Source organism: Calypte anna, chromosome 14 (genome assembly GCF_003957555.1).
Source record: "Calypte anna isolate BGI_N300 chromosome 14, bCalAnn1_v1.p, whole genome shotgun sequence".
NCBI classification, from domain to species: Eukaryota; Metazoa; Chordata; class Aves; order Apodiformes; family Trochilidae; genus Calypte; species Calypte anna.
The window spans coordinates 240,808-349,738 of record NC_044260.1 but is presented as its reverse complement, the minus strand read 5'-3'; the positions used below and the strand labels follow the sequence as shown (position 1 = coordinate 349,738).

At 53.0% G+C, this 108,931-nt stretch overlaps 4 protein-coding genes across 9 annotated transcripts; 2 read left to right on the top strand and 2 right to left on the bottom strand.

Moving 5' to 3' along the window:
* The first annotated feature begins 5,249 nt into the window (after positions 1-5,249).
* Positions 5,250-17,105, top strand: DHRS7B (dehydrogenase/reductase 7B). 3 transcript variants are annotated; one of them, XM_030459841.1, is made up of 7 exons: positions 5,250-5,325; positions 10,781-10,956; positions 12,669-12,784; positions 13,440-13,650; positions 14,293-14,385; positions 15,220-15,372; positions 15,698-17,105. In XM_030459841.1, exons 1-7 carry the CDS (start codon positions 5,306-5,308, stop codon positions 15,901-15,903), a joined length of 975 nt encoding a protein of 324 aa, XP_030315701.1. In that variant the 5' UTR covers positions 5,250-5,305; the 3' UTR covers positions 15,904-17,105. The 3 variants fall into 3 exon arrangements, with proteins under 3 accessions (XP_030315701.1, XP_030315703.1, XP_030315702.1); XM_030459843.1 differs by lacking the exon at positions 5,250-5,325 and adding an exon at positions 5,495-5,514; XM_030459842.1 differs by lacking the exon at positions 5,250-5,325 and adding an exon at positions 6,929-7,195.
* Positions 17,106-20,022: 2,917 nt separating this feature from the next.
* TMEM11 (transmembrane protein 11) lies at positions 20,023-29,614 on the bottom strand. The gene is made up of 2 exons (XM_030459616.1): positions 29,335-29,614; positions 20,023-20,957 (listed from the first exon to the last, which is right to left on the bottom strand). Exons 1-2 carry the CDS (start codon positions 29,397-29,399, stop codon positions 20,441-20,443), a joined length of 582 nt encoding a protein of 193 aa, XP_030315476.1. The 5' UTR covers positions 29,400-29,614; the 3' UTR covers positions 20,023-20,440.
* A 2,339-nt stretch (positions 29,615-31,953) lies between these two features.
* Positions 31,954-42,372, bottom strand: NATD1 (N-acetyltransferase domain containing 1). The gene is made up of 3 exons (XM_030459617.1): positions 42,089-42,372; positions 35,884-36,002; positions 31,954-35,218 (listed from the first exon to the last, which is right to left on the bottom strand). Exons 1-3 carry the CDS (start codon positions 42,183-42,185, stop codon positions 35,102-35,104), a joined length of 333 nt encoding a protein of 110 aa, XP_030315477.1. The 5' UTR covers positions 42,186-42,372; the 3' UTR covers positions 31,954-35,101.
* Positions 42,373-43,840: 1,468 nt separating this feature from the next.
* MAP2K3 (mitogen-activated protein kinase kinase 3) lies at positions 43,841-76,837 on the top strand. 4 transcript variants are annotated; one of them, XM_030459629.1, is made up of 14 exons: positions 57,523-57,688; positions 57,793-57,842; positions 62,630-62,662; positions 62,770-62,839; positions 65,306-65,354; positions 68,219-68,332; positions 68,772-68,891; positions 69,356-69,472; positions 69,626-69,677; positions 69,884-70,011; positions 70,628-70,705; positions 72,752-72,891; positions 73,648-73,693; positions 74,125-76,837. In XM_030459629.1, the coding sequence occupies exons 2-14, from the start codon at positions 57,827-57,829 to the stop codon at positions 74,206-74,208; spliced, it is 1,047 nt and encodes a 348-aa protein (XP_030315489.1). In that variant the 5' UTR covers positions 57,523-57,688; positions 57,793-57,826; the 3' UTR covers positions 74,209-76,837. The 4 variants fall into 4 exon arrangements, with proteins under 4 accessions (XP_030315488.1, XP_030315486.1, XP_030315489.1 ...); XM_030459628.1 differs by lacking the exons at positions 57,523-57,688; positions 57,793-57,842 and adding an exon at positions 43,841-43,929; XM_030459626.1 differs by lacking the exons at positions 57,523-57,688; positions 57,793-57,842 and adding an exon at positions 44,838-44,994.
* Positions 76,838-108,931: the final 32,094 nt, after the last annotated feature.

Here is a 108,931-nt window from a genome sequence, read left to right as displayed (position 1 = left end):
TCATCAACTCCAACCCTTGATCCACTCCCCCCGTGGTTCCCAGCCCATGGCACTCAGTGCCACATCCAGGCTCTTTGGAAAGATCTCCAGACACGGAGAATCCACTACTTCCCTGGGCAGCCCATTCCAATGCCTGATCACCCTCTCCAGAAAGAAATTCTTTCTAATCTCCAACCTAAACCTCCCCTGGCACAACTTGAGACCCTTTGTGCCCTCTTGTCTCGTTTAATCATTTCATCCATCTCCTCATCTCCCTCTCTCAGAGGGAAGGCTGCTCCCGGGCCTTGCTCTGCCCAGCACCACCTGGGCACCTCGTGGGGGCAGCTCCGAGCCCCTTCCCCTTCCTTACCTGCCGGAGCCCTCCTGGGATCCGTGCTCAGCCCCGGGAGGCTCAGTGCTTGGCACTGCCACGCAGCAGCAGTGACCTTGGCTTGGTGACATCCCCTGCACAGAGAGGGATGTGAAACCCAGCAGTTCCCTGTGTAAAACTGAAAAGAAGAAAAACCACAACAAAACCAAGCAGCCTTCTGCCGAGGTGGGGAGAGTTTGTTAAAGAAATGCATCTCCCAGTGCTGGATTTTTTAGGGTTTTTTTCCCCCCTCAGCTTCCCTAAATGCCTTTCACCAGCAGAGAGGGGGAGGGGACCTGCTCTTTGAAGCCTTTTCCTTATGGGAATAGAAAACACGGAAAGAATTCACTCCTCTGCCACAGCCCAGCAGCACTGATCCCTGCTGCAAAACCCCCAGCCCAGGAGAGCAATGGGCTGGCTGGGGGGGTGCAGCCTGCAGGACCCCCTGAAGTGGGGATCTGGAGCCTGCAGGACCCCCAGATCAGCCTTGCTCAGCAGCAGCATCATTAACTCCCCCCCAGGGGTGTTAAAAAGCAGGGGGAGAAAAATTGGGAATTTGGGTGCTCCAAACCTTTGCTCAAAAGCACCATCTAGTGCGGGCCAGGCTCAGTGCAGCCCGAAGCTGCAGCCTCGACAAACGGAGTTTGGCTTCCAGCACGGGGCTGGCTACTAGAAAATAAAATAAAATAAAATAAAACACCTGAAGTATCAGCACATGCACAGCCCCTCTGTACCTGAGGGAACCAGGACAGGTCCCCAGAGTGCTGCCCGCTGCGTGACTATTTCCCCAGTGGGAAGGGGAAAGGTGTTCTCCTCCTCCCAGCATCTCCCCACTGGAGAACCTCAGCCACGCCGCGACCCGCGGGGAGCGAGGCAGCAGAGGAAGGGAACGATTTCCACGGGATCATCGGGGAGCTGAGGAAAAGAAAAGGTAAGTGACCGCTCCAAGGTCACGCAGGAAGCCAGAGGCAGATCCGGGAATAGAGATCAGCACCCTGGACCCAGGGATGCCTGAACAATAGCTCAGCCTCTCCCTCTGGTGTCGTTTAACTCTTTCCTAACCCACCAAAAAAACCCCAAAACCAAACCAAAAGGAGGGGAAGCCTTGCACTGCTCTGCAGCTCTCAGCTTTAACCCCTCTAAAACAGAGGGCAGGGAAGATGGGGTTGGAAATCCTGAGCTCAGCAAAGCTGCAGAGAGGAGAAATGTTCTCTCTGCTCTGGGCCTGAGCTGTTCCCTCAGCGATTAAAGGAATGGAAATGCTCCCTCAGCTTTGCCAGTTCTGCCCCTGAGGAACCAGCAGCATCTCCTCCCCCCCGGAGGTGCTGGGGTTGGTTCAGGAGGTTGTGGTGGGTGCTGGAGATGGTTCCCTCCTCCCCAGCTCCTCCAAGGATCAGGGGTTTGGCTGCCTCACTCTGCACTGTTTGCATCCTCAGCTTGGAAATGCTGCACTGCAGGGGCTGGAGAAAGCAGGGATTAGAAACAACTGGAACCAAAGCTCAGAGAAGCTGAGTTAGAAAAAAAAAATAAAATTAAAGAGTAAAACTACTCAGGTGGTGCAAAACAACCTGAGAGTGCAGTGAGCTGAACCCAGAGCAAAATCCTTCATGAGAAGAGCTGAGGGAGCAAGGGCCCAGCAAGAATCCTCTGAGAGGAGCCTGATGGCCTTGAGACAGAGCCTGGATCCAAACCAGAACCAAAACTGAGGCAAAACCCAAGAACATCTTCTCACATCCACTGCCTGGGAGGGACACAACCAGCTGACTGCAGAGCTGTGGGGTAAAGACCCCCCCCAGAGCCCTTCTTTCTGTTTTCTACCTTTTTTTTCCCCCCTAATCTCTGTTTTCACTGCCTCCTGTAAGCCCAGCCCATGCAAGCAGGGAGTGGAGTCTGCACTCAGGCATCAGAGACAAGAAAACCTTAAATCATTCCCCAACATTTCCCTTTTCCAGGCACAGGGAAAGTGGGGGCTCTCAGATCAAACTTGCTGAGGGATCTTTTCCCTGTTACCTTCTGGATCTCTCTGCACTCAGGGGAAGCAGCCAAAGCTTTGAGAGAGATTTTAGATCTGATACTCCTTGAAAAAAGAAGGTGACAAAGAAGAGCCTGGAGGAAGTAGAGCACAAAATTGTTGCCCTAGAGAGCAGGGTCAGGAGGCTGCAGAGCTGCACCAAGTGCTGCCTGCAGGAGAGGAGATGGCACCAAATCCTGCCCTGAGCCTGGAGATCCAAAACAACAACAGCAAAAAGAGCTTCAGGAGAGCAGTGAGAGCACAGCAGGATGTTTGCCAAGGAAGGGTTAAAATGCTAAAAGGATCCCAGCCTTCTGCAGAGTGAGGAAGGAAAGAGAAGGCTGAGTGCTAACAACAGGGTAAGAGAATCCCAATCAAAGCCCCACAGTCAGGCCTTGGTTCCATGGATTTCCTTCTCCAGCTGTGCCTCCTCTCTCTCCCTCTGCTCCACAACCCTGCAGCCACTCCAGGGCACAACTTGGCCACCTCCTGCCAGTCTGGGGAGAGCTGCTCCCTGTCAGAGCAACTGGGCTGGCAGAGAGCAGGAAAACCCCCCAGGAGCTGGGGCAGAGCCCTGGGGCAGAGCCCTGGGGCAGCTCCTCTCCTCCTGGGGCTCCTGATGCAGCTCATCCTGAAGTGGTTTTTCCAGCCCTGATTTTCAGAAAACTGAAACTGCAGCTCCCAGTGAGGCTTCCAGGGCAGAAATCCCCTTCTGTTTTGTTTTTCTGTTTGTTTTGTTTTTCAGCATCATTTGTGTAAATACATTTCTTGATTCTTTCCTTTTTATATTGGTCCCAAAGCCAAAAAAAAAAAAAAAAAAAGGCAATTAGGTTTCTGAATGGGGTGGTTTGCTTTTTTTTTTCCCAGGAAGATCTTGGCTTCTTTTCCAAAATACTGATCCCCTACCAATGACAAAGGCTGAGGCTGTGAATTCATTTCAGTATTTTCCTTATGTGTCATGTAAAAAAAATATTTAATTTTTTTTGTCATATAAAAACTAGGACAAATCTGTCTTCACACAGCTGCCCCAGCCCCCCAACCTTTCACTCTCTGCTCCTCAGAAGCAGAAACCACCTGGGATGCCCTGCCAGGAAAAAACTGAGGTGTTTCTGGAAGCCTCTGGGAACATTTTCTGCTCTCCCATCACACAGAGATGGGAAAACTCCTTGTGCTGGGATGAACCTTTGCCCCTTAGAGCCCCTGAGCCCATTTGGAGGTTGGGACCACGGGGCCTGAGGTTTCCAGGTGCCTGAGGAGAGCTGAGCCCCAGCCTGGCCCTGCCCTGCAGCCCCAGGAGCCAGAAAAACAACAACCCCCTGGGGAGCTCCAGGCTGGGCACAGAGTGGCAGAAAGGGACCTGGGAGTCTGGATTGACAGGAAGCTGAACAGGAGCCAGCAGTGTGCCCAGGTGGCCAAGAAGGCCAATGGCATCCTGGGCTGGCTCAGGAACAGCGTGGCCAGCAGGTCCAGGGAAGGGATTCTGCCCCTGTGCTCAGCCCTGGGGAGGCCACAGCTTGAGTCCTGTGTCCAGTTCTGGGCCCCTCAGCTCAGGAAGGAGATTGAGGTGCTGGAGCAGGTCCAGAGAAGAGCAAGGAGGCTGTGAAGGGATCCAGCAGAGATGCTGTGAGGAAGGGCTGAGGGAGCTGGGGGTGTTGAGGCTGGAGAAGAGGAGGCTCAGGGGAGACCTCATCACTCTCTGCAACTCCCTGAAAGGAGGTTGGAGCCAGGGGGGGGTTGGGCTCTTTTCCCAGGCAACTCTCAGCAAGACAAGAGGGCAGGGTCTCAAGTTGTGCCAGGGGAGGTTTAGGTTGGAGATGAGAAAGAATTTCTTTCTGGAGAGGGTGATCAGGCATTGGAATGGGCTGCCCAGGGAAGGAGTGGATTCTCCGTGTCTGGAGATCTTTCCAAAGAGCCTGGATGTGGCACTGAGTGCCATGGGCTGGGAACCACGGGGGGAGTGGATCAAGGGTTGGACTTGATGAGCTCTGAGGTCCCTTCCAACCCAGCCAGTTCTAGGATTCTGTGATCATCACCCTGGAGCTGATTCAGGCCCCATCAGAGAGAGAAATGGAGCCAGCCCGTGGCATCTCGTGGGGCAAAACTGCCTGGACCTGGAGTTAAAGTGGAGAAAGGAAATTTCCCCTGATCGGGGCTTTCAAAAGGGCTCTGGGGAAAAAAAACACAAAGTTTTTTCACCTTTTACAGCCACTCAGCCATCGCTGCTCCCAGGGGTTGATCAGACACAGGCAGCTCCTCCAGCTCCTCCAGCTCCAACTGCCCCTTCCTTGTGGAGACACCGAAATAAAAAGGGGATGGAGCTCAGGGATGGAGCTCAGGGATGAGCTCAGGGATGGAGCTCAGGGATGGAGCTCAGGGATGGAGCTCAGGGATGGAGCTCAGGGATGGAGCTCAGGGATGGAGCTCAGGGATGAGCTCAGGGATGGAGCTCAGGGATGGAGCTCAGGGATGGAGCTCAGGGATGAGCTCAGGGATGGAGCTCAGGGATGGAGCTCAGGGATGAGCTCAGGGATGAGCTCAGGGCACTCAGCAATGGGCAATAACCCGAGAGCCGCGGGGACCCCTCTGGGTTAAGGGGTGACCACAGAGACCCCTGGCCCAGGGCCCCGGGGACGAGCCGGGCCCAGCCCAAGGCTCTGGGGAACCCAAACCGCACCCCTGCCCCTTTTTCCCCATTTTTTGGCCTTTCCCCGCCCCTGCCGGAGCCGCCCGGAGGCCCAGGAGGGGCCAAGGCCCCGGGGAAGGCTCAGTCCGGAGGGGCGGCACGGCGGAACCCCTGGGCGTGAGCACGGCTTCCCGGAGGGACGGTGATTATAAACGGACCAGCTGCCGGTTAACGAGCAGGAATCCCCGGCTCCGATTGGACGCGCTGGCGGAAGCTCCGCCCCCCCGTGGGCAGGCGCTGTGCGGCACTTCCGGCGGTGGCCATGGTGACGGCCGCAGCCAGGTAGGCCCCGCGGGCCCGGGCCTGACCCCGCGTCCCGGGAGGGGCCGGGAGGGGCCGGGAGGGGCGATGGGTGAGCGGCCCCCGGGCACCCCCGGGCTGCCAAGGGGGAGGCGATGGCGGCTGCAGCGGTTACACACGGAACGGGTGCTGGGAGCAGGGCGGGAGACACTGCGGGGACAGCGAGTCGGGGTGCGGGATGGGGTGCGGGATGGGGTGCGGGATGGGGTGCGGGATGGGGAGCGGGATGGGGTGCGGGATGGGGTGCGGGATGGCTCCGGAACGGCTCAGGATTCCCCGTTTGTGTCCCAAATGGCACAAAAAGGGGAGATTTGGGAGCAGAGGGTGGGCAGTGGCGGCGGGGAGCGATGGAAGTGTCAGTGAAACAAGAGCGGGGTTTGTCCAGCCCGGGCTGGGGCGTTCGGTTCGGTTTGGTTCGGTTCGGTTCGGAGGGGCTGCTAGAAGCGTTTCACCCTGTCCCGGGGCACAGCGCGTTGTTACCGATGGTGTAAGGGCAGGAGGAGGGGATGTCCCTGGGCCGAGTCCCAGCGGGGCCTTTCCCTCCCTGGGCTTCTCCGGGCCGGGTCCTCCCGTGTCTGACCCACCCTGCAGGCAGAGCTCGGGGTGCTGCCTGCCCGCCCAAGGGAATTATGCAGGACCTGCTGGAAGCAGTGCCCATTCCCAGCTGGGGGGAACTCCTCTGCCTGTCCAGCTGTGCCCAGAGCTCCTGAGGGAAGCCATTCCCAGGCTGGTTCCTTGTCCTTAGTGTGATACCCGCAGCAGATCCTGCCCTGGGACACCAAAACTCCTGGAGAGTCCCAGGGAACTCCAGCTGATCCACCAGGCTCCTTTTATTCCCCATCTGGAGTGTTGTAAGGCCAGGACTGGGCTTTATGGATGCTCAGGATCCAGGTGTGCAGTGTAGGGGCAGTGGTTCAAAACTGGAGGAGTCTCCTCTCTCTCCTCTCTCTCTCTCTCTCTTTTTTTTTTTTTTGATTTGTGTTGGGCATGAGGAGGAAATCCTTTGGTTTGAGGGTGCTGAGCCCCTGGCCCAGGTTTTCCAGAGAAGCTGTGGCTGCCCCTTCCCTGGAAATGTTGAATCCCAGGTGGGATGGGGCTTGGAAATCAGTGTCCTGGCTTTTAGGGGGCAACATCCAGGTTTTGTTTTCTCATAACCTGCAGGTTCCAATCCTGCTTTTTGGGGGGTGGAGACCTGAGCACTACAGGGCTTCCTCTCACCCCATTACCAGCAGTGGCTCTTCTCCTTCTCCCTCTCCTTCTCCCTCTCCTTCTCCCTCTCCTTCTCCCTCTCCTTCTCCCTCTCCTTCTCCCTCTCCTTCTCCCTCTCCTTCTCCCTCTCCTTCTCCCTCTCCTTCTCCCTCTCCTTCTCCCTCTCCTTCTCCCTCTCCTTCTCCCTCTCCCTCTCCTCCTCCTTCTCCTTCTCTCACAAACAGCTGTGAAGATTTAATAACAGGTTTTTCAGCATGACTTCCCAGATTTGTCAGCACCCTGGGCTGGTGGGAGATGTCCCTGACCATGGCAGGGAGCTGGAACTGGAGCTTTCATCTTAAACCCTTCTGACCCAAACTGTTCTGGGATCCCACAGTGGAAATTATTTGCTTAATCACAGAAATAAAGAGGAGCTTCCCCAGGAGGAGTTGAGCTCAGCTCCAGCTTGTCAGGCTGGGGGTTGTCACCACCCCCTGTGTGGAAGGTCCCGTCCTGGGCTGTTTCCAGAGGCAGCTCCTGGCTGTGCTGGCACTGGGCTGAGCTTGGGCTGCTGCCAGTTCCAGATTTAAGTCAGAGCTGTCCTGTGAAAAGAGCAGAGGGAGCCACCAGCTGAGAGTCACTGGCGAGGGAGTCCTTCCCCAAGGTAGGATATTGGGCTTTCTGCAGACTAAAAGTCAGGAGCTAAGGGAGCTTGGAGCTCTCGTGCTCCTGGACAGAGGCTTCTCTAGCCAAAAATGACTTTTTTTCCCTTCCTTTTCTCCCCCTGCCTTTGAAATGACACCTTTTGGTATCTGAAAATAGCCTCCCAGTTGCTGCCACTTGTCATGCAGAGGAAGAAGCTGAGCCTTGGTGCCTGAGCTGCAGAGAATGGGTGTGGTGTGGGGAATGGTGCTGGTGCTGCTTTCTGCCAGGACTTGGATCTCATCTTTGCTGCCTGCAGTGCACTCCTGACCTTCCTGATCTTTGTTCCTTTGGAAATCAGTGTCCTGGCTTTTAGGGGGCAACATCCAGGTTTTGTTTTCTCATAACCTGCAGGTTCCAATCCTGCTTGTTTGGGGGGAGCACTACAGGGCTTCCTCTCACCCCATTACCAGCAGTGGCTCCTCTCCTCTCCACTCCACTCCTCTGCTCTCCTGCACTCACAAACAGCTGTGAAGATTTAATAACAGGGTTTTTTTCAGCATGACTTCCCAGATTTTTCAGCTAAGGTGATGCTGGGGTCTCCAGTCTCTGAGCAGGAGGCCTGAGGATATCTGATTTACCCCAAATTAGGGGTGGGAACCCCTAATGGAACTCCCCTGACATGGAGTTATCAGCCCTGGGATGTCTTCAGCTACTTCAAAGTGCTGCCTGCCTGCAGTTGGATTTGTTGCTTTTTATCTTTTCCAAGCCTTTATCTTGCAACTCAGCATTTCTGTCAGGGGGAATCAAGTCTTTTCTCTCTGATCCATTTCATCTTCAGCAGTTTTTTCCTCTGCCTTTTGCAGCAGGTAACCTCCATACTGAACAGAACAGATCTTGTCTTTCAGGCTGCAGCATTTTTTTTCCTCTGCTCTTTCCACCAAACAGCTCTGGAAGCTGACCAGGAGGTGGCTGCCCCTCTGTCCCTGCAGCAGCAGTGGCTCTGGGGCTCCACCTGATTCCCATGCTCTCCTTTTCCACTGATTTTTCTTTTTTTTATCCATTTCTGCTCAGCCTGTCCAATGTAACAAGGTGAAGGAAGGCTCAGAGGGCTGTGACACAAGTTACTCTATGACACCAAAGAAGAACTGACTGTGGGCCTGCTGGAATTCTGTCTGTTGTTGTCCTGCCTTTTCTGGGGTAGAATCCCAGGATCAGTTTTCTGTTCAGAGAAAAGCTGCATTTTTGAGCAGGCTCCAGGACCCAATTTGGGGAGCACAGAGTTGGTTTTGGCATTCAGCTTCCCAGAGGGATCCAGGTCCTGGGTGTACTCCTGGCAGAGCTGGTGTGGTTTATGGTAACAGCAGTGGGAGGGGTGTGTTATTGGATGTGTTATTTCTATTAATTAATTTGATGAATTCTGTTTCCATTGAGCCCAGGCTCTCCTTTCCTCTCAGGAGGGGAGGGGTCCCTGGAGGACCCCTGGCTGCATGAAGACATTTTCCTCTTTCCCCAGCCTGCCTGAGCTGGCATTTCCTTTGCCAGGGGCTCTTTGTAAGGGACCTTTGAGTTCCTTCCTTGGCACAAACCACTGCAGCTGTGTGCCCTGATTAAAAAAGGTTCTGATCAGTTCAGTCCCTCTGCCTCTTGCTCCTCTCCATCCATCAGCCTCTTCCCCACCCCGTTTATCAGAAGGAATTTCCTCCTGACTTGCACTCCAGGGGGCTTTGGGCAGAGCTGGGGAAATGTGGTATAGATATAGCTGTGTGTGATAGCAGTAATGATATCTGTATAATACCAGTAAATAGTACCAGTAAATAATATCAGTATATAATATCAGTATATATCAGTAAATAATATCATTATATATCTGTATAATATCAGTAAATAAATAGTATCAGTAAATAGTATCAGTAAATAATATCTGTATTATTATACAGGGGGGAGAGAATATATCTGTATTATACCTTTGGGGGGAGAGAAAGAAAAGCACTAAAAGGCTAGGAAAGATTTGAAATTAAAAATTAAATTTAAAATTGAAATTAATTCAAAAGAACTAAAGGCAGATTTTTGTTTAGGAAGGAGATGAACTGGTGCCTCTCAGGAGTCATCCAGCAGGCATAGCTGGTGCAGCACTGATGAGCAGTGGATGCTCCCTGCCCAGAACCTGGTTAGCTTGGAGTTGTTGGGCTTGGGGGTTCTTTTCCACTGGTTCTTTGCCAGAGAATCCAGTCCTTGCAAACTTCACATTTATTTTTGCCAAAAAACATGAAAGAACCACACTGTGATCAAACGTGGGACTCCTTCCCAGCTTCTGGGGTGGTTTAGTTAGAAAAGGTACCAGAGAAATCTCCCTCTTCCCAGAGCCTTGTGTGTTTCCCTGAGGAGCCCAGGTGCTTTTCAGACAGCTCAGCTCCCCAGGGGCACAGGGGGGAAGTGCCACCCCACCTCCCCTCACCTGGGAGAGAATGAGAAGTCCTAAACAGGACCTGAAGAATTTGGATTCCAAAATATCCCCTAATCCCTGGGGCAGCTGCTGCCCCTGCCCACAGCTCCTCCTGGGAATCCCAAGAGACCTTTGAGAGCCAAAAAAAAAGGGACAAGGTGAAGAGAAGCAGCTGCTTTGAAGGACTGAACATGAACCAGCAAGAACCTCCCACCTAAAGGAGGCCCCGTGGCTGTCTCTGAACAGCTCCTTCCCAGGATTTATTCTGGGGGTGATGTGCACCCGTGTGTGAAATCCTCTCTGCCAGACCTCTGCAGTAAATCATCTCAGCACAAAAAGGTGGAAGAATAAGATGCTGGTCTGAGCAGCTGAGTGCTCTGTGACAGGATGAGTTTAATCCTCCTTTGGGGTTTCTGGTTTGCCACTTTGGGTGCATTCCCTCTGCCCAGGGGAGCCTGGCTGTGCAGTGAAGTGCAGACACACACACACACAGAGTGTCCTGACCTTGCTGGGAGGGATTTACAAGATCATTTTTCTGTTCAGAGAAACTGGAGTTTTGAGAGGCTGCAGAGCTGAGTGCTGTGAGAAGAGAAGAGAGCAGATGGATTTGTTTTCTTCATCCCCAGCTCTGCTGTGGGGTTTCTGCAGGGAGGGGAGATCTGAACCACCCAAGTGCAGTGGGTTGGGAGGGGTGAAGCTGACCCAAGTATTCCACACCAGAAGCATCCCTCCTTACCATATATTGGGAAATTTCTGGAGAAATCAAAGAGATTTTATTACAACCAGAAGGTTGCAGAGGCTTCTCCCAGCCCTGAGGAGCTTCCACTCCAAATATATTTTGTATGAGAGTGAATGTAGAGCAGAATGTGGGAGCAGCACCTCTGACCCCACCTTTGTTACAGGACAGCTGACGAGATCCAACACCAAGTGTCCTGCTGGGATCTTCAGATCAGCTGTTAGGTGCTTAAAGTTGGGCACTGATGTCAACTTTTGGAAGCCTAAAAGAAGGGATGAGGAAATCTGTTGCAGATCCCCGTGTGTGCCACCTGGGTCGTTGGGAGCCTGAGGCAGGGTTAAGAGAAAGCACTTCCTTAGTTTTCTAGCCTCTGCTGATTTTCTTGGTGGTAAAACCCTCTGTTTCCTTTCATCCTGTGGCTCCAGGCAGACCGTTCAGAGAGGGAAACTCATGGATCTCACAAGCACAGTCATCATCCCCCTGCTTTTTGGCAGCCTGGGGATCTTCGCCGTTTTCCGGCTGCTGCAGTGGATGCGGATGCGAGCGCATCTCCAGAAAGCTGTGGTGGTGATCACAGGGGCCACCTCTGGCCTGGGAAAAGGTGGGTTCCAAGAGAAGGGCACCCCAAAAGCAGGACAAGCAGAGGGCTGTAAAAGGGGCACTCATTGGGATAAAGCAGCGATGAGCAGGGAGTTCCTGTTGCTCTGAGTTTTGAGAGCTGTGGATTGAGCAGCCGGATCAGAGCTCCTGGGGCAAAGCTGGGTGCAAGGAAATCTCCACTTTTGTTAAGGAAAGTTTGAATGGTGCTGCAGAAACAGCAGCTCAACCAAGCAAAGGAGTTATGCTGCTCTTAGGCTGCCAGGGGTCTTCTATCTAAATCCTGGAAAAGCCAGGAAGTCAAATTGTTTCTCCAAAGCTCCCCAGAACTGGTGTTCTGGACTCGGGTTTGTTGTATTCCCAGACCCCCAGCCTTACTTTGTGCTGCTTCTCCCTCTCACCCAAATTCAGGCACCTTTTCTATTGCAGTACAATCTCCTCCCTTCTAAATTCAGACTCTTGGTAACACCAACACCAGTGAGGATTTTGCTGTAATTAAAAAAAAGGATTTTTTTTTCCCCCAAGTAAAACTTACTCTGTATGTGAGTGGATATATTTTGTAATTCTACTTTCTAGAATTGCTTTAAAATTGAAGAAAAAAGAGAAGGTGCTCTCTGCTCTCTAGGCCTTTCATTAGGATGAGTACATTTGTAGAACAAACAGAGCTCAGATTGGTGCTGTCTTTGCATGTGAGTTTATCCCCAGGGGGGTTGGTAACTGAAAGGCCAAATGAGATGACTTGGTCCTCTCTGCCTGGCACAGACAAAGAGCTGGGAGCAGCCCAAGAATTTTTTTTTCCACATCAAGGAGAGACAGAAGGAGCATCAGGAGAGACCCTGCAGCTGTGACAGGCTGGGCAGATGAGGTGCTGGGTGCTGTTGCATTGCCACCATTGTACAGTGAAATCTCCCCCCCCTTACTGACTCATTGGCAAGTTCTTACATTTTTCCTCTCACTCCCAATTATTAATATAAATATTATTAATTCTAGACCACCTCTAATGGTGTTCTTAAGCACCCTTCATTACCAACCTGTGTCATCTCTTCCATAATCAGGCATTTTATCCCCTTGATCCCAGAGGGGTAGGGTAGAACACACGATTGCCTCCACAGCTGGTAGGAAGGAGGACAGGAGCCTGGCATCCCCTCTTCTGCCTTTTCCTGAGGAAGAGGAGCACTCTGATGAAGCCAACCAGCTCCAAGGCTTCCAAAACCTTAGGAGGTGTTCACTAAAACTGAAACTCCCAAGAACAGGAGTGTTAGATGATCTGCCCCAGGTACCTATAGCCCCTCTTAAGAAAGACACACAGGTTGGATGAAGCCTTGTGCCACTTGGTCAGTGGGAGGGGTCCCTGCCCATGCAGGGGGGTTGGGATCTTGATCTTTAAGGTTCCTTCCAACCCAAACCATTCTATAATTCTATGAAACTTGATCAGCTGATGGGGGAGGATGCATAAACAGCACAATAACTGCATAACCAACACCCTCACTGAGCACACCAGCTGCCTCACCACTGTCACCTCTCTGCCTGTCACTCCAGAACCATAAAACCACCTCAGACCCTCAGCAGCTGCCTCACCTCTGTCACCCCAGAGTCCTAAAGCCACCTTAGACCCTCAGCAGCTGAAAGATGTTTCAGCCTCTCACCAGGCATGACACAGATCTGCTCTTTGGCATTCAGACATCTCCTTTTCTCTCTTCCCTGCTCTCTCCAAAGAATGTGCAAAAGTCTTCCATGCAGCTGGCTCCAAGCTGGTGCTCTGTGGCAGAGACAGTGAGAAACTCAAAGATCTGGTGCAGGAGCTTTCAACCATGACCAATCACCACCAGAACGTAAGTGTGGGAGGGGGAAAGGCTCCTGCCTTGTGGGGCCAGGACTTCTCTTCATGTTAGGACAGAAGTCACAGAATTGCTCACGGGTGGTTCTGTTGAGCAATAGGAAAAATGCAACTCTGTGGTTTTAGGGATAGATCCTGCTAGAGGTGGGTGTTGAGCTGACATGTCAGGGCTTGTAGGAACCCTATAGAAATAAAGCTGCTAAAGAGTCTGCCTTGCAATGGCAGTGAAAGAAGTGCCCAGACCCCCTGCCTCTGGATGTCACATCCTGGATCTGGAGAAGTGACTTCCCTTCTGTTGGCTTTTCTTTTTAAGGTCTAGTTCTGCTGGCAGTGGCTAAGGAACCTATCACTGGCTTCTGAAGAAGACAAGTGTTACATTTTTTACTATTTCAGATGCATTTTCCTTACTAGACAACAGCAAACCTTAGTACTTGAGGAAGGTTTCACCACCCCCTTTCCCAGGCTCTGGAATAAGGAACAGGCTACAGGAACAGTAAAGACAACACAACCTGCTCCCATCCCATATCCCTACCCCATGGAGCTGCCAGGCTTTAATTGCAGGAGGGTTGGTCCAGAGCTGGGAAATCCCACAACCAGCACATTCTGCACAGCCTGAACTGCTCTTTTGCCAACTTTTTGTTTCTTCACAGGCACACAAACCTCACACTGTGGTGTTTGATCTCTCGGACACAAAAAGTGTCCTGAATGCTGCTGAGGAGATCCTGAAGTACCTGGGCCACGTGGACATCCTGATCAACAATGCAGGCATTAGCTTCCGAGGCACAGTGGTGGACACAAGACTGGATGTGGACAAGAAAGTGATGGAAACAAATTATTTTGGTCCTATAGCCCTCACCAAAGGTACCTGTCATCCAGAGCACGAGGGGACAGTGGATTTGGGCTGATAGCTCCTGCAGGCCAGTGCAGCACAGCTTCACTTCACTTCCCTTGTGTTTGTAGTTGGTTTTGGTGTAGTACAGGGTAAGAGGGGAGGAAAGTTTTGGTTTATAAGCAAGCTTTGGAGATGAGTGCATGGGAAGTACCTGATCAGTGATCCCACCTAGTTTAAACACCTCCTGACTCCAGTCTGTTAGAAACTGCTGAAGAAAAATCTGGTCAGAAGGATCTGTCTGCACTGATAAAACCCTTGAGAACCTTTTGAGCTTTCCTAGGAAGCTCCCTTAGTGAGACACAAAGTTCATCCTGGAGGGTGTCAGCTGCAGGAAGTGCAAAGATGTCCTGCTGACCATGTCTGTGGGAGAGCACAGCAACTGTCACAACCTTTGTGCAACCTCTGGCACAAAAAGCATCCTGGTAGGTGACTGTCCCAGCCAGACTGCAGCCTCAGTCAGAGGCATCCTCAGCACCATCCCTACCCACTGAACAAACAAAAAGATCTTCTCATTTCACTGAGCCATCTCTGTCCTGAAAGCAGCAGTTTCTGACAGCAGCACTGGCAGGACTGTTATTCTGAATGTTTTTTTTTTTCCTGTCTTCTCCCAGCACTTCTCCCCTCCATGATCAAGAGGAGACAAGGCCACATTGTGGCCATCAGCAGCGTTCAAGGCAAGATAAGCATTCCCTTCAGATCTGCCTGTGAGTACCTCCACAGACGATGGGGGAGACATATTTGGGGCACCAGACTGAAGGAACACTTGGCTACTGCTTCCACATTTAGCTCTCTGCAGAGCAGGCTGCATGCAGGGAAGGCAGAGCTGGGCATCATTCTCAGTGTGCTCACAAATCACCCACAGCTGTTGAAGGCACCTCAGATGCAAACATCTCAGCCCTGTCCTCAAGTTGTGTAGGAATGGGGAAGCAGAATGTGTTCTCAGTGGCTGGAAAACAGCTTGATATTCCTGCCTTAACACCTGAGAGTCCCTTCCTGATTGATTCCATGATTTCATTGCATTATGAAGGAAAGGGAGCGAGCAAAAGGAATCATTCAGCCATTTATGAGGGGGAAATTTTCTGTCTGTTTTTGTGATCAGGTTTTGACTTGTGTGCAGACAAGCTCAGAACCTGCTCTGCAGGTCCACTGGGCTCAGCAGGGAGCTGGGCATGCACTGGCATCACATTCCCCAGCCTGGCTGAGCAAATGCTTCCCCTGCCAGGCTCCACATCTCCTTTCCTGGGAGTGGGAGGCAGCTTGGGTTCACTCCCTGGTGCTCTGGCAGGGCTGTGATACCAAGCTCAGGATCCCAGCCAGTTTCCAACTGGAGTCTTCACATTCTGCCTTCCTAAATTGCCTCTCACTCCTGCTGCCTGTTGCTGCCATTCACAAAACAACCAACAACAAACCCCAACCTGGAAGCTGGGGAACAGCTGTGGGGCTCTTGCTGAGAAGTGGCTGCATTGCAGTGAAAAAACCCATTTGGGGGAATCAAGCTTCCTGCAGCCCTAGTGCATTGTCCTTTCCCTGCTTTTCAGATGCTGCCTCCAAGCATGCTACCCAGGCCTTCTTTGACTGCCTGCGAGCAGAGGTGGAGCAGTATGACATTGATGTGACAGTGATAAGCCCTGGGTACATTCAGACAAACCTCTCTCTCAATGCTGTCACAGCAGACGGATCTCGCTATGGAGGTGAGACTGGATTTTGGGCCCCAGATTGAAAGCATTTCCACCTCCCTGCCTTAAATCCAAAGTGTGAGCCCTGGTGGGAACACAGGTGAGCCCTGAAGCAACTTTGGATGCAGGGGAAGAACAGTAACTCCCCAAATTTTGCCTTCCTCAATGGCAATTAAATCAGTTTTCTAGCCCAACCATTAATTAAACCTCCCTGTGCTCCTATCCCCAACTGATGTAAAAACCCAAACCAGGTGCAGTTAGAACAGAGCATTGCTAGGAAAGGTATTAAAATGGGGGCTTACCTGCTGGTGTTGGTGCTTACTGGGCTCTCCTTTGGCAGTTATGGACAAGAACACTGCAGAAGGACAGTCAGCTGCAGAGGTGGCTCGGGTGGTCCTCCGTGCAGTGGGACAGAAGAAGAAAGAAGTTCTTGTGGCTGGCCTTACCCCCTGCCTGGCTGTCTACCTGAGGAACCTCTGCCCCAGGCTCTTCTTCACCCTAATGGCAGCTAGAGCAAAAAAGGAGAGAAAAGCAAAGGGCTCCTAAGAGCTCAGCTCAGCCCAGCAGTGACTGTAGGGAGAGGCTGGGCCCCTGCAGTTTGGCTGGGACATCACTGGAGGGGTCCCAGCAGGAAAAAACTTTTCTCAAAATGCTGGAATTGACCTTTGCATGGAGGGTGGGAAGCAGTTTCCCCCACATCAGGACAGGCTGGAAGACAGCACCTAACCCTCACCTGAAGAAGGGGGACAGGAAGGTTTGGACAAAGGGGGAGAGCTGAGGCTGCAGGGGAGGGTGACCCAAGGGAACACTTTGCAGCAGGGAAGACAGCACCTCCCCTCACTGCAGGCATGCTCAGCTTTCCTGGTCTGCTGCAAATAAACCCCACCTGATTTGCCTTCACTTGGCTTTCCCCACCCACCCGGTGAAATCCAGTCCTCAGCTGGGAAGCTCTTGTGATCAGCATCTGCTTCCCACTCCTCCCATCTGAGCCTGAAGTGGTGAACTTCACAGAGCCTCTGGTCACTATGCCAAACCATCTGATAGAATAAGCTCAAGTCCAGTGCCACTTTTAAAGAAGGAACTGATGTAAATTTCATTTGGCAACCATTTTACCTGTCTGAATCATATTTCCAAAGAAGTAACTGATGTAAAATGTAAATTTCATTTGGCAGTTATTTTCCCTGTCTGAATCCAGGGACATTCAGCTCTGCTCTGCCTGGCAGCCCAGGCACAGGGTAGTGCAGGGGAAGCACTGACCAGACAGGAGCAGAGCAAGGTGTGATGTGCAGCTGACAGCAGCACACCTGAAACACCTGCAGGTCTGGAGCACAGAGAATCTGAGGAGAATCTGCGTGGGTAGGGTGGACACTGCAGGAGACAGACCCTTAGTTCTCATCTGTTTTCAAGCAATTAAAGGTGCTAATTAGGATTTCATCCAATGGGGGGGATGATTGCTGCCCATTCAACAGTCTGAGGGAGTGACAAATCCTGTTCTTCACTCCTTTTCCTCATGGGAGGGTACCAGCACCTCTAGGAAACAGGAGTGGCTGCACAGAGAGACTTCAGTGAAGACAGAAATAATATTTTTAAACTTGTAACTGAAATAAAGCCTACCAGTAGGAACTGAGGTCCAGACCCCTGCTGCCACCTCCATGCCCTTGCCAGCATTCTCTGTGTGTACTGCCTTTTATGTCCTGCCTCTTGAGTGCACATCTGATGACAAATAAATGGTATTATTATGAAATCAACCCTTTGTTCTCCTTACAGCTCCTTACAACAGGTAACCTTAGAGGAAGGGAAAGCAGGGGGGTTTATGTCCTTTTCTTACCTTCCTAGAAGGTGCTACTGTGCCAGCAGCAGCTGCAGAACACAACGTGCTGCATCCCAGCCCTCTTGGTATCATCTCCTAGCTTGGAGCAGAGTGTGAATCCACAGAGGATTATTCACTATCAGACTCTAACACAGGTGTGCAGGCTCAGCAGGAGCTTCTCCTTCCAGAAGCCTTTTCTTGAGGCCTATATATTCATAAATTATCTCTGAGAATCCACCCCAGATGATGACCAGGACATGTTTAATGACCACAGTGCTGCTGTGTGGGGACACCCTCCACCATTTCACTGTGGCTGAGGGTGCAGATTTGTTATGTCAAGGCCTGGGGTTGAAATGACAAGTTGATGAAATGACAAGTTGAAGCTTCCAAGCTGTGTGTATGGATCTCTTTTCCTGTAAACAGGAAACTGAGGCATTACCTTCTCTCCACAAGGGGATTCTGTAAGCATAAGTTGTGCTTTTCCTTTCATGTTTTCCATTCTTGGGTGCTTAATTTCCTAGAAAAGGACAGTACAGCACTCCTGCCAGTCTTGTCCAGCTGCTCACAGCTACCCAGGAAGGACTGAGGGTTATCACCCAGGATAAGGGTGAGGTGACCCAGGAGGGGTGACACACCAGGCCTGAGGAAAACAAAGCACAGGGAGTTACTGCAGTCACTGTTTCACCTACAGCTCCGGGTCAGAGATCCTGGAGAGTGCACATTCCCCTTGGAAAGAAAAATTCCCTCTGTGACAGGAGGAATGTCCCTCGCTCCATGTCAGAACAGCTCCACCACGGGCAGCAAAGCTTGGGGGGCTTTTGGAAGGGAGGTTTGTTCCCCACTGTACCCCACAGCTGCTGGCAGGGGTCGGGGGCACAGGCTGCCCCCCCAGCCCTGCAGTACCCATCCCCATGATGGAGATCCCAGATCTCTGACTTCCTAACAGCCAGGGTGTCACCACGCATTTTACTTCAGATTATCACTATTATTTCTTAGAAAAGCAGCCCCCACACCCCCATCTGTGCCCTCTCCACCTCAGAATGATGTGACTTTAAACCAGACCTACCTGCTTGTGGCAGCTGAGATGACTTTTCATCTTTTCCCCTGTAATAAAAATGAGCAAGTTCCCTGTGGTCTCTTAACTCCAGAGTCTCTGATGCCAGCCACACATTTAGGGAGCCACTCACAGGTTAGTCCTTCTGCCACCATCACCATCCCAGGCAAGGAAAAGCTTGACACACAAAAAAGAGACCTCAGAATCACTGAGGTTTGGTGTAGGAACTGACAGCCCTGACAATTATTGTGCACCATTAAAAACAAAGACAAAGAGGAGCAGGACTGGGTTTTGCATGGCTGGCACAAGGGTATTTCAGGGCCTCCTGCAGCAATGAGGTATCCATTGGCTACAGCAGATCTGCCACTGGATTAAAATCCATCCAGAGGATGGGAACTGAGGAAGGAACAATGTCAGGAGTGGAGCAGCAGCCTGCCCAGCAGCCCTGGCCTCAGCACAGCCAGATGAAGTAGCTGCATTTCTTCCCCTCCTCTCTGCCAAGGGCACTGTACGTGGCTGCTATAAATAGAGACACTCTGGATCCCAGCTCCTTTTAACCTTGGGAAGAGGCAACTCAGCCACTGTACCAGTGAAAGAGACCAAGGGCTCTCCCACCTCCAAACTCCTGGATGCCACAGGAGTTTATTCCAGGGCTGCCTCTGAGGGTGGGCAAAGAACTTGCTCAGAATTCCCAGCAAACCCCGTTTTCCCAGCACACCAGGGGATGGGATGCACACCCCCAGCTCACACCAAAGCTGCATCAGCAAAATAAAATAAGATGAAATAAATAAAACCCAAAAATCACAAGCTGGAACAGGGGCCAGAAAAAGCCCTGGAGGCACAGGGATGGGGGTGGGTTTCCTGCTGCTGGAATTTGGGATGATAAAGACAGAAGGACTCCACTTGTTTTGCAACCTCCTGAGATTCCCCTTTCCAAGGTCAGGGCTGCAGCTACCCCTGGAGCAAGGGCTCCCCTGGGTGCTGGGAGGTTCTGTGTCAGGGGCTTTGCCCTCACAGTTGGATGGTAAGGGTTGAAGCTGTGCCAGGCTGGCTTGGTCAAGGCAAAGCACACCAGTTTCCATCTGCTGAGAGGAGATTGTAGGAAGCAAACCCCTCTCTTTGATAAGGAACCGGCAGATCTTGCAAAACAGCAGACACTTCCCATGCTAAGAACAAGATTTTTGACAGTTTTGAGCTAAAAGATGCACAAGACTGGATTCTAAAACTCCCAGTAACACAGAAGACACAACCCTGTGGATGCCCTGCAGCAGAAGGCAGCTCCAGAAATGGGTGCTCCAAGCAAGAGCAGCAGAATTGCAGAGTCAGGGCACCAAGCACCCAGTGGGACCTCAGCTGTCCCCAGCTGCACGTGTCAGTGGAGATGTTTCCACACAAGAACTGGCACAGGAACTGAGCAGAATGTGTGTGCAGCTGAAAACTTCCAAGTGTTCTCTCCACTGCTCCAAGAAGTAATGGTTGGAGGTGACAGGGCAGGAGGGGTTGGACACCTTCAGTCCCAACCACTGATGGTTAAGCAATTCCTAGAAAGATAAGAGAGGCTCTCTCAAGAAACACAACTGGTCAAGCAAGAGGGAAAACAACACTGTACAGCTATTCCCTCAACAGAAGGCTGCTGGGGAGTAACATGGAGGCTGCTGCCACGTGCAATGGACAAGAGGAATATCAGGTCTGTGTGTGAGCATGCATAAATAATTACCAGCACTGGAGTTCTCACAGCAAAGCCTCCATCCCCTGGAAGCTATAAAAGGGAACTGTGATAACAGTAACGAGAGCAAAAGCATTTGAAATTCTCATCCTTTAATGGTCAATGGTAATTTCTGGCTGGTTCTGTGTAATACAATTAAACAATATACTTAAATGTTTCCCAAAAAAAGAAAAAAAAAACAAAAAGAAAAAAAAAAGCTCTCACACCCCTTTTTTTTTTTTTCTAGCTTGCTTTCTTTCATCAACATTCCCCTGCTGGATCGGACTCCCCTGGCCTGACATCCTGCTCTCAAGTCACCACACATCCACATTCCTAAGTGTAACGAAGAACTGAAAAACCTTGGTGCACCAGTGATGTGTTCTCTGCAAAAACAACAGCTCCATGAAACCAGCTCCTTCCCAGTCTCCACCGCTTCTCAAAGAGGAAAACCAAAACGTTACTGTGGGAGCCTTAATCCACTCGTCTTTGCGGGCTGCTCTCTTCCCTGCTGGAGTCATACAGCATAGAGTTCATAGATCTTCTTTACACAGTACACCAGGGCAGCGAGTGCTATCGTGTTGTGCAGTCTCTTTCTGTGCAGGTCGTCCTTCCTCACCAGCACCACGGGGGTGGAGGAGGTGAGTGTATGCAGGGGCAGGCGGGAAAGTTTATAGGCGTCGTACTCCACTTGGTACTTGCAGCAGGGATCAAACTGCCAGGAGATCCCGTAGAGGGTGCAGCAAGCCACGCTCAGCACGCCAGCTGGCAGGGAGATGTAGTGAGAATAATCTACTGGAAGGGCCAGAGGGGTGAAGAGACAGGTCGTGCCCGCCAGCACGGCGGTCTTGTGCAGGCAGTTCCCCACAGTGATCCAGCGGGCCGTCTCGTCCCCGATGCGAGTGGGCTCTATCACTATGTACTTGTACTGAGCCTCCAGGGCCTGCTCCAGCTCGTACTCAAACTGGTCCTGAGCGTTTTCTCCGTTGTAGATCTCGTGCACGATGTAACAGTCCGTGGAGGACAAGGTGACCCTGTTAAGAGGAAACGTGGAATTAAAACTACGGAGCTTCCAGAGAGGATTTTTTGGCCCGCCCGGTTGTGAGAAGAGAAGAGAAAAGGAGGCCCCGGGGAGGGCAGCCCCTGAGGGGCACTCACTCAACAAGCAGCACCTTTTGGAATCAATATTCTCATTACACCTGTGGCACATGAAGTCATCCCAAGTCCTGTTTTTCCTTACCTTTTCCTAACTGGGAGGAGCTAGAACATTCTGGAGCAAACGGGATCCTGTTAACAATCCTGAAATGGTTCCTCAACTGAGAGCCAAGGAGTTTCTGAGCAGGGTCACAGCTTCCCAGCCACACCACACCAGGTCAGTGAGTGACCTGTCCAGGCTGAAGGGGTTTTCACAGAAAATTACAGCAACTCAACCACTGGAAGTCACGGAGAGGTTTTAAGAGAAGCAGCATCTTCAGATGACAATGTTTGCTTGCTCCCCACATCTGCCTCCTTGCCACTGATGCAGCTTCCTATTTAGTGCTCCTGAGTACATCCAGGTAACAAATCCAGCCAGGATGGCTGAGAAACACTGCTGAAGGTGGAAAAGATCTGTTACACTGTCAGATCTGTGAGCGCTCTGTTACAAAACTGTTCACCCCCTTTGCTGGAAGAGGGAACAGCAAAGCAGGAGAGGATTTGGGGGGTTTACCCCAAGCAGGTTTGAAGAGTGAGCTGCTCACCTCCCCCTGGAGCTCCCTCCCTGCTGACAGGGGATTCACAGGACTTGGAGCAGCTTTTAACCACCAAAATCACCTCCATTTCCACTTTGCCTCCACACACATCACCTGAGCTCAGCTACATTAACACACCAGAGTACCAAAAGGAACAGGACTGTTTACCTGCATTGAGGGAAGGTAAAAACTGATTCACCAGAACAAGGCAAAATCCTGGCTTCTAAGCAGAAGAAAGAACTATTTCTGACATACTTGTGCTTAACCAGAACACAAAGGAGCACGTGGCCTCTCCAGGATAAAAATACCTAGATTCCTTTAGCAGAAGGAGAACAAATCACACACTTATTTGACCTCATCCCAGCAGACAAAACAAGCTCATCCCAGCAGCATTTGGACCCTCCTGAAACTGGGAAGCAAGTCACTGCTGAGATGGAGGATGAAACTTGGACTTTTTGCTCCATTAGTACAAAGGAGCCCTTCACTGCAGGCACTGGAAAATAAGAGAGAAAAAAAATACACCTTGGCAAGGGGCTGTGTTACCAAATGTTACCCTGAACCTGCAGCTCCATTCCTGCTGCAAAGGGCCACCTGTAATCAAGAACATGGTTAAATCACACTCTGTTGCAACAAGTAACTGCTTTATAAACAGCAGCAAAGGTAACAGCAGAATCCAGGTCCCTGCAGCCTCTCTCAAAGCAGAGCAATCAGCAGGTTCATTCCCAGCCTGGCTGGAACTGATACCATCTACACGGAAAACTCAACTTGCAGGGCAGTTTTTGAGTGCTCTGCAGTGTGCTTTTCCCTCTTGGCTCTTCATAAAAACCCACCCTGCATTCCAGGGGCTTCTTTCAGGCCGTGGTCTTGTTATGGTTTGGGAAATTGGAATTAACTCTTACAGCAGAGGATGTGGGGGGCTCCAACATTCTGCAGTGACTGGGCAAGGATTTAGGGAAGAATTCTGCAGGGCAGCAGCTACATGGAAGTGTCACAGAGTGCTGCATCTCTAAATAACCACTTCACCTCAAATGAAGGAGTCTTCAGCAAAGAATTAGTTAACCAGGTGTTACTGTGATACAGTAGGACACAGCTGATAATGGGTTTTGCCAAAGATTTTTTTTTCTTTATGACAACTGCTCCAAGTGCAGCTCATTCCAAATCAGAAATTCCAGTTTAATTACAGAACACATGCTGAGCCTTAAGGTAACTTCATAGAACACCACCAACAGAGGATATGAAACCACTTACTACAGCATCATGACTTCAGGGAAAGGCTATTGAGAGGTATTTTCAAGCTGGAAGCTGACCCAGTGCTAACACAACCCTCCAGATAAAGTATTTCCTTTAAGGAACATTTTCAGCATTTTCTTACCCCTAGGAAGATGCAGAATGGGTCTGTGGAACCCAGATTCTACTGAGAACTTTGCAGAGGCTTGGGAGCAGCACAACTGCCTGGTTACCCCTAGGATCTCCCTGCCACACAGGGAAAACAAGGGTGAAGCAAGCCCATTCCTGTTCTGCCTCTAGAAGAGCCCTGGGGAACAAGGCTTCTCAGCCTGCAATTAACTCAGGTAACTGCATTTCATGTGACTTCTCCAGGCTCAGCATCAGGACAGCTGACACTGAACCATCAGCCTCTTTTCTCCTTGCTCAGATTTTGCCTGTTCTTCCCTCTGAAGAGCCTTTGAAAGGCAGAGACACACCACAAGCAGCAGCTTCAAAGAGAGCAGGAATCCAGAGGCAGTGCTGTCCATCTCTGCTGGAATCTTTTGGCTGGCAGGCTCTGGAGCTTTATAACAATAAAGTCAAGAAAAGCACAATCTTCCTAAGCCAAACCAAGCAAAACTTAAAGCAGGTGGAAATAAAAACCATAAACAAACAAACAAACCAACCACAGGGAACTAATCTGCACAAAGGCTTCGTCCCTGATAGAGTCTGGCCCCCTAACCATGCTGCTTCTCCAAACCTGTCCTTAGGTTTCAGAACAAATCTGTATCACAGTGCTGAAGCTGCAGGTGGCAGAATGGGCAACCAACAAATAAAGGTCAAAGAATGAAAAATAAGCTGCTCAAACAATAGGCCACATGAAGAGGCAGCAACACAAGCAGAAAGTCTCCTCTCCTCTAACTGAGGAAGGGAGGTTTATCACCTCTCATTTCCACACAAGATCTGGCTGCCCCTGGAGCATGAAAAGCTGGAGCCTGGTTTGATTTCAGAAGGTTCAGGAGCAGAAACAGGTGAGATCCACGGGGCTGAGGAGGTTTTAGACCCTGTTGACACAAAGCAGGCCTCAGGACCTCCCTCCCTCCCTTCCCACAGAGGAAATCTCTCCTGACACAGCTTTTCAATTGACCAGAGCAGCTGCACAGCAACAAACCCAGGCAGAGGCACTGGATTTGGTCAAACACTGGAGCCTATGGAGTTTGCCTTTTGCAGCTCATCCCCCACCCCCAGCAATGACAAACAAAAATGCAGAGCTGTGCAATCAGCCCCACATTGGCCTCCACCCCTTCTGAAGCAAGCTGATTGTAGATGAGCTCCATTCTACTTGAAAGAATAATAAATAACCAGTGCCAGAGAGGGGACCCAGTTCCCAAAGTCATAAAATGCTGCCACGTGCTCAGAAGCCCAGCATGCTGCTTACTGCACAGACCAGAACCTGAACCCAGTTGTTAATGTTACTCAATCCAATGATTTTCCAGGATTTGTCTTCCCACTCCCTTCCCACTTTTTTAAGGTAAAAAGCTGTACAGATGTTCTGAAAGTTCTGGACTTCCCCACACAAACAGTTCACCCTTCTGCAGCTTCAGGCATTCTATCCCTGAGAAATTTTTAAGTGTCTCCATTCCTGGTGCCAACAGAGCGCAGAGAGAGGGGAATGTGAGGGGATACCAACTATCTGGCTTAGCAGGATGAAAAGAATTTTAAATCACTGATGTCAAATTTCGGTAATGCCCCAACTGTAACTGAGGGATTGGTTGTTAGCAGAGCTACCACCAGCAGGAGGGGCAGAAGTGTCCCTGTGAGCTACAGGGCAAGCTTCAAATTACATCTGGATAATCTTCCTAACATGGGAATATCAGAGGGCAGCAGGAGAGGGCTTGAACAATAGCAGCTCCAACAGTTTCCCAGGTCCAGCCCTCAAAGGCAGCTCCATGGCTCTGCCTCCAGCCTGGGAGCAGCCCCTGCCTCATGAAAACAGCAGCCTGCACATTCCAAGCTTCAACTGGGCTGTGAATGAAGAAATAAAGAACGTTCTAAGGAGGGGGCATGATGCCACTCAGTGTGGAAAGACCCAAAGGTTTTGTCAGGTGCCAGCTGGCAAAAAGAGAAACAAATGAGCAGTGGTGAAAACAAGGCAGGGGCCAAGATCCTGGGAGAAACCCCAGCATCCTCCTCCTCCTCCTGTCCACTTCCAGGGGAGAAGGAGTGAGCCTGATGAGTCTGTGGCCCTCAGCCCGAGGACATTCCTCCACCTGCCAAGAGGGACTTTTGGCAAAGGTTTCAATTCATCCAACTCTCTCCATTCTACAGAACGTTCAAAACCACCATGAGAAACAATCTCAATCTGCACAAAGCACAGCTGCAGTTCTGTGCACAAAAAGAAAATAAAGTTTCTCTTTAAACCCCTCCCATAACATGTAGATCAAGTTTTGTCTGTTAAATAAATAAATAAATAAATGTTCCTGGACAACATTATTGCTCAGAGCACCAGACACTCAAATTAACTGCAAATGAAGAGCAGTCTGATTAGTAGTTAAAAGAAAGCAGAGGCTTGCAGCACTGTGACAGCACCAGTCACAAGCAGCACACGTGCACAAAATTTAGTTTAGCAATGCAACAGAAGGACTTTGTGCTGGCTGTGCAAGTGAACTGCAACAACAACAACAAAAAGTGCATTACAGGTGGCCAAAGCAGTGTCTGGGGTCATTATCAGCATCTCAGCCAAGCTTGAGTCAGTAAAGTCAAGGCATGACCAACTCAAACACTAAACTCCCCCCACATAAACCCTTCTTAGAATATAATTTAAAGATTAAGGAATGAGCTGTGGCTTGGCCTTTAATCCTTGGTGGGAATGCATCACCTCAAAGTGATGTTCAGCAGTGTGTTTTTCTACTCAGGAGAGCTCCAGAACACAGTGTACAGAAAGGACACCTGAAGAACTGCTTCTCTGCTGAAATTTCTACAATTCTCAGCCATTTGTGGCTTTCAACACAGGCACTGAAGTGGAGGAAGAACAGGAAAAAAAGTAGCAATAAAGCCAGACTTTTGTGCTGAAGTTGTACCTTAACTCCACATAGGAAAGAGAAGTGAAGAATAAAGGTGAGTTCTTCAGGCAGCCTCGATAAGGGAAGACAAAATGAAGAGAAACATCACCAGACCATAACAAAAAACCCCTCCAGCCACCAGACAAGGAGAAGGTGTCAATTTTAAGTCAACTAATGATTAGCCAGGCTAATGGAAACAGGTCAATCATTGCTGTAAGCAAACAAGAGGGCCAGAAATCTGAGCAGTGCAGGTAGTGAAAGCAGAGCCCTCTTTAAGGGGCAGAGAAGCCAAGACAAGCAGGGAAGGCAACAGGAGCAGTGGTGGTGACATGAAAGTTGTTCCTTCTGGAGTCTGTTAGAACATCTCCCAGGGGAACAAATGGCATTCTGTCCTCTGTTCTGGCAGCCATCGTGCTGAATTTTATACAAAAACACTAAGCACAATTCAGCTCTGTTCTGTAAAAATAAAATAAAAAAGTTGTTTTGGTCTACAGAGTAACAATTCCCTTTAGACAGTCTCCATTAATGAGTCTATCCAGAATGAAGAAGAAAAAAGAAACCAAATATTTAGTTGGTTCTCTTCAGTGTTTAGGCTTATTTTCTTTAACTTTATTATTTTGCTGCCAGAGCCCCAGCTGGAGTTCACAGCCAACAGCCTTTGAAATGAATGTCCTTACATTTAGTCTGATTGGGGAAAGCACTTTTTGAGGAATTTCAGAGTTCCCTGTATCAATAAAGTCATTTATGAGGGGATACAGTTGCTAGACTTGTTTTTTTTTTAATTTTTTTTTCTAATGAAAGCTGGTCTAGTCTAATAGCAGACAGTATTTATTCACTACTGAGTCTCCTCACACCACCTCCCAACACACAGATGCCTTTTAGACTAGCTGGCTGCCAACTGGAAAAACTCCTTGAAGCAGCTCATTTATAAGGACAGCTGGATTAGCATATTCAGTTCAAAGGAATGTGCCTTGGACAAGAATCCTGCCCAGTTTCAGAAAAACGTATTCACTGCCTAAAAAGCATATGTCATCAGTTGGTGACATCAGGTCTGTCAGCACTGCTTTTCACACAGCTTGTGCTGCCAGCAGCCAAACAAGCTCAGGAGGTGTGATTTAGAACAAGGCACTGATGGAGAGAGGCAGAGGCCCAGCCATGAGTATCTCCAGCTCTGCGATTGCAGGTGTGGCATCCAGCTGACATCACCCCACACCTATTAGAGGCATCATCTGTCACGTTCACCCAGGTGTCACCAATCATGACACCCAAAAGCCCCATCACCTCCTGAGAGGGGTTGTGAAATGCTGGTTGAAGGTGTAGCTGTTGTTCTGCTGTGTCACTTAGAATCCTAGAACTGGCTGGGTTGGAAGGGAGCTCAGAGCTCATCAAGTCCAACCCTTGATCCACTCCCCCCGTGGTTCCCAGCCCATGGCACTCAGTGCCACATCCAGGCTCTTTGGAAATATCTCCAGACACGGAGAATCCACTACTTCCCTGGGCAGCCCATTCCAATGCCTGATCACCCTCTCCAGAAAGAAATTCTTTCTCATCTCCAACCTAAACCTCCCCTGGCACAACTTGAGACCCTGCCCTCTTGTCTTGCTGAGAGTTGCCTGGGAAAAGAGCCCAACCCCCCCTGGCTCCAACCTCCTTTCAGGGAGTTGCAGAGAGTGATGAGGTCTCCCCTGAGCCTCCTCTTCTCCAGCCTCAACACCCCCAGCTCCCTCAGCCCTTCCTCACAGGAATTCTGCTGGATCCCTTCACAGCCTCCTTGCTCTTCTCTGGACCTGCTCCAGCACCTCAAGCTCCTTCCTGAGCTGAGGGGCCCAGAACTGGACACAGGACTCAAGCTGTGGCCTCACCAGGGCTGAGCACAGGGGCAAAGCAGACTGTGCCCTCACAAGCACACTTCAGTGCTTTATTCTAGGGGGTTACACTGGCTCTCATTGCCTGGGGAAAAAAAAATAATAAAATGCTGCAGATTCATGAAGTAACTCATGTTTATGAATGAGTAGTTTTGATCACAAGATCAAGAGTAATCACAGCTTAAACAGTCACCTCAAACTACAATTAGATTACTGAAACTGTCACGGATTAAGTTACAAGGTAACAACTTGCTTTTAAGTCTGCACCGATTTTCATCCTGATTGAATAATTTTCATTTAAGTGCTTTTATTTTTTTTTTTCCCCCCCTTCCCTTCTGCTGGGAAGAAGGGACCACATGAAAACTCTCCATGAAAACTCCCCACCTCGTGTGCCAGTGCTGGGTGCAGCCCCTGTGCCCCTGAGCTCAGTGCTTTTTAGCAGTTTATATAAACTAAAATGAGACAGTGATTCCATTGGCTCTTCCAGTTCAACTCATCTGAAATTCCCTCAACACAGACAGCATTCCTGCAATTCATATTAACACCAGAAGCTTAAGGGCTACTTGGGGCTCTCTTTGGCTCTCCAGATTCAACACCATCCAGAAGAGTTCTGGTGAATTATGGCAAGGGAACAGAAATGGAGAAAAAGCCACAGCAAAAATTAAAGGAGATAATCAGAGCCTCTAAGCAAGGCGGAGGACAAAAAGAAAATGAAAACACAGCAACTCCCGGCAGATGCTGGTTACCCTGGGGCAAAACAGGGAAGAGGCCAACGTGAGGAAATGCAGGATTTAAGCAGGCATTTTCAGCAGGTACAGAACCCTGCACCCAGATTTTAAAGCACCTCCACGAGATTCTTCCTCTGCCTCTTTTTCCCCTTTTCAAGTTACGATTCCCAAACCTCTCCAGCTATTCCGTGGGGGGTTCCAGCCACGTCCCACCTGCTCCTCCGTCCTGACAGAGGCCAAGGCAGAGCCTCACACAGCTCCCGGCGGACACCGCCCGAACCGGCCCCGGCCCCAACCCCGGCCCCGCGGATCGGGGGAGCTCGGCGGCTCCGCGCTGACCCCCAGGCGGCCGGGACCGCCCTCAGAAGGAGGTCACCCTGGAGGACTCGTGGCTGCCTTTAAAAATAGCCGCGGAAGGAGCCTCCCCGGGCCGGCCCTCTCCTCCACCCCGGCCCCCAGCGCCGCATCCCCGCGGCGGGAAGGGCCGAGGCCGCCGCTACCCTGCGGGCCGCGCTGACCTTCCCCGCTCCGGGCCCCGCATCCCCTCCTCATTCCCGCAGCGGGAAACCGCCGGTCCCGGCGATCCCCTCCTCCTCACGGCCCCGGCGATCCCCTCCTCCCGGCCCCGGTCTCACCTCAGCGAGGCCGCGTCCACCCCCCCCCCCCCCCGCCCTGACCGGCCACGCTCCCCTCAGCGAGGCCCCCGCCCTTGCCCCGGAATGGCGGGGAGCCCCGGGCCTCCGCAGCCCACCTCCTCCCGCTCCCTCGCCGCTTGAGGCGCCCCGGCAGCCCCGCACCCTCCTGCCCGGCCGCAGCTCACCTCTCCCGGCCGCCACCGCTGTTGGTGCTGCCGGGGCCAGCGCGCCTCCTTCCCCACGCCGCCATCTTGGAGACACTCGGCTCGCAAATGTCTCCGCCGAGGGACCCCGGGCCCGCCGCGGCGGCCGACGGGAGATGTAGTGCGGGGAGGAAGGAGGAACCGCGTCGCGGGCAAAGGGTCTGTCCAGGCGTGGACTACAACTCCCAGAATGCCCCGCGCCACCGCCCGGCCGCGGGGAGCCCCTGGGACGTGTAGTCCCCGCGGCGGCAGCGGGGGTGTCGGGGCCGGACGGGGCCCAGGGCGGGAACCCGGACGGGGCCTCCGCACAGCGCGGGCGGCTCCGGCGGGCACAGCAACCCCGCCAGCCTCGGCTCGGCCCCTCCTGCCCGGCCTCTTCCGCCGGCGCGCCCCAACGCCAGTGGGCCGGCCATGGGAGGAGCGTGGCGGTGGGTCCCGGCCTGCCCCGCGGCCCCGCCGTGAGGAGGTGCGGGCGGGGGTGCGGCCTGGGCCCGGGGAGTGGGCGCGGAGAGGAGGGGGAGCAGCGCTGCTTGGGGCTTCAGCGTCCTTCGGGACCAAGCACTGCCTTGTTCTCCTGCTGGAAAGCGAACACTTGGATGGTGTCGGCGGGGCGAGGAGAACGGAGGCTCTCAGAGCTGCACCCCCCGCGGGAGGAGGCAGCGGCTCCGCTGGGACAAATCCTGTGCTTAAAAACATGGTGAAAGAGGAGCAGGACGCAGGGAATGGAAAGGCTGCTGCTCCTCTGAGGAGGGGTAACGCTGCATAGCCACAAGCTTCCCTAGAAAATAAAACAAACCCGGTTTGTCCCGGGTTCCCCCGCAGAGCGGAGGCAGCAGCTCGGTACCGGAGGTTCTGTGGGGTTCCCAGGGCTCCTTTGTCCTCAGCTTTGGGACCCTCCCTCCACACAGCAGGGTCACCAGGGGAACCTGTGCTGGGATGCTTGAAAGGTCCATCTTGGGAGATCCTCTCTGACCCTTTCCAGGAGAGAAGCCTTTTTCTTGTCCCTCAACAGCAGCTCCCTGCTCCCCAGCCTCCCTTTTCCTGTGCTGCCAGCACAACCACCCCTCCCAGGAGGGAGTTCCAGAACTGCCTTTGCCTCTCATTCCTAGAAAATGCCTCTTTTTGACACCATTATTTCCAAGTAACGAAAGGGAATAAGCCCCTGGCTGCCCCCAACTTCCCAGGCATTGCCAGGCTGTGATTCCAGATGCTCTCCTGCATCCCTGCTTTCTCAGCCGTAATTTAGGGGTCAGCTCTTTAGGTGGAGGTAAGTGGTGCATTGGGATGAACAAGAGGAGTTTGGGAAACGTGCCCAGCCTGGCAGAACCTGCAGCCACAGGCTGGAGCTTCGGGACCGTCTGGAATGTGGAATGTAAACAGTGTTACCAGCAACAGCCCAGCTCCCTGCTCCAACCCAAACCTCTCGGGAGGGGCAAAACCCCCACTCCTGCCTGCTCAAACTGCAGCCCAGGAGCCACTTCCCATTTGCCACACTGGATTAGATCCTACCTGTAAACGAGCTGTGTCCCTTCTCCCCAGCACCTCCCCAGCCCTGGCAATTCCAGTGCTTGAAACTCCAGCCTCAGCCTCCCTAGAGCACACCCAGCTTTAGGAAGCAGCAGGAACTCTTCTGGGAGACCAAGAGCTCTGGGGGCTGAGGAGCATTTGGCCCAGGAGTTCCTCTGCACCTTGTGTTCCTCTGAGCCATCTGCCCATCCACCTTGCACAGTGACTCCACCAGCTGCCCTCTGAAATGCTTTCATGCCTCTGTGTTTTCAGCCATCATCTCAAACTGAAGAACAGAGTGCCTGCTCATGAAATCTTTGGCCCACAATCTTGAGCCGGGGCTGCTGTGAGCAAGGGCAGCTCAGAGGAGAGGAACCAGTTGTCATCCCACTCACCCCAAACTCAACGCAGTCACTGTGAGGTCAGCCAGGGGGAAAAACTCAGTAGCTTCAGCCCATGCCTCCCTCTTGGTTGCCAGAACCACCTGGGGTCTGGCCCCGAGGTGCTCCATGAGAGGAGAAGGGTGATGCAGGGAGTGTCCAGGTGAGGTGATGAAAATATATGGTTGTTCACAGGGAGCTGCAGCCAACACAAGACCTGGGACCAGGAATCCTTTGCCATGAACCTAGCAAGGGTCTTACATGACCCTCCCATCATCCTCACCACTTCTATGAGGTCCTTCTCCCACAAGATCTTCTTCCTCATGAGGAAGAAAGGCAGCATTTTCTCTATTTTTTTTTTTTTTGAGTAGCTGCTGAGCACACCAGCGTGCAGATCTCTCAGCTTCTTCCTCATCTCCCACCTTCTCCCAGACACAGCCAGACACATGGTAGTCCCTGCCTAAGAGATGTGTGGTTAGATGTGGAAGAGGCTGTGTTTTTGGGGGATGAGAAAAACACCATTTAACACTGATGTAGAAAAATGAATAGCAAAAATAGCTGGGGCATGGACTGGAGAGCAGGGATGTTTGACAGGACCCGTGAAACAGGCTGTCAAAGTGACTCAGCCCAGTGGTGACAGAGCTGGGGAGGTCCCCTGGTTCTCCTGGCACCACATCCTGCCCCCCACCCAGCGTGGTGCAGGGAAGCACTGAGGGTCAGTTAAGCCACACTTTTTATTGTATTGTATTCCATGCAATATGTTTCATAGTATGACAGAGGGAGGGGTAAAGATAAATGTTAGACATAAACAAAAGCAGAAAAGTCATTTGTCACAGGTCCTGAGAAGGAAAGGCACATTGGAACCACCAAAGTCAACAGAATGGAAACCTTGGACAGAGAAAAGACAAGGCTGGGAAGGGGAAGGAGGGAGGGGGGTGTTTTCAAGTTGGGTGATGTGGAAGCAGGTTGGGCAGCAATCTGCATCTCCCCACCCACCAAAGTCTGCAGTTCAGGTGGGTTTGGGGACCTCAATATTCAACCAAACCACTTCCACACTCCCGTGGCTGGAGAGAGTCCATGATCCCCAGACTCCTCCAAGCTTCCTCAGCACCAAGGGGCAGTGCAGGACTCCCAGCTCCTTCCTGCAGAGAGGAGTTGGGAAAAGGAGGGTGGCAGAGGGGAAAGAAGGAGGGAGGGCTGCCCAACACCCAGGGATGCTGAGCCAGATGGCAGTGACAGATCCCAGGGGCACTGTGGCATTGCTGGTGACCTGAGGGTATTGCTCTTTGCTGACATCAAAGCCCCCGGGCAGAGGCTGGGGACAGCAGTGAAATGGTTGGCACAGTCCCTGGCACCCATCTCCATCAGGTCAGACACCAGAGAGGGATTGTAGCACCTCGAAAGGAAGCAGCAGCAAAACTGAGTGCAGAGCCTGATTTAAGGCAGCAAATGCCACTTGTGATCCAGTGCCAGAAAACATCAGATTCCTGCCAGAGCAGCACAAAGGGCTCCAGGGCTGGGCTTGGACACTGGGACCCTGGTGGTGCAGTGACCACAGCTCAGCCTCCAGCGAGCTGCTGCCCTGCAGAACTTCTGGAGCTGTCACACAGTGGAAATGAGCACAAAACCAGGGCAAAGGCTTGCAGTTATTGCTCCCACAAAGCACCCAGCCCCACTGCAGCAAAGATACAAGGGTGTCTTTCCTTGGCTTGCAGGAGAGGAGATGGTTCAGCTTCACCTTGGCATCAGAGCAGGGATGGTTCTGTCATTGCTTTGGCTGTAACAGAGCCAGCCTTGCTCCTGTAAGTCGACTCTGAAGTGTGTTTTGCATGTTAAAGAATAAACATTTAGCAGCCCAGATTTCTTCTGGAGCCCTTTTCTTCAGCTGCAACCCTTTCCCAGCCCCTCTGTGCTATCCTGAAGGTCAGAGGGAAGCTGAAACAAGCAGCAAGAGGGCAGAAGCAGAAGGCAGCAGCAGCAGGGCTGAGCCTGGTGCCTTTCCTGAGCAACACGAGCAGGAGATGGAGCTGCTGCCAGGCACAGGACATGGGCAGGCTGCAGTGTGGCAGGGCAGGGATGGAGTTTGGGAGGTTTCACTCCAGCTTGTGAGTGGTGTGAGCAGCCCAGGAGCACAGGCAGGCAGCAGGGCTTCACCTCCAGCTGGTGGCTGGGAGGAAATGCTCAGGATGAGATCAGACACGGGGTCTCCATCTCTGAGCAGCCCAGCCAGGAGAGAAGGTTGTAGGAACTTTTGCTGTTGCCACCACAGACCACTGAGCTGCCTCTTGGCTGGGGCTTCATTCAGTCCGTGGCAGAGATTGTAAACTTGAGTCCCTGATGAGAGACCAGTTAGGGCTGGATTCAGGTAAAGGCTCTGTCTCTGTTCTGCCTGGCTGCAGCCCCCAGCAGCTGCTCAGGGCTGGCACCATCTGCCTCCCCACAGCCCTGGGACACCACCATAACCCCAGAGCTCAGGGGGAGATGCTCTGGGATCTAACTCAGGCCCTGGAGAGCCTGGGCAAGGCAGGACAGGCAGAAATCCAGAGCCAGGCAGTGCCCTGCCATCTACATCCCACTGCAGCACTGAGCTGTGCTATGGAGTCATCATCACAGAGGCAACAGCAGGACACAAAGGTTTCTGCTGCTGGATGAGGACCCCAAGAGGCTGCCAGAGCTCAGGGCCTGGAGCTGGGAGGATGTCAGTGAGCAGACAAGGAGTGCCCTGAGCCAGGGCTTCTTTCTGCAGGTTGTAGGGAGTGACCAGCATCCAGGTGGAGGCAGTGGCTCTTGCATCAAACCCTGCAGATGAGCCAGGACCAGGTCCTGGAGGCCTTACCACTGATGAGCTCAGGCTGTGATGATGGCTCAGACCCTATGATCTGGGGTGCACACAGGGATGCAGGGCTGGAATCAAAAGAGATGGGGGGAGCCTTCTTCTTAATCAGCTGCAGAAAACTACCCTGGTGCCTGCAAACACAGATGTCCCCTCATTGCTTGGGCCAGGGCTGGTTGGTGTTCTTCTGAGCAGGTTGTGTCCACACCAGCACAGCTGATGCTGATAGAAGAGACAGGAATGATGGCTCCTGACCCCATGGGGATGCCACACTGGGGGCAGACACAGATGGCTGGGCAGGAGCTGGCATTTCTGGGGACTCAGCCACCTTTCCAACTCTGCAGGCTCTGTATGCTCTGCTGCAGTCCCCGTGGCCACAGCCTGCTCCTCACATGGCTCCTGTCCCTAGGCTCAAAGGTGTCACTGTCCCAGTGTCTCCACAGCTGGTGCAGCAAAGCCCCAGAGGCACCACCAGGGCCAAATGTTCTCACCTGTGCCCTGCGTGGGCTTGGGCAAAGTTTGGTGTCCAACAGATGAACCTCACACAGGGCTGGGGCTTCTCCAGCACCCCCTCTGTCCCACGAGGCTTCATCCACATCATCTCTCCCAGCTACAGGGAGGAAGAGGGGGCTGGTAAGGCAGCACCCCCCCTAACTAACATCCCCCAGCAGGTTCACAGCTGTCTCCAACTGGAGGGAAGAGGATGAGGCACAGAATGAGGCATCCCCTGGTCTTGGAATGGAGTTTGGTGGAAAAATCCTCCTCTTCCTATGCCTGGCTTGGGAAGAGGACTCGGGGGGCACCACGTGTGCCTGGAGCCAGCCTGGCCCAGGGGCTGTAGCCATGCTCACAGGTGGGCAGAGAGCAGGAGGTGGTGCCCACACTCATGCACCACGTGGACGCACATAAAAAAAAAAAAAATAATAATGGGAGTTGTGAGTGTGGGAAAGGGATTTCCTGAGACTGCAGGGAAGCAAAGGCCGCGTTGAACAGTCAGGGACAGGTGTGCTGGTGTCAGAGCTGTCCTGCCTTAAGGCTGCAAGTGTTCCAGGTACTGTGGCAGTGGGTTCTCCTTGACATATTTCTGAATGTACCAGCACGTCAGGTGAGCTTTCAGGTCCTCCTCCACCACGAAATCCAGGGCTGCCTGCAACCAGCCAGAGAGGACAGATGGGTTACAAACATGGGTTACAAACAGCACCTCCACCCTACACTCTCCTCTGAAACCACCCAAAGACCACCGGGGTCCTGCACCCCACATGCAGGATGCCATCATGGACCCCCCCCGTGCAAGGCAGGTGGAGGGAGAGGGCTGGAGAGGGGCTCAGCCATCTTGCCACAGTGTCCCCATTTTAACCAGAGGTGTGCAGCAACCCCCTGGGTACATCTCAGCTCACTGAGCCACATGAAAGCCACCACTGTCACCCATTTGTCCTGGCTCAGGGAGCAGCTGTAACCTCAACCCCCCCCATCCCCACCACCACGGCTCCTCAGCTCTCCCTGCATTCCTGTGGAGCACAAGGCAGGAAAAGGACTCAGGAGGGTCTTGAAGTTTTGAGGTGAGGAGGTTCAGCCCTGTGAGGTGGGCACCAGAGCTGTTTGGTGCCGGGGGGAATGGGCCAAGCCCGGGCGAGCAGCTGGAGGTGCTGGCACCCACCCATCCCCTCTGAAATCCGCCAGATTTAGGAATCCACCAGAAATAGGAATGCCTGACCATGGGTTTCCATCTACCCCAGCAGGGGCAGAGCAGGGCTGGTTCCCAAGGGGCACAAAGCCAACAGAGGTGACAGAGCCTGGTGGCAGGGGCTGTACCTTGGCCAGGTGCTTGGCTATTCCTCGCCCTCGGTAGGCGTCGGGGACTTCTGTGTGCTGCAGGTCCACGATCCTCTTGCCCACATACTCATAGAGCAGCACTGCCTTGTCGTGGCAACCTGAGGAGTGCCAGAGAGAGGGGTCAGGCTGGGGATGTCCAAGGAACATGTTTAGGATAGGAAAAAGAGCTCTCAGGGAAGGGTGGGATGTGTTGATGCGGTGGGAAGCGAAAAGAAGAGGGGGAAGAACAGGACAAAGCTGCCCCAGGTGGTGGGAAATTCCTTTCTCTCTCCAGCACAGACTTTTTTTGTTGTTGTGGCACATAAAACAGGACCAAATTCCTTGGCTTGGTGGTGCAGCATTTAGTCAGACACGTTTTGGGGAAGGTGCTGGGAGAGATGAATCCCACAGGCACACAGGGAAGCACAAACAAGACGTGCAAAGGGGTTGTGCACACACACACACACACACACACATGCACACCCATTTACATGCACACTCAGGCTTCCTGTTACAACACCCTGACTTTTCTCACAGCAGTTACAGGAGGAAAAAAAAAAAAGAAGTTTCAGCACATGTGTAAATCAGAGAGCTGATTACACCTCTCTGGCTTCATCTGCACAACCTGAACTTCTGTCTTCAAATCAACAAATATTTCATTTCCAGAGGGTCATTGTATTTAAAAGTGAGATCCAGAAATGCAAGCTTCCAATCAAAGAAGCAATCTCAATTAAAATAACAGAAACCTTTCCTTTCCCTCTGATGGCTATTGGAGGGTGAAGGGCTGCAAGCTTTACCTGCACTTATTACATAGAATCCTAGAACTGGCTGGGTTGGAAGGGACCTCAGAGCTCACCAAGTCCAACCCTTGATCCACTCCCCCCGTGGTTCCCAGCCCATGGCACTCAGTGCCACATCCAGGCTCTTTGGAAAGATCTCCAGACACGGAGAATCCACTACTTCCCTGGGCAGCCCATTCCAATGCCTGATCACCCTCTCCAGAAAGAAATTCTTTCTCATCTCCAACCTAAACCTCCCCTGGCACAACTTGAGACCCTGCCCTCTTGTCTTGCTGAGAGTTGCCTGGGAAAAGAGCCCAACCCCCCCCTGGCTCCAACCTCCTTTCAGGGAGTTGCAGAGAGTGATGAGGTCTCCCCTGAGCCTCCTCTTCTCCAGCCTCAACACCCCCAGCTCCCTCAGCCCTTCCTCACAGCAATTCTGCTGGATCCCTTCACAGCCTCCTTGCTCTTCTCTGGACCTGCTCCAGCACCTCAAGCTCCTTCCTGAGCTGAGGGGCCCAGAACTGGACACAGGACTCAAGCTGTGGCCTCCCCAGAGCTGAGCACAGGGGCAGAATCCCTTCCCTGGACCTGCTGGCCACGCTGTTCCTGAGCCAGCCCGGGATGCCATTGGCCTTCTTGGCTACCTGGCTACATGCTGCAGCTCAGCTCACTAAGCTTTATTTTACTGCTTTTCAGCTGACAACTCCAGCCCAGTTCCCCTGGCAGTGGGGAAAGGCACTTGTATTTGCAAGGCACAAGAAACAAGACCATTTCAACTCTGTGTTTCCAGAGGAGCAGCTGAAGCTTTTGCTCCCCATGAGCAACTCTGGGCACAACCCTTCTTTTCACACCAAAAGGAGGGAGGAGATGGGGGGAGCAGAGGCACCGTGCTGCAATAGTGATGCTGGGAGATGCCTTGGTGCTACAAAGCACCTCGGGCATGAAGGGGCTGCCCCTGGCCATGGGAATATCACAGAGCTGGGGGAGCTGGAAGCAGCATTGGCTCCTCTCAGGAGCAGCCCAGAATTTGTCTCAATTCCCCCCTAAAGACTGGGCATGCAAGCTGTAACCACCCCAAATCGTGGCATGAGGGAGAAACCACAAACTGGGCTCCCTCCTGTCTTGTCCCCTTGGCCTTTGGGACAGGGATTTTAGCAGCCTGCACAGACTGGGCTTCCCAAAAGAGGCTCTGATTTCAGCTCAGGGCTTGAGCAGTGAGTGCTCCATGAGCCTGACCAGGAGGTTTGACACCCAGACACTCCCCTGCACAGCACCTTGGCTTCAAGGCCAGGGTGAGTGAGGAAATCTGAGTCAATGCAAATCAGCACAGCCAGAAAGAGGAGGCTGCACGGTGGGAATGGCAGCACAGCTGCTCCCCAGCCCTCCCTCCCTGGAATCACAGGGGAAGGGGAAGCTTTTCCAGGAGCTGTAAGAGAGAGCAGGTCTAAACTTAGGAGCTTTCCCACCCAGATCAAGAGGCACAGAGCTTTTACCCAAGCAGGGCAGACAGCTTTGGGCAGCCACACTGCCAGATGAGTCCCCAGCTTGTGAGCCCCAGGGGAACAGGCAGTGAGCCCAGCCCTGAGGTGGGGAAGGGACATCTGGAATCAGCCAGGCACACTGCTCCAGCCCAGCTCTGCTCCCCACATCCCACTGGGATGTGCATGGTACCTGCCAGGTGAGGGGATGCTGCAGGACCTGTGCCCCCAGCCCAAGTCCTTCTGCACCAGTCCCAGCCCACAATACACCATTGTGTGTCCAGGACTGGAGCAAGGCAGGGCTGCTGCCTGGGGGTCAATTCCTGTGCTCAGCAGCCTTTGGAGACAGCCCCTGAGCTCCAGCCTCCTTGGGGCACTGCTGCAAAGCCATTCCCCCAAAGCAAGAGGGGAGACAGAGCTGCCAGCCCAGAGCCAGGAAAGCCCAGAGGCAGGCAGCAGCTCAGCTCTTCTGGTTGCTGAGCTGAAAGGTGCCCACCAAGAGCTGGGTGTGGGGGGAGCTGAGGGGATGGGGGAGCTGAGGGGATGGGCAAGGGGGAGCTGAGGGGATGGGCAAGGGGGAGCTGAGGGGACAAGATGTCCCAAGGAACAGACACATCCCAGCCCAGGGCTCACACTGGCACGTTACTAGGGAGAGAAAACACACCAGAGCATGAGAGAGAGAGTGGAGAGGAGAGAGCACAACCCTGACAGAGGGGCCTCCCTGGCAGGAGTAGTGGTGGCTGGGGGGGGGGGGCACTCTGGTTTGAAGCAGTTTCCTGTTTAGGAGCTGTTTAGAGGTGCTGGTGGATGGGGAGAAGAGCAGAGACATCTTGATGCAGTGTTTGGTGGCCAGATCCTTTCATCCCTGCTGCTAACACAGCAGCTTTCCCTTCCCCAAAGGGCACTGGGGGGAAAGCCCCAAGGCTCAAGCTGCTCTGGTTTTCCTGATAAACCTGAGCATTGCTTCCTGACAAGGAGCTCTGGAGACTCAGCTTGGCAGCAGGAGCTTCCAACAACCACTGGATCCTGCCCAAACCCAGCTGGGGAAGAGCAGGAGGTGTAGGAAGCTTGGCTTGCTGCACCCACACATTGCATGAATTGGGGGTGCAGGAGAAGCCCAAACATCCCTGGGGAACCAGAGCCACTTGGTGGACGTGGTGACCCATCCTCCACCCTGAGAGCCTGGAGTGTTTGATGGTATCAAGAAATCAAAGAGGAGGATGCTGGAAGTGCAGTGCCCCTGCCCCCAGCAGCTCTGCAAGCAGCTGGACTGCCTGGATGGCTGCTTTGGGGTAGGGCTCTCTTTGGGTTTCTTACTGGGAGACAAATTTTATCTCTGATGCAAAAAATAAAACAAACCAACCCTAGACAACCCACCCCAGTGACCCCTGACAAAACCCAGGCTGTGGGATTCCCATGGAAGTTTTTAGCTCTGACAAATGGATGTCTTCCAGCACAGTGGCTGCATCAGGAGGTTTCTGGCTGGCTCCTGCTGATAGTCACATCTGAACTGATTACAAATCCAGTGGGGCTTCTTCCTACCCTCCTCTCAGAGGGATAACAGAGCTCAGGGAGGGATGGTTATAATCAGCTTTACTTTCAGCTTCTCAGGGCCTCTGCATTTGGGATGCAAGGAAAAAGGGGACGTGTTAAAGCGAAGCAGCTTTTTCTGTCAGAGTTTTAGGAGCCATGTGCAGCAAGGAGGCTCAGAGAAGGGAAAGAGCAACTCACAAGAAACCAAACCCAGTTTGTCCTCCTCACATGCAAAGGGGGTGTCCTGACATGAGGTTACACGGGGGGGTGCAGAGGACAATGCTGAAAACAAACACTTTCACAGTTTTCAGAGTCTCAGGCCTCTTGCTACGTGGGATTTCCATGAGAACATCACCACAGAAAGGTTTCCACCCAACATCCCACTCCTGTAAACCACCAACCCATCAGCTCAGAGACTGGAGATGGGCAAAGCCTGGCCCACAAGCCCAAGGCACCCGTGTTTTGTCCCAGAGCATCACCCACACTCACTATCTACCTGACAACAGGACCAAAACACCAGAGCCAAGCTGATCCTTCAGCAAGCTGCAGGGGCTGCTGCTCATTTCTGCCCCAGCTCAGTAACATGGGGCAAAAGTGCTCCCAGGGGGACACATGGGTCACTAAATGCTAAAAAATCTGTGCTTGGCCCCTCTCTTGTCATTCCCCTGCCCAGAGCACGCAGCAGAGAGAAGGAGAGAGAGGTGCAGGAAATAAACACCCCAGCATGCACTCCCCCAGGGATGGGATCTTCTGACCTTGGCTGTTATCAGCAAATGCCTAACAAGAGGAGACAGATCCCTGCCCTGGGTGGGTGTTCATCAGCCCAGCAGCAACCCCCCCATCACCCCAGGACACAGCTCATCTGGGCACAGCTCATTCCTAACATGGCTGGGGATGAAATCCCCCCAAAAAAGGGTTTGTTCTCCCTAATAACTCCCAGAAAAAATGCCCACTGAGATCACTGGGATCCACCTCCAACCCTGGGATCCCACCTCCAACCCTGGGATCCCACCTCCAACCCTGGGATCCCACCTCCAACCCTGGGAAGAGCTGTGGTGATTCCCTCCAGGGAGAAGGGATTTTGTGGAGGTTTTGTGCCAGCTCCCACCACAGCTCCCACACTTGATTCTCCCACTCCCAAACTTCACTCTCTCCTGATCCACCTCATCCCCACGCAGCCACCCGATGCTCCTGGTCCCACGCTGTGGCTGGCAGAGGTTTTCCTCAGCAAACCACCATCAAAAAGATGCCATTTCCCTATGAACTGCTGGCCCTTGGCTCTCCTCTCTCTTCTCGTGCACATTGCCCACAGACACAGAGCTGCACGACAGCTCCCACGGGGGCAGTGGTCACCTGGGACCCCGTTTGATTTCTCTCTTTCTCTCTTTGAAATAAGCAGCTGGGGAAATTGTTTTCTCCTCACCCAGCACTCACGTCTCCTCCTTCCTTGTTCCACCACTGCTGAGCCTCCAGCCTGCACTTTGTAATTAGTGGTTGAAATAGAAATGGGATGGAGGGCTGGGGGGGGGCAGGAGGGGGGAAGAGTCTAAAATAAAATCCAGACTATTCCTGTTGTTTTATTGAGAATGCCTCCGAGAGCCTCCATAATTTCTGAGCTACCCATTTCTTTTCATTATTTTTCTTTTTAAAGGCAACTGCCCTGCAATTTCTGCAGGGCAGCCAGGCAGCTTGTTTTTCCCAGAGTGGTTCTCAGCGTGGCAAAGAGATGTTGGGGTTGTGGAATATTTGGGATTAACCACTAAGAGGAGAGCAGAAAGGAATCCTGCTACAAAGAAATGCCCCTGGCACCTACTGCCCCATTCGCCCTGCCTAAGAGGTGACAGAGCTACTGGGGTCACCGTGTCACCAGATCTCCTGGGCCAAGCTTTTTGGGGGGCAGAAGCAAGAACCAGGGGGGCTCAGAAGAGAATAGGGGGGAGGGAGGGGGAGCCACTGGGGTCACACGGTACTGGGGAGGGGGTACAAGGGATGGGTGAGTGGCACAAGGGGAAGAGGGATGGGGGGAAAGGAGGGAGGGAGTGAGGGGGGGATAGGAGGGGATGGGGGGAGAAGAGGAAGGGGTGGAGAAAGGAGGGGAGGAGAAAGGGGAGGAGGGGGAAAAAGGGGAGGGGAAAAGAGAGAATGGGGAAAAGGGGGGAATGGGGGAAAGGGGGGAATGGGGGAAAGGGGGGAATGGGGGAAAAGGGGGAATGGGGGAAAAGGGGGGAATGGGGGAAAAGGGGGGAATGGGGGAAAAGGGGGGAATGGGGAAGAGCAGGGAGGGGAGAGTTGGGGGGGTAAGGAGGGGGTTAATAGAGGTGTTAGGGAGTCCCTGGGCGTCCCGGGGCGGTAGAACCGAGGGCAACCGGGAGCAGGGAAGGTACCGGAGCCCCCCGAGCCGCCCTCCCTTACCGTTCAGCCGCACGGTGAACTGCCGCCGCTTCCGATCGTGTTCCACCTGGATGGGGCAGCCTTGATCCAAGAGGCCGAGCGGTGCCGAGTGCGCCATGGCCGGGCCGAGCCGAGCCGAGCCGAACCGAGCCGAGGCTCTTGCAGGGGCAGCTCCCACCCTGGAACGCCGGGGGCAGCGGCAGCGACAGCAACGACGGCAGCAGCGAAATCGGCGGGAGGGGAGCGGGGCCGGACCGGGATGGGAGCGGGGCCGAACCGAACCGGGCCGGGGCAGCGGGACCGCAGGGCTGACACCGGCGCGCGGCCGCAGGAAACCAGCTGTGCGCCACGTGCCCGCGGGGCAGCCAATGGCAGAGCCGCAGTTTTGTTTTGGTACGGGCGTCCGACTCTTAAAGGGGCAACGCACTCCGGGAAAGGTGGGGCCCACCGGGGGCTCCGCGCCGCTGTACTGGTCTACTGGGATGTACTGGGATGGTTCTAAACTGGTGTACTGGTCTTGTGGTGGTCCTGCACCAGTGTACTAATCCTGGACTGGCCCTGTATTGGTCCTGCACCAAGATGCCAGGCCTGCACTCATGTACTGGTGGACTGGTCCTGTATTAGTGGACTGGTTCTGACTGGCCCTGGTCTGGTATACTGGTGCTGGACTGGTCCTGCACTGGTGTCCTAGTCCTCTACTGATGTACTGGATTTTGCAGGAAGGAAATAAAAAGCCCAAAAGTCCTGAAGCAGGGTGGGAGCTGAAACACAGCTGCTGCCCTCCACTGTGCAGGGATGCTGGGGGAAGGCTGGTGGCTTTGCTGGGAAGCCCTAGGAGAGCAGGGAAAGGATCAGCAGGTTTTGCACAGACAAAGGGAGGGATCCCACTCCCCCACTCACCATCCCTGGATCACTGTGCCAGGGGGGCTTCCAGACCAGCAACAAAGATCCCAGTGTTTCCAGTGAGGTCTGGGATGCTTGTGCCCTTTCCTTCCATCCCATTTTCCTTCCAGACTCTGGAAACCCCCCTCCAACAGGCTGGAAAGATGGACCAGCCTTCCAGAGGTGCCAAAAAAACATCACCCTCGCTGAAATTTCTAGGAGCACTTGGGCTCTACTGGGATGCTTTGCTCTGCCTTTGCCTGGGCTGATTCCCTCTGCCTGTCTCATCTTCCAGAGCCATTTCTCTGCAGGATTTAGGAGATGCTGGCTGTGCCCAAATGGCCATCCACATGTCTGGAGCACTCGTGTGCTGGGGAGCCATGGAGCAGGTGACTAATCCCTGCTGGTGAAGTGCCTGGTGATCCAAGATGGGTGAAGGGGACCTACAGGAAAACTGGGGAGGGACTTCTGGCAAGGGTGATAGGACGAGGGGGAACAGTTTCAAGCTGAAAGAAGGGAGACTGAGCTGAGATCTTAGGAAGAAATTCCTCTTTGTCAGGGTGGTGAGACCCTGGCCCAGGTTGCCCAGAGAAGCTGTGGCTGCCCCATCCCTGGCAGTGTTGCTGCAGGTTGGATGGGTCTCGGAGCACCCTGGTCTGTGGGAGATGTCCCTGCCCACGGCAGGGGGGTGGAACTGGGTGATCTTTTCGGCCTTTTCCAAACTTTTCCAAACCATCCCTGTGACTCTCCCGCCCGCCTCACTTCACCCGCACAGCCGTGCCGGAGAACCGCAAAGCTCTTCCTGCGGGGAGCGGTGACCACGCCCCCTTCCCCTCCCTTGACCAATCCGAACGCGCGGGGGGCGGATCCCATCGCCTTCAGCCCCGCCCCTCCCGCCGCTCCTCCCGGGGCCGCCGCGCTGGGCCGCGCTCCGCCGGGCGCCGCGGACGCCGCCGACACCGCCATGTCCCTGCCCAGAGGTACGAGCGGGACCGGGACCGGGGAGGGACGGGACGGGACGGGACGGGACGGGACGGGCAGGGGGGCTGCTTCTCGGGGCTGAACCGCCTGGCTGGCGATGGGGCTTGTTGGCCAAGGCGGCGGGTGTGGGCTCCGCGGTGCCGCCGGCCCTAAGGGCCGGTCCCCGGTTGCAGCCCGGCGCGTGTGTGCGGGGAAGGGATGGGGTGAGCGGCTGCGGGAGAGGGAGGGAGGGAGGCGGTGAAGGTGCTTTTGGTGCGGAGAAGCACGGAAAGGGCCAAGTTTGTCCCGCTGCTCTTGGAGGGTTTTGCCTTCAAAGCAACCGGCGTCGTGTCCGGCTGGAGCATCGCTACCGGGAGGAGCGGAGCCTTCACCCCGGGGCAGGGACAGGGAGAAGGAAGGGAGGAAGGAAAGGGACGAGGATCCCGCGTTTCGGTGCCGCTGGCGTGTGCCACGGTGGAGTTTCCCCTCGTCAAACGTGACCGTGTGTCACGGGGGTTATTTATAGAGCATCGCCGTGACTCAGGTGGCCCGGTGGCTGTCTCAAGGTGAGCACCGGCTGGCCGGCATCATCCTGGGGTGACACGGCCAGCGTGCTGGCATCAGCGCTGGGCAGAGAGGGGAGCGCAGGGAGGTGGCCGCTGCCTCCTGCTTCTCCCCGGGATAACATTTGAGTTTGGCGTTGGAAAAGTGTGGCTGGAAAACGTGAAGTCAGGAACCATGTGAGCAGATGAACGCACCTTGGCGTGACTTTCCCCCCCCCCCCCTCCTCCTTGCTCTTTTTTTTTTTTTTTAAACGCTCCGTGTCTTAACCGGAGGGAATGTGGACCTGAGTTTCCTGTTCGCTGTGTAAGCAGGGTGTGAATCAGCAGCGAGTGACGGGGCTGCCGAGCGGAGCTGCTGACTCACAGGTAGGAAGGAGCACATGTCCCCCGCCACCATCCCGTGTTGGAAAAGGGACCAACCGGACTTGTTAAAAAGGCTCTCGCCGGGACACCTGAGCCCAGACCTCTTGCTTGGCTCCCGGGTGCCGTGGCAACGCGTGGATGTGTGGATGGAGGGAAGAGGTGAGCCTGGAGGAGGGGACCACTCGTGCTCAGCACAGGAGACTCTTTAGGAGGACTTTGGAGGAAGCAGTCTGGCTGGCAGCAAAGGGTGATGCCTGCGGTGCTTTCCTCGGAGGAAGTTTGGAAGCTCTGGGTGTCTGCAGGTTTGGTTGTGGTGAACTGGTTCATTCACACCATGACTCCTGGCACCCTTCAGTGCAGGTGTTGTGTCTGTGTGCTGGGTGCCTGGGCTCAGCTGGCACTGGCAGCTCTGGGTCCCCATCTGACCCGAGCTCCTTCGCCTCCATGGGGGCAGCATCCAGCCTGGGAACCAGTCCTGAGTGTGTGTGATGCACCTGAGTATCCAGAGTCCTCTCACCCCGCTGCTCCCCCTGTGCCTCCCCTGGGATTTTGGCACTGCCAGCTCTCCCAGGAGGTTTGCTGGCTGCCACGAAGGGATGCTCCTAGTTCTGGAGGTGTGCATCCACTGCCAGGACTGCAGATGCAGACTTCTTCTGCCTCTCCTTATGGTCAGCCTGAATCAGAGCTAAATTTCTCTGATTTTTCTTAGGGAAGTTCAGTGAGCAGTCTTGTGTTGCCTTTTGCTTTTCCTTCTTGGGCTTGAGCTGATAGGTTTGTACTGGGAGGCTGCTGCCTCAGAGCTCTCAGCTGGGATGTTTCCATGATGGATGTGCCCCTGAACTCTCTGCCATCACAGTGGCTCCAGTCATGGGGCTGTCTGCTGCCTCAGGAGTTTTTGGGGATGTGCGTGGCTGGTCGTGACAGGCACGATAGGAATGGTGCAGGGCAGGAGCTTTGCCTGGCTCTGTGCTAAACATAGCTTGTGAGATAAACACCTTCTGGGGATTATGAGAAGCTTAGGAAGGATCTTGGTTTTCTTCCTCTTCCCATTGCCTGTATCTGCTTGATCCCCATTACCTTGCAGGATCAGATGTGTGGGAAAACACCGCTTGGTTTCTGTGTTCTCTTGTGCTGTCAAGTCTGATGTTCACTGAAAGATGCAAAAACTCCTCCTTAGCTCAGCTCACCAAAGCTCCTCGAGCTGTGTCTCATGGAATGGGTGGCACTGGGGGAAGGAATTCTCTGCAAAGCTCTGGAGCTGCCCACTTGTTCTCCTTGCAGCTGAGGATTGCAACACGTGTTTGGTCCTGGGTGGGATTTTTCCAGCAAAGTCTGCACTTTTTTTCTTTTCTTTTTTTTAAATGGTTGCTGTGAAGGGAAGGGTGTTACATCTGAGAGGTTAAAGGAGAACTAGAGGAAATACTGGAGGATTTTGCAGCCCTTGGGTTCATGAGGGTGCAGGGTCTGTGTATACAGATCCTGGCTGCTGTCTCAGCCCTGGGGCTCCAGGCATATTTTTCTGCCTGCGTATGAAAACTCGTGCAGATATCCCCATGGCTGCTGGCTGTGACTTGGGTGGCTCCTGGGAAGCCCCTGTGAGAGGGACAGGCAGGAACGTGGCCACGTGCCTCCCAAAAATGGGAAATTTGCTGAGGAAAGCAGCTGTGCAGCTGCAGGGAGGGAGGATGCATGGGTGGGGGGGTGGAGGGAAAAGATCTGCTTGGTCTCCCCTGGGCTCACCCAGCACCAGTGCTGGAGTAATTCAAAAGCAAACCCTTCTCTTCCAACCCTTCTCTTCCAACCCTTCTCATTAGGGGAGAGATTTTCCCCTAGGAAGATGGGTGCTGAGGGGGCAGGATCTGGCTGGAGCCAGGCTGTGTTTCTGGGCAGGCAGCTCAGCTTTGACACTGAGCCTTGGAAAAATCAGTGGGGAGAAATGCCAGAGCCCGGGGATGAACTGGTGCTTGTTCTGGTGGCAGATCTATTCTGGGTAGGTAAATAAGCAGTGGGGACATGTCCCTCCTGTGCCCTCAGCAGGAGCACAGCCACTGTTGTGCAATTCAGTCGGCTGTGAATCCTGTACTGTCTCATGTACTGTTCACACTTTTCCTGCTGCCACCCCCCCCCAAAAAAAAAAAAAAAAAGCAATTCTGCTGAAAATACCAACGAGGCTGTGACCTGCAGAACCTTTGGGTTTGGGCTTCTGTCTCCTCCAGGCACTGCAGCCACCAGCTTGGTGTCCCCTGGGGGTGCATGGTCAGGGGGGTGGCAGGGCTGGGAGCTCTGAAACCAGAGAGCCAGGTTTTTATTTTAATTCTTCTTGAAGCATCATGGTGCTTGCACCCAATGAATTGTAACAGTCCCAGAGCACAGCTCCTTGCTCCTGCACTCCTCCTTCAGCTGCTTTCTGCCAGCCTAACAGCAGGCACCTGGAAAATATCATGCAGGGCCTGATAAATACTCAGCTGGGCTTCAGAGATCTATTTCCCTCCCTGGAGGGATGCTGCCCTGCTTTTTTTTTTCCTTTTTCCAGTGGGTAATGCTTCTCCCTGAAGGATTCTGCTTTCATTTTCCAGCTCTGGGCTCTCAGTCCAGGACTGAGCCAAAGTTTGGTTTGCCCTTGGGGTTTGTTATGGTGGTCCTCGCTGGAGGAGACTCCTGTGTGCTTTGTTTTTGGGTGCCTGGGAATGGGTGCAGCTTTCTGGTCCTGCTGATTTTGTGACCCCAGAAGCCACCAGTGTGGGTGTGGGGCTCTGTGGGGTTTTGGACAGAAGCTGGGTTTCAGTGGGCTTAACAATGTGCTGCCTGGGCAGGCTGTTTGCTGGGGAAGGAGCTGGGAGAGGAACTTGAGTTTGCTGGGGAGGTGATATTACTCTACCAACAAAAAGTTTGGGGTTTTACTGGCATGACTCAGGACAGCTTGTGGGTACACATGGAGCTAGAGCTACCCACTGCCTTTTGCTGACAAAACTCAGCAGTGCAGGTCGAGCAGTGGCCAGGGGTTCTGAGTGGGAGAGAGGGCAGAGAGGGTTGGGTTTTGTTTTTTTAATGGTGGAAACTGGAAGTTTCTGCTCTGTTTTCATCCTGGGAGCTGCCCCATCTCCCCACAACCCCGGATCTGCATGCAGGTGATGCTGCACTGATACCCTGGCTGCATTGTGACTCGAAATGTTCATTGCCCCAAGGGATCCCATAATTACTGAGCACTCTGCAGATGTCTCAGGTGTCTGGTGGTGGCTCAGCTGACCTGGGTTTGCAGTGGGGCAAAGTCTCTGCACCCTTTTCTGAAGCTGGGATGGGGCTCCCTGCCTGCACCTTTCTCTTGCAGCCACTTCTCGGTCCAGCAAAAGGCTGGAGGGGAGTTGGTGCCTGTGTGGGATGCAAGGGTTATGGTGTGGCTAAGGAGAAGGGCAGGATTCGGAGCTCCCATGGTCCCAGGAGGTAGGGAAAGGGGGGGGAATAGTTGCCTAATGCTGAAGGAGTTTGTGGACCAGCAGCAGGATGGAGCTGAGAGCCTGGCAGACCCTCCCCAGCATCCTTTCCCTCAGTAATCCTGTGCTGTGTTGTCCACATGGTTTAATTAATCCCTGGGCTTCATTAATACCAAGGGGGTTTGTTTGTGTCTGTTCTGGTGACTTGTGGCAAGAGGGCCCTTGGGAAGGACAGGTCCCTTTCCAGCCCCAGAAGCTGTTGGGCTTTTTCCTGGGGCACAATTGCCCACGTGTGCTGCTGGGTGTGATGCAGGGGGAGCTGGGGAAACACTTGAATCCTGGGCTTTAAGGTCAGGAGGGATGCTGGGTGAGCTCTGTCCTCAGCTGGAGGTCATGGTGTTGCTTCCAGGAATCACTGTAGCTGGTCCAGCAGCTTTTGGGTGAATGAAGCCAGATTGTGTAAAAAGACACCCAGTCTTCTTTGTAAAGGCATCCAGTGCTGCAATTTCATTTCTCAGAAAAGTGAGTGTTGTGAGCTTGGGGAGCTGTTTGGGGCACAGGGGTGTGGTGCAATGGGATGGCTCTGCCCTGGCCCTGGGAGCAAGGGCTTCATTTTATTCAATGGCCCAGGAAGCCAGGGAAGGAGACATGTGAAGGTGATGATGACCTGGTGTCACCTCCTCCTCAGAGCTGGCAGGGACTGGCACCTGCATTTCAAGTGAAATGCTGAGGGTTTTTTGTTATTTTTTAAATAGAGAAATTTCTGCTAAAAACAAAACTCGAGGGGGAAGAGGGGGCAGGATGAGGAGGAGACAAAACTTACCAGAAATTGTTTGTAGAGCATCCACCCTTCCTCCCCTCTACACCACCACCAACAAAGGAAAGAAAAATGTAGTTTTGGAAAGGAAGAAACCTCCAGGGTGCCTGATACAAGTAATTTCCCATCAGAGGCTGCTAACCTGAGCTGTGGTTTGGCATCAGCCTCACTGCTTGTATCCGATGAACCTCTCTGAGGATGGTGGTGGTTGCTCCCTCTGCCTTTTGGCCCTTGCAAAATCTCCTTCCCAGCAGCTGCCTCTGGGGCACCGATTGCCCCTTGCCATGGGGTTTTTATTCCCTGCTCCATTGCCTCCTGCCTTGTGCCTGTTGGAACTTGAGGAGGCTTAAAAGCAGCTTTTAAGGAGTGTGTTTCGTTCCCTTAAAGACCTTGGAGTATCCCATGGGGGATCCTTGGAGCCCTGCAGCTGGGCTGGGGTCCTCCTTCACCATCTGGTGGTGATGGGTGCAGGTGGGACCATGAGTGCAGTGACCTGGGGTGCAGGGCAGAAGGAGAGGAGGGGAAGAAGCCCGCAGGCAGGGCTTGGCAGGTGACAGTCATGTGTGTGACAGATCATAAACACGCAGGGCTGGTTGTGTGGACGGGCCAGGGGTGGTTTAGGGGAGGATGACAGGGTTATCTAGGGAGTGTCAGCTTGTCTGGGCTTGCAGGCCAGTTAGATACTGCTTTGTGGTGTGTGTATATGAATTCCTTCCTAGCCTGAATCTGGCAGGGAGGGCTGAGGAGGCAGCCTGACTGCACTGCAGGAGTTGGCTACTGTGGTTTGGCTGCTGTGGCCCTGCAGGGCTGCAGCTTGCCCCAGCTGTCTGTACTGGTGTGTGGCCTTTGGAGATGGCACCATCCTGCCCCAGCTTGCTGGAGGGGATTTGCTGTACCTGGAGCAGATGTCCTCTCCTCCTGCATACACCTCCCCCTGCAGGACTCTTGTTTCCTAATAAAAGTAGAGAAGGGGCAAACCCACGGCGTGGTGGAGGTGTTCTTGCTGTAACAGGATGGAGATCTTGATTCCCTCGGTGTTGGAGTAGGAAAGCTGAGGCTTGAGGTGGAGGTGATGGAGCAGCAGAGCCCCAAGGATGCTCCTGCTGAGTCAGCCCTGAATGAGTACCCCGGAGTGCAGGGGTTGTGTTGTCCTGCAGGATGTCTTTACAGCTTGTCACTAAGTATGACGTGGCTTTTTTTAATATATTTTTTTAATTATTATTTTATTTCTGGGCTCCAGATGTGCTCTCACCTCTGAGCCTTTTTAAAAAAGCTGCTGCTCTGCCTGGTTAAAAATCCCCTGACACTGCGGAGCTCTTGGTTTCTCTCCTGTCCTGCTGCCAAGTTGCACCTCAGCCAAAGATGAAATGATCCCGTGCTGATACATTGCTTTGGCTGCTCTTTGTCATCTCCCAAACACCTTCAGAAGGTGCTCGAGGGGGTAGGTGGCAGGCCCAGCCCCACGTGCCTGTTGGTAAAACCCCGGGCTTGCACCCAGAAGCTCCGTGCTGGCTCAGGGCAGGGCAGCACCAGGCAGTTCTGTGCCTGTCCATGTGTGCCCAGATGGCTTTCGAGGTTTCCCTGCTCTTCTGGCAGCTGGAATCATCCATCCTATGCTGGATCCACACCCTCTCTCTGCCCATCCCCATCGGGGGGCAGAGGACCCAAATGATGTAATGGTGTGGAAAAGGGGATACAGGTGCCAGGGGGTGGGGTGTGGGTTGGTGGTGATGCTGCCAGGGGACCAGCAGGGACCTGCAGCAGCCTTTGTGCTCTGCTCCTCTGCTTGGCAGCAGCCTTTTTCCTCAAGGCTGGAAGGAGCCTCTGCCTCCTCAAGGCTGCCACAGAAGGAGATGGTGATGGGGGTTTGAGATCCACAGCTGCCTGTACTCACTCTGTGTTAGCATCTGCAGCCCATTTCCCCCAGGTTTTTTGCTTCATCCCTGTTATTACCAGGCTGTGATTGCTTGCTTGCCTCCAGCATCAGTGGGGAGCACTGCTGGGTGCTGGAGGATGGCTGGGGCTGGGTTATCCTCCAAGCCAAGGATGCCCACAGGGCTGTGCTGAGGCCTCTTGTGCTCTGCAGACACTGCTCTCTTGCCCAAGAGAAGCGTTTCACAGGTATTAATTACACCTGCCCCTGCCTCCTTTGTTAAGGGATGCCTGGGTAATGGAAGTGGAGTCTGGAGGAGGTGCCTCTAGAATTCAGCAGGCCGAAATTGTGGGTGAATATTAACTGCAGGTCCTATCAGTCCTGTGCTTTGCTGGGTGCAAAGGTAACAGCTCAGCTTGTCCTCCTGTGTATCTGGTTTCTTTTCCTGTGCGTGCTCAGGGTTGCTGCAAGAGTTTACCCTGAATTTCAGATCCACAAAGAATCCTTTGTTCCCTAACTCTGGATTTCCCCGTGGGGTTTCACAGTCTCAGCCCAGCCAGGGAAATGCTGTGTAACAGCTCATGTCCAGGAGCCAGTCCATGTTTCCCTTCATCTCTGACAGATTTTGAGGTCTCACACCTCTCCTTCCAGTTCCTCTCCTTGCCCTTTCTCACCTTCCCCTGCGGAGCCCCTGCTCCTTTCACCACAATCCTGATGTGCTTCTTGCTTTTCTGGGGGCAAGGGGATTTTCCAGAGATCTGTTGGTTCTTATTTAAGTAGGCAATGGTTCTTGGAAGCCCTAAGCTTGCCCCACGAGAAGCTGCAGGCTGGGCTGGGCTGGGCTGAGTCCCAGCCTGCCAGATCTTCAGCTGGGCTGATGCACTGGGACCAGTTCCTCTGCCAGACCTTGGGCTTCCTGGGATGGAGCAGCAGCAGCTCCATGATCCACCTTTAATGGGGAGAGCCTCCCAGGCTTGTTTCCCTGAGCATCCCAAAAAATGCAGTGCAGGAGGTGGGTTTGAGAGAAGTTTGCTTAGCAAGTGCATGGTGCTTCTCTCTGTATGTAGATATTTATATCTATATATATCTTACTTTATAAGGGAGATTTATAGATGTATCTTATTAGAATCATAGAATATGCTGAGATGGAAGGGACCCATCAGGATCCCCAAATCCAGCTCCTGTCCCTGTGTAGGGCACCCCAAGAATCCCACCACGTGCCTGAGAGCTTCGTCCCAATGCTTCTTGAACTCAGGCAGGCTTGGGGCTAAATTCCTAAACTGGGGAGAAGCAAGAGCTGATCTGATGGACCACTTGGACTTGGGGCATCTTCTGGGAATGTGGACATACTCCTGTCCTCTCCAGGAGCTGGGGGAACAAGAGGTAGGTGTGCAGGAAAGAGGGATGGTGGTTAATGCCAGGAGGAGAGGCTGCAGGTCCAGCTCCCTGCAGCTGAGCCCTCCTGGGGGTTTCAGGAGTCAGCAGCCCCCTTGCTGCATCACCCTTACTCCCAGCCCTGGTGTAAGCAGGTCATGGGGACCAAACAGGTCACTTGTCACCTCTGGTGACGTGGGAGCATGGTCAGTGGTTAAGACTGAAGCTTTTTGGCCAGGCACTGAGGTTTGTGTGCTGTGTAACAGGCTGTGTGTGGTGATAAGGATGAGTGGTGGCCTGAGGGGAATTGGGCACTCTCCATATTCCCTGGCTGCTCTCAGCCTGTGGTTTTGCTTTGTCTCAGCCAAGCGTGAAGAGGCCTCTTGGCTTCCCCTTCATCTCATGATGGGCTGGAGTTTTCTCTTAGAAGAACTCAGTGGAGGATCTGGGGGCTCCAGCTGGCAGTCTCTGCTTTGCATCAGCTCTCTTTGCATTTGTGTCTTCAGCTTTGTTCCCTAAAGCAAGGAAGGGACAGGGTAAGAGAGGCTCAGAAAAGGGATGGCACCAAAGATGCACCAAAAGAGAACAGGATCAATCAGCAGGAGATGTTGGGGATGTACCAAGGCACTCACCTGCTGCTTTCTGTAAGCTGCCAGATCAACACCCTGCTCCCAAAGAAATAATTAAAGGTTTTCCCTGCTCCTTCATCCTGGAAAAGTGATGCTGGGTCACTGCTGGGAATGGGAGGTTTTCCTCTGCAGATGCTCAGGCTTTGTCTGCCTGAGCCATGCAGCATCCCTGGAGCATCCTGGGGTGGGGGAAAAGTTCCTCTCTCCTGAGCCATGCTTGGGTTCTCCCTGGGTTCCTCTGTCCCAGCTGGGGTGAGCATCTTGGCAGGATTATGATTGAGGGAAAACAAAGGAAAACCAGAACAGATGAGCTTGTTTGGTCTGCTGGGCATAAACATGTGTGTTGGTTCAGGCTGATGGTGATGATGGAACAGACCCCTGCTGACTTCTGGATCCCTCCTGCCAAGTTTGCAACACCTGCAGTGAAATCAGAGACCTAAAGCTCATTCCTAAGTTCCCAGGAAGGAACTCCTGGTCCCAGAGGTCACATCACTGGTCTCCAAAAAGACCTTCCTGAAGCTTCAGGGTCTGGGAAGCACCTGGGTCAGGTCTTGTTTCTGCCTCTCCCCTGGAGGCAGCTGCAGGCATTGATGCCTTTCTTGATTTTTATTTCCCTTCCATAAATTCTGTTTTCAGGGCAGGTGCCTGCTCTGTCTTACATCATCTGTGGAGATGAAATCACTCTATCCCTGCCCAAAATAAATTGGAGGGAGGATGCTAGAAAGCTAACTCAAAAAAAAAAAAAAAAAAATTGCACCAGAAGCAGTGAGGGGATACTTTGCTCTCCTGCTAAGTTTACAGAGTTTTAGGGACACCTGGAAGTACTTGAATTGCACTGGTTGGGATAGAAAAAGAGTGTCTGTTGACTCTGGAGTTAAGTTACAGCTGACACTTAAAAAAATCAAATTGCTTTCTTCCTTTCCCAGAAACAAAAAAAGCTAACGGTGTGCCTCCTGTCAAGCTGATCTGTTCCAAAGAATATTTGAGTCTTTTCTCCCATCAGGAGACTGTCCACATCAATTCCAAACAGGTTTTATTTTTTCATGGCTTCAGCTATGGGCTGAGAAGTCGAAGGGCTGAGTGTTGCTGGCTGCCTGCTGGCAGGGGGACAGGCACAGGTGAGGGTGGTTCCTGGGTCCCTTTTTCCCTGCGTTGGGTTCTTTTCAGCGTGCTCTTTGCTTCCCTCTCAGCACCATCTCCTTTGCCTTCTCCTAACAATTAAAGCTTTGGGGCTGGGATTGCTTCCAGACCTCTGTCTCATGGCAGCTCTCCAGTGTCTGCAGCTGAGTTGGTGCAGGTCCCACGGGCTGGCTCCTGGCCTCGGCTGTCATGCTGGCCATGCACCCAGCCTGGACCCACAGAGCTGCTCAGATCCATGATTCCTGACAAGCTTTGGGTTGGGTTAATTACACACCCCAAGCATTTTCCCACTGCCCCCAGCCTACCCTTGGTTGTGCCCATGATGACATTGCCTTGCAGCTGAGATTTGAGGAGGTGCAGCCTCTGCTGCTCCTTTTTTTTTTTTTTGTGTGTGTGTGTGAAAATCCAGTTGTAGTGATGGATACAAAGGAAATAATCTCCCAGCCCTGCAGAGGATGTTCTACCTTCACCCTGGCTCGGTGCCTGCTTTGAGGAGGGGTCCCTGTGGCTGTGACCACTGTCACACCAGGGTTTTGCACAAGCCCTGGTGCAAAGCAGCACGACTCCTGGTGTGCATGTAGCATGTCCTGTAGTGCCATAAGTGCAAACAGTGCCTTGGAGCTCCCTCAGGGCAGTCTGCTCCCTGCTCCTGGGGGTTTCTCAGGCTGGAACCAGTGTGCTCCATCCTCAGGAAGCTGCAGGGTTTGCAGACTGCCAGCTGGGAGCAAAACACCAAATCAGACGTGTTTTGTTTTCCAGCCCTCGGGGTTATGCAGGTAACCTAAAAATACAGCTGGAATGTGACAGGGCGGTGACATCCTCCCGGGTAGGGCTGGGGTGGCAGGGCTGGGGTGGCTCACCCTGGTGTTATCTGGCCAGCACACAGAGCCTGGGTGTGGTTCCCAGGCTCAGCAGTGGCAGTGGGGATGGCAGCAGCTTCAGCTCCTGCTCCTGTCCCCACGTCCCCTCCCCGGGTACCAGGAGGCTGAGCTTTTCTCCCTTGCACCCATCACCCCCCATCACCAGGGTGCCAGCCCCAGCCCTGGGTGGTGTGGGTGGGTGATCATCCCCAAGCAGCATCCAAAGGGATGAGGAAGATGAGCCTTTCCCATTGGATTGAGCTGCCACAGAGTTTCCAGGCTGCAGGTCCCGTGCGTGGCTCGGGCATGCGGGGTTTTCCTGTGGGATGGGCACGTTGTCCATGGAAAAGCAAAGGCATCCCTGGCTTGGGATGCACAGCCTGGGCCAGGGAATCTGCTGCAGGTCCTGGGGGGGTGTGCAGTGGACACTGGGCAGCACGGCAGTGGGATGGTGTGACCAACTGGTGTGTGGATTTGACTCCCAGCAGAGGGAAGGGGTGTCCTGTGGGAATCACCCCCTGCCCTGGGGAGGCAGTGACTCTTCCTTCAGGGCAGGTGAAACTATTAATTTTTTTATTTTTTTTTTTTTTTTCTGAACCCCAAAGCACACACCTATAGAAAGTTCTTGCTGCCCTCAAATGGGACATTTCTTTTTTGTCACTCGTGGCTAAGCAGCCACTTTTCCAGTCCCCAGCTGTGATGCTGACCCAGCCTGAAGCAAGCTGGCCTCAGGAGACACTGTCTGCAGGGGAAGGGTGGGGAAAGGGGCCCAGCCTTGGCAGGGCACTGTTTGAGCTCATTGCTGTTTTTAAGGGTGTGCTTTTCCACTTATTCAAGCCAGCCCACTGGCAGGAGGTTGCTGGGAGTGCTGGGAGCCATCCTTGCCCCCTGCTCTGTCCTCAGATCTGCAGTGAGTGCCTCGACTTCTCCTTGTAGCAGGATTTGCTCCTCAGCCTTTTCCACCACTTTTGGGGTGACATCCAGCATCGAGGTGTGGGGAGGCTTTGGTAACACCAGTGGAACACCTGATGCACTTTGTTCCTCTGGGATTACCTGCAGCATGTAAAGAGCTGGATGCTTGATGCCAAATGTGTGTCGGGCAATTCCTACCATGTCAGCAAACTGTTTTTTTCTCGAGACTTGAAAGGTTGCTTGGCTTTGTTGTTTGGTTTTGTTAAAGATGGTTTTGAGGTGTTGGGAAACTCTGCTCTCTGTTCCCCTGCACCTTGGGCACCGAAACCCAACAGGACTCATCCAAAGGAACTCGTGTTCCCCATCCCACCTGCTGGGTTAGGGACTTCCTGCTCCAAAGCAGCACTGACTTTGTGGGTGTCTGGGCACATCTTTGGAGCCTCTTATGTCTGACTCAGGGAACGAGCTATCAAGCCAGAGAGTTAATGACAGGAGGACAAAGCAGCATCATTTCTGGCCGGGGACAGGTGCCAGTGGCTGTCAGTGCAGTCAGTGATAGCAGCTCCTGCGTCAGCATCCTTTATGTGCTGATGATCTGTGCCTGAAACTATACCCTGGGAGTGGAAATGCGCCTGAAAAAATATCTTCTGCAGTCCTTCTGGGGCTTATATAAACACTATTTAAAATTAGAGTCACTCATTATGTTGGTATGTGCATTTACCTTGACCTCTGACATTTCTGCCTGCAAATGTGCATGGCCCGACACAGCCTGCAAGTTGGGGAATGGCTCAGGAGCAAACTGGAGCCGTGTTTGCCTGGAGTTGGTTTAAGGTGAAGAAGCTGGTACAGTATCTCCCCTCCAGGCTGGCAGGGAAATGGCACACAAAACTTTGTAGCCTCTCAGAGCCTGGCCTGGCTTTGATCAGGAATGTTGGCAGGAATGATGGGCTGGCTTTTAGGGAAAGGAGAAGGGCAGCAGCCCCTTTGCCATGACTCTTCTTGCACCTGTTTGCAGAGAAAGGACTGATTTAGGGGTTTTCTCCCCCCCCCCCCCCAACCCCCCCCACCTTTCTCCCTTGCTATTTACCAGCCAAATCCATGCAGAGATTTGTGTTTTGCCACCAGTGATGCTGTCTCGGCTGTCACCCTGGAATAGCTGCTAAGCTTTGTGCTGATATTGTCATGGAACAATATTTCTACTATTTGTTGTGGTAATAGTTGTTAGTGGCAAAGCAATTAGCCTGTCACCTGCAGCATGAAGAAATGTGACCTCTTTCCAGCCTGGCACCCCCTCGGTGCCTGAACCAGCAAGTGGGAGCTTCCCTCTGCTCTTCTGGGTGGCAGCAGAACTTTCCCTGGAGCCCAGCTTGCTCCCCTGGGATGCTTGGGGAGGGGGGATGGAGGAGGAGGAGGCAGGAGCTCTGGGGGTCGAAGGGTTGAATTTTAGGGGGAGGAAAGGCGTCCCCCCGGGATGCACTGTGGCAATCCAGCCTTTCAATGGCTCTGGGAGCTGGAGTTGGCTTCCCCCCAGTTTCCTGTTGACGTCACCTGCTATTTCACTGCTGCACTTTTTTACAACTGTTGGAGCTTTCAAGGGTAACCGGAGCTGAGAGTGGCCCAACCAACCTCAGCAGCTGCCCATGAGGGAACGTGGAGCTCCCTCCTCCAGCTCTCCCTCCCGGCTGCTCCCTCCCATCCTCATCCCCCCCCGGCAGCCGGGAGAGCTGTGGGAAGCCAGCGAGCACTTCAGGCCATGCATCTCCACTGGCAATAATCATCGGGGCTTGCAAGAAGTGCTGTGTGCTGGCTCCTGCAGGGTTTGGTTTTTTTAATTTTTCTATTTCCCCTCCCTCCCTCCCTCCCTCCCTCCCTCCCTCCCTCCCTCCTCCTCCAGCCCGCCCTCATCCCTCTCTTCTGCCAGGCGTGCCGGCGTTCTTCTTCATTTCTGGGAAACCATGGACAAGAAGCAAGGTAGATGTTGCAATTTAAAAAAAAACAACAAAAAACCAAACTGAAACAAACACGTGGTGGGGGAGAGCTGATTCTGGTGCTAAAAGGGGCTGTGTAACTTTCTGGGGTCAATCCACGTGGTTTTGACTGCTTTCTCTTTGCTTGGGCGGGGGGTTGGGGTTTGCAACTGGGGGATCTATTTTTAAAGCGCCGGGAACTTGCATGTTGTGCAGGGGGTGGGTTGAAACACTGGCATTTTAAATGTGAAAAAAAACCCAAAACCAACAAACCAACCCAAAACCTAGCGTGGTTAAAGGAAAATATTCGGAGGGTAAATCTAGCTCCTGGCACCCGTTTGGGTTGCATTCCTGGGACACAAGTTTTTCCAGCAGCTCTTGCGTGGTCATCCATTCCTCTTGCATTGCAAAGCTGGGTGCCTGCAACAGCCCTGGCATTCGGGAGCTCTGATTCAGCGTGGGCTGACAGGTTGGTTTGGGGCTGCAAGGGGCTTTTTCTGAAGTGTGTTTTTTTCCTTCTCCTCCTCCTCCTCCTTGCTGAGCTTTTTGCAGAAGTGTGAGCGCGGGGCGGTGTGACCTGCAGCAGCCCCGCTCTGCAGCGAGACCCCGGGCAGCTGATGAGTGATGGCTCTGAGCAGGTTGAGAGCCCTTTTTCCACTTCCACAGATAGCTTTTTCCACTCTCAACAGTGGAAAAAAGCACAAAGTGTGCCTGTGAGGAGCTGGCTCTCATGACCAAAGCCACCAAATTCCCCTCTCTGCTTTGCACCCTGCCTCTAATTTCGCCTTTTTTTTTTTTTTTTTTTTTTTTTTCCCCTTGTTGCTTTTTGTTCCAGCTCTTTGCTTTGTAGCAGGGCTAGGATCCACCCTCCAGCCCCATCCCTGGTGTTTGATTCTCCTCCTTGGATCTAGGAGAACCGGGATAGCATCTGAGACATTTTCCCCAGCACTACCAAAGCAGTGGAGCTCTGGGAGCAGCTTCCTGTGCTCCTGCCATCCCCAGGACTTCACCTGGGGCTGGGACTGGGGCCCTGGGAAGGCAGTGGAGAGGTTTCATTTCAAAGGTCGGCTCAGGCAAATAGTTTTATTTACAGTTCTTTAGGTTGTTCTGTTGGTTTCTCTCCACCCACGCCAGCAGAGTGGGAAGGATAAACCTGCCAGGGAGAGGTGCAGCTGAAAGGACTGAAGTTGCTGGTGGCACAGATGAGGATTCAGATGTTGAATTAAGCAGCTCCAGGAAATGTCTGTGTCAGTTCTTAGCTGCTGGAGAGGAAAAAAAAAAATAATTGTTAGGCTATTTTTTTTTCTTTAGGAGGAAATGGTTCCTTTCTTAGCATAAAGGATGCAGTTACGTGCCTGCAGCATCACGTGGCTTACAATCTCCTCTGCACCAGGAACTTCTGTCAGCTAATTTTCCCCTGCCAGGGTGCAAAGGATTGTGCTGTGTGTCCCTGCAGCTGGCAGCCACTGCCACCTCCCACAGGGCAGCAGGGTAACCAGGATGTGTCCCCAAATCCTCTTGTCCTGAGCAATCTCTAGGGGGAAGTTCTGTTGCTCCACACTTGCAGCCACCCCTCTTGCAAGACCCCAGTGCCCAGAAAACTTTTGTTTTTCCAAGATTTTTAGGAGATATAATCTGTTCTTCGTGTTATGGCAATTTCTCTTGCACCAACCCTACTGGGATCCCAAATGAGGGAGGGATGAGGAGGAGCTGAGTGTGGCTGCATGTAGGGACTGAAAGCAAATGCTGCCCTGGGGTCACTCAGGACAGAGGGGCTTGGATGGCAACATCTTATCGTGCCCATCCCACTGCCTTTTTGTCCTCATTTTGTTTTCCCCCCACCACTTTTTTTTCTTTTTTCTTTTTTTTTCTTCTTTTTCTCTTTTTCTTTTTTTTTTTCCCTGTCTATGCCCAAGGAAAATGGTGCTGCCCCCTCAACCCCTGCCTGGCCAGACCTGTGCTGCTGCTGCCAGCAGCAGGAGGAGCTCATAGCTGGAATCAAGAGTTCAGCCCAGCCTGCAAGGTGCTGGAAAGCACGTGGAAATTTTTGGGGAAGCTGTAGCAGGCGAATCCAATCTCTGCCTTGGCTCCTCCAGCTGCAGGGCAGCACCGTGGCTGATTTTATTCCTGCAGGCATGGGCTGAGCTGGGTTTTCCACTGGTGTGGGTGGCCCAGCCAGAGCTTGGGAGTGGTGGCAGAATGTCCCTGGTTTAATCAGTGCTTTTTCAGGTTGGATTTAGGAAATGTGGTTTGGAGCTGAGAGTGACAGGGTGGGAAGGGCATTGTCACTGCCCCTGGTGCAAGGATGCTGGGAAGTGAAGGGCAGTGATTTGGGGGGGTGGGGAAGCAGGGGGATGTGCAGGACCCCTGGCACAGGGGATTACTGATGCTTTGAGATGCTCAATGGCTCTGCTGTATGGTGCAGGGGATCTGTCATGGGGCATCTTCCAATCCCTCTGACCCGATCCTTCTGACCCACCCTTCCACATCCTCCTGCCCATGAGCTCAGGCACCACCAGACAATGTGCCCCATTGATTCCTGACCCCAGCCTGGGGGGGTCCCAGCTCTCTTTGGCCTGTCACTTGCTGATGGGAATAAGGAGGGGCTGGTGCCTGGTTCAGGGACCCTGTGGACCCTGCTCCTGCTGCGTGAGTCACCGGGGAGCTGGTGGCACAGAAGGTGCTTTGTGCCTGCAGCAGGATTGCTATGGCAATGGGGGAGAGGGAGAGCAAACAGATTAAGCAAAATAGCAGGCAGGAGGATGGGGGGGGATGTTTCAGGGCTTCCTATAGAGGTCTGGCTGGGAACTGCCTGGGGGGACTGAATGCAAACTGCTGTCTGTGTTTTGGAGCAGGACATGGGGGGGGGGGAATGCTCAGTGCCAAGCTCCAGCTCAGCAGGGACTGGATGGGGTGGGATGGGCACTGACCCTGAGCTCCCTGACTTGCCTGGGTGTAGAATGACTCTGGGGATCCCATTTTTAAGTTCTGTGGTTGGCCCCTCACCCTGAGTAGCAAGAAGCCTGGTGTGGGAAGGGGAAGCTTTTCCCAAGATGCTGACAGCACCTTTCCTTTGGTTTGGCTTTGTTTGCTCCTGTCACTGCTCAACCAGGAATTCTGCATGGTTATCAGGGGCCATGCTGGGCTGTTGAGGGTCCCCCTTCCAGCACTGCTGCTTGGGTGATGGGGAAGGGAAGCTTTGCAGGCTCATGAATTAGATGCTGGGGTTGCCTTGAGATGATCAAAATCTTTGGAGATGGTTTCCAGCCAAGTGGGTTTGGGGTGGAGCAGCTCACTGGTTGGTTTTGTGGAGCTGGAAGTTCTTATCATCCCTGTAGGTCATGGGAACTGCTGGCTCCAGACCTTATGGACCAGCTCTGATGCAGATAAGATGGGGATATGGACTGATCTGTGCTGGTTCTGTACTGATCCATGCTGGTTCCCTCGTGCTACTGGTCCCACAGTTGGGATCTTTGCAGCATCTTGCAGACCAGCTTTCACCTGCAGCCTCAGCAGGATTTTGTGTCTGGGGAATGATGGGACTGGAAAAGTGTTTTTTCAGGCACCTGTCTTAGCTGAGGCATCTGGAGCTGGCAGGGGACAGGAGTGGGGACAGGGGCAACCTGTGCGGGGAGCCTGCTGGCCATGTACTGTCCTTGTCTCCCTGTGGCTGTGGGAGCTCTTGCACAGTGCTGTGCCTCCTGCTGAAATCCCAGCTCCTCACCTCTCCCCTCCCTTTTCCCTGGCACCCATGGGAGTGTTGGACTTTGTTCTCACTCCTGTTCCTGGGAGCCAGGCAGGTAGGAGCTGTTTTGAAGGGCTGTCCAAGGCCAGGCTGAGCCCTTTGCTCCCTTCCTGCTCAGGCTTTTGAATGCATCTTCCAGGGCTGTGGAAGCCAGAAGCACCTCTAGCTGCAGAGCTCAGCAACCCCCATGACTCTCCTGGGGGGGATCAGGACTTTGGAGCCTCTCAGCTGTGTCACTTGAGCCCCCATCCCAGCCCCTCGTGGTCTGGTTTTGGGGTAAATGGGTGAGCTGGCTGCTGATGGAGAAGCAGCTGGAGCTTTGGTGAGCAGTGTGGGGTGATTCTCAGCCCTGCACAGGTCCCCTCTGCCCATTGCTGCCCCTGTGCTGGTTCTCTCTTGTCCATGGAATTTCATCCATGAGTGTTCAGTCTGCCCTGGACCCGCCTGAACCCCATTTCTCTCTGGAGCAGTGGGATAGGTTATCTCCTTGCTGTTTGGAGTTGAGGAGGAGCAGGAAAAGAGCATCCTCTTGCTGGTCACGCCTGGTGGGGTCTTGTCTTGGCTGGTGGGGTCTCAGACTCTGCCAGCCTGGGTCTGTGGACCGGTCACTATTGGTTCTTGTTGTCACCTCATGTCTGGTTTCACCCTGGTTGGGTCCAAGGTGTCCCTCTCCTGCTGAGAGTGACTCCATGGTTTTGCTTGCAGTCTGGTGGCCGTCACCCTCTGTGCCAGGTCTGCCCCACATGCAGAAAGCATCTGGCTCTTTCCAAAAAGTCCTGGATAGGGACTAGGAGGGCTGTGGGGCAGGGAAGAGCTGGACAGGGAGCGGTTTTGGGAGCATCCCTAGTGGCGTGGGGACCTCTTGTGGCTGGAGAACCGGGGATGGGGCCAGGAAGCCCTTCTGCATCCCTGTGCCTGCAGCACAGCTGGGCTTGCTCTCCTCTGGATCCGGGATTGCTCTCCCTGGGACCCTGAGGGGTGCAGGGCTGGTACCCGGTGTGTCTGGAGCATGAGAGCTGAGCCCATCTCCCTCTTTTCTCTTTTAGATTCCAAAGGATCCTTGGAGCCACACAAACCGGGTAAGGGCCCAGCAGGAATTTCAGCTTTAACCCATCTCTCTTGAGCATCAGCAACTGAAAAGTAAAACTTCCAGTTGCTCATGTGCTGTGCCTGTCTTCTCTTCCAGTGAAAAGCAAGAAGAAACGGGAGCTGAGGATAACATGTGTCCCCATCAAACAGCCCGTGGCCAACACCACGTAAGTGTCTCTCCTGCTTAAAGCCAGCCAGTGGTTTTCCAGAGGTGGATTCAGGGCTTCACAGAAATCAGGATAATTAATTTTTTTTCTCTCAAGCTCTGGCTTGCGGGTGATGAGGAGGAATTGCACACACGTGGATGCATGCACATACACAGTGTCTGCCTCTCTGGGAAGTGCCCTTTTTTTTTTTTTCCCTGAAAGACAAAGACCAGGAGACTGCTGGGAGGCTTTCTTCAGCCTTCCTGCCATGGCTGTGCCAATGCCAAAGGGCAAAGTCATGATGGAGAGGGCAAAACTGCCTGAGGGGAAAAAAAGGGAAAGGATATTAATGCAGGGGAAGAGAAGAGGTGATGGCAGCTGGAGCATGGCAGGGTGTCCTCCCCCCAACGTGGGTGTCAGGGATGGTTTGAGTTGTATGCAGCTCCCTGCCTGGGTGCCAAGAGGACAAGGATGTCTTGCATTGCTGTGCTGCACACTGCTTGGTCAGCACAGCTTGCCCAGCTCTGTCTCAGGGCCCTGGAATTTCTCTCTGCTCTGTTATTTTTGTGCAGCTGATGGTTGTTGTGCTGGGGGGGAGAGCCCAGGGTTAGCAGCACTTGGTCTGACAAAGAGCAGATGGCTTGAATTCTTCTCCCCTGGTGCCCTTCCAAAACACCTTGGGCTACATCTCCATTCCTGAGCCCTGTTTGCTCCAGAAACTTTTTTCTAGAGGCCCTGCAAGCTCCAGGAGAGCAGTGAAATCCCCGAAAGAGGAATATCAGTACCAAAATCCCCAGGCAGATAGGGCTGATCTGCCACGGGGTGAGACAGTGGAACTCCCCCCAGGAATGCTGTGCAGCCCTGCATGCAGCACCCACCTCCTTCCCCCATGGGTGCATCTGTCTCTGCTCCCACGTCTTGGAATTTCCCCTGGAGAAGGCATCAGGCCAGAGTCTGCAGGGTGCTTGTACACCCAGAGTGCTCCTGTAAGAGCTGGGCTGAGCCATCCCCAGGTTTCCTCTCTGCTTTTTGAGCTGCAGTGCAAATATTTGCACCTGAGCACAGATCCTGTGAGGAAGGGCTGAGGGAGCTGGGGGTGTTGAGGCTGGAGAAGAGGAGGCTCAGGGGAGACCTCATCACTCTCTGCAACTCCCTGAAAGGAGGTTGGAGCCAGGGGGGGGTTGGGCTCTTTTCCCAGGCAACTCTCAGCAAGACAAGAGGGCACAAAGGGTCTCAAGTTGTGCCAGGGGAGGTTTAGGTTGGAGATGAGAAAGAATTTCTTTCTGGAGAGGGTGATCAGGCATTGGAATGGGCTGCCCAGGGAAGTAGTGGATTCTCCGTGTCTGGAGATCTTTCCAAAGAGCCTGGATGTGGCACTGAGTGCCATGGGCTGGGAACCACGGGGGGAGTGGATCAAGGGTTGGAGCTGATGAGCTCTGAGGTCCCTTCCAACCCAGCCCTTTCTATGATTCTGTGATTCTATGATATGATCTGCAGAGTGCCAGGCTTGTGCTGTGAGCCTGCAGTATTCCTTGGAGCCAGAGGTTGCTGGAGTGGCTCTGATGGGAGGTGGGAGGCTGAGGGGTGAGCTCATTAATGCATATAAACATGTGAAGGGGGAGTGTCAGGAGGATGGAGCCAGGCTCAGTGATGACCGTGGTGGGACAAGGGGTAATGGGTGCGAGTTGGAGCAGAGGAGGTGCTGTATAAACATTAAAAACTTTTCCACTGTGAGGGTGACAAAACACTGGACCAGGCTGCCCAGTGAGGTTGTGGAATCTCCTCTGGAGACATTCAGACCCGCCTGGAGATGTTGCTGTGTCCTGCTCTGACAGGGGGGTTGCACTCGATGGTCTGTCGAGGTCCCTTCCAGCCCCTAACAGTCTGATTCCAATTGGGCAATCTCCACTCTTAGAAGGTCCCAGGGGATGGGCAGAGCAGAGCAGCAAGACTTATGGGACAGAAAAAGGCTCTAAAAGTCCTGTGCTGCCTAGAAAGGGAAGTGGGCAGTGCTGACGAGAAGAGCCATACAGGAAGACTTTCACCTGCACAGAGGGTGATGCTGGAGTGCTGCCTGCTCTGCCTGCCAGGGGCTGGCAGTGTGTACACAGCTGACTCAGAGGTGTGGAATTACCTGTTTGGAGGTGCCTGTCCTGTTACAACCCCTGCCCATCAAACCCTGACAGCTGAGCTGCTCTGACACCCTAAGGTCTCACCCCGGTGGTCTCGGTTCCTGGGGCTCCTCAGGGTGGTTTTGTAGCTCCCTGAGCTGGCTCTGGGGTTCTGGCTGCCCTTGGGGGTGTGGGCTGAGGTGTTATTGGCACCATTAAAACATTTGTGAGTGTTTGGAGGGGGTTGGTTTGAACCCAGGGCAAGGCACAGGGGACAGCAGGAGCTGAAAGTGCTCAAGGGAATGTGAAATTTGGCTCTGGGCAGGAAGGGTTAATGAATCTGGGCTTTGTCCTGACTCTTTCTCTTTTCCTGCAGGCCCCCGAGGAACTTGGACTCCAGAACGTTCATTACCATTGGAGACAAAGTAAGTGTCAGTGTGGTTTGGTTGGTTTTTTGTTGTTTTTTTTTGCTTGCTTGCTTCCAGTTTTGTTTGCCCCTTGTGTGGGCAGTTTTATGGAATGTGCCTGACAACCTCTCAGCTCTGATCCTGAGATTTCAGATCACCCCATGAGAAGGACAGTGCCATCCTGGTGCAGCCTCATGGGAGGCAGCTTTGCAGGGATGAGGCATCCCATAGCAGGACCTTTCCCCTCTGAATCTTTGTGTGTTTAGAGCAGTATTTAGAGCTGGGGTCACCCTGCCTGCAAGCCCACTCATCTCTTGAGCCTCTGCACTTGCTGGCTGGGCTCTCCTGCCTGTGGGCAGTCCCTGTGGGGCAGGTGGGTGTCAAGGACTAGGTGTGCACATTTCTCCATAGTGGGAGATCTTGAGAGCTCCACGAGCTGCAAAAATGGAATGCATGGACCCAGCCCATCCACCCTGAAGCAGAATGGTCTTACCATGCTTGCTGGCTACCCCAAACCAAGTCCCCTTTGTCCTGCTGACACCTTAGGGCTGTGTCTGTGCCCCAGGAGGAGCTGCTCTCTGGGTTTCCAGAGCCTTTCCTGGTGACTTGCTGAAAAACACTGCTAGAAATAGCCACTGTCTCTCCTTCATTTCATTCTCTTGTTACTGGCTCTCCTGGGGCTGCAGGAGGCTGTTTGCAAATGAGCTAAAAATATCATGCATTGGATCAGCACTATCTGGCTGCTTACTTTCCAGGCTGGGAGGTGGCTCAGCTGATGGGATCTGGGCCCCTCAGTGCAAAGTTTAAGGGTGAGGGGACAGACAGGAAAGGAGAGAGGAGAGGAAACTTCGGCTGGGTCCAGGGAACAGCCCTGCTGCTTGTGTCATTTTCTGGCTATTGTGTGGTGTGTGTATTAATAGCTTGAGGAGAGATGCTCCCTGTAACAGGCTGGGCACAGCCTGTGCTGTAGCTTGCAGAAAGCTCTAGACTTGCATCCTTCTCTGCTTTACCTACTCTGGTGTCTGCAGGGGGGGGTCTGTTCAGGTATTTTTGGAGGAAGAGGGCTTGGGGAAAAGGCCAACTTTGGACCATGGGGTTGAATGATGACCTCAGGTCCATGGAATCTGTGCAGGTGATGCTCTGTGTCTCCTCTACCAGCCCAAATGCTCCAGGGCATGGGGTGAGTGATGCTGGGCAGGGGAATGATGCTGGAGAGGGGAACAGAGCCAGGGTGGGGAGCACCAGCTCTTGGTGCATCACCTCTGTTGCTGGGCAGGGCAGTGCTGGTTCCTGGAGTGTGCTGGGAACTGCCAGCTTCTGGGGAAGCCTTAGGCTAAATGCCAGGAAAAAAAAAACCCAACAAAACAACACAAACCCCCTCAAACAATAACCTGGAACAACTGCAGAACATGTGTCCTGAAAAGCACCACCAGATCCTTCCTGTGGCCTCTGCAGGAGCTGTGAGCCTGCACAGCTCCTCTGCCAGCTGCCCGAGGCAGCAGGGATGGGGCTGGATGTGTCCCCATTAGCTCCTCTCTCTCTCTGTTTTTTTTTTTTCCTTCCTTTCCTGGCCTCCCCATCCTGCCCAGGAAAGGGCTGGCACCCTCCTGTGCTGGGCAGCACATAGCTCCAGGCTGAGCTCAGGCACAAACCTCTCCTGTTCCCTGCCCTGGCCACATCTGGCTCAGATTAATGGAGCTGGGGCTGGTGGAAAGGTCCAGAGGAGCTGACCATGCCGTGGCCTGTGGCGAGGGGAGTTTGTTGGCCAGAAGCCCAGAAACCACATCTCCCAGCTTGGTTCCTGAATCCTAAAGGCTGTTTCCTCCCTGCTCTGGGTGTAGCTGGCAGGCAGGGTATCCGGCGCTCTGCTCTGGGGATGTTTCCCACCCTTGCTGCCTTTGTGGCTTTACTGGAGCAACTGGGCATCCTGGTATTATATTTTTGTTCCCCAAGAGCAGAGGAAAACGAGAGGCTGGACAAAGCTTGGCTGAAGGGTCTGTGACTTATTAGGAAGGATGAACGTAGAGTCCAAAAATAGCTTGTGTCTCATTGCACTCAGACAGCCCATGCCCTGCCCAGCAGGACCAGCAATTACAGGGTAACGCAGCCCAAGGGAAACTTGTTGATGGGTTGCTCAGGAGCTCACTGGCTCCCTGCTGCATGGGGCACCCACTGGTCTGACCACAGGCAATGGGTTTTTTTCCCCAGCTTCAAGCAAGACAAATGTAGCTGGTCTCATCCGAGCTCCTTTGTTGGTGCTGACTCCTTTCTTATGGTGCTGGCTGCTTTCTGGTGGTGGGAGAAAGAAGGGAAAGCAGGGAAAACTCATCTGAGCACCCTGATAATTAGGAGTTGAGTTGCTGGGTGGCTGCTTGCACCATCCCCATCTAAGAGAGGCTTTGCCTAGGGGTTATCAGCCCCAGAGGTGATGATCCCTGGGGCTGTGGGGTGAGATGGGGGGGACCACTGGCTGCACACAGGAGCTTGGGCAGAGGCTCCCAAATGCTGCTCCTGTTGGCTGAGGAGCTGCTAAAATCCTGCAAGTGGTTCAGCAACCAGAGAAATGCCCTCGGGTGGGTAATCCCAAGCATCCAGAGAGGCCCCAACCTTTGGTGCCCTTTCCAGTGGCTTAAAGGATGAAAGTCCTGATCTTTAGCTGCAGAGCGGGAATTAAATGAATCCTGGTGAGTACAGGGTGAGAGGGTTTGGGCTCTGGTTCAACAGAGCAAGAAATACACCTGTCTTCCCCAAAAGTGGTGCCTCTGGTTATGTATAGGGAGGCAGTGGGGTTCTGTAGGTACCACCCTGCAAGTTCTGGACCTCTGCTGATGTGCTTGGGGATAAGCCTGCCCGTGTCTGATCTGTATCTCTCCTTCTTTAAGAACTTCGAGGTGGAAGCTGATGACCTGGTGACAATTTCAGAGCTGGGCCGGGGGGCGTACGGGGTGGTGGAGAAAGTCCGGCACGCACAGAGCGGGACCATCATGGCTGTGAAGGTGAGGAGAGGACCCACGGGGGGGAGGTGGGCATCTGGGGGAGGCCAGAGTCCCTCCTGACATCCACTGGTTGGGGCAAAATGGGAACAAACTTGGCTCAGCTGGTGCTGGCATCCCTGGTGGGTCTGGATGTGCTGATCCCAGCTGGACACGGAGGGGTGGGTCAGTGCCTATCACCATATTGATAAATATTCTTTGGAACTAGAATCTATTGGAACTTTGGAATCTATTGGATAAATATTCTTTCCCCAAGCTGGAAGAGTTTGCCAAGGGTTTGTCAGTCATTAAGGTGCTGTCTTGGAAGAGGGAATCTGGGCATCTCTTGGGGTGGTACTGGCTGCAAAACTCCATCCTCAGAACTGCAGGTGCTCTGAGTCAGCCCGAGGTAAGATGGTGTCATCACACCTACTTCAAACTTCTTCTTTTCTATTTGTCTCAGAGGATCCGAGCAACTGTGAACACTCAGGAGCAGAAGAGGTTATTGATGGATTTGGACATCTCCATGAGGACAGTTGACTGCTTCTACACTGTCACTTTCTATGGAGCCCTGTTCCGTGAGGTACTGAGCTGGTGGGTGGCTGGGGGGCTGCACAGCACCTGGGGCCCCCTGGGGTGGTGTTGAAGGCACTAAACTGTCCCAAACCATCTCTGCTTTCTGCAGCCCACCTGGGCTGTTTGAGATGTTGCCATGTTGACCGAAAGGCTTGCTTCCATCAGGCAGTGTTGAGCAGATCCCATTCCTCACTTCCATGGTGTATTGTTCATTGCCTGGACTGGCTTTGGTTTAGACCTTCAAAGGGAGCCAGTGTGGGTGGTTTGGGTGGCACCTCAACATCTGTGCCCATCACTACCCAGTGCAGACTCTGTGCTGGTGATGTGGCCAACAGCATCTGCACAGCAGGGACCTTGGCTTGTCCTGTGTGGAAGGAGCAGTGTGTGTTGGTCCATCCCTGCCCACCTTTCCCTTCAGCTCCAGGGGATTTCTAGGGAAATCATTCCCAACTGCTTTTTCTCCATCTGCAGGGTGATGTGTGGATCTGCATGGAGCTCATGGACACCTCCCTAGATAAATTCTACAAGAAAGTACTGGAGAAGAAGAAAACCATCCCTGAAGACATTTTGGGGAAAATGGCCGTGTCTGTGAGTACCTCTTGGGTTCTTACATGGTTTTGTGGATCCTCTGAGCTCATTGGAGCTCTCTTCAAGCCCATGGTGTGGTGGAAATGGGTGTTGTGTTTGCAGGGTAAAGCTGATGCTGTGTGTGATTAACAAATCCTCTGTCTTTGTCCCCAGATTGTACGAGCTCTGGAGCATCTGCACAGTAAACTCTCTGTAATCCACAGAGGTAAGTGCTGGATGAGGTTAGCAGGATGTGGCAGGAGATCTAGCCCTGAAATCCTCTGTGGGAGGACTCCTTCCCAGGAGCTGTGTGGTTGTGTCCCTCTGAGATGCCTGCACTGGGGTCTGGTGGTCCATGGCCATGGTGGGGCAGCCATGTCAGGCTCTGCAGTACTGCAAAGGCCCAATCTGCCCTCTCCTGTTCTCTCTTAGATGTGAAGCCTTCCAATGTGCTGATCAACAAGGAGGGGCACGTGAAAATGTGTGATTTTGGCATCAGTGGCTACTTGGTGGACTCTGTGGCGAAGACCATGGATGCTGGGTGCAAACCATACATGGCTGTAAGTGAGCTCCTGGAGGGCCAGCACCCCTCAGCTTCCTTCAGCCTTTACCATCTGCTCCTTAGGAATCAGTCTTGGATCACATCTGTCCTGAGATAGAAACCACCTCAGAGTGCTCTGGGCTTGCTGACTCAGCAGAGTCCTCCAGAGATGGGATTACCCTCCCTGTAAACTCTGCTCTGCCTGTTAATCCTGAAGCAGACCCTTTCTCTGCCACCTTCCATTTGCAGAAGGGTAAAAGACTGGTTGGTATTGGTTGAGGTGGTTGGAAGTCCTGCTCCCTGTTGGCAAAAACTGCTGAGGCTTTTCTTGGCAGAATCATTTAATTTATCCCCTCAAATCAGTAGGAGTTTCCCTTTGCCATCTGTGCTCGTGCTCCTGGGGCAGGGATCAGGCTGTAGGGACAGTCCAAGTCTCACCTGGGAGCTGGAGGGGACACTTTGTGTGGGTTGTGTGGAGCAATCAGTGGTAGATTTAACCTCGGGCTCTGCCTCTGTGGGGACAGGACCCAGGGGAATCCACCTAATGTGGCCTTTGGACCCAGAGATCCCTGCTTTGGGGTTTTACACTGGGAAAATGGGATGGTGTTGTAACATCTTCCATTTTGCTGTTACAGCCAGAAAGAATAAACCCAGAGCTGAACCAGAAGGGCTACAACGTGAAGTCAGATGTCTGGAGCCTGGGGATCACAATGGTAACACCAGCACTCTGCTGCCCTGGGGGTGGGATGGGGTCTGTGCTCTGCTGGGGGTCTCCAGCCCTGCCATGGGTGGTGGCAGCTGGTGGCTTCACCCCTGGGTTGGTGTCCACCCAAAGGGGTTAAGTTCTGAGCGTGGCAGGAGGTGAAAAACCCAGGGCAGAGGAGGAGGGTCCTGCTGCCCCCTGCACCCAGGGCTCCATCGCCCCAGGGAGTTGGGGGATGCAGCCCCTGTTACCACCCCTACTGCAGCTCTTGCAAACTTGTCAGGAGACAATCCATCTTCTCCTTTTCCTTCCTTCTCTCCCTTCTTCCATGTTCCTGCTGGATCCTGAGGGCCGTTATCCCCACCTGGTTCCCTTGTACCCCTCTGCTTGGTTTCCCAGAGCTCCCTTTGTACCCTGACAACTCCAGTTAGCTCTGGGTGGGGAGGACAGACTCCCAGCAGGCAATATCTGGATGATATTGGGCATCCAAGAGCCTGGTTTTTAATGTCCCATCTGGGATGGGAGGCAGTGGAGCAGCTGGGTCCCTTCTCCCAAGCAGGAAAGTTGGGTTTGCAGAGCCTTGCAGGAGGGTCAGGATGCTGAGCAGGCTTTGCAGCCACTCCTGCCTGCAGGGGAGTTCAGAGCAGCCAACAGGAAGGGGAAATGCTTTCAGTTCCAAAATCCCAGCTGCTCAGGGTGGTTTAACCACCTCCTGCATGAAACAGACCTTGCAGACAGCAGGTGAAATCTTCTGGTGCCAAAGAAATCCCAGCTGTGGGCTGGAAGGGGGTGATGCCACCTGGGAATGTCTCTCTCTTTCCAGGAGGCTGTCTTTCTGCAGGTAGATTGTTTTCAGGATTTTCCCCTGCAGACTGTGGGGTTGTTTTTTTTTTGTTTGTTTGTTTGTTTTGTTTTAATTTTGGTTGGTTTTTTTGGGCCCTGCATCCCTGTGTTTGTGTGAGCTGCATGGATCTCTTGGCACATCATCCCCCCTTCCCCAGCTCGTGTTGCCCCCAGTGCCAAACCTAAAGCCCTCTGCTTGGTGTCCCCATGCCAGAGCAGGGCTGGCTGGAAATGTAATTAGCTCCAACTTGTTTCCTGAGTTGCAGGAAGCTGTGGGATGGGAGATTGGAAAGGCTGGGAGATTTTTTCATGCAGGCAAAGCTGGATGAGACAGAGGGGACCTTGCTGAAAGTCTGCCAGCCTGCAGCTGAGAGGAGCCCCAACCTGACACCCTCTAATGTCTTTGTCCTTCCTGGGCTTCCTGGGGTTTTTTTATTGTTTTATTTATTTATTTCTGAAGGGTTTTGATTGATTTCACACCAGCTGGTTTTAGGGCCATTGAGCTGCAGGGCTAATTCCAATCCTAATTCTGGGCTGGTGGCTTCATTCAGCTGGTGGCCCAGGTGGAAGTCGCTGGACCTGCCCTGTGTCCTTTTGGGTTTCTCATTCCTCTCACTCCATTCCATCCCATCCCACCCCACCAGGCAGGGCTGGAGGTTCTAGGAGCTGACCATTGGCATGAAGCAACCACTCAAGAGCTGAGATGGGCTTTTTCCTGCTTGAATGGGTGACAGAGCAGAGGGGGCTTGTAGGAAGGCAAAGATCTTCCTCAGTGACATTCTAGCATTTATTTTTTCTTGGGTTTGTGGATTTTTTGTATCTAGCTCACACAGTACTAGTCTGAAGCCCAGAGGCTGGCTCGTGGAGAGCAAAGCACTTTGAAAGCTGGTGCAGAAGCAGCCTGCTGCCATTATCTTTTTAAACAATCCCATTTTACATATCTTTGGTGGTTTCCTGTAAAAGCATTAATATGCTGAACCCAGCCTCAAAAGGAAGTATTTTTGGCCTCTGGGTCTTTGTATTTGGAAAAAAAAAAAAAAAGAAAAGAAAAGAAAAAGAAGTGATGTGACCCAAATGGAAAATGGTTTGTAAGGAAAGAGGGTTTTTTTTTTTCATTTTTTTGAACCCAAGCTGGCTGCAGAGGATGAGGTAGCCGGGCTGCCTGGGGTTGTGCTCAGCCTGGTAGCTCATGTCTGCCTGTCTCCATCCTCAGATTGAACTGGCCATCCTTCGTTTCCCATATGAGTCCTGGGGGACCCCGTTCCAGCAGCTCAAACAAGTGGTGGAGGAGCCTTCACCCCAGCTGCCCCCCGAGCGCTTCTCCAAGGAGTTCGTGGACTTCACGGCGCAGTGGTGAGTTCCCTGCAGGGTCTGGGGGCTTCCCCAGCTTGGCCTGATCCATAGGGGTTGGAATAAAACATGGGGCTGGGTTTGTTGTTCTTTTGGAGCCTGTTTCTCCCCACCTTGGGGAGCTGGACCCTAAGCAGCCCAGTGCTCATCTGCTGTGCCCAAACTGGTTTTGCTCTCGACCTGACTCACTCGGGCTGGTTGAAGGTGCAGAAGTTTCTCTTCCTCTTTTGAGGTTGTTGCTGCTGAAATTTTCTGGCAAAGTGGCAATGAAGTGAGAAGGAAGCCCTGGCAGCATCTGGGTGAAAGCTGCTTTGTGGGTTTGTGGGTGCTCTGTGCAGTAGCTGCTCCCCTCAGGGGGTCCCTCTGCTCAGAGCTGCCAGGAAGGGGTGAGCCCACCCAGGTGAGGTTCAAATGAGCCTTGAGGTGATCTGCCCACCCTGGAGATGGTGGGAAACCCATCTCTCAGCCCCATTTGTTCTGGTCAGACTGCAGGGAGCTGCTTGGCTTGTGCTTTTCTTGGCAAACCCACCATGAGGTGACCTTTCCCAGTTACCTGCCTGGCCCCTTTGCTGCTGGCTCACACCTGCTTGGGCAAGGAGGGAGAGGAATGGGTGCTGCCCTTGAGGAGGATATCATATTGGTTGGGATGGGGAGATCCCTGGGGATAGACCACACACATGAAAAATAAAAAAGAAAACATCCTACAGCCTTTCTTCCCCCCACCCCCTTTTTTTTGTTTGTTTGTTTTTTGTTTTCCAGCTTAAGGAAAAACCCTGCTGAGCGAATGAACTATTTAGAACTCATGGTAAGTGTGAAGCCCTTGCTGCTGCTCTTTACTGCAGTGCATTTCAGAAGCCAACTGGATGGTCCAGCAGGTTGTAGGAAAATGGGACAAGAGGACATGTGGGTGACTTTTCAGGAATGGGGCAGGATGGGTGTCAGGTGTCTGCAGTGGAAGGTCGTGTTGATTTCCTGGGTGTTTGAGGGCAGGGGGTTCCAGGTGTTTTCTTCCTCTGCTTTGGCAAGGTTTGACCTCAAATGGTGGCAACACAGGGTTGAGCCTAGAAACACCAAACCCGAAAGCATTTGTTGATCTTTAAGCTAAAGGATGAGGTCTGGGGGAGTCTGGGGAGGAGGTTGGTGTCCAACCTCAGCACCTTGCCAGGTGTGTGACTGCTCTCTTGGGTTTGCCTGTCTTTGGGTGTCACCTGATGTTCTTTTTGCTCCTGTTGGCAGGAACACCCTTTCTTTACCTTGCATGACACCAAAGAGACTGACATGGCCTCCTTTGTGACAGAGATCCTGGGGGAAGACTCCTAACTCCAACCTCAGGGCTTTGTGCAGTCTCCTCCATCCTGGCTTCCCCGCAGCAGAGTGAACCAGGACTCAGTTGATGGTGGTTTGCACAAGTGGCACTTCCCCAACCCATGGCCACCTCTGGCCCTGCAATCTCTTTCCTCTTTACCCTGTAAACCAAACCCCTCAGGATCAGCCTTTTGAAACCAACACCTTTCCAACCAAGCCACGGACACGGAAGGCTCAGGAATTCCCTGCTGATGGCAGCATCTCCCTCCTGGGGAGAGGACCATGCCCATGGTGCCAGGGCCAGGGCAGAGGCTCCTAGGAAGCAACTTCCCATCCTCAGCAGCCTGGGGCACAGCATGCAGGGGTTTGGGTATCTTTGGGGAAGGCAGAGAGAAAAAAAGTGCTGCTGTGCAACACTCCCTGCCCTGCCAGCCCAAAGCCCCTCCCCAGAGCTTGTTCTGGCTCTCCTGCCCTTTGTGCCCAGCTCTCTTCCCCCTACTCAGCTTTTCAGGGGGTTTTGGGGCTTCCCTGGGCCCCCCAGAGGCTGTTTTACTGATGCTTCAAGGCAGCACCAGCCCATCCCCCCATTGATGTGCTGTTCCCCCGGGGGATGGAAAAAACATTTTCCAAGGATCCCACCTTGACCCAAGCTGTGCCCCAGGCCTGCCCACGGGACTTCAGTGCACAGGGCTCCCTCCCCATGGCAGGCACAAGGTGACATGGAGGGTGGGACAAACAGGTCACTGGGTGCTGTCTCTCCTCCCCTCCAGCCCTGGGCAGGGAGGATGCATCCTGTCTCTGAGCATCCAGCACCTTTCACAGCCCCTGCCTCCAGGAGATGATGATCCAGCTGCTCCATCGCCCTTCCAGCTGCTCCATCACCCTTCTGGGTTCCATCACCCTTAAGCTGGGGCTCACGTAAGACCTCACACTGTGACACCCACTCATTTTGGAGCCCATACTTGGACCCTTCATGTCCCAAACTGCTTTGGACTCCTCCAGCAGCCCACCAAGGTGTCAGCCAGGATGCAAACCCCGAGGACCTGCACAGGGGCCTTCAACAATTGTACATTTTACATCTATATATAATGGACTTTGTAACCTGTCTCCTGGTTTTATTCTAACTTGCTCTTAGTGAAAGCCCTCCTGTGGGGAGGAATCCTTCCCCACTAACAAATCCACTGTGAAAATCTGATGGGTGTCCCTGCTCTCCCAACCTGAGCACTTTGCACAGAGCTATGGGGGCAGGCAGGGGTTCTGTCTTCTACTGTACATGGTAAACTCACCAGCTGTGGATTTTGTTGGGTTGGTTGTTTTTTTTTTTAATAGATTTGAGTTTTCAGAGGGATTTTTTTGTTTTTTGTTCTTTTCTAATATATATTTGTGAGCGTGTGGATGTGTGTGCACTATATATATATATATATTATATTTTTAAATCAATGATGAGTGTGTGAATGTCTCTGTGGCCAGCAGATCTGAAATGCCATCTGAAATGGCAAACATTTTTCTGGCTAAATTTGGGGTGGTGGGGAAGGGATCATTAGAAGGCACCCTGGCCTAAGACTTTTTCTTTAAAAAAACCCAAGAAATTGCATCTTTTTTAACTGAATCATTTAAAAACTTTTTTTTTCCAGCCCCCTTAAATCCACACCCTGGAGGTCTGGATTTCAGGACACATTTCCAGCATTCAGGGTCCCCCACTCACTGAGGAAGGAATCCCCCTAAATTCACTGCTCCCCACTCCTGGGGTTCACAGCAGCACTGAGGACTCTCCCTGGGAACAGGGCTGCTCCAGGGCTGCTCCACATTCTGTTCCTGGGAGCTTTTCCTGGGGGAAGCTGCTCCAGGGCAAGTGGTTTTCAGTCCTGCAGCAGCACTTCCCCTCCCATCACCACCCCAGTCCCTGTCCCTGAGTCAATAAACCCAGAGAGAACCAGTCCAGGTGGAGCTCAGCAAACCCTGCTCAGCTCTGGGTTGACTTTGAGCCCCCCACACCCCATTTTCATATAAAATAAGACAGTGATTGATGTTCTTCCTTTCTCCCTCCTCAGTCCTGCCTTGCAAACCACCCCAAGCTCTCCAGGACCACCTCTGCTATTTGGGTTGCCACTTTTGCATCAGATGTACAACTGTCTTTTCTTTTGTAGTAATTGGTTACTTCAGATTGGTTTTTGTTTTGACATTCAGCTTTCCCCCCCCTCCCCCTTCTTGTTCTGGCCCCTGTCCCCTTTATCTCACCTTTTTTTGGTGCTTTGGGGAATTGTGAATTTTTTAAAATTTTTTTTTCCCCCCTTTCCTGTGTTTCTTCTCCTGGGAAAATTCCATATCCCTGTATTTTGGGGAAAGGGAGCATCTGCCCTTTCAAACACTGGGGAGATGCCTCTGGGGTGGGCTTGGGACCCTGTGGATGAAGCAACCCAAGTGCTCTGTGTGCCATCTGCTCTGCTGGCTTGGACGTGGGTCTTACCTGTCCTGCTTCATCCCCTCTGCCACGATGGGGGTGGAACAACAGCCCTGGGGGGAGCCCAGGCTTTAAGGTGGATTTTTACTCCCATCTGAAGTCCCTCTAGCCTTGTATTCCTGAGAACAGTCTGTACCTGTTAAACCCAGCCATTGTTTTCAATAAAATTTACCCTCAAATCTGTTTCTTGTCACCTCTTTTGTTAAAGAATTGTAGAAACTTTTGGAAGGGACCTTCCTGATCACTCGGTCCAACCCCCCTGCCATGGGCAGGGACACCTCCCACCAGCCCAGGGGGCTCCAAGCCCCATCCAACCTGGACTTGATGGGGCAGCCACAGCTTCTCTGGGCAACCTGGGCAACCAGGGGCTCAGCACCCTCACAGGGAGAATTTCCTCCTAAAGTCTCCTCTCAATCTCCTCTATTTCAGTCTAAAGCCATTCCCCTCTGTCCCATCCCTCCCTGACTTTGTCCCAAGTCCCTCCCCAGCTTTCCAGGAGCCCCTTCAGGCACTGGAAGGTGCTCTGAGGTCTCCCCTTCTCCAGGCTGACACCCCCACATCCCTCAGCCTGGCTCCAGAACTTCTCCAGCCTCTCCTCATTCTTGGTGCCTCCTCTGGACTGACCCAAACACCTCCATCTCCTTCCTCTGTTGGGTACCCCAGAACTGGACCCAGCTTTACATCACGGGGGTCCCAGCAGAGCAGAGCAGAGGGGGACAACCCTCTCCCTGGCCCTGGTGGCCATACTGCTGGGGATGCAGCAACCCAGGACAGGGTTGGTTTTGGGGCTGTGAGTGCACCTGGATGGCTCATGTTGGGGTTCTGGGCCCCCCCAGGTCCCTCCCCTTGGGGCTGCTCTCCTTCAATCCTGGCTGTTTGAGCATCAATACTGGGCTCAGGGTCCCCAGCACCCCAGGAAGGGGTGGGCTGGGGTCCTGTGTGCTCTTCTTGTGCTGTGGGGTCCCACTGCCCCTTCCCCGGGGCTTGTAAGAGCCGGGACACCCAAAACGGAGCCCCCAAAACGAAGCCCCCATCACCCCACACCCAGCGGGGACCACCCGGGGCTCTGCGTCCCCCAGGCCGGGCAGGGGGATGGGGTCCCCTTGTAGGGTTGGGGATGAGGGGAGGGGGGGGGGGGTCTGGATGAACCCGGAGGTGGGGGGGGGTCCCGGGGCGGCACGCGCTGCCCTTGGCCGCGAGGGGGAGGCAGCGCCCGCGTCTGGACCGGGACCGGGACCCGGCAGGGCGGGGGAGGGTGGGAGGGAGGTTCGACCCTTCCCTGAGCATCCTCCTAAACCTCCTCTGCCTCTCCCCAGCACCCTCCAGAGCTCCCTTGGGATGGGGTTGGCCGGGATTAGGGCGGGGGCAGCACCCCCACTTTTGGGGTTGTTTTGGATTTTTTTTTTTTTTTTTTTTGAGTGAATTCCCCGCCGCCCCCCCGGCAGTGGGGCACGGAGGAGGGGAATGGTTCTCTCCATAAATATTTTCCCTGCCCTCCCCCGCCAGACAGGATGAGACACCGGGCCCCTCAAGCACTGGGAGCTGGGTGGTGATGCTCCATGGGGGGGTGGTCAGGGATGCTGTTGGGGACCTCGGGAAAAGCCACCCGCGGGGTATGGGGGACATGCTGGGAGGGGGCTCGATGGGGCTGGGGACCGAGCTGGAGGGCTCTTTGTTTCAATTACCAGCTTAATAGCTACATCGAGAGCCATTAAAAATGCATCAGTGCCTCCGAGGAAAGAACTTCAGGGGAAGTGGAAAATTCATCACTTTGAGCTCCCTTATTAGGAGAAATGGGGCTTTTTTAATTCCCGTTTGTCTCAAATACAGGCAAAAAAAAAGAAAAACAAAACAAAATAAAAACACCAAGTTATTTGTGTCCAGCAACTTCCCCGTGGGTCTCTCATGAAGGATAAATCCAAATGTGGGAGAAGGGGACCCAGCCCTGGCTGCAGAGAAGGGAAAACTCAACACACCCAACCCAGGGACAGAGGACATGGGGGCCGCAGCAGCTCAGCTCTCCTGAACTGAAGTTCCAGCAGCTTTCCCTGCCCTGTGCCAAGGAGCACGACCTGGGAACGTGGTCCCTCCAAGAGCTCGGACCCCCAGATGTGCTCAACCAGTACAGCGTGGGTGTTTGGACTGGTCATACTGGCCCTTTGCTGGGCTGGTGGGTCTCCCCAGGAGGTGCTGAGCTGGAGTTCATGGTGTTCCTGAGGAGCTGTGTGTGGAGGAGGGCTGGCTAATAGCATTAGCAGGGGGTGGGATGATGCAGCCAGTTTTCTGGGACTGTTGGTTATTTATTTTACTTAATTTTTCTCTCTCTCTCTTTTTTTTTTTTTTTTTTTTTTTTTTTTTTTTTTTTTTTTTTTTTTTTTCTGAAAGTGGCTGAAGCTGTATCTAGGGCAGGTGTGGGGTTTTTTTTTTGGTGGTTTTTTTTTGGTTCAGGTGGCCTGTGGGCACCTTCTAGATCGATGGCAGAAATGAGAGAGTTCACCCAGGCCACTGGTTTGTGTGAGATGTGTTCAATCCTCCCCTAATAGCTGTCTCGCCCAGAAACTTCCAAGCCTCCTGCTCTTGGAGCACCTAAGTGCTAATGAGCTGAAGCTGCAGAATACCAATGAGACCTCAGGAATATGGATCAACCCTTCCAGGCCCAACCAGCCTGGGCAGAGGCTTTAAAAATTCATTTCAGGTGGTACCTGGGCCAGCTCAGCAGAGGGAGAAGGGGTTAAATGAGATGCACTTGGGGGAAAAGGTTTTTACTGGCTGAGGGGAGATGCTGGGATTGCTCTGGGGTTGCAGAAGAGGTGAGTGAGTGGCTGGTTTGGGGGTGAGAGCTCAAATTCTGGTTTAATTGTGAGTATCCAGGTGCTTTGGTACCCTCTCTTTCCCCCCCGATAACTGCTCACCCCTGGTTATGAGTTTAGAAGCTTTGTTCTGTTTTCTTTGTTCTGTTTTCTCCACTGATTTGGATCTCCAAGCCTTTCCTCTCCATCATAACAGCTTGGTTTGCATCTCCATCCCTATTCCAGAGTATTCAAGGAGACAACCATGGGGCTGGTCCAGATGGAGCTGCTGCATTCCCTTGGGATTTGCAGCAGGCAGCTCCCCATTGTTTGGGGGGCTGGAAACCTGGGGTGATTTCCTGCTGCCTTCAGCAGGAGCCCCAAAACAGGGGGGGAATAAAACCTTCCAGCTTGCCCGGCATACACAGAGCTCCTGGCTTCCTTCTCAGCCTGTGATTCCTGCTGGGTTTTTTCAGAGGTGGGAATGGTGGTGGGGAAAGGTGGGGGTGGGAGAAGGAAGCTTTAGCAGCACAAAGCCTGAAAATACCAAAGGGTGAAGCCAAGGCTTTGGAGGGGACCCAGGAGGTCACCTGCTGTGCGGGGTGCCAGGGTCTTCTGGCACAGCTTTTGCCTGGAGGCTTTCCAGCCCCTCTGAGAGGTGGCTCTGGCCCTTCCCATGCTGTGTTAACCTTTCTGGAAATACCAAGTGGTGCTGGAACAGGCTGTTTATTTCCAGACGCCTGCAGGCACGTGGGCTGAGGAGCAGTCTGGTGGCTTTTGGTCTCCATTTACATCTTGGGGCAGCTGGGAGTAGAAGAAAGAGAGGAACCTTGATGAGCCAAAGCAGTTACCTTGATATCCCCTGTGTTCTCCTTGGTGTCAGTCCCAGCTTGGAGCTGCCTGTGTCTCTTTTACAGGGATAAGCTCTGGAAGGTCTCAGAATCCAAGGTTTCAGCCCAAAGCTCCAGCTTGGGTCTGAAGCTGCCCCAAACACCAGGCAGCCTGCACGGCTGCTCCGAGCATCACCCCACTGGCTTGGGGAGGCAATCAATTAATTAATTAATTCCTGGGTCATCTCGACCCTCTTGCAAAGGCCCTGCAGAACATCACTGCCTGCAACAGATCCTGCTTAGTGGCAGCAACAAGCAGCTCTTGGATGAGTTTTGGGGGTACCCCGGGATGTGACTGTGCCTGGTGAGCCCGTGCTGGTGGCCGGAGATTTTTAGCTGGCCCCAGCCCCACAAACAGGAGCCCCAGTGGGGTTTTTTTGTTTTCCCTCCCCTACTTCTCCAGGCTGGGAATTGCTGTGTAAATACAGAGCAGCTGCTGCCTCCACCTGGATCGATCCAGGCTGGTTCTGCACAGTTCCAGGGATAGGGAATGACCTGGCAAAGCTGGGCTGGAGCAATGGGCACCCTTGTTGGGCGGGATTTTGGGAGCTGGGAGGATGCAGAGGTGCTGGTGGCTCTTAGGGCAGCTCAGAGGTGGCTCTTCTGGGCAACACTTCCCCAGCAGTGGTACCTCCAGGCTGTTGACCCCATGGGGTTTTTTTTTTTAGGGCTGTTGGGTTTTTTTGAGACTTACACTGTGGTTATCACATGTCAGGGTCTGTTGTTTTGCTCCAACAATGTTTCTGGGTCCTGAGACAGCTTGTTAGAGATCTGGGGAGCCTTAAGCCAAGGTTGAAAGGTGGGATTTGTGGGTGCAGAGCAGCAGCCATGACCATGGGGCCATGGTGGGGTCTCTGCCCCCCAGATGAGCCCTGCTGGCAGCAGGACGTGTCCTTTCTCCTCACCCCATCTCGCCCTGAGTTCCTTTAATTACAGCTTTGGGAGGGATCTTCCCTTTTATTCCCCCAAATCTTCTCCTTAATTAAAATCCCTGATCTGGGCCAGCAGGAAGCAGCTGTTGCCTCTTTGCTGTGTCCTGGGGTGTGTTGCAAGCTGCCAACCTGATGCTGATGCTGGGGGACAGCGTGGGGATGGTGTGGGGATCCTGCAGAGCTTGGGCACACTGCTGGTGTCACTGTCCCACCTGGTTTCTCCACAGGCAGCCCTGGGTGATGCTGAGCAGAGTTGGCTGCTACCATTCCCCTCACCTGGCCCACGGGAAGGCTGGAATCATCCAAGGTGGGAGTGGGAATGGGGATGGAGCACCAAGTCCCTCCATCCTTCACACCAGGGAGTCCCTCCCCATCAGGGTGTAAGTGGCCGCCAGCACCCTGGGGTGAGGGCACTGGCCTCCAACCCAGTCCCTTTGAGTTTATCCAACTCCTGGCCTGGAAAATGTCTCAAAGATGCAGATGGATCAGGGAAGCTGGGGTTGAGGTGGTCTCTTGAGCTCTGTTTGTCCCTGGGATGCAGCACTGCAAGATGCAAATCCTGGCAGGGCTCTGGGGACACCCCTGCCACCACCCTGTCCCCATCCTCCCCATCCCTGCTGGCACAGGCTCTGCAGCTTTGTTAGGTTTTCTTCCAGAAACAGCCTGAAGAGGTGACTTTACCCCTCCCTGCTTGCCTGGGGTTGGTGGTTCTGCAGTGATCCATCATGGAGCAACAGGGAAGTGTCAGGAACAATTAGTGAGCTGGTGCTGTTAACTTTATCAGGGACAGTATGTGGAAACTTGTGGGGAAAAAAAAAGAGGGCTGACAGCAGATGTATTATTTCACCTCCCATTTCCTGGCACAGGCATTTTTCATTCATGGAAACAGCTGAGATGCAGATTTGTTCAGAGTGCAGCAGGTACAGCCCTCGGTGGGTCAATTCTTGCAGCACACTTAGGAAAAGGGGGCTCAGCACATGGATCTGCAAGGGTGCCCCTAAATCCAGCCCTGAATTTTGTCCCCGTGACAAGCTAAAAAGCCAGTCATATTCTTTTCCCAAATCCATGCTCTTCATCCCTGATTCTGTTCCTGTTTTAGGTCAGGAGAGATTCCCACTGACCTTGTGGCTGGTGTCTCCCAGGGATTCCCCATGGGGTTGGCTTCTGTCCCTTGTTCCCTCTGGGGTTGTGCTGTCCCTTGTTAGGGGACCCAGTGCTGGGTCCAGCCCAGGGTGCTTCACCTCCAGCTCATTTTGGAGGAACAGATCCAGCTCCAGGCAGCTGCCTGGCTTTGTTTTATGGTTGTCTCCAGGTGGCTTCATCACATGGATTCTTGGCTACTTGGTCACCATCATCCTTCAAACCTCAGCACCAGAACCAGGTGCCTCTGACTGGAGATCTGAACATGACCTCCAGAGGAGTCTGAAGCTTTTGTGGTTTTCTTTTTGTGTTTAGGGGACTCAGCTCCCCCATGGTGTTAGAGGAGAACACCCTCCAGGAGCCAAGTAGAGGTTCATCTCCTTGTGGTGATGGAGCTAAACTCAAGAAAAATATTTGAGATCTTTTTTTCCCCCCCTCTCATTAGGAATGGAAGACAGGAGTCTTCTCTCTTCTGGGTACTATACAACCAGCATGAATTATTTAGGACAAAGTGTCTCTCCCATAAATAATTCTTTTATGTGGGGAGATTAAATCTGGTATTTTTTTTTTAATATAATAACAAAAACAATTTCTCTTTCAGAAGTCCTCGTATTTCATGCAGTAAAGAGATCCCAAGCATCCATTTCAGTATTGATCAGCAAATAAGTCCTTGTATAGATTTAGTTCACCCAACCTTGTTTAATTTTGGATTCATTGATTCAATGCAAAGATCGAGATGAAAAGCAAGTGGGCTGTTTCCACTGCTGGGGATGCTATTTTTAAATAAATCTAGTGCATGCTAAAATAAATATGCAAAGCATTTTGTAAGTCCATGGATGGGTGGGGAAGAGGGGACCAGATGTACTAAAATATTTAACAAACTTTCTCTTGATTTCTTGCAATGAGTCCTTTATTTGGTAAACACTGGTGAAACCTGATCTCCTCCAACATTTCCTCTGCTGGGCTGTCCCCTGCCCAGTGCTTGGGGTGAGCAGGGATGTGGGACCTTGAGGGAACAGTCTTGGTGGTGACATTGGGGCCACATTTAAATGCAAAGCTCATTAACCGTGTCTGGGATTTGTTTGTTTCTTTCTTTTTTTGTTTTCCTGCTCGGTACAAGAGCAAGAGATGAAACACCCATCTAGAATTCCCTTTTATCTCCAGGCGTGTTCAGGTTTGGGGTTTTTTTTCACCTTCTTACATTGCTCAGATGACAAAGTTTCTCCTTTGGAATGTTGTTTGATTTCAAAAGATGAGAAAGAATTAAAAGCATCTCTGGGAGGCTGGGCTCACCTTACTCTTTCCAGCATCCTCCAGAAGGTGGGTGTGCAAACTGGCAACGGCTCCTGGCCCCAAGGGATGGAGTTCATCATGGGGCCACAGCCAAGTCCTGGCTTTTCCTTCTCCTGGGGGTGCCCATCCTGCAGATCCCAACCCTCTTTCCAAGGGAATGGCATCCTGCCCCGGGTGTACGTGCCTGTCTCCTCGAAAACCTCAGCTTTCAATCCAATCAAATTTTAATTGAATTGTGGTTTTGATCACATCTGAGGGCGGCACAGAGCTGGCTGATAATCACCTCCCCATGGAGAGGGGGCTGGGGGAGGAGGGAGGTGAGACCTGTGTGCTTGTGCTGATGCTGCTGCATCCCTATGAGACACCAGAGAAGCTCCACTGCAGCCCAGGCTCCATCCATCCATCCATCCATCCCTCCCTCCCTCCCTCCCCAAATGGTTTGGGGCTCAGTGAATTTTCCACGTGTCTCACTGGGGACTTCACCAGACAAGTTGAGTTGTTTCTGGTCAAAAAACCCCCAAGTTGTGTGCAAAGCTCTGCAGCTGGGGAGCACTTCCAGCTTCCCCCATCCAGCTGCTGCTCCAGCATCCAGGGTGCCCAGTTTGGCCTCATCCTGCCCTGGCTGGTATCTGGATGTGGGCTCAGCACCAATGATCATCCATCACATGTGATGAGTTACAGGAATTCCATGTGGGATTTATATGAATCCACTGGGAAGTGCAGCCCATGGGATGGGGAGAATTTTCCTCACTGAGCTCGCTGCTTCAGACACCCTTCTGTCAGCAAGTGTTTAATTGGGTGTTTATTGTGGGTCTAATTTTGGAGGTAATGAAGCTGGCAGGAGAAGAGTGAGCAGCCAGATGCCCTCCATCCCTGCTCCATGGGCAGGGTTTGGATGCAACCCTGAAGGCATCAGAGATCCTAAGTGGTCCTTTGCAGGAGACAGGGGGCAATTATCCCCCAGGCTGGAGGGGAAGCAATCCTCCTCCCCCCTCATCCCCTCCATGGAGCCACAGGAGGGACATTTCACCCCCCACCCAGGGTGTCAGTGGCATTTGGGGGAGCAGCTGGGGTGCAACCCCTGGTGCCAGCAGCCCTGTAATGTGGGTGCTGCCCAGAGCCTTGCACTGAGTTTGCAAGTCCTCAGGGCTGAGACTCGGTTGACCTGCTTTGTCTGAGCTTTTCTTCACCTCCCTCAGCTTTGTCTTACCTGGTTTAGCTGTACCAGCAGTTTTTCTAATTGAGCAGGTAGCTACAGCTAATTTATTTTACTTCTATTTGTGTGGCACAGCCCTACTTTTATGCAGGTCACAGCAGCGAGCAGTTGGTTCCTGTACAATGACATTTTCTTTTTTTCTTTTTTCTTTTTTCTTTTTTTTTTTTTTTAGGAGTCGGGGGATGACGACTAATATAATGATGTGGGTGAGAGAAATCCAGGCCTGATATGAAGGTAAAAATGGGAGAAGTGAAGATGTGGGACGTGGCACAGAGGAGAGCAGAAGTGGGATGGTGAGACCCCGGGGTCCAGGGTGAGCTGTGAAGACCCCAAGGCTCTAAACAACCACAGAGGGGGTAGGGAAGGATGTGCAGAGTGAGAGCTGAACCCATCTGGGGGTTTGGGGTAACAAAGAAATAGAATCTAACATACCCAGGTTATGCCTTCATCCCCTGTGCTGGTGAGGAGCATGGGATGGAAGAGGCTTTGCTGTGTTCAGGAGCAGAGGTTGTCCCAGAAAGTGTCACTAGCTGAGGATGCAAAAGGGTGGGCAGGTTTCCAGACAGTATCTGTGGTCTCTGCAGCAGATTCCCTCCCATCTGGTGATACTCAATTCACAAAAATTAGGGTAATTTTTCCTGCCTTTGATGAAACCAGCACTCAGCTCTCCTGTTTCCACTGACTCATCCTCAGCAGCCATGAGGGGCTCAGGAGAAATGTTCAGTGCAGGCAACTCTATCAGAAGTCCCAGGAAAGGATTTTAACAGAAGGTTAAAAGGTCCTGAGCATTTGGGTTGTTCCAAAGGACACCCTGAACCTCTGTTCCCCTTGGGAACGTGGCTCCTCACCATGCTGGAGGGACAGGAGAAGGCAAAGCTCCTTGCATGGTTCCCAGGGAGGGTTGGAGACACAGCTCTGAGGAGCCAGGAGTTACTCTCACTTGCTTGCCTTTCAGCACTGATTTGGGTTATTTTTCCACTTTTTAAACCTTACTTTTGTAACTTACTCCCTGAGAGGAGGGAAAGCAAAGCAAGACAACCTGAGCTGTGTTGCCCTGTGGCTGTGAGGCAGTGGGTTTCTGCTACAGCCAAGGCAATCAGATTGGTTTTCTGCTTTCCAGAGTTTCTGACACTAATTGGAGGCAGCATCTCCTCTCAGTGGACATGGAACTCTGGCTTAACACATCTAATATCCTTGTATGCACTCCTTGGTGTTAATTGCACTAGCACTTGTCAACAGCCATTCTGACACTTCCTTTTTTTTTTTTTTTTTTTTTTTAATCTTTATTTTAACAATTTTTTGTTCTTGGATGATTTTTAACACCTCTGTTATCACTCCTCTCCTGGGACTGCCAAGCTCAGGCAGGACACATGGCATCCATGTACTGATGCCATCCAGCCTGGCTCCAGCTGCTCAGCCCAAACTCTTCCCAACAAGATATTTGGGGGGTATGGATCTGTCCATCAGCCTCAGGAGAGGATCATGTCATGTCCAGGTTGTCCTAAAATCAAGAGGGTCACCCAAAGCATCCTTCTAGCCCTACATCTGCAAAGTGACCATATCTCCTTGATCGTGAAGGTGACAATGACATCCATTGCTACTTCAGACAAGGCAGTGGTGGCTCTCTGGTGGTGTTTTGGCCAAGTGGTGTTGGGTGGTGGCTTCCCCAGGGCTCAGATTTAGGTGGAAATGGCTCCAAGCTCTAGCAAGGCTTGGAGATGGCAGAGACCTGTGCTATGGAGGTGCCAGGGAAGGATGGAGAGATTTATTGTGGAGTGTAAATGGGGAAAGAGGGAGTCACACAAGGAGCCTGCAGATGAAGTGTGTCAGCTTGGTGCAGAAGATGGTTACATACCAAGAGCCCTGAATTTCGTGGCCAGAAGGGTGAGAGGACCCCACCAAACCAGGCAGCTGTCAAGCAGCCCAGTGCTGAGCCTGAAAAGGAAATTATGAGGCCAAGAAACTGCAGTGTAAGGTGACAGCTTGAAATAGAAAGGATCAAGTGATGTTTGTGTCAGGGGGATCATGGAGAAATCCAGCCCTGAGATTCCCAGCTCCTTCTGCTCAAGGCATCAAGTGTCTCAATGGCTCTTCCGAGGTCTCTGTGAGATGGACAGAGCTGGGCACTTCCACCAGTCCCCTGGTTTGGTTCAGATCACTAATGAACTAATTGGTTGCTATGGAGATGTAATGTGGGAGAACTTTGGGGAGGAAAAATTATAGGTAATTTTTATTTGTTTGGGCCCTGTTCCTATAGCAACAGGAGAACTTGTCACTGAGTCCCAGTTGGTTTCCATGGAGTTGGCTGCTAGTTCTGGGTTATTAATGCCTCCCAGCAGAAATCAGGGAGACCTACCTAGCAGGACTTGGGGTGTCCTCCACCACATGCATGGGAACGTTGTGTTCAGCCCTGTTCCTGGCCCTCCTTTCACACTGAAGTGAGCATGCTCCCAGAAGGTGGGTAGGAGTGTTCGTCAGCAGCTCTCATGCTAGAAGGATCTATCAGGTTTCCCATCCCCTGACTTCAAGGCCCCCTGGAATGAATAAACCATCACTTCAGAGTGTGTTCCTCTCGCAGTGTTGCCTGATTTTTTAATTGGATTTTCTCCTGGTTCAGCTTCCAGATGCTTGGCATTGATCTGCCTTTCTCTGCTAAATTAAAAAGTCTTTCAGCACCTGGCAGCTTTGCTGCAAAGGGACTTGTTGTAATTAAGTCACTTCTCATCTCACCACAACTGGTTGTCCTGAATGGAGCCATTTGTTTTCCCTCAGCCTCTCCCTGGGAAGCATCTCCCTGCTTTGTGCATCTCCAGACAAAAGGGATGTGGCCTCTGCTTTCCCAGCCTGGCGAGGTCTGGCGAGGGACCTCTCCAAACTCCTTCAGAAGCTGAGACTTGGAACCAGACCAAACCTTCCTGAGCACTGGAGCATCTGGATTTGGGAGAGAGATGGGGTTTATGCTAGGTTATAATTTCCCTCCCACCAGCCAACTCCTCAGCCTTCCGTAGGTGATAATTACCCAGTAGGAGCTAAAATGTCTCTTGTCTCTCCCTACTCCCCACTTATCAACCCATACTTCATTTTGAAGGCATCAGCCCCTTCTTCCCCAAGCATCCCGACCGATCCCCGCAGCCGTACGGAATTCCCGGCGGGCGCGCATCCTCCGGTGGCTTCGAAGGTGGTGGTGGTGGTGGTGGTGGTGGTGCCAGCACCTCCTGCCTCTCCCCGGGGAGGAGATCTTCCTCCAGCTTGGAAGGCAAATGAGGTGATCAGCCTGTGGATAAACCTTTAGTGCCATTTGGCTGAGTGCACCAGGCAGCCGGGAAGGGAGGCACGAAGCAAAGGCATTAGCGGAGAGCAGCTCCTCCTCCCCAGCCCTGCTTCCAATCTCTTGGCAAGCTTTGCTCCTGGCCTCACATCTCCACATGCTGTGCTCCCAGCTGCTCCTTCACCGGGGGTGAGGAACAACTCAAATACCTCAGGAGGATGAGGCTGAGATGAAGGTTGGCTGTGGAGAAAGGAGGAAGAGTCCCGAGCCACCGAGGTGGGGTCTGGCAGGAAAACCTCGAGGAGCCAAGCCTTCAAGGTGGAAGAAAAGCTTTCACACAAGGGTTCCTGTATCTCCTTGGTGCCTCTTGAATTCCAGACTATGGATGTGAGAAATGCCTCTGCAAAATCTGTGTTTGTTCCTTCCAATGGTGGTACCCAGGGTAGGGGAGGAGCCTTGGGCAATGCTGTGTTTAGGCAACCAGTGACACTGACTGGGGGATGGAGGATGTCACCTGGGGGCACATCCCAGCTCCAGGTTGGGAATCCAGGATGGGACCACAGGAGGTGAGAGCAGGAGGTACTCAGGGTGTGGTGTGCTGGCAAAGCACCACGTGGCCCCAGCCCTGGGGAAGCTTTTGGGGTCTTTCTGCCCATGTCAAGGTCTTGGCCATAAATAACAGCAATGTTCTCCATGGTCATCTCCAACCCAACTGCAGCCCACGACTCGTGGGCTTTCTGTCCAGAGCAACACTCCAAGGTTGACTCGTGGTTATGGAGAAGGGTTTCAGCCTGACCCCACATTTCAGCAAGCACCATCAGGTGTTTGTGAACAAGAGGTCTCCAGTGGCTCTGAAATCTGGCCAGCATCCTGCAAAGCCACACAGCAGATGGTGCCTTGTCCCCAGCTTCACCTGTTTCTCCTCTTCTCCTTCCTTTGCTCGTGGCTAGCAAGAAAAGCTTTCTGGCTTGGTTTGATCTGCAGCTCTCCCAGGCATGGCCTTACCTTTCCTCTGCTGCTGGAGCCCCTTGTGAAATCAGCATTGATGTCCCAGCCCTCCTCAGCCTGGGACAACCACAGCCTGCACCAGGACAAGCACGTGGCCCCATCCAGGGCTGGGAAGGTGGCTGACATGGGCCTTACTCAGCCAGCCAGAAGCTGTTGGAAGCAGCATCTGCAGCAGGATCTGAGCATGGAAAAGCAACCAAGAAGTGAGACCAAGCTCTGGGAGATGGACCCAGGCTGCTTTGCTTCAGGGGAAAGGATGACACGTCCCATGTCACCAGGTAAGGGTGGGTGCCAGCTCTGAGAGCCTTGCTGGATGGAGCTTGGGGATGAGACTGTCCCTGTCATGCCCATGCAGGTCTCCTCCAGCCCATGTCCATGCTCCGAGGGGATTTGGTGGAACCATCTCAGAGGGGTGTGATGGGAAAGGTGCTCTTGGCTGGTGAGGCCACTGGCCATGTGTCCAAAGTGCTGTGGTGAGCACTGGAGATACCACCCAGCTCTGGGGTGAGGGTGGTGGGAGGAGGAAGCAGCCTTTGGTTTCATGACACACAAACACATGCTTTGGACCTGAGTAACCTTCTCCTGATGGAGTCAGGAACTTTTGCCTCACCCTCTGCTCCCAGGAAGGTCAGTGGGAGAGCTGTGGGGCCGTGGGTGTTGTGTCCTGAAGCCAAAGTGTCCAAGTCCTTGTGTCCAAGCCTCAGGCCCAGCCATGAGAGCTGGCAGTGAGAGGGTGGCCACAGAGCAGCTCCATGGGGGCTTCTCCTTTTCACCCAGCAACTCTGCTCTGAGTGCAACAGACAGGTTTGGGTTGTTCTCCACAAAGTAGGTGAGACCTGTTTGAGTATCCTGTTGTCCCACCCCTCCTGCTCCAGGTTTCTTTGGGATGCTTCCAGCCAGCCTCGTCAGGGGGATTTCCATGGCTGAGATGTCTTGGTTGAGCTCCTGGTGAAGCCTGGGGTCCTTCCCACCATTTATTTCATGCTGCTGATGCTTATTCCCAGGATTTGTCCATTTTGAAAGGGCCAAAGAAGCTCCACAGCAAGAGAAAGCCCCAGCCTCATGATCTGCCAATTTCCCACCCGTGTTGCTGGTTTTCACCTGCTGTAGCTTGGACTGGGATCATGCTGTGTCCCTGCAGAGCTCTGCTCAGGCATGGCTTGGTCCTGGGGCAGCTCAGGAAGGGACAAGGAGCAGCATTTGTCCAAAAGCCTCACTTGTGACCTCACAGCTTCCATCTGAAACAACACCATGGAGTGTAAAGGTGTGCAAGAATGGCAACCTGGGAACAAGCCCAGGCTGGCTTGGTCCTGGCTGAGAAAGCCCTTTCTCCTCAAGGAATGGCCCTAGCAGATCCCAAACCTGCCGAGCAGAGAGCAAAAGCACCTTGAGAACTAAAGGACTCATTCTCAGCCTCTTCTCCACCAACTGTGGTGAGGAGGAGGCTTCCCCTGCCAAGGGCTGTACCTCCTGCAGCCTCGTGTCCACTCCCTCCCCACTGATGGTCTGGCCTTGCCAGGAACATGTCTTTCCAGGTGAGCATGGGAAGGTGTTTCCTGTGGAGCCACTAACCAGTGGTTGAGCAGGTGCTGCTGGCTCAAACACAGGTTTTCCTCTTGCCCCAGCTCTTCCCTGGCTCTCGATCCATCCACTGGGAAACATCCTCTCCGGGCTGCTTGGCGTTCCTCAGCTTCACCCACGGGAGGAGGGGACACATGGTGGTCAGCTCTGGGCTTCAGTGGCAAAGGAAAGAGGCAAGGGCTGGCTCTGAAGAGGTGAGAGCTTTCTCCATCAGAGCTTTGGAGGTAGGAGCAGGAGTTGAGCTCTGGGAGCTGTCGTTGAGAAGGAAGGAGCTGAGTGTGGGTGAGCTGGGGTGGGATGGGATGGGCTGGGATGGGCTGAGTGAGCACATGTGGCTTCTCTGGCCATGCTACACCTCTTGGTGTGATCCAGGAGGCTTCTTGATTACCAGGAAAGGGGCATTTGGAATTTCAAAGGAGTGATCTTCAGCAGTCCGTGGCTGAGAGGGATGCACTGTGGCTCTTCATGTCCTACAATAAGCCCAGGGGACAACAGAGGGACCCAGAGGGGTTGGGAGGACATCTGGGTGGTTTGCTTCAGGGCTGGGCTCCTTGTCTGCCTCAAATGGCAAAGGGAGCAATGGATGTGGTGGCCTGGGACTACCTTGGTGTTTGAAGGGCCTTGGGATGGTTTCCTGGTCTAGTTTGGGGTGCAGCAATGTGCTCCAGCTCCCAAGCAGGGCTTTTCTTTCCCAGCTGGGAAGTGAGAAGAGGAGCTTGCTTTTGGGGGAACACTTTATACAAAGGGTTTCCCTTTCTCTGCCCTTCCCAGCTCACTGATGGCTTTGCTGTGCCCATTCCTGGGAACTCTTGATCACAGGGTGATCTCTCATGGTCACCAACAGAGACTTTTTCCTCAGTGTCTGCACAAGACATTTTGTGTCTCCTACAACTTGCAGGGCAGGTTGTCCCAGGGCTGGTGGCTGAAGCTGTGACAGTGGGGTGCTCATAGTGTCCAGGGCTGAGGGATGCTGCTGCTTTCAGGATTTGATTCTGGAAAGAACCATGTCCCATCTCTAGGACATCCTGCTCCATTCTCCTTTCTCCATCCTGTTTAAACTTCCATCACCAAACCAGCTTCTGCAACAGAGCAAACATCCTCATGCAAATAATCTGCACAGATGGGGCTCTATTTGAACAAGCTGCAGAGGATGGTGCAACAGGGTGCTGGGGTGGGGGCACCTCACTTTTCCTAGAGTTGAGGGATCCCCAGATCTCAGTTTGGAGCTGGGGGAGGTCCAGGGAGCTTGGTTCTGCCATGGGGGAGAAGGGAGAAAATGAGTCTGATGGTGGGAACCTTGATGGAGCTGGGGAAGGAGGCTCCTGCTCCTCTCCAGGTTGTTTCTCACCTCCTCTGGAAATGCTTTGGCTTCTGTGATCAGAGCTGCCAAAAGTGGGACATGTTAACATGCCATCAAAGCTCTCAGCTGGAAAACCTCAAGGCAAACAGGCATCTGTACTCCTCCAGCAAAGCCACCCCTTTTGGAAGCCCTGAAATGCTTTGGAACTCTGGAATATTTTTTGCTCCTCCCCATCATTAATGCCTTGCTTTGTATTGGCTTGGCAAAGAGCTTCTGCTTCCCCAGAACCTCCTTTTTCAGGTGAAACCACTGTTGGCTGATGGGTTTTGCTGCTCTGACCTCAGCAGTGGGGCCATGGCAGGAGCTGTGGCCATGGCTGAGGACAGAGGAGGTGACATCTCCATGTCTGGGGAACTTACTGAACCAGAGGAGGAGGAGGTGTTGGACTGCCATCCTCCCATGCCCAATGCTTCACCATCATCCAGGTGCTGAGCCATGGTGCTGAGCTCTGGTCTGAGCTCTGGGGAGGTCCCTTTGCCCCCCCGGGGACAGGAGCCCTGAGCCTTGCCTGTCCCTTTGGCACCTGGGGAGTGCATTTTTGAGTACAAGCTGGAAACACAGGGCTCTATCCTGAGCCTTTTCCCAACTGAGCAGGGAGGGAGACACCTCCCTGCCCCCAGCTGCATCTGCTGCCCACGGGTGATGGATGTCACTCGGATGGGGCACTCTATTTATCAATCCCAGCAGAGCAGCCCTCACCCACCTCCAGGGCTTCCACCTTCCCTGCAGCCAAACCCCCCCCTGAGCTGCCCTCACCCCTGGCCTCCAGCCTGCTCCTATTTTTAACAGAGCCTTTCTAGGTTACAGCAAGTGACAGGCGAGTGATTTGTGACTTGTCCCCTCTTACAGCCCTGGCTTAAAAATAAAAACCATTCCCCCTGGGATTGCTTCTGTTCCCCCTTTGCTGGCCACTTCAAATCCTTCTTTAGTTTTTGTCAGTGGGACCAGTGCCCAGCTGAGGGTGGTCCCGTGGTGGCTACAGGGGAGGGAAGGCTGCTGCCCATCCCTGGGGAGATGATGAAGGGAGGTGCCCTGGGAGAGGTGGGCAGGGAGAAGCTTTCATGCTTTGCCTTTACTTTGAGATCTCTATCCCCCTGCTCCAGGAAATCTCAAAGGACTTCACAACCATCACTAAATGAAGGTTTTACCAGAATCAAGACTGGCTCTGCTTCCCAGAAGAGGAAACAGGAGGGTAGGATGAGATGAATTGGTTCACCCAAGCCCATGCCCAACCTCAGAGAGAGATCTGAGTCCCAGCCTACAAATCTTCCTGCTCATCTCTGCTTCACTGAAGAGCACTGGGGATTTTTAGTGGTCCTGTTTATATTACTCAGTCATTTCCCCCTCCTTAGGCCCTCTTTACCTCACAGAACCTATTTATTAGTCTTAGGCTTTCATTCTAGGTGGCAAAGCTCCCAGAAGATCCCAACCCTCTGCAGGCCCTCTCCTCAAAAAACAAGTGAAGCATCCTTAGCTTGTGCCAGTGGCTGCAACTCTATTTCCTAGTGCTAAAGGTGCCAGATCTTCCCTTTGAGAGCACTTCAAGCACTTACACTCCAGTTTGGGGAGATCTTGCTGGGAGCTGAACATTTCCAGGACCTTCAGGATGACAGCAGGGAGGGTGCTCACGTAGAAGATGCCACCAACCCCCTGGGGCATGTGAGGGAAGGAGAAGGCACCTCATAGGATGGGTTGAGGCAGTGCTAGAGCCCATCCCAAACAGGTTGGATCTGTTGCTTGCTTGGCTGCAGCCCTGCGCCAAGCTGGGGGCTGGAAGGAGCCCAGAGAGAGAAAATGAGCTGGCAGAGTGTGTGGAGAGAGGTAAAGAGCTCGTTGCTCGGGCAGGAAATTGCCGTGTCTCCCAGAGCTTCTGTGTCTGCTAAAAGTTGCCCTTGGCCAGGCATGGCATGGCCAGTGCTGCCTTGCCCAGCCCCAGCACTGCCCAGCCCAACCAGCAGAACCACAGCTCCAAAACACCAAGGAAAGGCAAGTCCTGGCTGGTGCCACCTCCAAGGGGACTGTGCTGCAGTGTCCCCGGGTGGCAAAGCCCCAAGCTCGGGTCCTCGTGCCTCCATCCCAGCAAGTGTGGGATCTCAGAGTGGGGCAGCATCCTTTCTGCTGTGGCTGCCACACTTTTCTGTGTCACTCTCTGGGTGGCTGAGACATTTCTGCAGTGGCAGGACCTGGGGTGTCATCCCAGCCTGGCAAAGCTGTGCTAATGAGCTCTGCTAATGCAGCTCTTCTGGATGGGAGCCAGAGAAGCCAGGGGTGGAATTACACCTCTCTGACTGAGGGAGATGCTCAGAGCTCAGGATGTGTGCAGGCAGCAGCTCTCTGCTGCCCAGGTGTTGCTGTGAGTGCCCAGGAGCTGCTGCTGGGTGGGACTGGCTTGTGGCACAAATGGTGCTCAGCTGCCCGAAAAGCACTCAGGGAACCTAAACCCCTGCTTATTGTAGGCACAGCACAGATGGATGTGGTGGGTTGTTGGTCAGGATTGAGGAGATATATATATATATATATATAAGCTAGGGGAAGGTGAGTGGGCAGAGGAAAAAATACAAGGTCTAGTTTGAGACCAACAGCTGTGAGCAGGTTCCATCCATCCACTCCATCTTTGCGCTGTTCCCAGTCCCCTGGGAGCTTCTGCTACCTTAGCCAGTGGTTAAAACCAGGGGGGTGTGGAAAAAGCTCCACTCCATTTAGAGAATTTCATAGCCAAGTGGGGAAACTGAGGCACGGGGATGTGCTGATAGTCGTGCCAGGTGATAATCTTAAGTGCTTGGGGTCCTTTGGCTCATGTCACCCTCTTTCTTCTCCCTCCTTCTCTGGAAAAAAGAGAGTGAGGGATGAGGTGCAGTCTCTTCCTTGTAAAGAAAACTGATGCCTTCCTGTTCATAACCCGGGGATGCAGCAAAAACCATTTGCAAGAGAGAAAGGGTCTGGGGAGGCTGGTTTCCAGGAGAAGTTCTTGGATGCTGAAGGACCCAGAAATGCCAAAAAGACAAATCCAATAGCTGTGACAAATCTAGAGCCCCAGCAGGTTTGATGCTGCAGAGGTGGGGGCTTTTCCAAGGGAGTGGGAGGGGGAATTTTTCTGGGGGAGGCAGAAATCTCCCTGGCAGTTCCATCACGCCTCCCAGTGACTGGGTGCCAGTCTGAAGGAAACTGGGCCCCCAAACCAGCTCCTCAGGCAGGCAGGAGGAGAAAATAACCAAAGCACAGTGTCCCGCCACATATAATTAACGCGAAAAAAAAAAAAAAATTCAAAGTTTGGGTCCTCAGAAATGATGTTTTATTCATAGCCTGGCAGGGAAGCGCTGGCGGTGCCATTAATTACAGGAGCTGCTGGGTGCTGGGTCCGCTCCGGCGATCTCTGCGCGGCTTTATCATCCTGACACCCGGCGCGGGGCCCTGGGGACCCCCTGGGGCTGAGACTCCAACCCCGGCCCCCCCGCCGCTCTCAGCCCCTCTTCTCTACCCGACAATCACCCCTGAGGATGGATGTCTTGCTCATCACCCTGAGCATCATCCCCCAGCCAAAAATCCGGAGGCGGTTCAGGGGGGGGTAGGGAGGTGGCGGCCGTCCAGGCGAGCAGCCGCAGAGCATCACCGCCCTCCCGCCGGCAGCAGCCCAGGAGATCTTGGCAACCGCTGGTGGAGAAGCACAAGTTCACGGCTTGGTCAGAGGCCCAAATGAAAAGGGATGGTGGTGTGAGAGAGAGAGAAAAAAAAAAAGAAAGAAAAAAAAATTTAAAAAGCAACCCATACGAAGCACATTGAAAGCGTTTGGAGGTGTCAGGGTGAGCTGGAGAGGCTGGGGGTGGCCTCTGCCCAGCTCCTCTGTTAGGGCTTGAGGGTGGTTGCCCTGGGCTTGTTGCACCCCCAGAAGCAGCTCACAGCTTTGAGTTGTTCCTGTTGTAGAAAATCTCCCCTGGTGACTTTCCAGAGAGGGACTAAAAAATATTTGGTGTTGAGGAAATCAAAGCTGGTGGAAGAGCAACACAAGCAGGAAAAGGAACCTGGGAAGGGTTCCTGTGGGAGGGGGCTGCATCTTCCAGAGGTGGAAGAAAAAGGATCAGCCTGGAAGAAATGGTTGATCCTGTGTCAGGAGAGTCCTGTGCCTGAGCATCTCTAAGAATGTGGCCTTCAGAATGCAAAGCATCACATTTATAATACTGCCACAAAAGAAACTTCTCAGAAAACCTCTCTGAAAGATCAAAGTGGTGAAACGAGGCTGGACAGTGGGACAATGACCTGGGGGTAGAAGAAGAGGGTGACTGGTGGCATCGTTAGCTCAGCTCCAGGGCTGCACCCCGGGGGTGCTGGTGCAGACCCGGCTGGTGGCACTGGATGGAGAATGGGGTCTTTTGTGTCTGCGGCGTCTGAAAAGGCAGGTGACAAAGCTTGGAAAGGGCAGGAGCATCCTCAGAGAAGCAAACGCTGGATTAATGATGGAAAAAATCTCTGGCTGCCTGGCGAGGAGGGACGGTCCCCGGGAGCACCCCGTGGTGCTGAGCGGTGTCCTGGGCTCCTCCTTGGCCCCTGGAATTCGGGGAGCTGGACTCGATGAGGGGGCACAGTTCTACTGGGCTCTCCGTGGAGGCTGCTGGGACCCAGGGCTGCATTAACCCATCTCTTTTAATCAAGGTAATGTTCATTTGCGCCCCGGCCCAGGCGGTGTCACGGGGGAGGATTAATTGCTGAGCCGCAGTCCTGGCACACCAGAACCCGGCTCCGACCACAGCCTCGGCTCAGACGGCCCCGCTCATCCTCATGCCAACTGCACTTCACTTCGGGGGGAACTGCAGGAGGGAAAGGGGCTGCCCGAAAATTCCTGGTCCTCCCATCAGCCCTAAACCACCCCACAACCCCACGGGAAAGGCTCCCTCCACGGAGGGATGGTCCCCTCTCCTGCACCCCCCCAGATCCCAATCCCCGGGCTGTGGTGGGGTTTGGTGATGCTCTGAGAGCAAATTAGGGGTCTGAAATGTTTTACCTGGGGGATGCCATCCTGCACATAAGGGGTTTATCTCCCCCAAATTGGGACCCAGAGCCTCTGCCCTGGGGCAGCCTTGGGCTGCACCATCAGGGAAGCAGAGTCAGCTGCTCAGGGGGATGCAATTAGCTTAATGACTGTGAGTATTTGAGGGAAGATGGTGTACCCCGCCCTGCTGAGCCTAGTGAGAGGAGAAGCGTCCTCATCCTCAGCCTGCCGGCTCAATACAGGAGGAAAGAAGTGGGGTGAGTTGACTGCTGGAGGAGGGTGAGGGGTGCCCGGTGTGGAGTTTGGTGATGGGATGAGTTGTGCCAGCGCTCAGCCCCTCGGGTGCCCTCTCCTCAGCTCCTGCGAGGGGAGGGGTCTCAGCAGAGCATTGCTGGGGGGAGGTGGTGTGGGACAGTCTGTCACCGCAGCAGGGCTGGGCTGGCTCCCAGGCATCTCGGCTCCATCTGCTCCTGCAGAAGAGCCCTCCTGCTCGGCCTCTGCAGCCAGCCAAAGGTAACTCGGAGCCCTTGCCCGGAGCTGGCCCCATGCAAAGCCATGTGCTCTATAAAAAGCCTCTCTCCCTGGGCAGCCCCCCCCCCCCCTCTATTAGGATTTTTTAGAGACACTTGATGTTGAGCAAACCCTTCCTTGTAATCGAGGCGTGGATGCTCTCGGGAAGCAGCTCTAGCTTGGCAGGATTTGTGGGGAGGAAAGGTTTTGTCCAGAGGGGGAGATGGCAGGGTTCTGCTTCTGTCTGCCTGTGCTGTGTGGGGTTAATCACCAGCAGCTCTTGCCTGGTCCCTGAGCTCTGTCCTCTTGTGTCAGCCTCTGAAACTTTAATGCTTTTACACTGAGGCTTTAATTATTAAACGTGGAGGTAATGGAGAAGCCAATCTGGGAGAGTTGGCTGGGCTCAGCCATGGTGTGTGGCTGGGTGCTGGGGTGCAAACCTGCATCCCGAGGAGGCAGGAGACTGGGTTGTGGCCCTGAGAATCCCAGGGCTTCCCAAGACAGCTCAGGCTTCGCTTTGGCTCCAGCCTCAGTGCTTTTGGGACTTTCCTGCTCTCCAAGGGCCACCATGGGTCCTGGTATCTCTTGCTCTCTACCTGTGGCTCATTCTTCAAGTTCTCCAGAGGGAACTGATGCTTTCAAGTGGAGTTGTCTGCAAACCCTCTGAATTAATGCCTGAGACAGCTGTGAGTTGTGTGGCTGTTTCCAGGGTCCTCTCAAGGTACAAACAGTGTTGGATTGAGCTGGAGGGGAATGATCTCCCTGGGCAAAAATAGAACGTGCTGGGTGCTGAGATGGGGCTCCCGTGCAGCTGCCATCAGAGCCTGGTGGGGCTGGGGAAGAGCCTCCCTCGAGCTACAAACCAGCACCGTGTTTGCCAAAAAGTGTAAGACTCTTGTGCTAACAGGGTAATTAATTAATTACAGCTCATTAGAAGCATTACAATCCCATTAGTACCTTTGGATCATGGTTGGGGGGGGGTAAGCTGATCCTTGGAGGATGCGAGCGAGGCCACTGCAGGCTGCTGAGCACTGCTGCTTGGACTGGGGACACTGGGAGAGCTTTGGGGCTGCTCTCTGGGGATGGGGTCATGCTCAGCCAGCCCCTATTGGGGTCCCCCAAGTGAGGGCTCTCTGTGCTTGGGGAAGTGTACACAGAAATTGTTTCCATCTTCCCAAAGCAGTGCTCCCACTGGTGTTTCCCAGCCCTCTCCTGGATGCTCAGGGCTGGGTGTCAAACTGTGCTCTGCCTTTTTGGGGAGATGGCTCAGGGGGATGGGCTGAACCCACGTGGGACAGGTCTTGGGGTCCTGGCATCCAGTCTCTCTGCTCTCTTGGGGAAAAAATCCTCCTTCCTGCCCCACTTCTCCCCTCAAAATCGCATTAGCGCTCCCTTTATTCTTTGCTTCACGTTGCTGTCACTTGCTGGTCGCTCCTTCCTTTGATCCCTTTATTATTTTTATTTTGGAGATTTTTTTTCCTTTAACTTTTTTTTTTTTTTAAAAAAAAGCTCCATTAACGTGGACCCTGCTGATTAAATATAGCAATGAGACGTGCTGATCAAAGCGTGCCAGCCCTGGGGTGTAGTGCTTGGGCTGTTTCCCACCTCCTCCTCCTCTTCCTTCTTTCTGCTGGGACATGGAGGAGTACTAGGGCCTGCCACGAGTCCAGATAAATTGCTCCAGACCTTAAGCCCTGGCTGGAACAAACACCAAGTTTCCCCAATTTCCGTTTGTTGAGCCTGATGCTCAGGATCTGGGGTGTTGCTGTAATGCAGCAACACACCTCATGAATAAAGATTAAGTTGATTAAAAAGCAAAAACCCAGAGCAAGGCAGAATAAAAGGGATTTGCAGAGATTAGATGCTCTGGCACATCAGGAGTTCCCTAAAGGGCTGAGTGAACATGTTCAAGCATAAGAGCTTTAAGCCCTATTCCCTGTTTTGTAACTAATGGCTTTGGGTTGGGATGACTAACTCTCCCATTTGATAATCATCCCTGTGGGACACCGGTGAGATTTTGTGCACCAAAGGATGTGTGCAGTCCAGAGGCCAACATCCCCTGCCATAAACGGCTTTGTGCAGTTGTACAAACTGATCTGCCAGCAAGATGAACCCTTTTGCTGTGGCCAGATGTGGGGGAAATGGAGCAAAGGAGTGAGACTTGTACTCCAGCTGGCACGGCCTCCTCCATCCTCCTGCATCCCGAAGCCAGGGGTGTTCCTTTCTATCAGGTGCCTCCCTTGCCATCAGCTGCTCAAAGAACAGATTTTCATGAATGATCCTGAGGAGGAAGAAACCTCTATAAACACAAAAAATCAAAGTTTTTTAATTTGCATAAGTGAGGCTGAAAATGAAGCATCTCCACCTGGTGCCTCAGCAGGCAGTGTCCTGTCCCAGGTGTCTTGCCATGCATTGAGCCTGCTGGTCTCCTGGTGTCACAACCTGATCTTCCCATCCACTGCACCAGAACACGGGTCTATCCTCCCTAACAAATGGGAAAGAAGGGAGGAAAAGAACCCCAAACCCCATGCTCTTTTCTTTCCCAAGGGTCTCTTCTTCCCTAGGCTGCCCTGAGCTCCACACTGGCTGCCTCCTGCTCTGGTGTGTACTGGGCAAGGGGTGTTGTGTATTATTTAGTGAAGCAGCAGGGAAAGGAATGTGCATATGTAATCTAGAAAATCCTTTGTCCAGGATTTACCAGGGTAGATGTAAGGGCAAAATCCAGCCCGCTCCATTTTAGTGACGCAACTTCTGTCTTCATCAGAATTTATTATTTGCTCTTGAGTCTGCTGCAACATCGTTATTCTGGGCCAGGACCTTGTTTTTTAAGCCCTGTTTGAACGTGCAAGACTCTTCCTGTGCCCAAGAGATTATAAAGTAATCGACCTTTTAATTCTGGCCTGAAAATGTGATGCTTTCTGTGCCACATTTCCTTGCCCTCCCCTCCATCCCCTCATTTTCTTTCCCCTCCAGAGATGCTGTCACAGAGAGAGCTCTGACTGTGCCCAGGTGGGAAACCAGCCTTGGGATGATCTATGTCCATGTGGGACCTCTGGGTGCTCCAAAGCCCACCCCAAGGTGGAGAGGAGCATCCTCAGCAGTACTGGAAGGAGGCAGCTACAGAGCAGAATGCCAGCAGCAGCGGGGCGTAGAAAATTGAGCTAATTTTAAGATTTCCATGATAGATTTCCCAATTGGATTAATGTGACATGGTTGCTGGTGATGGCAGGGTCTGGAATTAATGGTTCAGGGTCCTCTTCCCTCCTGCCTGTCCCTGCGTGACCCAGGAGCTGTGACTCTTCCTGTGGTGTGGGTTGTTTTTTGTTTGTTGCTTTGGTTTGGGTTGGGGTTTTTTTGTGTGTGTGGGGGGAGCTTTTTGTGCTTGCCAAATTCTGTCACGGGCAATTACTCTCCCGTGTCTTCCAATTCCTGGGGGAGCATCCAGACAATTTGCTATCCCTCTCCCTGCTGAAGGAATCTGGGGTTGCAGGGAGTGCTGCAGCCCGGAGGTGGCCGCATTGCAGGCGTGGGAGCCCCGGTGAGCGCCTGAGCCTGCAAGATGCTCGCAGGAGCTCACACTGGTGGGGCTGCTTATCAGTTCCTTATCCTCTGGTTCCTTATCAAAATCAAACAACTGCTTTGCTCAGAGTTTCCGGATGGTGATGGGAGAGTGGAGGTTTGAGGGGGGTGTATTTGGGCTGGATGTGGAGGTCGGGGTAGTTGTGCTAGGATGCTGGAGGATGGAGCTGCTGTTATGGGAAGGTGGCAAAAAGCTCTGAATCCAACCACAGTGCAGCTGCAGTCACAACCATTCATCCTTAGCTGTTGTATTTTGGCAGAAATTAGTATTTCATCAATCCAGGCAGCTCTTTCTTTCCCCCTGTGGCTTCGGAAGGCAGAAGTCAGCAGCAATACAAACACTGAAGCGCCGTGTGCCGGGGATTAGCGACTTGGCAATTAAAATATTTGACCCACATCTCGTGGAGTACCAGCAAGGTCAGATGGAGCCGTGCTTCTTCCCAAAACTTCTCCTCAAAAGAATTTCATTACTGTGGTTACTTCTATTTGAACGGGCTTTTTGTTTTCTACTGAATTCAAAGGGAAGGGCTTGGGGTCCGGATTTGTGGGGCTGTGTGAGGGTTGGGCTCCTCAGCAGTGATGTTGGGGCTGCTGGGAGCAGTTCTGAGCACAGGTAGGTGATCTTTTCCAGAGCACAAACACCTCTGAATATTTACAGGACTCTTTCCATAAACACAGCGGAGAACAAGCATCTCCTTTTGTTCCTGAGATTGTACGTGCCGAGAATCCTCGTCCAAACAAACGAGCAGACTTTTTTTTTTTTCCAGAAAACATCACAGATCTTTCTTTTTTTTTTTTTTTTTTTTTTTTTTTTCCTTTTCCTCTCCTTTTCACATGTTGTTCACTCTGTTCTGCAAACAATGTTCTTTTTAAGCTCAGGCAGAAACCTCTATCTGTTTTCAGGACATGATGCGAGGGCAAAAACCAGCAGTGAGATTAAGCGGAAATCGTTTATAAAGGTCCTCTCATCCCAAAGCCTGGAGAGGGGGGAACAAAACCCAACCCCCCACTAAGCACAGCTCGGTTTGGATGGCTGGGCACACAGCTGGGGTGAAAGAGAGAACAGTCAGAGGGTTCATGGGCATCTCCCAGCCTGAGATCTGGCACAAACCCTCCTTGGTTTGGAATGGCAGCGAGTGACTAATGGGGCTGGAGGAAAACTGTGGATTTGTTCCCTTGGACCATGGACTGTTGGGTGTTCCACCAGAAAACCTGGGTCTTGCAGCCCCCCCATGGCCTGGGGAAGGGATTTTGGTGTCATAGGGTCTGAGGTTTGTGCTCTAGCTGGGGTCTCTTGTTGTGGATGGGTCCAGTAGCTTTGCCTGCCACCAAAAAAGTGTCTCCTCTGCTTCTCCTTCTCCAGGCAGGGCTGCTGAGATGCTGCAGCAGCCTGGTGGGAAACATCATTTCAGGGGTGAAACCACAGGGCTTGCAGAACCCCCCAGGCTCTGCCATCTTGGAGGGAAGTCAAATTGCTTGTCATCTTCACTTTCTGATGGGATGATGCTTCCAAAAAGGTGTGGGAGCACAAATTGCTGATGTGGACTCACCTCAGTGAAGGACACATCTGTATTATTTTCAATTATGTTGCCTGCTGAGTTTCTTCTAGGCTTTCCTAGACCCCTCCCAGGCTTACTCCAGGTGGGCTTTGATAGCTTGTTTTGATCCTGTCAAGCTGGCCTTGGAGTCCAGTGACAAGCAGGTCTTGCAGAGCCATAAATGTCTTCAGGGCCACCAGCTTTTTAGTGGGGAATTGCTGAGTTTGGGTAAATTTATCATTAGAGAGGAAACAGTGCTTCAGATCCTTCCTTGAGGAATGCACGACTCGGAGGGAGGGGGGAAAAATAAAAACAGAGAGAGAGAAACTAAAATCCTCCCTAGCAATATACACACATTGCTCAAAAAAATCCAAAACAAAACACATTTTTGAAATTCAACATATTTCCCTGTACCCACTCCCTGATTTTCTTTGGAAAATGAACTTCTGCCTAAACCTATTCAATCTCACAAAGCATTTCAATTTTAAGTGGAGTGCATATTCTGGAGGAACATGGTTCCATCAGAGTTTCTTCAGCCAGCTCTAATCCCAAATGCCTTGCTGTGACTAAGCCTCATTTCTATGTTAAGTACCTGAGCTTGCCCATAAGGGCCAGGTGAAAACTCAATCAGTCAAGTACCCTCCCTGCAGCTGCCTTGTTAAACATCCAGGTTTTAAAATTTTTCTTCTCTTTTCTTCAGTGCAGCAGAGGTGAAAGATCCCCTGGGGAGAGGCAGAGTTTAATTCCTGAGAAACCAACTCACACCTTGACACTGGGAAGTTCCTCAAGGGAGAGGAGGGACAAGGGGAGCCACAGCTTCTCTGAGCAACCTGGGCCAAGGTCTCACCCTCGTAGTGAAGAATTTCCTCCTAAGATCTCATCCCAATCTCCCCTTGAAACTGTTCCCCCTCATCCTACCAATCCATGCCGTTGTAGAAAGTCCTTCTCTAGCTTTCCTGTAGCCCTTTCAGATACTGGAATGTGCTCTTCAGTCTCTCTCCTCTTCTGTCCTTTTTCACCCCTGGGCTCGAGTGCCACTTCCCTACACCCCAGTGTTTCTCCTGAAGCCTCCTCTGGCAAAGCTGTGCAGATGGGTCACCAGGAGGTCCTCCTACAACCATTTAACCCAGGTCCACACTGGGGACAACCCCTTGGGCTGCCTTCTTGTTCCTCTGGCCAGGAGGACATTGCTGTACGTCAAGGCTGAACTGGATCCGACCCCGGGGCAGTGGTGCTTATGTAAGATATTTACTGTGTGCCCCAAACTGCCTTGGGCAGGAGCCAACGTGCTGATTAGGTGACGTCTGCTCAGGACAGGGTGGATTTTGCCTCTGAGCATCTGCTGCCTGGTCTGGTGGTCTCTGAGGCACTGCCCTGAGGTCATTTATGTAAGAAGCCAGTTGGGCTCTTTGGCTGCGGCCAGTCCTTTGGGAAAGCTTCTGGGTTATTATAGGAGGTGGCTGTCTGACCTTTGGGATGTCCAGCCTGCCTGGGCTCTGCTCTGAGCAGCCATTGGTTCACTGATCACTGCTGCTCTTTCCTCCTCCACGTCCTAAAATAATCCATCCCGTGGGTGAGGGAAGGGGGAGCTGGGCGCTGGTGGTGCAGTGAGGAGAGCAAGAGGATCGATGGCTTCCATGGCACCTTTTGGATCATCCCATGGCAAAAAGCCAAAGCTGGGCTCATCCCGCCTAGTCTGGGACATGGAGCTAGCACTGAGCTTATGTACGAGGTCTAGGAAATACCATCTGCTACTCCAAATCCTTCCCCCAAGCACTGCAGGTCATGACAGCAGCTGATAAGCTTCTTGCTTCCTCCTTTTTGCTGTATTTTCCAGACTGGATCTCAGAGCAGCATAGCCTCTGGCCTGATCGTGGGGTGGTGGCATGCTGGAGGCATGTGGTTTTCCCAAGCTGTCTCTTTTTCTACTCTTCAGGCTCCCAACTTTTGGCCACAGTGCAATGCCCTGGTCAAGGTGTCCTCGAGTGTTTGGCCTGGGCATCTCTGCATGCGTTGAGGTAGGGTCAGTGCCCTAAAGTCCCCCAAAAGATGATTGTGACCACAGAAAATGTACATTGCATCATCTGCTGTGGGGTAGGGTTATGTTTTGAGGAGGTTATGATTGTTTGGACCAACCTTGCTCGTGGTGGAGCAATGCTCAGGCTCCTGGAGGTGAGCAGCGTGCGCTGTGAGGGAGGAGAGAAATGTGGGAAGAGTTGGAGGAGGATGCTGGGGAGTGATATCCCCAGGGGACCCTGCTGAAACAAGCTCTAATGGGTGAAATTAAGCTGAATAGAAAAGGAAAATTTCCTGAGATTTGGAGCCTCCCAAGGGACACTGTGCAGTCCCAGAAGCACAGTCCCCATGGCAAACACAGGGATGGGAAGGATAGGACCAAACCTCAGTGTGGGACCTGTGTCCCCACCACAGGGCAGTGCTTGAGTTTGCAGTGAGCCTGAACCCACCCTGTGGCACCGGGTCCCCTCACTTAGGGACACCAGTGCTGGGATGCAGTGGCTGATGCTGGCAGTGTCCATGTCATGGCTGGGGCTGGAATCCAGCTGGAAGCTGGATGGAGCAATCCTTTATTAGCAAAATCTGCAGAGTTTTGCTGGCTACAAGTGACATCTCATTTTGTTTGCTGACAAAAATACAAATTTCTTTGCTTCCCTGCCCCACGCTGCCCATTTTGAGGGAGAAATGGCCCAGTTGCTCCATGGTTTTCCACAGGACAGATTGTTGCTCCTGGCTGATGGTTCCTCAGACCTCAGCAGTTCCTGCTGCCTTTGCCATTTTTTCCTGGGGGAGTGGACACAAAGATGCTGAGCCCAGGGAACCAGACCTGCTGGGCATGGTGCCCCCCTGCACCCAGCCTGCAGAGATGTTCTGCACCCCTGGAGGGTGGTGGTTTAACTTTTGTTCCCTCCAGCATTTTCTGGTCCCCAGACCTCATGAGTGGTCTCAGGAAAGCACAACAGGCAATGAGCCTCAGAACTGTGATCCCCCCACCAGCAGTCTGGTTCCTTCCCTGCCCTCCCTCCTGGCCACACTGAAGCCCCAGCAGAGACCAGAAGTTCACAGGGAAGTATCCTGTCCTTCTTCCAGATAAATCTAAGGCAGTGCCACAGTTCATCACTCCTCATCCCCCAAGTTCATCTTCCCTTGGCTATTTTGGTCATGCTTCCTGCTAGTCAATTGCTCTTGTAATCCTTGAGATGTTCTGGACATGGAGACTTAGGTCTGAGTATCCATCTCTCTGTCATCTGAGTGCTCCTTGGGCTGAGATTTTCCCCCCCATCCCTACACCACAAATATCTTTTCTTCTGCACAAGGCCAGGACCCCTTTTTTCCCCTTTGCTGGGTGCCCACGCAGCCTCTTCGGGCGCTTCAGGGATGAGACCAATGCCCACAAACCCACGCCATCCGCCCTCTGCGTTCCCTGGCCTGTTCTCTTCCTGAAACCTGCTGGGATTTGGCCCTCCTCACCCCTGCCCTGGCCAACAGCCTGGCCTGGCAGAGCTGCCATCCCACCCTGACGGTGGTGCCGGTGCCCGGAGCAGATGGCAGCAGCCGTCCGGTCCCTTCCCTGCGGATGATTTTTTTATTTTATTTTATTTTTTTTTTTCAGACAGGAGTGTGATGGCTTCAGTTTGGCTGAAGAGTCAGGGGGAGGTGTGTTAATGGTACCAATAACAGCTTTTTTTAACTGTGATTGATGAGAGCTGAGGTCCTAACTCAACAGCACCCTGCCTGTGCCCAGTGGATGGGGAGGAGGTGGACATGACTGATTTGGGCCATCAGATGGCAACCTGGAGCCCAGAAATGGCCTTTCCAAGAGCAGAGGTGGGAAGGGAGTGGGGTAGAGGGAGAGGCAGACCCCCAGGGCTGTCCTGCACAGAGCTGCCATGGTTTGAGTTTCAGGTGTCTTGGCTGGGCTCTAGGGTGGTTCCTGCATCCCTCAGCCTCAGCTCTTTCTCAGCTTGTGCTTTTCAGCTCCCCTCACTGCTAGCATCTCCTCCAAGCTTATTTTCCCCCTCTCCCTCCTGCTGCAAACCACCTTGGAATGCCCAGGGACGATTCCCACGGGAGCAAACCCTTGGCTTGTGGCAATTTGCCAACAACCCTGCACTTTCAGGGGCTCAGCACCACCAGCAATGCTCAAAATCCATCTTCTGGCTGCCAGGCTTCTGGGGGTGCTGGAGGATGGGGAGTCACATCCCCCAGGCCAAGTCCCTCGCTGTGGGATGCGGTGGCACCGCTGCCCCGTGCCACAGGGAGGGTGGGTGACTTTGCACCTTTCCCCATCCCTGCTTCCCCTTTCTCTCCCCCTTGGCTCCTTCCTCCAGGAGGTCTGACACTAATGCAGTGGGAATGTGGGACTGATGGGCAGCAGCCCTCCCTTTGGGCCATCCATCTTGATTAAATGAACCCTAATGGCTCCAGGCTGACTCCCTGGCAGGGAAGGGGCTGGCCTGATCCCCCACCAGCTGCACCCTTGCTCTCCCTCTTACCCACCTGTCCTGGCTTTGATGGCTTTGAAGTCACAAGCCAAGGCTCCTCTGGCCATGGGGTGAGGCTGTGTCCCAGTGTCCCAGCCTAAGGGGTACTAGCAGCATCATTTGGGGATGCTGGGTTTCCCCATGGTGCTCCCCAGCCCAGCAGTGCCCAGAGCTGATGGCAAAAGTACAGGGGAATTGTTTGGGACCCTCTGATTCCATGTTAGGATGGAAATCCGTGCCAGGATGGAAATCCCAGGCTATTTCTTTGCATTTCCCACAGCAAAGCAGGCAGTGGGGGGGGAAGCCACCAGTACGGCAGCAGGAACACCAGCCTGGCTGGCCCTGCCTGCTCCATCTGGGCACATCCTGAGGGCTGTGTCCCTCTGTGTCCCACAACCCTCAAACATCTCCTACTTGCTGCTTTGATGGAGAAACCCCCTGGGGAGGTGGCCCCAAAGTGCCACCAGAGCAGTGGGCAAGCAGGACTTCTGGGCCAGGGACTTCCCATCTGCTCCCCCTGCTCTGGTGGGTGCCTCCTGGCCTGGCCCAGCCCTGCAGCTGCTTTCTATGCTGCCCAGAGAATTAATTACATTATAATTACATTATAATTAATTGCTGGAGGGATGGGCAGGATTTGGAAAGCTTTCCATGAGGGATGAGGATGGTGGGATGGAGGAGAGGCATGAGCTGGGGTGTCAGGGGTTGCATGAGCAGGGGTTTGGGCCAGGGCACTGCTGGTGGCCACTATGGCTGGCATGTGGGCTAGTGACCCCTCCATCTGCAAAGCCCAAATCCCTGCTGTGAGCTGAGTGTCCCTGGGGATTTAGGCAGAGTGCTGCCAGAACAAGGCCCCGAAGGGCTTTTCATCCAGGGATTTCAAAGCATGGGTTGGAATTCAGTGTTTGTGGGGTTGGTGAGATGGGGCAGGGGAGAGGAGATATCACCCCAAGATGCTGTGGAGGTTGGGGGTGTTTGGGGGTGCTGAGGGGAAGCACAAAGCTCCATTGCCATGCTGGGAAGAGGATTAGAAGTGAGGATGAGGAGAGTCCCTGCTCTGGGGTGCTGCTAAAGGGAAGAGGGAGGGATTGCTGGTGCCAAACCTGTGGTGAGAGATGAAAAGTGAAGACTGGGAAGGGGTTTGAGGTGATACGAGAGGGAGGTGGGGCACGTGTGGCTACTTCTTCATCTGCTTTTTTAGGATTTTATGTGAGTGATATCCTGGCTGTGTGACAGCCAAGCTGCCCAAGGTTCAGCATCACTGTCAGGGCTGGAGGTCTCCTGGCTGGGATTTTTTTATTTTTGAACAAAGCCTGCGAATCCCCAAGAAAGGAGCAGGGGATTCACAGACAACTGAGTGTAGAAGAAGTCTAGCAAAAAATTACAGATGGTGGCTGGTTTGTATCTCCCTCTGGCTCCAAGCCAGGTGGGGTGATGAGTCCCCTGCAGCATCTCCCCTGCCCCTGCTCCCCTCCATGCTGCAGCAGGACTTTGCTTTGACCCTCTCCAAAAAGGCCTCACTGTTCTGAGGACAGGGTGACCTGGAGTTACCCAAAGCCTCACAAAAAGCTTAAAATAATGCTCATAACTTGGACTCCAATCTTTAAAAAAAAAAACAACAAAACAAAAAACCAAAACAATCCAACAAAAAAACGCAACAAATTCCCGCCTGCAATAAAAAGAAGTGGCTTCA

Excerpts from the sequence above, each read along its gene's own strand:
- DHRS7B (XM_030459841.1), top strand. The coding sequence starts at position 5,306 with ATGGTGACGGCCGCAGCCAG. Across the intron at positions 5,326-10,780 it reads ATGGTGACGGCCGCAGCCAG|GCAGACCGTTCAGAGAGGGA; the intron begins GTAGGCCCCGCG and ends CTGTGGCTCCAG. Across the intron at positions 10,957-12,668 it reads CACCTCTGGCCTGGGAAAAG|AATGTGCAAAAGTCTTCCAT; the intron begins GTGGGTTCCAAG and ends CTCTCTCCAAAG.
- TMEM11 (XM_030459616.1), bottom strand. The coding sequence starts at position 29,399 with ATGGCGGCGTGGGGAAGGAGGCGCGCTGGCCCCGGCAGCACCAACAGC. Across the intron at positions 20,958-29,334 it reads AGCGGTGGCGGCCGGGAGAG|GGTCACCTTGTCCTCCACGG; the intron begins GTGAGCTGCGGC and ends TCCTCTTAACAG.
- NATD1 (XM_030459617.1), bottom strand. The coding sequence starts at position 42,185 with ATGGCGCACTCGGCACCGCTCGGCCTCTTGGATCAAGGCTGCCCCATC. Across the intron at positions 36,003-42,088 it reads GTTCACCGTGCGGCTGAACG|GTTGCCACGACAAGGCAGTG; the intron begins GTAAGGGAGGGC and ends GGCACTCCTCAG. Across the intron at positions 35,219-35,883 it reads TAGCCAAGCACCTGGCCAAG|GCAGCCCTGGATTTCGTGGT; the intron begins GTACAGCCCCTG and ends GGCTGGTTGCAG.
- MAP2K3 (XM_030459626.1), top strand. The coding sequence starts at position 44,853 with ATGTCCCCCGCCACCATCCCGTGTTGGAAAAGGGACCAACCGGACTTG. Across the intron at positions 69,678-69,883 it reads ACTCTCTGTAATCCACAGAG|ATGTGAAGCCTTCCAATGTG; the intron begins GTAAGTGCTGGA and ends GTTCTCTCTTAG. Across the intron at positions 72,892-73,647 it reads GTGGACTTCACGGCGCAGTG|CTTAAGGAAAAACCCTGCTG; the intron begins GTGAGTTCCCTG and ends TTTGTTTTCCAG.